The sequence below is a fragment of the Cervus canadensis genome, chromosome 30 (assembly GCF_019320065.1).
Source record: "Cervus canadensis isolate Bull #8, Minnesota chromosome 30, ASM1932006v1, whole genome shotgun sequence".
NCBI lineage: Eukaryota > Metazoa > Chordata > Mammalia > Artiodactyla > Cervidae > Cervus > Cervus canadensis.
In genome coordinates, this window is record NC_057415.1 from 18,340,918 (window position 1) to 18,479,606 (window position 138,689).

The 138,689-nt window shown below is 40.2% G+C and overlaps 1 protein-coding gene across 3 annotated transcripts; it reads left to right on the forward strand.

Annotated features, from left to right (window-relative positions):
- Positions 1-50,245: 50,245 nt before the first annotated feature.
- Positions 50,246-120,523, forward strand: PTPDC1 (protein tyrosine phosphatase domain containing 1). 3 transcript variants are annotated; one of them, XM_043453283.1, is made up of 10 exons: positions 50,246-50,610; positions 74,448-74,535; positions 104,136-104,307; positions 106,356-106,436; positions 106,666-106,784; positions 107,958-108,095; positions 109,802-111,057; positions 113,868-114,053; positions 116,189-116,299; positions 118,602-120,523. In XM_043453283.1, the coding sequence occupies exons 2-10, from the start codon at positions 74,454-74,456 to the stop codon at positions 118,716-118,718; spliced, it is 2,262 nt and encodes a 753-aa protein (XP_043309218.1). In that variant the 5' UTR covers positions 50,246-50,610; positions 74,448-74,453; the 3' UTR covers positions 118,719-120,523. The 3 variants fall into 3 exon arrangements, with proteins under 3 accessions (XP_043309218.1, XP_043309219.1, XP_043309220.1); XM_043453284.1 differs by lacking the exon at positions 74,448-74,535; XM_043453285.1 differs by lacking the exons at positions 50,246-50,610; positions 74,448-74,535 and adding an exon at positions 102,856-103,650.
- Positions 120,524-138,689: the final 18,166 nt, after the last annotated feature.

A 138,689-nucleotide genomic window follows, 5' to 3' on the forward strand; every position in this document is an offset into this window, starting at 1 on the left:
CAGCTAGCTGGGCATCCGAGGTGGCAAAGCTGAGTGAGGCCAAAGACTGAATTTGTGACCCAGCCAGGCGAGGCGGGTACATCTCCTCCAGAGTGTCTTCCAACAGATGGGAGGCCGGAACATATTGCCCCTTTCAAGAGGAAATTCACACCTGCACTGTCCTCCCTAACACAGAAATCCCTTCTCCTCTGCAGTATTGGGAGGGGAGGGGGCGGGGAGTAAAGAGGAAAGAGAAGCCACAATCACCTTGTTCCTTAGACACCAGGCCAGACCCAGTCTCTGGTTCCTGGGCTCCAGTCCAGTCCTTCTCCTGCTGGTCTGAGTGAGATAAAGGGTCTAGGAGCTTGGTGCCCAGTGCACATACACCTGTGCTTCCAGCACTCTTTTGTACACGCTCCTCAGTGCCAAGCATGGGCACAGAGGCCCTGCTTGCAAATGTCCAAATGCCGTGCAGGGCACACACAGAACCTGCGATGCAAGCTCATTCCCTGTTTCCCCAAATAAAAAAACAAGAAGGGATGAGCTAGATAAATACTTCTTTCTTACCAATTTTAACAGTCTAGATCAAGGGTTGAAAAACTTTCTGTAAAAGGCCAGATAAGTAAATATTTTAAGGTTTGTGGGCTGTATGGGTCTGGTGCAGCGCCTCCATTCTGCCTTTGAGCATGAATGCTGCCATAGGGAACATATAAAGGAGTGAATGTGGCTCTGTGCCAGTCTCACGCCTTATGCACATCAAAACTTGAATTTCATCTAATTTTCGTAAAATATTATGTCACAAATATTTGTCCTATCTCTATTTGTTTCAACTATTTAAAAATGTGAAAAACATTCTCAGTTCACAGGCCATGCAAAAACAGGCAATGGGCCACAGTTGCTAATTCCTAGTCTATGAGTCTAGATGCAAATTCTTCTGATTGCCCAAATATGTGCACCTCTGTATCTGAAGGGTTACCTTATTTAAAAAACATTTAAAATTTTTTTTCTGTGAAAGCACTCATTATTTTTGCAGTATTGTAGCCTTAGAAACACAAATCATTAAGTTCATTTCCTACTCCCATGTCTGAATTCTCAACAATTTAAAGTCTTCCTGATACTAATACACCCGGGCACTGGGTTGGATGCTTTTCAACCATCATCTCATTTAATCCCACAATAGTCTTTAGAGTAGGAATTATTCACCCTATCCAGCTTCTTGCATACTCCTTGTGACAGTACACTCACTCCCTTCAGTGGCAGCCCTAACGGACTCTAAAGGCTGATTCCTCTGGAGAACCCCAGCTGCTGAGAGCTCAGGGACCTGGCTGGCAGCCCTGGAAGGTCAAAGGCCAGCAAGGGTGTGAGTGCTCCCTCCAGGACCATCCTTTCCCATCTCCTCTCAATTCCAAGTAAATCCCCTCCAGCTGTTGAAACATGCATTGGACAGGGGGCCGCAGCCTTGACTTTCTGGGAGTTTCCCAAGCCCTGAGCTTTTGCAGGCCTTTGCAGCTGCCAAGTGACAAATCCTGCAAGGAATAGGCAAAAGGAAAGAATATGACAGAAGAAAAGCTATTATAAATGTGTTACTTGCTAAAAGTGTTTCCAGGAAATCTTGCACAAGCGGAGGCCTCACCCTCTTCTTCTGCATCTTCAATGGCTTTTGCGCCCTCTGCTGGTCAGATTGAATCCTAACCAGACTCACTCGGATCCATCTTTATTTTTCAAAAGGAAAAGCAACCCAGAACTTTATCTTCCTCTTGTGTACCAGTCGCTTGCTGGGTGCTGAGCAGGAGTGAGGAGATACCCTCAGGGAGTGCAGTTTATGGAGAGAGATGGACAAATGTGCTTACAAGTGACAACAAGGTGCGGGGGAGGGGGATGGCTTCCTAGAGCAGGTGACATGATCTAAACCCCTTGAGGGGTGCGGAGCTTCCAGACGCAGACGCAGTAAGCTCCTGCTTCTGGAGGTTGTTAGTGTTCCAATCGGTGGCTGGCAGCATGTGCAGGATGTTTTTAAATGTCTGGATACTTTAGTGCCAGCCACAACTGGCCTTCAGAAACGTAACAGCCCTCTGTGCTCCATGCTTGGGATGTCTCTGCATTCAGTCACGGGTTCCACTGTGTACTCCCCGACATGAAGTAGCCCTCAAAACCATCTGAAGAGCATGTCTTCTGTGGGGGCTTTGTCACCCTCCCCCTTACATTATCTCCTTTCATCTCACTCTGGGAAGAGGGCATTTTTACCCTTGATGTACAGGTAAGTCAGTAGAGGTAGCAGAGCAACTTCATTTGTCCAAGTGGTGAGCTGGTATTTGAACCAGCACTCTGTCCATAGCACTGCAGTGACCTCTTTGGTTGGGGAGGCGGGGGGGGGTCCTCCACTTTCTGACTTAACCTCTGTTTTCTCTCCAAGCCCTGATTTCTACTGAGGTTTATACCAGTAGCTCCATCTGCCAAAGGTCACTTCCAGGCAGGTGCCCACAGACATGCTGCACTCACTGGGCCGGAATCTGGACTCATCGTCTCTTGCCTCCCCCTAGGCTGCTGCTGCTGTTCCCCATGCAGGGGGGCATCCGCTGGAGTGGTCATCAGTGTACACACGCTTTACCACCCACCAGCCAGGAGGGCCTGCAAGGCAGGCCCCACTCTTACCAGAGCACTCACAGAAGGCAGGGCATCCCCATTCAGCCGGCAGGGTAGTCAGCGTACTGGGCTCCTTCCATGGTCCAACCCAGGCCGACCCCAGCTGTCTAGGAGGGCATATGGGTAGAGAGGACAGAAGGTAACCAAAGGTGGTGGCTTTGAGAAGGACAGGCTGCTTTGGGAACCTGAGGAGACAATAGAGAAGGCTGCGGAGGGGACGGCTGAGTAGGTATCTGGGTGTAGCAGGGCTGGAAAGCCCACCCACGTGCTGAGCTCCGAGCGGGCTTTTGAGCCTTTCTGTGATGTCTGGGAAGTCATTTTGAGGCTGAAGGGCTTGTTCCAGAAACAAGCTTGTTCCCAAATGGTTTTGCATTTGATGTTGCCCACAGCAGCTTGTCCTCAGTCAGGGAGTTAACAATTGTAGATGCTCCTAGTGCCCAAAGACAGCCTGGAGACCCTGAGGCGGGTCTGAGGACCTCTGCTGTGGCCCCACTTACAGGCTACATAACCACTAGGAGTGTCATCGACCAAGCTGGAAATGGCACCTCCTGGTTGTGCAACGCACAACCCCTGTCCCCCCCAGCTTTGTCCAGCAGTCCTGCCAATTATTTATTTCCTTCTGTTTTCATAGAACCGTATGGGGTTGAAGAGACTGTTGTTGTTAAATTTTATGGCATTATATATGCCCCTTTTCCAAATGATAAGCCACAATTTGAAATCACAAAGGAAAACATATCCTATCTTCATACTCATGTTAAAAATCTAGAAATTTAGAAATCTACTGCCTAGCCGTGTTATATTTCTGTTGCAGATTAGAGCAAACTTTCTCTTGAAGTTTTGAGTAAGGGACATAGGCAGACCAAATTCTAAGACTGCCCCTTGGTGTGTGTACACACCCTATGTAAGCCTTCCCCTTGAATGTGTGATAGACTGTCACTGCCCTGACTGTGTTACCTTATGTGGAAAAAGGGGCTTCCCTAGTGGCTCAGATGGTAAAGAATCTGCCTGCAATGCAGGAGACCTGGGTTGATCCCTGGGTTGGGAAAATCCCCTGGAGAAAGGAACGGCTACCCACTCCAGTATTCTCGCCTGGAGAATTCCCATAGACAGAGGAGCCTGGCAGGTTACAGTCCCTGGGTCATAAAGAGTTTGGCACAATTGAACAACTAATGCCATATGGCAAAAGGGATTTTGCTAATGTGATTAAGGTCCCTAACTGGTTGGTGTTGAAATGATCAAAAGGAAGATTATTCTGGACTTGACTTAAGTAGATGACCCCTTTTAGACCTCCCTGGGGTCTGAGCAGTTCTTCTACAGGCCTTGAAGTCAGCTGCCACATTGTGAGGGGGCACACAGGGGATGTGCGACCAGGGCCCCACAGTGGCCTCAAGGAACTAAGAGCAAGGGAATAGATTCTGCTCACAGCCTGAGTGAGAAGAGCTTCACAGTGGATCCACCCCCAGCTGGGCCTCCAGATGAGACCACATCCCTGATTGCTACTCTGTGAGGCCCCAGGCAGAAGACCCAGCTAAGCCCTGCCTGGAGTCCCGACCCACAGACACCCTGAGATAACATGTGTACATTGCATTATGCACTGCATTTGCAATAATTTGTTATTCAGGAATAGAAACCAGTTCAGTAAGTTACTTGTGCATGGGCCAATCCTGACTTCTGCCTTGAGAGGGACTATCATGTGCCCTTAGTCCCCACATGCATCCTGACTCCCAAGGAAGCCCCTCTGGCAGGCAGCTGGCCACAGTGTGGGCGGGATCTACACGGTGCTTCCTCACCTAGGGTGGAGAACAAGAGAAGTGATTCCGATCACCAGTGTCCTGGTATCCTGCAACCGCCCACTCACTATGATTAAGAATGAATCCAGGGAAGACTCCACCCAGAGAGGGAAAGCTGCTCTAAGCCTCTCTGAGGCTGCAGAGCTGGCCGGTGTTGCATGCAGACCCAGGGCAAACTAGGAGTGAGGTGGGGGAAGATGTGCGTCCAGTTCCTCTTTCTCTCTTTCTCTGGGCTCTGGGAGGTGGGATGCAGTAGCACCTGGAGTTTGACTCCATTCTCAGGCATTTGGCCTGGTGCAACCAGGGCCTGTCTGCTCAGTCCCCGCCTCCCTATTTGAAGTTTGTTCTGTGGCCATGTCACAGTCCCCCCGCCCCCCACCCAGCCCCACTCTCACAGCAAATGTATTGCCCACAGGCCGCCTCCACTCCCTCCTGGTGACAGACTTCAGTCACCAGGTCCTACCCTCTGCCTGCTGCACCTGGACTAGAGCTCCTGGTAGGAGCCAGTTGTGGCCACAAGACCGGACCTTTCTGCTGGCCGGGCCCTAGTCACTGTGGTTTTGATAGACTGCTGAATCCTGCTCCAGTTCTCTGTGTCCTCTTCTCACGCCCCCTCAGTTCAGGTCAGTTCAGTCGCTCAGTCGTGTCTGACTCTTTGCGACTGTATAAACCGCAGCACGCCAGGCCTCCCTGTGCATCACCAACTCCAGGAGTTCATCCAAACCCATGTCCGTTGAGTCGGTGATGCCATCCAACCATCTCATCCTCTGTCGTCCCCTTCTCCTCCTGCCCTCAATCTTTCCCAGCATCAGGGTCTTTTCAAATGAGTCAACTCTCCGCATCAGGTGGCCAAAGTATTGGAGTTTCAGCTTCATCAGTCCTTTCAATGAACACCCAGGACTGATCTCCTTTAGGATGGACTGGTTGGATCTCCTCACAGTCCAAGGAACTCTCAAGAGTCTTCTCCAACACCACAGTTCAAAAGCATCAATTCTTCAGTGCTCAGCTTTCTTTATAGTCCAACTCTCACATCCATACATGACCACTGGAAAAACCATAGCCTTGACTAGACAGACCTTTGTTGACAAATGTCTCTGCTTTTCAATATGCTGTCTAGGTTGGTCATAACTTTCCTTCCAAGGAGTAGCATCTTTTAATTTCATGACTGCAATTACCATCTGCAGTGATTTTGGAGCCCAGAAAAATAAAGTCAGCCACTGTTTCTACTGTTTCCCCTATATTTGCCATGAAGTGATAGGACCAGATGCCATGATCTTAGTTTTCTGAATGTTGTGCTTTAAGTCAGCTTTTTCCCTCTCCTCTTTCACTTTCATCAAAAGGCTCTTTAGTTCTTCTTCACTTTCTGCCATAAGGGTGGTGTCATCTGCATATCTGAGGTTATAGATATTTCTCCCAGCAATCTTGATTCCAGCTTATGCTTCCTCCAGCCCAGCATTTCTCATGATGTACTCTGCATATAAGTTAAATAAGCAAGGTGACAATATACAGCCTTGACGTACTCCTTTTCCTATTTGGAACCAGTCTGTTGTTCCATGTCCAGTTCTAACTGTTGCTTCCTGACTTGCATATAGGTTTCTCGGGAGGCAGGTCAGGTGGTCTGGTATTCCCATCTCTTTCAGAATTTTCCACAGTTCATTAAGTTAGAGGAAATCAGGGCTGTGAGAGAGTGGCAGAGCTGGCTAATTTCTAGCAGGGAACTTACACAGACTGTGTGCTGATTACACTGGATCACATACTGGGAAGGTTCCTCCCTTTCCAGTTATTCTTCATCGTCCTGATTTTGTTGAGTCCCACGTCTCACCTTGCTGCTGGTATGGGTGCAGTGTGCTCACAGACTGGCCACTCTTCCTTCAGCCGCCGAGTCCAGCCTCAGTTGTGCAGCACCGGGCAGGTAGCAGTGCTGGCCATGCAGGGACAGAGGGGTGTTGTAATTGGATTTATCGTTATAGTTAACTACTCCTGATTTTTCCTAAGTGATGCTGAGTGGTTGTTTTTGTTTTTAGGATCTGTGAAAGAAAGTGTCGCTTAGTCGTATCCAACTCTTTGCAACCCTATGAATCGTAGCCCACCAGGCTCCTCTGTCCATAGGATTTTCCAAGCAAGAATACTGGAGTAGCTTGCCATTTCCTACTCCAGGGGGTTTTCCCAACCCAGGGATCGAACGGGTGTCTCCTGCATTGCAGGCATATTTTTTACCATCTGAGCCACATCCAGGTAAATTTTAGATACATTGAGTTAGTTAGAGCAATGCCACTTAAAGGGGGAAAAAAATCAGATAAACAGTAGCACTGGTGATTCATGAGGAAATGACGTGATCATGGAGGTGGTGTGAGCAGGGCAGCATAGATTTGGATTCGGATTTCACTCAGTAACCTGGGGCACCAGCCTTCTTTGTGCTTAAATTTCTTTCACCAAGAAAGGACAATAACATTGTGAGGACCCACTATGTGCATATTCACAAAGCTCTCAACCGTGCAGCACCTGCTAGGTGAGTGTTTGTTAAATAGAACTGACAAATGGGGTTAAGGAAGCCTGCATAGTGAGTCCTTTTAGATGCTGCCAATGGCTATTCCTGTAGGGACTTTCTGACCCCAGGCTGAGAGGGGCTGCCCCTGCGCTGACACCTGTAGCCCCAGATTTTCTCTGCCACTTGCTTCTCTTGTCCCCTAGACAGGACCCTTATCAGTCCTGGCAGGAGGAAAGTGAAAAAAGTGAAAGTGAAGTCGCTCAGTCATGTCCGACTCTTTGCGACCCCATGGACTGTAGCCTACCAGGCTCCTCCGTCCATGGTATTTTCCAGGCAAGAATACTGGAGTGGGTTGCCATTTCCTTCTCCAGGGGATCTTCCCGACCCAGGGATCGAGGGTCTCCCGCGTTGTAGGCAGAAGTCAGGGCTCAACTCAACATCTGCATGGTGCCCCTATAGGCAACAAAGTGAACTGCAGCCAGATGGGCAGTGGCCACCTGGAGCCCCGAGGCTGGTGCTGGTCATGGTGGAGTGGGGTGGGGTGGGGGGATGTGCGGCTGGGCTGGGGAGAAGAGTGGGTGAGGCTGGGCTGGAGAGTGGTTGTTTTTGGAAGTTTACTGTGCTGGTGGCCAAGAGAGCCATCTCCAGGGCTTGGAGACAACAAGCCTAATCTGATTTCCAGGCCCTGCTGCCCTCCCAGCGAGGCCCTGGAGCTCCTGATGCCAGAACCCCCTTGAGTTAGGCAGAGGCTTTGTTCCAGTTAGACGTTCCAACAAAGCAGAGTCATGCTGGACTGTCCTTCCTAAGGCCTTTGTCATTGGGGTAGACCTCCAACATCTGGTAGGGTGGAAGAGTTGGGAGGGCCTCCAACCCCAAGGACTGCTCACCCCTATCCCAGTGTTCATTCCCCTCCTTAAAGGCCTTGCCCAGCCCCGGGTCTGTCTCAGGGAGTCTATTCACTCATCCCACCTGAGGAAGGATAAGGCGACAGGGCCAGAAGCTCTCCAGGCTGCTGCTCGCCGCCGGCCCGGCCACCCTGTTTCCTCTGGGGCCCCTTCAATCTCACAGGCCAGAATCCCTTATAAATGTTGTGCAGTTCAGTGAACTGTGCCCCGTGTCACCGGTGAGGAGGCTTGCATGCTAAGTTGTTTTAGTCATGTACCCCTCTTTGCAACCCCATGGACTGTAGCTCGCCAGGCTCCTCTGTCCATGGGATTCTCCAGGCAAGAATACTGGAGTGGGTTGCCATGCCCTCCTCCAGGGGATCTTCCTGATCCAGGGATCGAACCCACGTCTCTTATGTCTCCTTCATTGGCAGGCGTGTTCTTGACCACTAGCGCCACCTGGGAAGCCCAGTGAGAAGAAGGCTATGTCAATACATTGCGTCACCCCTGAGAGACTCAGTTTCCCATCATAAAATAAAAATCAGACCAACTTCCTTATCACAGGATTTCCCAGCACTTGGTCCATAGCAGGTACTTAACGAACAGACGCTCCCACTTGCTGCATGCAAAACTGAGGAGGGGAGGGGCTCACTCCAAGCCACACGGCTCGTGGCGGGATTGGAAGGACACATATGGTCACAACAGGCTGTAAAGAAAGCCTCCTCTCCTGGGAGGCTGGCGAGGCCAAGGTCTGTGTCCGCTCCTGCTGTGAGTCCATCACTCACTGGCCCACCGAGTGGCTCTGTGTGGGGACTGCTCGTGAGGAGCAGAGGGGAAGAGAGAATTCTGGAGAGTTTCAAATTGGTGATTAAGTGGTCCAGCTTGGAGGTGATGCTGGTCGCTTTCCTTGACAACCCGACCAGAGCTAGGACAATCCTGCCACACGCACAGCAGGGCTGGGACGAGCACTCCAGGCAGCCAAAGCTCAGAGCGGGGGTCCTGCCTCCAGGCTGCTCCCCTCGCTCTGTGGCATCCCCAGTCTGTCTCTCCCTTAGTGAGGTAGGGTCTCAGGGGTGAAAGAGATCTCCAAGCACCCTCCTGCCCAATACTGTGACAACCAATTCATGTGTGTCTTGACCAGTCATGTCTCCCTGACTGTTCTGGCTCCAGCCTTCACTAGTTTGGGAGACAAACATTGAAACCTGTCTGAGCTTTATCTTTCTCATCTCTCCATGGGGGACAGCAGCAATCCCATGTTCCGGGATTAGTGTGAGAGTGAAATGAGATAATACGTTCACGGTGCTTAGCAGAAGGCCAGGAACAGGGTAAGTGCTCACAAAATTGGAACAATAAGATACTTTTAAGTGCTCAGAAAATCCTTACCAGTGATTACCCTTTGAATGAGTATCTTCTACTATACACCTAAGCCCTTTGGCATAAGGCAGTGTTGTCCCCATCTTTCTGACCAGAAAACTGAGTCTAGAGGCATTACAGAAAATGCCCAAGGAAGCTAGTAAAAGCAGAGTCAAGTTTGAATCCTATGCTAGGAAGTCTACGGTTGCCCTATCCTGGGTGCAGGAAACTAGTGGCCAGGTGGTAGGGATGAAGCTCATATGTACCAATGCCCAGAATAAAGGGTGGATATTGAAGCACTGAGAGGAACAGTGCAGAGGTCACGATAGAAGATGCTGGCACTGCATGGGTGCATTTCAGGGCAGTCTTGGAGGCCTGCGTGCAAAGACGCAGCTGGGTGGTTCTAGATAAAGATGCTGGCATGCAATAGGAATTTGCCGTACGACTCAGGGAACTCAAACTGGGGCTCGATGACAACCTAGAAGGGTAGGATAGGGAGGGAGGTGGGGGGGATGTTCAAGTGGGAGGGGACATGGGTAAACCTATGACTAATTCCTGTTAATGTTTGGTAGAAACCAACGCAATACCATAAAGCAATTGTCCTTCAATTAAAAATAAGTAAATTTTAAAAAAGAAAAAAAAGAATTTCCCAGATTAATAAGGAATAAAATAAAAATAAACTTTAAATTCTTGAAAAAAAAAAAATGCTGGCATGGTGTTCTCCCATCCGCAACACTCCGGTCCACCTAGGCATCTTCTTGAAGAAGCTCAAGTCAGGGCCCAGAGCTGAGAGCAGGGACGGAAGCCCAGGCTGTGGGACTCCTGTTTTGCTTCCTGGAGTCCGTGCCTGTCAAGTGTTTTGCCAAGTGTCCCCCAGCCCCCAACTCCCTTGCACAGGTCCAGCCTTAGGTTTCAGAACTTGGTATGAAGCCAGGCACCTTCTCAGCATGGGTGAGGAGAGAGAAGATGCAGATAGCCCGACAGGACTGATGACTCAGGTGAGTCCTCCCTCCTTGCCTCCAGCCCCGGCTTTCTCTGCTGGGGACTTTGGACAGTTCCCCATCCCTGGGACAGTGAGGGTGAGTGGCTTCCCAGAAGGTGTGAGAGACCAGGGGTGGCCCCAGGAGAGCCAAGTTGGCATGTGGAAGTCCCGAGGAAAAGACGAGAGAGCTGTGGAAGGTGCTCCAGGGCTGCGCCCTCCTTCTAGAAGGCCTCTGAGGCGCCAGGTCCTTGCTGAGCGCAGGTGCGACCAACCTGCCTGCGTGCAGCCCGCGCGCCCTCTGCTGGCTTCTCCCGGAACAACAACTTAGCTCCCATCTGTCTCTTTCTCCCGCCTGCCCTTCTGGTGGCAGAAAACAGGTTTGTTTTTTCCCCCAAAGAAACAAGTGTTTGTTTATTTATGTATCATGTGTTTCTATTTTTTTTAAATCTCTGCCAAAGGTCTTTAAGGTCCTTGACAACAACATTCACCAACCCCACCTTCACCACAGTGGGGAGAACTTAATGTTTTCTAGGGAGAAGGGGATAAGTTCTGATATTTTAAAATAGTTAAAAGAGGATATTAGAACAAGGCCATCACTGCCTGCATGAGTTTCCTTTGGCTGTCATAAGAAAGCACCACAGGACGGCTGACTTAAAACAGCAGATATCTGTTTTTTGTGTGCTGGAGGTTGGAAGTCTGAAATCAAAATGTCGGCAGGGCCATACTTCCTCTGAAGGCTCCAGGGAGGATCCTTCCTCTTCTCTTTCAACTTCTTGTGGCTGCCGATGATCCCTGACTTCTGGCTGCATCTCTCCAGTCTCAGCCTCTGTAGTTGAATAGTCTTTTCTTCTGTTTGTCTGTGTCTCCATCTCCCTCCTGTCATTGGTTTAGGGTTACCTTCATTCATCATAACTGATTACATCTACAGAGACCCTGTTTCCAAATAAAGTGACATTCACAGGTCCTGGGAGTTAGGACTACAGCATTTCTCTTTGGGGAGCAGAGTTCACCCCACAACACTGCCCATGTGGCACCTTTGTTCAAATTACACAAAGACACCCCTTCCTGAAGGTAGGCATGGCTGCAGCAGTCAAGCACAGGCTGGGTTTGTGCCCCTCGCTTACCCTTGAGCTGGGTACCTGTGTGCAGAGAACAACCTGCACAACTGTAAGCAACAGCCCTATTCTGGAACCTTTCATGTAAACGCTAACATCCATCCCAAGTAAAAGGTCCAGACTGAAATCTCAACTTCAGCCTGGGTCAACGGTGCTACAAAACCCAAAGGAAGAACTTGAGTGGCTGCATCCCAAGGGTGGGGCAAAGCAGGGTCTGCAGCAGACAAGGCCGTAAGTGATACAGAGGGTTTAAGAGCATTAACAAAAGTATCTAAAAGTTGATCTCCTTTTTTTATCATCACCATGTATCCACTATTTTAAACAACGTCAATCATGAAACTCTCCTCCCTTACCCACATCTTATGCTGGTTTAAGTTCTAAACAACTGCTGCTGTTGTCATTGTTTTTATAATATATGGATGCTTTAGGCTAGCATACACTATTATTTACCTTTTCATGAAAACCGTGGTCTGCATGGAAGTTATTTAGATAACTGGAAGTTAAGCAATAGAGCCTGACATACATCTTGAGTTTGTGAGGTCTGGGGACCATTGGTGAGCCCCAGTAGGAAAACACACTCCTGAGACCAATGGTAAAGTCCATGTCCATCCTGAAGGCAGGGTGACTGCGAAGACAAAGACAGACCTCAGGCTCCAAATCTACTATTCTGCCAGAGCACTGGCGGTTTTATTTTTTACTGGTGTTTAAACCTTACGACAGGGACTTCCCTGGTGGATCAGTGGCTAAGACTCTGAGCTCCCAACGCAGCGGGTCTGGCTTTGATCCCTGGTCACGGAACTAGATCCCGCATACCATGGCTAAGAGTTTGCTTGCTGTGACTAAGACCTGGCCCAGCCTAATAAATGAATAAATAATAATAATAATTTTTTTAAAAACTTACAACAATGAAACAGAGAGCCAAGTGTAAAGTGTGACAATTCTGTATCCTGAATGGGGTGATGATTACTAGACAGGTGGTAAAATGACAAAGAACAATACACATGTACCAACATCAACTTCCTGCTTTTGATTTTGATTAACTATAGTTAGTTAACCTAAGGTGTCACTGGGGAGACCAAGGTGGAGGGTACATCAGACCATTCTGTATTACCTGTGCAACTTACTTTGAATCTAAAATATAGTTTAAAATAAAAAGTTAAAAAGGTTTTTTTTTAAAAAAAAAGATTTTTTTTTAATTTTAAAATTTTAAAATAATCTTTAAAAAAAAATATTATTCTAGCCGAGGGCAAGAATAATCTCAAAAGCCAAACGGAACAATGAAGTAGTGCAAAATGCAAAGTGTGATAGTTTTGTGAATGCAGATTTATTTTGCACATGAAATATTTAACTTAAATTTATTATTCTTTTAAAATTACATTATATATTTTTAATTTGTTATTAAACCATAGCAGATCAATGTTTTGGTTGAAAGTGCTCCCCTAAAATATGTTAGTGTAAAAGTTTTATCCATGTTAGTTTGTCTTCCTATTTTATACTGTAATAATTTTTTTTGGCCATTTGAATGCAGAGTTCCAAAGAATAGCAAGGAGAGATAAGAAAGCCTTCCTCAGTGATCAATGCAAAGAAATAGAGGAAAACAGTAGAATGGGAAAGACTAGAGATCTCTTCAAAAAAAATTAGAGATACCAAGGGAACATTTCATGCAAAGATGGGCTCAATAAAGGACAAAAATGGTATGGACCTAACAGAAGCAGAAGATATTAAGAAGAGGTGGCAAGAATACACAGAAGAACTGTACAAAAAAGATCTTCATGACCCAGATAATCACCATGGTGTGATCACTCACACTCAGCTAGAGCTGGACATCCTGGAGTGTGAAGTCAGGTGGGCCTTAGGAAGCATCACTACGAACAAAGCTAGTGGAGGAGATGGAATTCCTGTTGAGCTATTTCAAATCCTAAAAGATGACGCTGTGAAAGTGCTGCATTCAATATGTCAGCAAATTTGGAAAACTCAGCAATGACCACAGGACTAGAAAAGGTCAGTTTTCATTCCAATCCCAAAGAAAGGTAATGTCAAAGAATGCTCAAACTACCACACAATTGCACTCATCTCACACGCTAGTAAAGTAATGCTCAAAATTCTCCAAGACAGGCTTTAGCAATATGTGAACCCTGAACTTCCAGGTGTTCAAGTTGGATTTAGAAAAGGCAGAGGAACCAGAATTCAAATTGCCAACATCTGATGGATCATCGAAAAAGCAAGAGAATTCCAGAAAAACATCTATTTCTACTTTATTGACTATGCCAAAGCCTTTGACTGTGTGGATCACAATAAACTGTGGAAAATTCTGAAAGAGATGGGAATACCAGACCACCTGACCTGCCTCTTCAGAAACCTATATGCAGGTCAGGAAGCAACAGTTAGAACTGGACATAGAACAACAGACTGGTTCCAAATAGGAAAAGGAGTATATCAAGGCTGTATATTGTCACCCTGCTTATTTAACTTATATGCATAGTACATCATGAGAAATGCGGGGCTGGAGGAAGCACAAGCTGGAATCAAGATTGCCGGGAGAACTATCAATAACCTCAGATATTCAGATGACACCACCCTTATGGCAGAAAGTGAAGAGGAACCAAAAAGCCTCTTGATGAAAGTGAAAGAGGAGAGTGAAAAAGTTGGTTTAAAGCTCAACATTCAAAAAAAAAAAAAAAGCTCAACATTCAGAAAATTAAGATCATGGCATCCAGTTCCATCACTTCATGGCAAATAGATGGGGAAACAGTGGAAACAGTGGCTGACTTTATTTTTCTGGGCTCCAAAATCACTGCAGATGGTGATTGAAGCCATGAAAATAAAAGATGCTTGCTCCTTGGAAGGAAACTTATGACCAACCTAGACAGCATATTAAAAAGCAGAGACATTACTTTGCCAACAAAGGTCCGTTTAGTCAAGGCTGTGGTTTTTCCAGTGGTCATGTATGGATGTGAGAGTTGGATTATAAAGAAACCTGAGTGCCAAAGAATCGATGCTTTTGAACTGTGGTGTTGGAGAAGACTCTTGAGAGTTCCTTGGACTGCAAGGAGATTCAACCAGTCAATCCTAAAGGAGATCAGTCCTGGGTGTTCATTGGAAGGACTGATGTTGAAGCTGAAGCTCCATTACTTTGGCCACCTGACGTGGACAACTGGCTCATTTGAAAGAACCCTGATGCTGGGAAATATTGAGGGCAGGAGAAGAAGGGGACAACAGAGGATGAGATGGCTGGATGGCATCCCCGACTCAATGGACATGGGTTTGGGTGGACTCCGGGAGTTGGTGATGGACAGGGAGGCCTGGCGTGCTGCAGTTCATGGGGTCGCAAAGAGTCGGACACGACTGAGCAACTGAACTAAACTACTGAATTTTTTTTGGAATGAAGTTAAATTAAAAATTTGCTGAGGGACTTTCCTGGCAATCTAGTGGTTAAGAATCTGCCTGCCAATACAGGGGACATTGGTTCCATCCCTGGTTGGGGAATATCCTCAGAATTGCACAACTCAGGTATTATGGAAACCACCTCTGTGGGTAATTCTTGGTCACCTGGGACCACAAACATGTGGAGATCTGGGGAGAAGCTGTAGTAGGTCCAGAAACACCTCCTGGCCGGGGTCTTCCTGGGTCAGGCTGGTGAATGGGGTCCAAGGAACAGCCCTGGACCTAACTGGCTGGTGCCTGACATGTGGTGTTCCCGTCATGGCCCTCATATGTAAAGGGATCCGTGGACACCTGGCCCTATGCTGCTGTAAACAGCTGGTGCCTCATGCCTAGGCATGCCTGCATCCCTGCATCCTCACCACACACATCTCTTCTTTCAGCTGCCTTCTACACACCTTTAGGGCACTGGCCTCGCAGACATGACCCATTTCACATCTGGATCTCCATCTCCCTGTCTATGAGAGGAAGGATGGGTTGGATCGTTCTCAAGGCTCCTACCACTTCTGACGTCATCTTTGTCCTGGTTCTCTTTGTTTGGGATCTATTTCTTCACGTGTTTACTCAAGCCATGAGCCACTTACCCACAACAATCCTAGGGTTTTGACACAATTATCTCTCTTTATGGATGAGGGGACTGAGGTTCAGCAAGGGTGGTAACTTGCCTGGTTTACCCTATAATAAGTGGCAGGGCTGAAACTGGAATCTGAGCACACTCTCAAAGGCCTCCCATCACTAGGCCACTCGGCTGGAGGCAGGAGGGAGCCCCCTGGGCCAGCTGCCCATTGGTAAAAGTGAATGTCTGGTGTGGAGTGAATTACTGGAAGTGTTCAAGCAGAGGCAGGTTGATTGGTCAGGAAAGGTGTAGAAGAGGATTGGGTAAGACCTGCATGCTTCAGTGGCAGCATCATATTAATATAATGTTTCCACTTTTGAGAGGTGTCCCAAATAGTTTGTTCTTATTGATTTGTGAATAATTTTCATTTATATAAATTAAAAATGCATCTTTTTATATGAAAAAATGAAATTTCAAGGTTATACCTGTAGCAACACCATCCTCAATCTCTTGCCTTTTAATGTGCTTTCCCGAGCAGGAAGAGGAATGAGGGGAGTCACAGCCCTTGGGTCCACAGAGGAGCAGGTCCACCTTGAATCTTATCTGCGCCATGTACACAACAACCACTACTATGAGGTGCCTGCGGTATCCCTCCAGTCTAGAGATACCAGCGCTGATGATTCCACTCTGAACTTTTCAACAGCACCACAGCCTGGGCTGGCAATTTCCAGGAGCACCAGCCATGTGCCCAGTAAATTCTGAGCCCTGGAGAGTGCCCAGCAGAGGGTCCCTCAGTCTCTTTTGACTGGGATGTTTCATCATCCTGGCACTGATGTTCTCTGGCAAAGATCTTAATCCAGTCCACCACACCCTCCTTTCCTCAGTCCGTTCTCATATTTCTTGGCCAGTGTCTTTTCCCTCCTAGTTGTGATCCTACACCCCATGTTTTAGCTGTAGTTCTGAATATACATTCTATTTCTAGTAGCTACAATGTCACTATTTGCTTTGAAAAGTAAACCTCAATAGCTCTGTGGCTTTACCCACTTAGAATTTCTTTTTCATTCACATGTTTGTCTGATGTGGATGTTCCTGGTCTATGGATGCTGTTTCTTTCTCCATGCAATGACTTAGGGATCCAGGCTCCTTCCAGGGAACAAGTTATGGGTTAGTTGTGTTCCTTGTGATATTTGATTTTTCTGCCCAGCATTTAGCCCATGTTGACGAATGTTGCATATGCACTTGAACGCAATGTGTGTGTTCAGCCAACTGTTGTTGGCTGAGTGTCTGATAAATGTCAGTTAAGTCAAGCTAGTCTGTATCCTTACTGATTTTGGGTGTCAAGTTTTAAGAGACAAATGTTTAAATCTCCAACCATGCATAAGGATTTGTCTATTTCTCCTTTTTGCTCTATTGGTTTTGCTTCATGTATTTTGAAGTTCTGTTGTTAGAGGCACACTCTTAAAGATTAAGTCCTTTTGAAGAATCAACTCCCTTATCATTATGACTTGCTCTTCATTATCTGTGTCAATATTTCTTGTTCTGAAACATACTTTGTCTAATATCAATTTAGTCACACTAGATTTCATTTGGTTTGATAGAGTTTGCATTGTACACATTTTTCAATTTTTAAATATGCAGCCTGTAGGCATTTCAAAATTTGAGATATAATTGACATATTATATTAATTTCAGTATGCAGTATAATGATTTTATATTGGTATGTATTGTGAAATGATTACCACCAAAAGTCTAGTTTACATTCATCACCACACATACATATAAAAAGCTTTTTCCTGAGGGTTTTTAAGATCTACTCTCTTACAAAATTTCAAATGTATAATAGAGTATTAACTTTAGTCACCATTCTGTACACTACATCGCCAGGACTTATTTATTTTATAATGGAAGTTTGTACCATTTGAACACCATTGCCCATTTTTCCCACTCAGTACTCCCTACTTTTGGCAGCTGACAATCTGTTCTCTGTGTCTATGAGTTGGATTTTGTTTTTTGTTTTTTTAGATTCCACATATAAGTGAGATCCTAAAGTATTTGTTTCTCTTTTTGATGTCAAATGCAAAAAATCAATACCAAGACCAATATCAAGGAACACACTATCTGTTTTCTTCAAAGAGTTTTATAATCTCAGATCGTATATTCAAGCACTTAATCCACTGAGATAATTTTGTGCATAGTGTGAGATTTAGTGGTCCAGTTTCATCATTTTGCATGTGGTTGTACAGTCTTCCCAGCACCTTTGAAAAGACTGTCTTTTCCCCATAGTATATTCTTGGATCTTTTGTCATGAGTTGATTGACCATATTTATAGCATAAGTTGACTCCTGTAATCGCTATTCTATTCTGTGTATCTATGTGTGTTTTTATGCCAATACTATACTATTTTAATTACCGTAGCCTTGTAATTCAGTTTGAAATCAGGAAGCATTATGACATCAGCTTTATCTTCTTGGTCTTTTGTAGTTCCTTATAAATTTTAGGATTGATAGTTCTATTTCTCTGAAAAATACCATTGAAATTTTGTTAGGGATTGCATTGAATCTGTAGGTTACCTTGGGTAGCATGGCCATTTAAGAACTGTTAATTCTTTCAATCCTTGAGCACATCATATCTTTCCATTTATCTGTGTCTTCCTCAATTTTTTTCATTAATGCCTTTTGGGATTTAGTATACAGGTTTTTCACCTCTTTGGTTAAATTTATTCCTATATATTTTATTCTTTTTCATGCAAATTATAAATGGGTTTTTTCCCTTCATTTCTCTTTTTGTTAGTTCATTATTAGTATATAAAAAGCAACAGATTTCTGCAAGTTGTTTTTGTATCTTGCAGTCTTACTGCATTTATTAGTTCTAATCATTTTTGGGTGGAGTCTTTAAGGTTTACTGTATATGTTATTTGCAAATGGTGACAGTTTTATTTCTTCATTTCCAGTTAGATGTCTTCAATTTTCTGCCTAGTTGCTGTGGCTAGGAGCCTATCTATGTTTTTATATTTAAGTGAATTTCTTACATACAATGCATAAGTGAGTCTTGTTTTTATATCTATCTCTGCCTTTTGGCATGAGTGTTTAAACCATTCACATTTAATGTAATTATCCATATGGCTGCATTTACATCTACCATACTGATTTTTTTATTTGCTCTTTGTCGCTTTTTTGCTTCTTTCCATACCTTCATTTAGGATGAATACTTTTTTATGATTTCATTTTGTCTCCATAGTTTTGTTATTAGATGAATCACGTTTATTTATTGATTTACTCTAGGGTTTACACTGATCACAGTCTATATTCAAATAACAATATTTTCATATATAATATATAAACCTTACAATAGTAAACTTGTATTTCCTTACTCCCACCCAATATTCTGTGCTATTGTTATCAGATATTTTAATTCTACACATTATAAACTCCAAAATACATTGTCACTTTTTGCTTTAAACAGCACTCTTGTTAAAAAAACTTTTTAAATTGGAAAATGTGTTCGAAATTTATTCACATATTTGCCATTTTGGATAGTCTTCATTTCTCTTGTGGAGAAACAGTTTTGGCCTGGCATCTGTTTCTTTATTCTTGAAACAATTCCTTTAACATTTAGTAAAAATTGCTAACATTGTAGTGAAAATCTGCTAGCAATAAATTATCTCAGCTTTTGTTTCTTTTTTGCAAGATATTTTCACTGAGTATGGAATTCTGGGTTAACATTTTCTTTCAGTTCCTTTATGCTTCTTCTATTTGGAGTTTGTTAAGCTTCATGGATATTTGGGTTTCCTGTTTTTCTCAAATTTGGAAGTGTTCAAGTATCATTTCTCTAAATATTTTTCTTCCTTTTCTCTCCTTTAAGTACTCCAATTACAAATCTGTTAGACTACTCAGTATTGCAACACAACTGAGTAAAGTTCCGTACTTTTCGTTCAGTCTTGTTTTTCTCTATGTGCTTTATTTTGAATGGTTTCTATTGCTACAGCTACCAGTTCACTGATTTGTTCTTCTGCAGAATCTAGTTTGCTTTTAATTCCATCTAGTTTATTTTTCTTTTCAGTATCATATTTTTAATCTCTGTAACTTCCACCTGGATCTTTTTTTTCCGCTTCTAGTTTTACTGATATACATCACTATATACATTTAAGGTATGCAGAATAATGATTTGACTTACACACATCTTGAAATGTACTTGGGGCTGTTTTATATCTTTTATTTTTTCCTCATTATGTTCATATTTTTCTTTATTGCCTTGAACATAGTTATAAGATTTGTAGTTGTTTTACTGTCTTTATCTATTAACTCCATTATCTCTGTCATTTCTCAGTCTGTTTCTTTTTCTTTTTTTGAGTTTTATTTCTTATGGGAATATAATTGCTTTTTAGTGTTGTGTTAGTTTCTGCTGTACGGTGAAGTAAATCAGCGATATGCATACATATATCCCTTCCCTTTTGGCTCTTTCTTCCACCTCCCCCATCCCAACCATCTAGGTCATCACAGAACACCAAGCTGAGCTTCCTGTGCTTTATAGTGGGTTCCCACTAGCTATTTATTTTACACACGATAGTGTATCTATGTCAGTCTTAATCTCCCAATTTGTCCCACTCTCCCCTTTCCCTTGTCCACATGTCCATTCTCTATGGCTGCGTCTCTATTCTTGCCTTGGAGATAGGTTCATCTGTACCATTTTTCTACATCTTACATTTATTTGTTATGTGCAATATTTGTTCTTCTCTTTCTGACTTCATTCAGTCTGTATGACAGATTCTAGGTCCCTTTGTGTCTCTACAAATGACTCTATTTCACTCCTTTAGTGGCTGAGTAGTATTCCGCTGCATTTATGGACCACATCTTCTTTATCCATTCATCTGTCATTGGATACTTAGATGGTTTCCATTTCCTGGCTATTGCAAATAGTGCTGCAATGAACACTGGGGTACATGTGTCCTTTTGAATTATGGTTTTTTCAAGGTGTATGCCCACGAGTGGGATTGCTGGGTCATATGGTAGTTACATGTTTAGTTATTTAAGGAACTTCCATACTGCTTTCTATAGTGGCTGTATCAGTTCACATTCCCACCGACAGTGTCTTTATCATGTTGAGGTAGTTTACCTCTATGCCTACTTTCTGGATAGTTTCTATCATAAATGAGTGTTGAATTTTGTCAAAAGCTTTTTCTGCATCTATTGAGATGATCATATGGTTTTCATTCTTTAATTTGTTAATATGGTGCATCACATTGATTGATTTGCATATACTAAAGAATCCTTGCATTCCCATGATAAATCCCACTTGATCATGGTGTATGATCCTTTTAATGTGTTGTTGGATTCTGTTTGCTAGTATTTTGTTGAGGATTTTTGCCTCTGTATTCATCATGATACTGGTGTGTAATTTTCTTTTTTGTGTGATATATTTGTCTGGTTTTGGTATAAGGGTGATTATGGCCTCATAGAACAAATTTGGGAGTATTCCTCCTTCTTCCATTTTTGGAAAGAGTTTGAGAGGGAAAGGTGTTAGCTAAAGACCATATACAATAAACTCAGAGCAAACATCATTCTCAGTGGTGAAAAACTGAAAGCATTTCACCTAAGATCAGGAACAAGACTAGGATGTCCCCTCTGGCCACTTTTATTCAACATAGTTTTAGAAGTCCTAGCCACAGCAATCAGAGAAGAAAAATAAATAAAGGAATACAAGCTGGAAAAGAAGAAATAAAATTGTCACTGTTTGCAGATGACATGATACTATATATAGAAAATGCTAGAGATGCCACAAGAAAACTACTGTAGCTAATCAATGAATTCAGCAAAGTTGCAGAATACAAAATTAACACACAGAAATTTCTTGCATTCCTATACAGTAACAATGAAAGAGCAGAAAGAAAAATTACGGTAACAATTCCATTTACCATCACAACAAAAAGAATAAAATACTTAGGAATAAACTATCTAAGGAGCCAAAAAACCTTGTGCTCAGTCTGTTTCTGTTGAGTAATTTTTCTCCTGGCCATGGGTCATGTTTTCTTGCTTCTCTGCCTGCCTGGTAACTTATGTTTGAATATTCCATGTTGTGAATTTTACAGTGTTCTTTCATGCTGGATACTGTTTGTTGTTGTTGTTGTCTAGTTGCTAAGTCGTGTCTGACTCTTTGCCACCCCATGGACTGTAGCCTGCAAGGCTCCTCTGTCCATGATATTTCCCAGACAAGAATACTGGGGTGGGTTGCCATTTCCTTCTCCAGGGAATCTTCCTGACCCAGGGATTGGATCTGTGTTTCCTGCATTGGCAGGTGGATTCTTTGCCACTGTGCCATGTGGGAAGCCCTGCTGGATACCGTTACATTATCTTAAAGAGTGGTGTTCTGGTAGCAGTTACTTTCAGATCAATTTGATAATTTTGAGGTTTAATTTTAAAACTTATAGGGGTTTCAGAGTAGCTCTTATTCTGGGGAAAATTCAGCCTACTAGGCCTGGCCCTTGTGCATATGCTACTCAATCCCCCAGGCATTATTAGGAGGCCTGTGGGAACACAAACTATTCCCACCCTTACCTAAATACCAGGAATTGCTCTGTCAATTGCTTTGGGAGATCCCTTTCCTTGGTGCAAATATGTACAAGTACTCTAATAAAGCTTCAACAGTATCCTTCTGCAGATGTCTGGAACTCTATAATACAATCTTTTTCTAAATTCTGTCTGCAAATTTCTAACCTTTCGACTTTCCCAGAACCCAATATCTGTTTCTTGAACTCAGCAGTACTTCTGAATATTGTTGGGTTTTCGTGTCCTCTCTTGCATTGCTCTTTGGAAGTTGACTCCAGGCAGCAAGTTGGGACAATTATAGGGCTCATGTCTTTTGCTGCCTTTCAGTTTCTCAGTCCTATGCTACCTGATTTCCAATTTCTGAGAACTATTGTTTCAGATATTCTATCTAGTTTTCTAATTTTTATGGCCATAGGGCAATTCCCATAGCATTTAATCTTTCATGGACAGAAGTACAAGTCATCCATTGAGTTCTTAATTTCAGTTATCATAGTTTTCAATTCTAGAATTTCCATTTGATTTTTTAAATCATTTCCAGTTCTTTAAAAAAAAAAAACAAAAAAACAAAAAGCCTCTATATTCTCATTGGATGTATTGAAGACATGAAATATGAAACAATTATTTTAAAGTCCATGATTGATAATCCTAATATCTGGGACATCTGTGGGACTGTCTTCAGTCTTATTTTGCTTCTTTTAATTTTTCGTTAATTATTGTCCTTTTAAATGCCTGCTTATATTTGGTTGATTGCCAGTTATCTGTGGTTTAAAAATAATGGAGATAATTTGAGACTTTGGATTCCTTCTCATGCAGAGAGGATTTACTCTTACTTTGGCAGGTAGTTTGTAAGGGACAGGGTGTAAGCCTTCAGGGACCAAGCTGAGATTCTGGGTGCTAGATAGCCCCCCCCCCATTCTTGACCAACTTTGAATGACAGTTGTTGCTCCCCAGGCCCATGGAACCACCAACAGTCTCATTGAGTTTCTCAGCCTCTGCAGCAGCAGTATTTATTTCTGGCAAATATCTTGGGGAGAAAATGTGCCAGATGTTGGGTTCCCCTAACTGCACTTCATTTCTCTCTATGATGATGTCAAAAGATGTGACTTTGAATTTTGTCCACATTTTCTAGTTGTTCTTGGTTGTGAGGGTTAGTTTGAAACAAACTGGTTCACCATTACAGAAAATGAAACTCAGCATTGATTTCTTTTTAATAATATTTTTGAGGCTAAGAGGGCAGAAATTATGCCCAATGATGACATCTACTCAACTAAAATCTTCCTGGTGGTCAGAGCTAATTCTAATTCCCTGAACAGTGAGATCATAAAGATGATTCTACCCAAACAGCTAGGGTGGATAGCCCCCTTGATGAAGCCAGACAGTAGCATTCTTAGACTAAAGCATTTCAAGCAGAAGAGATTTACTACCATGACATGTGCAAGTAAGTTACTGAAAAAGGAAGTGTTCACCCATGGTACTATGGATGCTTGGGGGAAAAGTGCTTATAATATTAATATCCAGGAAAAATCATTATAATGGTAGTTTCTAGCATATCCTGTCTCCAGAAAATGAATTTTCTAAGGCTATATTATAAGTCTTTTCTGTCCATACCTGTCTATTAAACGCTAGACCTCTTTTCTCCATTGTCTCCAGTATCCTCTCCCTGGATGTCCAACAGCACCTCAGACTCAAGAGTCGAGGCTAACCTTCCTCTCTTCTCTGCCCCCCAAATCTTCGTTTTTCAGAGAAAAATTTCTGAGATGAAACTATTTTAATAGAGGCTGCATCTGGAGAGTTTAACTGTGGAACTGGAGAGAGATGAAAGGCAAGGACTTTAGCTTTTTGTCTTTTACTCCTTTATAACCTTGAAAAAAAATTACCTAGGAATATCATCCTTAAAATAAAAAGAACATGTTCTCTAGCATTCACTCTCATGGCCATTGAGGCAAGAACATTAGCATCCTTCCAGATGACTGTTCCCACCCCTCCCTGTCCACTTGACACCAGACCCTCTTTCCAACCCCACCATCACACGTGTGTGAAGAATGTAGCCACTGCCAGGGCCTTCCAGCCTTCCCATCCCACTCCAGTCTACTCCACTCTGATTTGAATTCTCTTTTTAATTGTCTCAAATGCATAGCCGAGCATTGGAGTAGCAATGACACCTCACTGAGGTGTCCAGAATGAAGTCCTAAGTCCTTGGCATGAAATAGAAACTCCTCGTGACCCAGTCTCAGCCAACCAGATAGACTTGATCCCAGGCCCTCACCTTCCAGATCTGCTCATTTCTCAACATCCCTGAACTTCTCATCCAGACCAGGCCCTGTGATGGTGCTCACCAATCAAGTTTTCACAAGCACTGATAACAGGGCTTGTGACAGTGCTCTGCATGGCCCACAATATTGTTACTTCTTTCCCTTTTCTCTTAATTCTCATATATGTATAACCCACGTGTAAGACCAACACCACTTGCCACCTCAGCGCTATTTATTACTATGGTATTATAAAAAATAACACAAGTTTGTGAATCTCATGTGCCTAGATTCAATACTGGAAGGTGACTTACTTTTCTCTGCCAAAAAGAGAATCTCATGGGGGTGCCTGGAGGATGAAAAGAGATGGGGGCATAAGGCCCCAAGCATAGTTCCTGACATAGCAATTCTACAACAGATACTTTAAGGAGGACCCTGGAGAACCCCTCCAGGGTCCCTGTTCTTACAATGCCCTCTTAAAGCAGTCCTTACTCAGCCTTCAGGCTTCTCGAGTGGCTTAAGGGTAAAGAATCCACCTGCCTATGCAGGAGATAAGGGTTCAATCCCTGGGTCATGAAGATCCCCTGGAGAAGGACATGGCAACCCACTCCAGTATTCTTGTCTGGAGAATTCCATGGAAAGAGGAGCCTAGCAGGCTACAGTCCACGGGGTCACAAAGGAGTTGGACATGATTTAGTGACTATAACACCAACTCAGCCTTCAGCAGTCAGCTACGGGCTGCCTGCTCTGTGGTCTGGCAGCACAACTGGGCAGCATTCTTCCAGTGCATGGTATGCAGAATAATTGCCTCCAAAGATACCCCTGTCCTAATCTCCAGAACCTGTGATTATGTTAGCTTACATGGCAAAAGAGGCTTTCCAGATATGGCGGAGTTGAGGCTCTTGAGGAAAAATTTTCCTGGATTATCCAAGTGGGCTCAGTGTAATTCCAAAGGTCCTTACAATACGGAGGCAAGAGAGTCAAAGAAGCAACGTGATGACAGAGGCAGAGATTGCAGTGATTCTTTCCTCTAGAAGCTGGAAAAGGCAAGGAAATAGATTTCCCCCAGAGTCCCCAGAATGGACCAGTCCTGCTGACCCCTTAATGTTGAGCCCTGAGAAATTGATTTCACACTTTTGAACTTCAGAGCTATAAGACAGTAAGTGTGAGTCATTTAAGTCACTGAAAAAAAGCAAAAGTGTTAGTCGCTCAGTCATGTCTGACTCTTGGTGACCCCATGGACTGTAGCCTCACAGTCTCCTCTGTCCATGGAATTCTCCAGGCAAGAATACTAGAGTGGGTAGCCATTCTCTTCTCCACAGGATCTTCCTGACCCAGGGATTGAGCCCACATCTGCAATGGCAGGCAGATTCTTCACTGCTGAGCTACCAGAGAAGTCCCATTAAGTCACTAAGTTTGTGTTATTCAGTTCAGTTCAGTTCAGTTCAGTCACTCAGTTGTGTCCGACTCTTTGCGACCCCATGAATCGCAGCATGCCAGGCCTCCCTGTCCATCACCAAAACCCGGAGTTTACTAAAACTCATGTCCATGGAGTCGGTGATGCCATCCAGTCATCTCATCCTCTGTCGTCCCCTTCTCCTCCTGCCCCCAATCCCTCCCAGCATCAGGGTCTTTTCCAATGAGTCAAGTCTTTGCATGAGGTGGCCAAAGTATTGGAGTTTCAGCTTCAACGTCATTATTAGGTTGGTGTAAACATAACTGTAGTTTCAGACTGTGAATTTTAAATCATTATAACTAGTCTCAAACACTCATTAAATAGGAGCCATTACAATCAACACATTTTTGCCAATGAAAAATAAGTTTGTTTATTTCTGCAGCATAAAAATCTGTGCTTCAGGATTCAATGAACTTTTGGAAAGCATTTTCTGCTTCCTGCTGGTTGTGGAAGCATTTTCCCTGCAAAAAGTTGTCAAGATGTTTGAAGAAGTGGTAGTCGGTTGGCAAGAGGTCAGGTGAATATGGCAAAAATGCATAGCTCAATTCACTCAACTTTTAAAGTGTTGGTTGTGCGATGTGTGGTTGAGCATGGTGGTGCAGAAGAATTGGGTCCCTTCAGTTGACCAATGCTGGCTGCAGGCATTGTAGTTTTCAGTGTGACTCATTGATTTGCTGAGCATACTTCTCAGATGTAATGGTTTCGCTGGGATTCAGAAAGCCTTAGTGGATCAGATGGGCAGCAGGCCACCAAACAGTGACCATGATCTTTTTTGGGTGCAAATTTGGCTTTGGGAAGTGCTTTGGAGCTTCTTTTTGGTCCAGTCATTGAGAGGGTCACCACCAGTTGTTGCATAAAGTGCACTTTTTGTTGTACATCACAATCCAATCGAGAAATGGTTCTTTGTTGTTGCAAAGAATAAGAGAAGTCACTTCAAAATGACAATGTTTTTGATTTTCAATCAGCTCATGAGGCACCCACTTACTGAGATGTTTCACCTTTCCAGTGTGCTTCAAATGGTTAACGTTAAGTTCTTTGGCAACTTTTTCATAAGAAGATCATCTTTGTTGGTCCTCTCAGTTTGTTGTTGTCAGCTTCCCATGACCGGCCACTGTGCTCCTCATCTTCAAGGCTCTTGTTTCCTTTGCAAAACTTCTTGAACTACCACTGCACTATACGTTCATTAGCAGTTCCTGGGCCAGATGCATTGTTGATGTTGTGTTATCTCCACTCCCTCACAATCCATTTTGAACTCGAATAAGAAAATCGCTCAAACTTGCTTTTTGTCTGACATCTTTTCCCTAATTTAAAATAAATACAAAATAAACAGCAAGCAATGTCATTAGCAAAAATACATAAAGCGAGAAATGGGCATTAAAAATGATGTATAACATAACCACATTTACTTAAGAATGCATTCTAATGTCAAATGGCAATGTTCAACAGTGCAAAGCCATAATTACTTTTGCACTAACCTATTAATTTTGTTACCAGCAACAGGAGACAGTACAGGGTAACAGCTAGAGCTGTACTGGGCACCACACCATCTTCCCAGTGGTTTGCTGAAGGGACAATGGCCCATTTTTCTTAGGTCATAGCTCCATATTTGATTTGTTTGAAAAGATCAATGCAAAGCCTGCTGAATTCAGTCAACAGCTGACATCTAAAGGGTCAAAATCTGTCCCATTCCACAGTTTCATGATGATTGTAATGATATCATTTTTACCTCAGAAATACCTTTGAAAGTTGCTTTCATACCTATGATTGATCATGACTCAGGCCTGGGACCTGAGACCCTTTGGTGCATGCTGCAATGCTTGCACCTGGACACACCTATCCTTGAGCTAGAAAATACAAAGAAATTACATGAGAGTAAAAATAATGGTGCATGTGCAGTTGGGGCAAATTCTGGACCAAAAGACACAAAAAGAGAAAAATCCCAACTGCCATTTCTGAAGAGCTGGGAGGAAAAACTGGGTGTTGGGAGCAAAACAGGGTGCTGGGCATGCCCCCAGCACTCAACACCACAAAAGGGTGGGTAAACAACCTAAGCCACCCCTCCTGCCTGACCCCTGGACATACCCTACCCTCACCCCATATAAGGAATGAGCTTGCCCACCCTGCCCTGCTCCTGCCCTGGGGAGCAAGTGAGAGAACCCATTTATTGTTTTTGCTCCCTCCTGTAGCTGGCACAGGAGCCCCAGTAAAGCCTTGCCTGAATTTCTTGCCACTTTTCTAAGAGGGCATAATTTCCTTGATGCTGAGTGAGAGGAGACTCTACTACAAGTTACCCCAGAGGGACTAGTGACTCTTCCTTGGGGTAGAGTATAGAGGGACATAGGGAGGTAGAGGCTGGGATTGGTCAGAGACGGGGAATAGTACGTGACTGCAGAGAAGTGAGTGACTCTGGAGAAGTAGAGATACTGTCAGGAGTTGGGGGAGACTGGCGATCCCCTCTGAGAGTTGGGAGATCATAGAAGGGGATCATATGAAACATCAGGAAAGCTTCTGGTTCCCCACGTTTTGGATTACAAGAGTTATATAGGGCAGGATTTTGGTAAAGAACCTTGAAAGCCTGAATATAGGAAACTTCAGTCCACTTTCCCATCCTGCAGCAATGAAGATCCAATTGCTGAATGGTATTACAATTTAGAGACCTTTTTTCAGGCTATTTTTCTCCATTTCCCAACTTATACAACTCAAGTTTTTCCTTTCTAAGCCCTTCTATTTAAAAACAAATTTCCAGTTCTTTTTTTAAAATTTATTTATTATTTTACTTCAGTTCTTAAAGATACACTTCAGAGGTGTTGCTTCTGGCTTGGAGAGGGTTCCTCCCATGTCAGGTAACTTGCAACTGAGAACAAGAAAGTTCTACAAATGGAATCTGGTATGCCAGAAACATTTACCATGAGGCTTTAACCTGAAGGGGTTCAGGGTGCCCCCCAAATTCCTTTCAAACCTGATGGGGTTTCAAACATCCTCTACTCTGCTATCAATTCCTGACCAGATGTCTCTGGTCTTCCTTGGTGCCTTGCCCAAGTTGTCCCCCAATATGGCCGGGGTGGGGGGGGACATTTGAATCATTGCAAACTGGTTGTCAGGATTTTCCCTTGGAGGGATCCATTGTCTACACAGCTTACATCCTACGATAAATCTTCCTACACTGGGGTGTATTGCTCGTGATTGACCATCTACAAAGTTTCTAGTTTGGGCTTCTGGGTAGTGGCCAGCCAGATAGGCTGTTCATAGCAATGCATAGGCCGTCAAAGCCTGGAGTGAAGAAGTCCAATAGATACAAAGAGGGACCCTTGGAGAAATTGAAGTTGGGTGTTATGAAAGATGGCACAGGGTTCAAGGCTGGAGGCTGGGAGACAAAGAAATTCTCATAGTAAATTTTGGGCATTGAGTAAAGTAAGAGACTAAATGGCAGAAGAACCCAAAATGCTTTGCCTTGTATGTCTGGCAGTGAAGACAGAATTGGGAATCGTCTGACAATTTTGTCTGACAGAGTTTGGCAGAACAGGGACACAGTTTAGGAATGATGTCCAAGAAATCCTCCCCTAAAAGGGCATGGAGATATAAAGTGAGAAAGATACCTTGTTGTGAAAGTAAAATGCAAAAGAAAAGTATAGTGGAGGGTCCCACATTGGACAGTGAGAGAGCGAGAGAAACCTCATGGGCTCCTTCACGATGGGAAATCACATTTTCACGAGGTTCCAAAGGACGGCGTCAGCTATCACTCAAGTGCTATTTGAATCTTTGTAACCTGGGGAGTACCCTTGCCACCCCCAACTTTGGGGGGAAGACTTAGCGCAGTGGGAGACCAGAGTTTATGCCCTGTGGGTATTGAAAAGAGAGCAAAGCAGAGAGCAAGAGAAAGAAGGGAAGAGCAACAGTCAGGGACCTCACGCTGCCCTTGGGCAAGGCCTGCAGTTTACCTTGAGTTCCTAGGTTTTGGCACCAAGTATGATCTTGGGGTTTCCCTGGTAGCTCAGACAGTAAAGAATTCACTTGCAGGGTGGGAGACCTGAGTTCGATCCCTGGGTTGGGAAGATTCCCTGGAGGAGAGCATGGCAACCCACTCCAGTATTCTCGCCTGGAGAATCCCCATGGACAGAAGAGCCTGGCGGGCTACAGTGCATGGGGTCACAAAGAGTCAGACATGTCTGACCAACAAAGCACAGCATGTGTGATCTTGGGTGGCCTCAGCTGTAACGGCTTGAAGCAGGGTTTCGGTTCCCCACCAGAGATTGAGGTTGGGCTGCAGTAGTGAGTGTGGAATCCTAACTCCTAGATGAGAGGCCAGTGACAAGGCTCTGGCCCTTCAGCTTTGCAGAAATGAATTCCCACAAAGACAGAAAATAGTGAAACAAGTAAAGGATTTATTAAGAGGAAAAGAGTACATGTGGATGATGCACAGGCAGGCTCAGAGAGAGCTGAACCCTTATGGTGGTTTAAATTACCTTTATGGGGCATTCCTTCTGGGTTTCCTTTGACGAATCATCTTACTTTGCCTGGTTCTGAGTCTGTATTTGGTATATCTCAGGATCATCCCATGAGTGCATGCACATCTCTTAGCAAAGATGGATTCTAGCAAAGAGGACTATGGGTATGTTGACATCACCTGCTACAGGGTGGTGCCTGCTCACTTTTTGACCTTCGAGGAGCTGTATAGTCAGGAAGGTCTCCTTGCGTTCAAGAATGAGAAATACATAGTCCCTTATTTTCTATTCTGAGCAGGGCTCGGCCTCTCCTACCTTCATCTTAGAGTGCAAATTTTAGCTGCTCAGCTGGGGGCCCATCTATTTCCTGCCTCAATATCACACTGCAGATGAGGAAACTGAGGCACAGAAAAGGGCCATGTGCTGTGTGGTGCTTAGTTGCTCAGTCGTGTCTGACTTTCTGTGACCCCCGTGGACTGCAGCACACCAGGCTTCCCTGTCCTTCACCATCTCCTGGAGCTTGTTCAAACTCATGTCCATTGATTCAGTGATGCCATCCAACCGTCTCGTCCTCTGTCGTCCCCTCCTCCTTCTGCCTTCAATCTTTCCCAGCATCAGGGTTTTTCGAATGAGTCGGGTTTTTGCAACAGGTGGACAAAGTATTGGAACTGCAGCTTCAGCATCAGTCCTTCCAAAGAATATTCAGGACTGATTTCCTTTAGGATTGACTAGTTTGATCTCCTCACTGTCCAACGGACTCTCAAGAGTCTTCTCCAACACCACAGTTCAAAAGCATCAATTCTTTGCACTCAGCCTTCTTTATGGTCCAACTTCACATCCGTACATGACTACTGGGAAAACTATAGCTTTGACTATACGGACCTTTGTCAGCAAAGTGATGCCTCTGCATTTTAATACATTGTCTAGCTTTGTCAAAGCTTTTCTTCCAAGGAGAAGTGTCTTTTAATTTCATGCTTGCAGTCACCACCTGCAGTGATTTTTGAGCCCAAGAAAATAAAGTCTGTCACTGTTTCCATTGTTTTCCCATTTATTTGCCATGAAGTGATGGGACCAGATGCCATGATCTTAGTTTTCTGAATGTTGAGTTTCAAGCCAGCTTTTTCACTTTCCTCTTTCACCTTCATCAAAAGGCTCTTTCATTCCTCTTTGTTTTCTACCATAAAGGTGGTGTCATCTGCATAGCTGAAGTTATTGATACAAAGAATTAAGAAGCTGGCAACTTGCAAATGCCAATCAGTACAGACAACAGAAGCCCCATACACCCGCACCCAGAGTCAGTTCTCTCTAGCCAAAAGAATTGGAAAAGGACAACCTAGCAAGACAGAAAACTTTTAGACCATAACTTTAAGACTTTAAAGAACCAAATAGAAATCTTAAAACTAGAAAACGCAAATTAAAAACTCTAATCAAATATCACAAAAAATACCGCAACTCTATTGCCATCTCCATCCCCAAGGAGTTACTGGGGAAACTAGATGCCCACCCTCACCCACCTGACTGTAACAAGACAGCCCCTCCCACTTACCAGCATGGTGTTAGAGAAGGCTGAATGAGGAGCTAGGGCCTTTATCCCTGTCTGATGGTTATGAATCCCTCCTCCACTATGTCAGTGGAGACTAAGTAGGGAATCTGAATTTCCACCCCAACTGGGCAGTACCAAGGTGGTATACCCCTTTTCTCACCAGTGCAGTGACAGAGGAGCCTGCTGAAACAAAGAATTTAAATATGGAACAGTCTCATAGCATAATAATTATGTCCAGAATATAATAGAAAATCATCAGATAAACCAAGAAGCAGGAAAATCTCAACTTGATTGAGAAAAGTCAGCAGAAGCCAATACCAATGGGACACAGGTTGGAATTACACAGCAAGGGTTTTAAAACACCCATAATGAAAATGCTTCAATGAGCAAATATGAGCATGTTTGAAACAAATGGGAAAAAAATAGACAGTCTCAGAAAAGAAATAGAAAATATAAAGAAAGTAAAATGAATATTTTAGAACTAAAAAATACAAATGAAAAACTCAATGAATGGGTACAATGGAAAATAGAGAGGAAAGTACAGAGTGAAGAATCAATAAAGTTTAAGGTAGAATGATAGAAATTATTCAACTGAACAAGAGAAAGAAAACAGATTTTCTAAAAGTGAGCCCCCAATTCCTGTGGGTCAAGATTGTCCTGTAATACAAATCTCACATGTGTTATTGGAGCCTCAGAAGGAGAGGAGAAAGAAGGCGGGACTGAAAAGTTTTCAAAGAAATAATGGCTGAACATTTCCCAAACTTAGCAGATGACCTAAACCTACATATTCTAGAAGATGAACAAACTCCAAATAGTATAAACCCAATGAAATCCATGTAAAACAGCACAAAGTTCTGAAAATGAAAGACCAAGAAATTTTTTAATTTAAGACAAATTTTTAAGGTTTTTATTTTGTATTGTTAACGTTGATTAACAATGTTGTGATAGTTTCAGGTGGACAGCAAAGGGACTCAGCCATGCATCTACATGTATACTTTCTCCCTCAGACTCCCCTCCCATCCAGGGTGCCAGATAACATTGAGCAGAGCTCCATGTGCTATACAGGAGGTCCTTGTTGGCTATCCATGTTAAATATAGCAGTGTGTGCAAATCCATCCCAAACTCCCTAACTATCCCTTCCCCCCATTCTTCCCCCAGCAACCATAGGTTCTTTCTCAAAGACTGTGAGTCTCTTTCTATTTTGTAAGTAAGTTCATTTGTATCATTTCTTTTTAGATTCCACATATAAGGGATGTCATACAATATTTCTCCTTCTCTATTTGACTTACTTAACTCAGTATGACAATCTCTAGGTTTATCCCTGTTACTGCAAAGGGCATTGTTTCATTCTTTTAAATGACTAAGTAATATTCCATTGTATATGTGTACCACATCATCTTTATCCATTCCTCTGTTGATGGACATTTAGGTTGCTTCCATGTCCTTGCTATTGTAAACAGGGCTGCAATGAACATTGGGGTGCATGTATGCTTTTGGATCATGTTTTTCTCTGGATATATGCCCAGGAGTGGGATTATAGGGTCATATGGTAGCTCTATTTTTAGTTTCTTAAGAAACTTCCATACTGTTCTCTATAGTGGCTGTGCCAATTTACATTCTCACCAACAGTGTAGGAGGGTTCCCCTCTCCCCACACTCTCGCCAGCACTTATTGTTCGTGGATTTTTTGATGATAGCCATTGTGGCTGTAGTTTTGATTTGCATTTCTCTAATAATTAGTGATGTTAAACACATTTTAATGTGCCTCTTGGACACTGTATGTCTTCTTAGGAGAAATGTCTATTTAGGTCTTCTGCTCATTTGTTGATTGGATTTTTTTTTTTATGCTGTTAAGCAACATGAGCTGTTTGTAAATTCTGAAGACTAATCCCTTGTTCGTCACATCATTTGCAAATATCTTCTTCCAATTTATGGGTTGTCTTATCACTTCATTTATTGTTTCCTTCGCTGTGCAAGTTTTTGAATTTAAGTAAGTCCCATGTGTTTGTTTTTTATTTTATTTTCATTATTCTAGGAGATGGATTGAAATGGTAGAGAGTGTTCTGCCTATGTTTTCTTCTAGGTGTTTTAAAACATCTGGTCTCATATTTAGGAAGGACCAAGAAATGACATTTTACCTATGGAGAAAGCCATTCAAATGCTCATATTTCTCATTAGAAATCATCAAGCCAGAATTAAGTGGCACAGCATACTTCAAATACAGAAAGAAAAGAATTATGAATGCAGAATTCTATATCCAGTGAAAATATCCCTCAGGAATAAGGGGAAAATCAAAACACGCCTAGAGGAAGAAAAACTAAAATTTGTCATCAGCAGACATGGCAGCCAGTCCCATCACTTCATGGCGGATAGATGGGGAAACAGTGGAAATAGTGGCTGACTTTATTTTTCTGGGCTCCAAAATCACTGCAGATGGTGATTGCAGCCATGAAATTAAAACACGTTTACTCCTTGGAAGGAAAGTTATGACCAACCTAGACAGCACATTAAAAAGCAGAGACATTACTTTGCCGACAAAGGTTCATCTAGTCAAGGCTATGGTTTTTCCAGTGGTCATGTATGGATGTGAGAGTTGGACTATAAAGAAAGCTGAGCGCCGAAGAATTGATGCTTTTGGGCTGTGGTGTTGGAGAAGACTCTTGAGAGTCCTTTGGACTGCAAGGAGATCCAACCAGCCCATCCTAAAGGACTCAGTCCTGGGTGTTCATTGGAAGGACTGATGCTGAAGCTGAAACTCCAATACTTTGGCCACCTGATACGAAGAGCTGACTTATTGGAAAAGACCCTGATGCTGGGAAAGACTGAGGGCAGGAGAAGGGGACGACAGAGGTTGAGATGGTTGGATGGCATCATCAACTCGATGGGCTTGGGTTTGGGTGGACTCCGGGAGTTGGTGATGGACAGGGAGGCATGGAGTGCTGCGGTTCATGGGTTAGCAAACAGTCGGACACGACTGAGCGACTGAACTGAACTTAACTGAGACATACCGCAAAAGATGTTTTTGAGACCAAAATGATAAAAAGAAGGAATTCTGAAATGTCAGTGTGGAAGGCAGAAAAACAGTAGGAGTAAAAGTGTGAATAAACCCAGTAGACTTTTCTTCTCTTCTTGAATACTCTAAATCACATTGACAGGGTTGGGGGTGGGTGGCAAGCAAGAAGGAAGATTTCTCTCATGGCCCTCGCTTTCTTGATGACAGTCTGTCACAGTTTGGATGGCACACCCTCTGCTTTCTTCTCTGATTTTACTCCACAGGGTACAGGAGAAAGAGCCCTGCACTATATGACCTGGTTATAGTCCCAGGTCTGTCACTGACTAGCTGTGAACAAGTCAACTCTCTGAGCCTTGTCTACAAAATGGGTATAAATCTACTTTATCTAGTTTTTGAAAAGAATTAAATAGTTTTGTATTTAAAAGTACTTTGTAAACTGAAATGTACTGCATTAATACATTCCTTTTCAGAGCATAGGCCCCTAACTTGGTCTAGGGTGTAGAGAGAAGAAATAATAACTGAGCTGAAGCATGAAGGAGGAGAAAAGAAGAGGGGTGATAGGACAAGAGAGGAGCATGAATAAGGAAAAGGAAGGCTAGACAGATCTGGGAAAAAACCACTCATAGTCTGCACAGTCAGATTAAAGAATTGAGGGAAATGGGTGGAGGAGACATGATGTTAACAGTCCAGGCAGGCAAGGTCATAAAGCACTTTGCACATCACCCTACGGAGTGTGGACTTTTAAAGATGTGGTAAATGAGGTGTTTAAAGAGGGAGTGGAATGATCAGATTTGTGGTGTGGAAGGCATACCTGGGAGGGCAGTATAGAAGGAGGCATAGAAGCAGTCAGACTAGCCTGAGAGATCACTCAGGAAGCAGGAGCAGTAACCCAGGACAGGAATGTCAAGAACCCAAGTTAGGGCAGCCATTCCACAGGTGGAGAAGAGCAGAGTAATCCAAGAAGTTCTGAGGAGGTGGGGTCCATAGGACAGAACACCAGTGAGCAGGGAGGTAAAGGGGATGGAGGATGACTCCTAGTTTCTGATTTGAACCGACAGATCAAAAGAGGTTCCTTCACTCAGTTAGAAGCAGAAGCACTTTGAGGGAAAGAGAGGATCCAGTTTTAGAATGTTGAGTTAGAGACACCTGTGGGACAAGCAAGTAAAAGGGTCTAATAAACTGTTGGAACATAGGAGGGAGATGCGGGATGTATGTAAACAGAAGACACTCTTAGAGTGTTATTGGGATCACAGTCTCATAGCTTGTATGTGGATGTACTATATCCAGAGGCTTCTAAACTCTCCACCTTCATTCCTCAGAATTTGTTAAAAAGAAAATCAAACAGGGAGCCCCTTTAAAAACACACATCTTAAAGGCTCTTTACATAGATTAAATCTTTATCGTGTATGGTTAAGCTTGGAAACGCTCAGATTCATAATGGTCTTTTCTAAGAATACTGCTGCCTGGGTTCTTTTCCAGGATGGAAGAACTTCTGTAGCATGTGTAGTGTTTCAGTCAAGAATTTCCATCCACATTCAACCTACATCTCTTTTGTCTGGTTAAGCCCATTGCTTTCGGTTCTTATTCTCACTGGAAATAATTTCTTACTGTGAGCTTACACAGTAAGCTTTATAACTTTATAACTTTAAACCTGTGATTGAACTATTCCAGACATATGAATGAACATTTTTAAATGCATTTATCAAGATGTTTCCAAATCTCAACTACAATTAACATTCTACATTAATTTCCCATGCCCCTCCTCCCCCTTGCTCACTCCTTGTCTGCCATAATGGACTTGTTTGCATTTCTGGAAGGCCCACGGCCTTATTTTTACTAACTGCTTCTTTATAGTGACTGGAAGTAAATTGACATGCAATTTAACATCAAGAGCAGAAATAGATCACTTCCTTTCTCTTGTGTCATAGTTTATTCATCTGTAAAACAAGAAGGTTGAATTTGATTGAAATTAGAGGACAAGAATGGAACCCCTAGATTCCCAGGGGGCTCTCAGTGATGTAAGCAAGAATAAATAAGCTAATAAAATGGAACTTTTGCCCACAAAAAGGCTACAGAAGGAATAAACATTTACTTGTACTTAGGTTTATGTTTCCTTGAAGTTGCATAATGAAGTAGGTATTCCCATTTTCAAATGAAGAACTAGCACACAGAGAGGAAGATAACTTTCCTAAGGCAGAATTGGCATTTTACAAAACTAAATAAAACAAAAAATCAGGTTTCTTTGCTTTTAAATGGAATTATATCAACTTAATAACTTAGCCAGGATTATCCAGTTAACTGGAGAAGGAAATGGCAACCCACTCCGGTATTCCCAGTGCTGGAAATCCTATGGACAGAAGAGCCTGGCAGACTCCTGGCATTCCATGGGGTGGCAAAGAGTTGGACACGACTCAGTGACCAAACAACAGCCAGTTACAGAGGGAAAAAGGAAAAAGAAGTGGATTTTTGTTTTATAGATACCATTCAAAACATGACTCATAGGGAGAGGCATATAATTATTTGTATCCTTCTCAATAAGGTTAGAAATCTATGGAAATGGAATAGTTGTTTTCTAAAGCAAGGACCTTCGCTCTCAAAAAAATCCTAGGATTCCAAGAAAACCTGTTGATTCACAGTATGTGCATTGATAACTAGCTGCCACAAGGTGGCACAATTCTCAGTAAATGCAATGAGGTTGAGTGCATGCGTGCCAAGTCGCTTCAGTATTGTCCAGCTCTGCGAACTCATGGACTGTATGGCCTATCAGGCTCCTCTGTCCATGGCATTCTCTGGGCAAGAATAGTGTAGTGGGTTGCCTTTTCCTACTCCAGCAATGAGGTTGGTCTAAGTCTAAAATCTCAAATTTGCCTTCTCCACCCAGAGCATCCTTTCTCTTTTAGAAATTCAGTCTGATTTTTCTATGTAATAAGGGCAAGCTTACATGAATATGGTTATTCCTTTAATCTGGAATCCCTCACACCATCTCTTATCTCCCTCCTCTCACTAACTCACATTCATCTTTAGCTTACACCTGAAATATCATTTCCTTAGAGACTCTCATCTCCCTGAACAAGATTAGTTTCCTGAGACCATGCTCCTGGCGCATCTTTGCCCTTGGTCATACTTTACACTCTTGAAATTTCTAACTTCTGGGTTTGAAGCTTCATATAAGGACAAACAACCACACTGATCTCATTTGCAGCTCAAATATAGAGGTCAGCCCTGTGTATGAGTCATAGTAGGCATTCAATAATTAGCATTACTCAATGAATAAAGTAATGGTAGACTAAACATTAGAGAAATAGATAACCTCTAAGATTTCTTCCTCCAGATCTCAGGGGAAACATTTTATCCCACCAAAAAGAAACAAAAGATTGATCAAGCTTCCATCATTTCTGATCTTTAACTCCATATAGTGGTGGAAGACGATTAGCAACGCTTAGGAACTACTTTACATATCCTTAGTTAATGTCACACTATTATCCATAATTGTGTAATTTAACTATCCACTTCTGAAGCTGTCATCTAGAGTAGTAATAAATGAGTCTCCTGTGACTGAGAACAACAACTTGGATCTAGTGTGGAGAGGGGATTTCTTCCAAGCTTGCCTCTGGCAGCTGAACAACTTTCCCCCAGGAACAGGATCTGAAATATGATATTTTCCAAGAGAAATGTGCTCTAACCAATTGGCTCTGTGCTTTGAGGCTGCTCTCGTTGGTGTGTGCAAAAGGCCTAAAAACTGTCCATTGGGGAGATTTTTATATGATCTTTGCTCCTTTTTTTTTTTTTTTGCATGCTAATAAAACTTAAATTTAATTTAATTCAACAGTGAACATTTGCTGTGTGCAAGAAACTGTGCTGAGTCCTATAGAGATGTGAAAAGCAAGACTCCTGTCCTCAAAAAGTTTACAGTCCAGTATTTCTTGCTGCTGTTGTTCATTTGCTAAGGCATGCCTGACTCTTTGTGACCACATGAACTGCATCACTTCAGGCTTCCCTGTCCTTCACTATTTCCCAGGGTTTGCTCAAACTGACGTCCATTGAGTTGGTGATGCTATCTAACCATCTCACCCTTTGCCGTTCCCTTCTTCTTCTGCCTTCAATCTTACCTAGCATCAGGGTCTTTTCCAATGAGTCAGTTCTTCGCATCAGGTGGCCAAAGTGTTAGATTTCCAGCATTTCTTATTTCAGCAGAATTAGTCATAGCTTACATTAAGTTCATATTTTGGACAAATGATTCCTACTCTTTAGGAGAGCCTAATGGAATCTTGAATTGGGTAACAGAAAGGGGTGATGCTGAGGTCATTGGAAAGGATAGATTCAATATGTGCATATTAATTTGATTATTCTAACTACAGAAAGTGTGTGTGTGCTAAGTTGCTTCAGTCATGTCTGATTCTATGCAACCCTGTGAACTGCAGCCCACCAGGCTCCTCTGTCCATGGGATTTTCCAGGCGAGAATACTGAAGTGGGTTGCCGTGCCCTCTTCCACGGGACCTTCCCAACCCAGGGATCAAACCCACGTCTTTTACATCTACCTGCATTAAGTGGGTTATTTAACACTAGCACCACCTGAAAAGCCCAACTACAGAAAGTAAAGCACAACAAAACTATCCTTCTGAGGGTATATGCATGAAATTGAAGTTAGCAATTATGTGGAGTTAATATTAGAGAGGTGATAACAGACTCAAATATTAGCACAAAGGTACCCTAATCTCCCTCCAGCATGTTCACTCCAAGGCTCCAGCAATAATCAAATAACAGTTCCCACTGACTGAATACCCACCTGGGCTTTAGGATCAGCAGCTATTACCCACATCTTCGCATGTGCTGTTGCTTCTGTTTGTGCCGCTCCAATCTAGTGTGGCTGGGAAACCCCTTCCCTTCAAAACCCAATCCGAGCTCACAGATGCCTCTGACAAAGCCTCTCTTCCTCCTCTGGAGCTTCTGATCACTTTGTTGTCTCGGCTTATTTATGTGGACACCATCCTCTCACACTGCCAGGCTGGAGCTGCGCCTCATTCCTACCGCACCTCCAACCCTGTAGCTTGGGTTCTTCAAGATGCTAGAGGGTGTCCTTCCTTCTGTATGCTCCCTAAAGTCTGCCACAGTGGAGAGGAGTCCCTGGGGAGTCAGAAAGTCTCTTCTCCCTATATGTCCACAGCTGTAGCCCTAAAATTACTTTTAGGGCTTTTCATGGGATTACTTTTCATGGGAAACTGTCCTAGAAAATCCCAAGAGGGCAACAGATGACTAGAAACATCATTAGATTGATTACTATTCTCAATTCACATGTTTTCTCAAGATTAAAGTGCTTTCATATGTACTATTTTCTTTCCATCTTTATAAAAACACAGTTTTAAGAATCTTAGAATCATCTGAGCTGGAAGTACCTTAAAGAACATACCAATTCTCTTTCAAACGAAAATGAAGATGAGAAAATTTTAAAAACTTACTCTGAGTCCTAAGATTTAGCAAGAAAATAAGCTGCAAAACAAATTACCACAAATTTAATGGCTTAAGACAACACCCATTTATTAACTCACAGTTCTATGGGTCAGAGGCCCTGCCTGGCTCAGCATGACTGGCTCCTTGCTCAGGGTCTCATGAAGCTGTAATTAAGGCATCAGTGGGCTGAGTTCCCACTTGGAGGCTCTAGGAAAGAACCTACTCCCAAGTTCATCCTTACTGGCAGGACTCAGCTGCAGGATTGAAGGCCCAGTTTCCTTGTTGGCCATTGACTCTCAAATCCTTTCTACCTGGCCCCTCCATCATCAAGCCAACAACAGGGCATTAAATCCTTCTAATACTTCCAATCTCTGATTTGTGCCATGGCTACCAGCTACAGAAAATCCTCTTTTTTCAAAGGTCCCATGTGATTAGGTTAGGCCCACCAGGATCCTCTCTTTTTCTTATCATCAACTGTGCCAGATAACATAACCTAATCACAGCAGGAAAACCCATCAGATTCAGTCCCAAGGATGATTCAGGATGTGTATGTGGAAGGTAGGCAGGAACTCTTGGAAAACATGTTAGAATCCTGCCTACACACAGGGAATGGAAATCAGAGACATGGTTTTGATACCAGCTTCACTACTCACCATCTCTGTGGTCGGACATATCATTACATTTGATTGAGCTCGTTTCTTCATTGTAGACTGAAATTAATAAATACCCCTGTTAGTGAGAAAATGGATATGAGAATGGCTTTAGGGTATAAGGCATAACCTGGCAAGGTCTAGCTCAAGTTAATATGTACAAGTCTGTGGCATCACTAGACTCAAAATTGCTAAAAGTTAGAGGAAAGTTTGTCTCTTCAGACCTGCCAAAAACAGGGGCTTCCTCCTCTGCAGTGTCAGCCCTGCCGTCATAATGACATGGAAGTCGAGGGCACCAAGAAAAGGAGAGGAGCTACAGGATTTCAAAAAGCAGTTTCTTCCCGCCCAGGACTAAACTGTATTTGGATGTATCTGGACTGCTCTAGCCCTTGGCTAAAGCTGGGATTTCTTCAAGTGACAAAACAGTCCCAGACCCCCAAGCTGACATGTTCATCTGATAAAGTTGGGGCCTAACTCAGAAGGGGAAGGCACAGCAGAGATAACTGGGCACATGTTTCACCAAGGAAGAAAGCTCGTCCATCCCTCCCCACTCTCCAATGTTCCTTAGTGCAAAAATTGTGACTTATGTTAACATCTAGTCATAGCTCTCTTCATTTAGGACACCACCAAAGGGGCAAGGTTCTAAAGGTACAAGTAAGCCAGCACACGCATCTATAGGAGGCTGATTTTCTCTTCCTTCAGTGTAGCTTACTTTCTGAGAAAGGAGCACGTAAATCTGGATGTAAATTGCTTAAGAATGATGGCTTACATGTACTAACCATGTTTGCCTCTTCAGCAGAAGAAACCATTATGTGATGGTCTCCCTCAACCCTTTTTTGCTAAATACATAGAATAGAGCAGAGTCTGGCATAAAACAGATATTTCAAAAAGCATTTGCCAAATGAACAAATTTATAATGAAAGTAATCATAATAAAACAGTGAGCTGGACCCATATTTCCTATTTCCCACCCACCACTCTTTCTAGTAAACCGTTTCCCACTATATTGGGCTAGTGGCTGCCTTTTGAACAGATTTAGTAAGCAGGTGTTAAAGCTCAGGCTAAACTTGAATGTGTCAGCTCCTATATCCACTAGAAATTCCAACCAGTCTGTCAAGTTAAATGTCTCTATAAATAGTCATGCAGCTGAGGAAGTGAACAGCACGTTGACCATCTGTTGTCTTTCTTCCCTGGGAGTTGAAGGAATTTGAAAGGTTAATGAGCTCTCTCTGGCTCCTGTGATCTTGCATAATCTTTGGATGTGGGTCTTGTCCATTTTGGAAGATAAACACCCAGGAAATACCTCGGGAGTGCACATGCGTATACAATGATTAGAGGTGTCTCTCCTTAGTGATCTGTGAAGTTTTTAGAGGCTCTAAAGGAATACTGGGAAACTACTTGGGCTTTGTAGTCAGCTCAATGTTTTAAATCTTGATTCCTCCACGTAGTCGGATAACTTTGGTTCCTCTCTGATCTTCTGTTTCTTCACATGCAAAATTGGAACAATAATATTAATAATATTTATATCATGGGGTTATTATGAAGGTTAAATGAACTAAGTATACAAAGCACTTAGTATAGAAATAGGCTCTTCATAAATTGGCTGTATGATTGTTTGTATGTAAATAAATTTCCTCTTGAATACCTGTGCATTTATTTCTTCAAACCATGCATACATTTATTCCATAAACATTCACTAAGTGCTTAATAATATTCCAGTCCCTGTGCTAAATGACAGATGTTGAGTTAAGTGAGAGGATGGCTCAGGCGAAAGGGAGAGGAAATTAACACTGAGAACCCACACTGAGCCAGACTCTGTGCTGAGTGTTGGGAATCGCAGGCGAACAAGTCACAGAATTTGAATCTCATATCTGCTTTTGCTTCTTCATTTCACACATTAGTTGATTTAAGAGACATCAAAGCTCAACAAGCCACTTTGGTGTTCCTGTCACCAAAATTTCTTTTTGACTCAGTCTTCTTTGCATTCCACTGGGGCAGGAGAGCATACCCAAGAGACTTGCTTTACACTCCAGCCAAGCCTGAGCTCAGTCTTGGCCTCCCACTGCTCCCCAACTATCTTTGATTTCCCACTTGTAGTGAAGAATAACTCCACTTTCTCAACAGAAGCTTTAGTGCCCTGGGCCTCAGTGTGATTGCTTTTGAAAGTAATTGTGTTTTGGCAAGAACATCCTGCTCTCTTAATTAAGGGCTTCTGTGGTTTGGTCCTTGTCCTAGATCCTTTTAATTTATTCCCTGTTGTCAATTTCATCACTAAGTATGTCCTCTTATATAATGTTATTATAGCACAAGTGACATAGTTCCATAAAATTTCAGGAAAAGTGGATTTTACTGGAAATAAACGTACTCAGAGAACCGCATTATGAAGAAACATTCCACAGTGCTGACTCGTTCTCTATTTCCCACAAATCCACAGCAACAAGTGACTCATTTTAAAACTAGCTCTAGAGTTGCCCATCTAAAATAACTCAAGTAAAACACACACACACACACACACTTGTCATGTTTGTCACAATTAATCAATCTTACAACACAATTCCAGAACAATGAAAAGTTAAATAACATATAAAACTATAAGAATTTTAGAACCACAAATGTGGGGAAATTTTTATACTTCTCAAGTGGGAAAGGTATTACTAAGCATTGCGTCAAAGGCAGAAAGCATTAAGAAAACAACTAATAGAATTGATTTCTGAAAAAATTTTAAAACTTTTACAAGACCAAGAATTCTGCCAAATTCTGCCAAATATTAAAAAACATAAATTAGGGAAAATATTTGCAATCCATAAAGAGCAGTTAACATATAGTTTTTCACAGTTGCATGATAGGCAAAAGTCATGAGAAGACAATTCACAAAACAAATGTCCAGTGAACATATAAACATGTTTGACTTTACCAATAAAGCGATACAGATTAAAGCTATGAAACATAGTTTTTCACCATTAGAATGGTAAAGCTTAAATTTATGGATAAGGCAAGTACGTGCATGAACCAGCACTCATACATTCTTACGGATGGGATTAATTTTCTGGATGGCTATTTTGTAATATGCAAATTGTTTTTAAAAGCATATACCATTCTACTCAGCAATTTCATTTTTAGGCATTATCCTAAGGAAATAACTGGAGAAGTCACAAAAATGTATTGTAGCACTGTTTATAATAAAGAAGAATTTGAAACAACCTTCTATCTACAGAGGGTAGTTAAATTATATGACACTTGTTCAGTGGAATATTATGCTACTGTTATGGGCTTCCCAGGTGGCTCAGTGGTAAAGACTCTGCCTGCCATGCAGGAGACCTGGGTTTAATCCCTGGGTTGGGAAGATACCCTGGAGAAGGGCATGGCAACCCATTCCAGTTCCACGAGTTTCATGAACAGAGAAGCCCGATGGGCTTCAGTCCATGGGGTCACAATTCTCACTCCCTTACCGGCTTCAAAGAAGCTGCCAGGTTGTAAGAGGGTCGATGGAGAGAACCAAGAAGCTGAGAGCAGCCCACTGCTGACAGTCAGCAAAAAAAGTGGAACCACAGTCTAGAGCTGTAGGGAGATAAATCTTGCCAATAACAGCTTGGAAGCAGATATTTCCATGGTCAAACCTCTGATGGGACTGCTGTCCTGGCCAACAGCTGATTGCAGCCTGGCAACAAAAACTGTGAGATAATAAATAAGTGTTGTTTTAACTCACTAAGTTTGTGGTAATTTGTCATTCAAAGCTGTCTATGTTATGTTAGGTAAAAAATAAGTTATGAAATAGTATGTCGTATGATCTTATTTGAATTAAGCTTATGTTTGAATAAATTTGTACAAAAATGTCTTGGACAGTATAAGCCACTTTTATATATTTTAAATTTATGTATTTTTATATATAAAATTTATATATTTTAAACATAGTCCTCATACTGTTCTACTTTCTTGCAAATTATTTTTTCAATGAATACTTTTTTATAATTAAAGATAGATATATTCTCATTTTCAAAAATAATATATTCAAAACCTTGGGAGGAGAGTTTATCATTTTTGTGTCATAATGACGCAACATTTGGGGGGGAACTTTGGAACACATTGAAATTTCACTGATTTAAAGATAATGTAACATATTTCTGTTCATTAAGGTAATCTGTGAATATGATTAAACATGAATGCCCATCTTTTATTAATACTAAGGATAAAATGAAAAAATGCAATCAGAGCTTTTGCATTGCTAAAAACAGCTCACATTAAATTGAGACAATTACGTTATGGCTTATTTCAAACACAATTGCAAATAATTGTCAGTTCAGTTCAGTCCCTCAGTCATGTCCAACTCTTTGTGACCCCATGGACGGCAGCACACCAGGCCTTCCTGTCCATCACCAATTCCCGGAGTTCATCCAAACCCATGTCCATTGAGTCGGTGATGCCATCCAACCATCTCATCCTCTGTCATCCCCGTCTCCTCCTGCCCTCAGTCTTTCCCAGCATCAGGGTCTTTTCAGATGAGTCAGCTCTTCGCATCAGGTGGCCAAAGTTTTGGAGTTTCAGCTTCAGCATCAGTCCTTCCAATGAACACCCAGGACTGAGTTCCTTTAGGATGGACTGGTTGGATCTCCTTGCAGTCCAAGGGACTCTCAACATTCTTCCCCAACACCACAGTTCAAACGCATCAACTCTTTGGTGCTCAGCTTTCTTTATAGTCCAACTCTCACATCCATACATGACCACTGGGAAAACCATAGCCTTGACTAGGCAGACCTTTACTGACAAAGTATTGTCTCTGCTTTTTAATATGCTGTCTAGGTTAGTCATAACTTTCCTTCCAAGGAGTAAGCGTCTTTTTATTTCATGGCTGCAGTCACCATCTGCAGTGATTTTGGAGCCCAGAAAAATAAAGTCAGCCACTGTTTCCACTGTTTCCCGTCTATTTGCCATGAAGGGATGGGACCGGATGCCATGATCTTAGTATTCTGAGTGTTGAGCTTTAAGTCAACTTTTTCACTCTCCTCTTTCACTTTCATCAAGAGGCTCTTTAGTTCTTCTTCACTTCCTGCCATAAGGGTGGTGTCATCTGCATATCTGAGGTTATTGATATTTCTCCTGGCAATCTTGATTCCAGCTTATGCTTCCTCCAGCCCAGCATTTCTCATGATGTACTCTGCATATAAGTTAAATAAGCACAGTGACAATATACAGCCTTGACGTACTCCTTTTCCTATTTGGAACCAGTCTGTTGTTTCATGTCCAGTTCTAACTGTTGCTTCCTGACCTGCATACAGGTTTCTCAAGAGGCAGGTCAGATGGTCTGGTATTTCCATCTCTTTCAGAATTTTCCAGTTTATTGTGATCCACACAGTTAAAGGCTTTGGCATAGTCAATAAAGCAGAAATAGATGTTTTTCTGGAACTCTCTTGCTTTTTCGATGATCCATTGGATGTTGGCAATTTGATCTCTGGTTCCTCTGCCTTTTCTAAATCCAGCTTGAACATCTGGAAGTTCACGGTTCACGTATTGTTGAAGCCTGGCTTGAAGAATTTTGAGCATTACTTTACTAGTTTGTGAGATGAGTGCAATTGTGCGGTAGTTAGCATTCTTTGGCATTGCCTTCCTTTGGGATTGGAAAGAAAACTGAACTTTTCCAGTCCTGTGGCCACTGCTGAGTTTTCCAAATGTGCTGGCATATTGAGTGCAGCACTTTCACAGCGTCATCTTTTAGGATTTGAAATAGCTCAACTGGAATTCCATCAGCTCCACTAGCTTTGTTCGTGGTGATGCTTCCTAAGGCCCTCTTGACTTCACATTCCAGGATGTCTGGCTCTAGGTGAATGATCACACCATCATGATTATCTGTGTCACAGAAATCTTTTTTGTACAGTTATGTGTATTCTTGCCACCTCTTCTTAATATCTTCTGCTTCTGTCCCTATCATTTCTGTGCTTTATTGTGCCCATTTTTGCATGAAATGTTACCTTGGTATCTCTAGTTTTCTTGAAGAGATCTCTAGTCTTTCCCATTCTACTCTTTTCCTCTATTACTTTGCATTGATCGCTGAGGAAGTCTTTCTTATCTCTCCTTGCTATTCTTTAGAACTCTGCATTCAAATGGGTATATCTTTCCTTTTCTTCTTTACTTTTGGCTTCCCTTCTTTTCACAGCTGTTTGTAAGGCCACCTCAGACAGCCATTTTGCTTTTTTGCATTTCTTTTTCTTGGGCCCCCCAAAAATAAAGTCAGCCACTGTTTACCCATCTATATGCCATTAAGGGATTGGACCGGATGCCATGATCTTAGTTTTCTGAATATTGAGCTTTAAGCCAGCTTTTTCAGTCTCCTCTTTCACTTTCATCAAGAGGCTCTTTAGCTCTTCTTCACTTTCTGCCATAGGGTGGTATCATCTGCATATCTGAGGTTACTGATATTTCTCCCTGCAACTGCAATCTTGATCCAGCTTATGCTTCATAAGGAAACAAAATTACAACTTGAAAAACTGATAAGCCAGAACATTCATTCAACTCAATAATGGAATATTTGAGATAAATTAACAGGGCAAGTCTTCAATAAGTGTAACAACTTACCATTCAAGAATGACTGTCCACTTATCTCCCTTAACAGTAGATAGATTCAGAGCAGTGGCTAAGGTGTATTACTGAGAATATCATAATTGGAGATGGTGCCTGGAATAAACTGTTTTCATATTAACTAAAAAATGATTGCTACATAGTACAGGTTTTCTGTAAGAGGGAGATTAAATACAATTTAATTTTTGGCTAGAAAGTACAATCACAATAGCTATAGAGTACATCTTTTCAGCAGCTAAAATACAGTATTTATAGCTAGTTGTGAGATGTGACAATGAAGTAACTAAACTCTAGGTTATTGGGTTTGCTAAGGAAAATATTGTCAGCTGTGAGTATCATTCAATCTTGGAATCTTTTCATGGATCCAAGAGCCTCACCAGCTCTATAGTGCAGATGTTTAAACACTTGATTCCCTATCCTGCATCTTTTCCTCTCATCTGATTGGTTTTGCTTGTGTCAAGTGCCCATCCATTGGCTGGGGAAGCAGAAGATGTCTAAATTAAGAATGCCACCAAGAAAACTGCCCACAAGTTAAAGTAACTCCATCCACCCCCACCCGCTGCCCAAAGCAAGGAGACAACGGATGCTACCGGCCATAGCAATCAAACTCCTTAGCGTGAATATGTGACCCACGTACTTGCCTATCCCCTCTCTCTTCATACCCAGTAGTCAATATGCCTCACCCTCTTTGCCATCTATATACTTTTGTACTACCATTCCTTACACGTAGCTGGTGGTCTCCAGTTCAATTTTCAAGACCCCATTAGTCATCAGCTCTTTTAAAAAAATATTATTTAGAGCCATCAGTTCTTTAGAAATTCTTCTGTGACAACTCCCTCCCCTCCCTTCCAGGTTGGATGCCTTCTCACCTGTTCCATACCACCCATAGTATCATGATGTGTTCAAATTGTCTGTACTCTTGTCTTTCTCCCCCTTGACTGTGGACTCCCTAAAGGCAGGGATTATCTGACGAACACTTATGCTTAATGGAGCAGCATGTATTCAATAAGCATTAAAGTTTATTGAATACGTCTCATTACTTACTAATAAACTCTAATATGGGCACTCTTCTCCCCTGGACAGTATCGGGAAGTACCAAGTTCAACTTTTTCAGTTCTCTTTTAGCTTCGACTGTTTATCAAAAGCAATTGTTTTTACATTACAATATTGGTGTTGTGACATAACTATAGTTTTACACTGGTATATTACCCGAGGCCTGCTTCCTGCGCTTATAGAGGAGTGGCCTTATTCTCATTGTTTTTGATTCTAATCAGCTTTAGACAGAGTAGAATGGTCCTTCTTAGTACACAAAATTATATTCCTTAGGCCCATATGCTTGTAAAATACTGTGTAGCAGCTCAGTAGTATATCTGGATCATTTGGTATATCTATGGTTTGTCACTATTATCTTTCAGTGTTCATGTGCATGAGACGGCTAATAATGCCCGCCCACCTTGCAGGATTGTTGAGCATTTAAGAGGAAAATACATGTAAAGCATTTAGCACAGGGTCAGCCACAGAGTTTATATTTGCCTAGTAAGTTGTTCAGCACACCCAGGGCAAGGAATTATTTCTACTGAGTTGTGTGGTACAGGACCACTTGGAAGTGTTTATAAAAAGAGGTTGTAGTTGTTCATCCAAAGGCATTCTTCCTTCCTTTTTTGGAAGAGAATTTTATTGAGGGCAGAAATATGCTTAGAGTACCAGGCAAGGCCATGTCACTAAGTTCAAATCTGTAAGATGTAGATAGTAGTTGTCGGGTGGGGCTTCTGGCAAGATCCTTTCTAAAAGAGATTTTTAAGAAATCTGACAAATACTCAAGTCTGAACACTAGTTTCTTAGTCAAGTAAAATTGGTGTTTCATTTTGCAAAACAGTGACTAGTTAAGCTCACAACTCAAACTTCATTTGATTAGAACAAATGGCAATGCCATATCATATCATTCAACCTAATAGTCCAAATGCCTTTCCAGACAATCATCATAGAATTTTAAAGATACATATATCTCAAGGGTCAACTTTTGATAGAGTTAATAATTGTTACTGTGAAATTGGCTTTTTTTCTTTTTCTGCAAAGAGTAGTGGTGAAGAATACAATGACTACTGCTGCTGCTGCTAAGTCGCTTCAGTCGTGTCCGACTCTGTGCGACCCCATAGACGGCAGCCCACCAGGCTCCCCCGTCCCTGGGATTCTCCAGGCAGGAACACTGGAGTGGGTTGCCATGTCCTTCTCCGATGCATCAAAGTGAAGAGTGAAAGTGAAGTCGCCCAGTCGTGTCCGACTCTCAGCGACCCCATGGACTGCAGCCTACCAGGCTCCTCCATCCATGGGATTTTCCAGGCAAGAGTGCTGGAGTGGGTTGCCAGTACTGGATTGGTGCATTGCTTTCTCCGACAATGACTACTAGTTCAAACTAAACTAAACTAAGGTGATGTCAGAAGCTACAACAACTATTTTGGCCCAAACTTGGGGATAGAAGCCAAGAGTAAGGATAGAGTGGAGTTTGCATTCCTGGGGTACCAACCTAACACCTTCTGAGAGAGGGGGGAAAGCCTAAGGGCTTAGGATGTTGAAAGTTAGGCATGCAGGCGAACCCATCCGTCCATCTGTTAAAGGAGCTAGTGTGAGGCTGACTGCGGGGCCTTGATCTAATCCCAGTATTCCCGTCTTTAGGAACATGTGAGACTAGCTGGAGGCTAGGTAGCCAGTAAGACTGGGGCTGGACTAGGATGACAACAGAGGAAGAAAAGGTGGAAAACAGGCTCTCGGTCCAGGGCTGAGAGGCTGGCCAAACCCCATACTGTGTCAGCCCTCGTCCCAAGTACTCCTTTCCCTTTTTTCTCCTACTGGTGTAGTCCGGGGAGAGCAGCGGGAGTCAAAATTGGACTTCGGCTACCTGCAGTCCCACAGAACTGACCCCGAATCCACCCAACAGCGTCAGCTGAGCAGTTGGTGCCCCACCGCGCCCTCAGCCCGCCGCCCACTTTGAAAGCTCCGAGAGCCGCCAGCCGCGTCACGGGCCGTCTCAAGCTGCCATTGGCCAGCGCGCGTCACGTGCAGCAGCGCGCGTCGGCGATTGGTGCAGTGCGAGGCCGCGGGGACACTCCGGGGACCGCAGAAGGAGCGTTGCCTCAGCCCCTAGTGCCCGGCGGCGGTGAATGGACCGCTAGGCGGGCGGCCTGGTCAGGCAGGCAGGACTGTGAGGGGCGGTAGTGTTGCCTGCCCTGCTGGGCGGCGGCGGGGCCTCTGGGACACGTCGGCGAAGCACGGCCTGTGGGGTTCAGTTGGGGTTGGGGTGGAGGTCAGCCGGCGGACTGGGGGCAAGTGGGGCGGGGAAGGCAGTAAAGCCTACCCGCCCGCCGCTACGAGGACTATGGATGAGAAGCCGGGGGAGAGGCGCGCGATCTGCTGCTAACTTAGCTGCGCCGGCGATTCCAGCTGCGTGTTAAACGTTTGAATCCTCACGTGGTGAGTGCTGGCGGGCACCTCAGTGAGGGGGACTGGCCTGGGTTTCGGGGCTGCAGGGCCCTGTTGCTAGGGGCCTCTCTCAGCCCCGCCCAGGACCCGACATCCTTCTGTCGGAGCTCCTGATTTTTAAATGTCAGTAACTAATTAAAAGTAAATGAGTAAACGGAGGGGGAGGGCGGATGGGCCGGTTCCAGACCATCGGTTTTTGGCCAATGTAGACCAGATCCTGCTTCTAATTTGTGGTGTGACCTTGACCAAGTCACCTCTCGAGGATGGACATTCTCAACGTAGATGATAGTGCTCATATATTTTTGAGGGGGAAAAGATCTCAGACAATACAATGGCTTGTGGCTTTCCAAAGGGCCTCAGAACTTAAGTACTGCCTGTCTCGGACTGGAGGATTAGAAGGGAAAATGCTTAGAAAGGCTCCTGGGAGGAGAGGGGGTAAATGAGAAAAAGGTGAGAAACCCTTCTTTAAGGGGAGAGATAAAGAGACGTTCTTGTGATAGTTTTGTACATTAGAGGATTAAAACAAACGAATTGGAAGAACTTGAAAGGTCGTCTATTAGAATAGTTTTGTGACACCGCACACGTACACACACATAATTTTACTTGGTCTCCAAAAACAGACTGTCATTCCACCTTCTATGATGAGAAAATTGAGGATCCAAGGGTTTGGGTGACATGCTGCAGTCAGAGCTATTAAATGAAGAACTGGAATTTAAACCCAAGCCTCTGTGGCTCCAAACCCATTCATCATGTTGCCTCTCAGCCTCTGTTCCAGTTTTGTCCCAACCAAGAATTCTAGTTTGTGACTTAAAATATGAACATTCCCAGCCCCCCACACCCAAAAATGTGAATTCAATATCTGGGACCTCGCCTGGTAATCTGCATTTTAACTGTTACTAGGTGATTCCATTTTGGTGATCCAGGGACCATTTGGAGAACAATTACCTATAAATTTCCCATCCAGCCCCCTCCTCCTGATGGGGTGTACCCTCCCGATTCAAAGAGCAGAGATTACATCTTCTCTTCCAAAGAGGTGGCCAACCAAGCTTTGGGAGAAGCCAAGGTTTATGAGCTAGCACCTTGCACGGTTCTCAGTTTGAGAAAGTGCTGGCAATTTTGGTTTTCTTTCTTCCTCCCTCCCTCTTCCTTCCTTCCTTTCTTTCTCCTCCCCGCTTTCTCTCCCCTCTTTTTTTGTACAGCTTCCTTTGTTGCTACTCTGATACTCCTGAGAAAATGGCTCAAGGCATTTATTTTAAAGTCCATATTAAAATTTAAAACACCATGAAAAAAGTTTTAAAACCACAATTCATTCATAATGCTTCCAATCTGTAAGTTTTCATGTTCTGCTATTAATTAATAATCTCCATCTTGTTAATCATATAGATTGTTCAAGTTCACACAATTTAGAAAATTCTTCTAGGAGATGAGCTTGAACCTCACAATTCCAATTGGAAATCAGATAATTATGCTGAAGATAAACCTTAAATCACAGTTCTCTTAAGAGCATATCTCATTCTTCTTCCGAATGCCTCAAAATCTGAAGATTTTTCTTTAGTTCCAAAAATAAATGGTATCGTTGGTATGAATATGTTTGCACTGAAATGTTTCTTTTCCAGTGACTTTATCTGTTCTTTCCCATGTCACTTCATTCTCACCAAAAGATATATTTATATATATATATAATTTGCTTATATATTTCATGTTCTAAAAAATGTAAGTTGAATAATCAAAACATTTCTTTGCAGTTATTAATGTGTCATTTAAGTGTCATTTAATGCACTTTGCTGCTAAAAAGGCTTTATTTTTCTAGTTCTTATGGAGGCAATATGGGATTGAGGAAATAAAGTGAGTTTTGGTTTAAGGAAGACCTGGTGCTCCAACCCCAATTCCAACACTTTCAAACAGTGATCAATCTGGTCACAGTAAATTGAGCAAATTGGATTTTTAAAGAAGCTGTGAATTTTGCATTGTAACTAGTTAGAGTGATGAAAATTTGAAACTCTCTATCTACTTACACTTGCATGAAAAAAATAACTTTATTAATAGGGATTCTGCTTTAACATCTTCTCAGTTTGTTAATGATCATGTTTTATTCTTTTTTTTTTTTTTGTCTTGTTTAGAACCTAACATTTGTTCTCTTGGGTAGTAAACCTTTATGATTTTAATCCATAACTTTTTGAGTGGCAGATTCTACTGCAAAACCATTACCTAGCCTTATTCTAGCTTATGAAAGAATACTTCCTTTCTTTGTTCTTTCTCTTGGATGTGAATAGGTATTAGTCTTTGGCTCATACTTTCCTGTCTGGTTGCTCCTGTGTTTATAGTGCAAGGAGTTGGCCATTGCAGGTGGAGAATGGTTTAGAGAAGGCCTACAAATAGTACTTGAGGGAAACAAAGGCATGTCTTTTTTGATCTTGGAGTCGTTTTTATTCACTACAGTTCAAGCAGCACCGTTTCTTCTGCACACTTGATCTAATAATTTGTGGCACTCTTCCCTTCAAAAGGAAGGTTGTCTGGCCCCATAAATGAACTCAGGATTTTATTTCCTAAAAAATGTTTGAATACTTGTGCTAGGCATTATAATAGTTTAAATGGATCAATTATTATAGATTCATAGATTCCTGTATGTTTAAGAATGGCCATATGATCTTAGCTATTCATGGAAACATTTTCTCATTTTGAATCATACTGTTTTCAAAGTCAATCCTAACGTTATTTTTATAGCTTTATAAAGACTAATTTAATTTAGCTCTAGGTGGAAAATGTTCTAGAGGATTTATATTTTCTCCATTTAAAAAAATCTTCTGATTTAGGCTTTAAATTGCCCAGTAGTTTAATTAGTGTTGTTTCTATGTTTTTATTTTATTCTAGACACAATACTGTTTCCCAGGAAGTTTGCATATAATATGTATTGACTTTTAAAAATAATGTTTTCTAAAAATAAATAAAGGTAGGTAATATATATAGTCAATATCAAATTTAGAAAATACTGATAATCAGAAAATAAAATATACTGTTAATATTTTGACATATGTTCTTCTGGTCTTTGTTTATGTACCTGTTTTATTTATGTATTTCTTAATAAAAATGAGATCATACTCTACATTCTATTTTATACCTTATATTTTTTAATCTAGTATCATATGACAAATATGCTTTTTACACACATGATTTCAGTTCTTTGTGAACAGATGTTTTGTTGCTAAAGTAGGGCCCACAAGAATCTATGTATTAAATCAGTCTACAGAAACCCAGTCTACCAACCCAGGAACAGAGTTATTTCTCTGCTTCTTTTTTACCTTAATTCTGTACCTCTTACTCCCCACTGCCCATTTCCCCACTGCCAGGAGGGTTCTTTTGGGGGAGTCTCTGAAGGAAGTTTTATCTGGTCAGTTATACATTGTTAACACTTAAGTTCTCTTCTTTTCCAGTCTTTTTCAGTAAATCCTTCAGAAATTTTATATTTTATTTTATTTGCTGGAAATAAACATCATGAGTGGAGTTGGGAGGATTTGGAGTAATACAGGAAAATAAGATCATATGGTGGAATTCTTTCTCAGACTTATAGGGAAAGGAAAGATAACTGAATAAAAATACTTCCTGGGTATATGTTTTCATTCTTTCTCCCAGACAATGATGTTTTTAAAGGTCAGGGACTATCTACCCTTATATTCCTCATGCCTCTCGTAGTTCTTGGCACCTAGTAGCAACTCAGGTATTTATTATATTGACTCATGAGTCCCTAACTATCCTGGCTTCTTCCTCCCTTAACATATACTAGTTTATCTGTCTCTTTTCAGTATGTTCCTGTATACTCTGTCTTCATACTTTGAAAAAAATATATATTTGCACAAAGACACAACTTTATATGATTGAAAACTGGAAAAATATCAAAGATCTAATTTTATTATTATTGATGATGTCAAAGTTTTCCATCATCATACAGTTATAACTAAAAACTGCATTATTTATTTTGTTGTTCAGATTGTTCCAGTGTTTGCCATTGTGAGCTGTTTTAGTTGGCTTCTGAATCGCTTTGACGTAGCCCTAGCAGTTTGTGTTTTGAGCACTTTTCTACTTTCTGGGCCAGGATCATCTTGTATATTCTCTACTCTGCTTCTAAAATCAGCCGTTTCTCTTTTTGTTTATCTTTGTTGTTTTTTACTTTTTTATTTTCCATATGGCTTTTTACAAGATATTGAATATAATTCCCTGTGCTATACAGTATGACCTTGATGTTTATCCATTCTATTAATATATATAATAGTTTGCATCTGTTAGTCCCAAACTCCCAATCCATTCCTCCCCCATCCCACTTCCCCTTGGCAACCACAAGTCTATTCTCTATGTCTGTGACTGTTTTATAAATAAGTTCATTTGTGTCATATTTTAGATTCCACGTATATCATATGGTATCTGTCATTTTCTTTCTGACTTCACTTATGACAATCTCTAGGTTCATCTGTGCTGCTGCAAATGACATTATTTCATTCTTTTTTATGTAAAATCACCCATTTCCCTGGATCCTTTCACTGGAAAATGGTATTAGAAACCAGGGCTTGCTCTAATCTGCTCATCATTGAAGCACACTTATTCACCCAGGCCAGGGAGGGGTACCACAGCTGGACTGTGCTCAAGGAGACTGACAGGCAGTTATACTGGGGCAGAATCACTCTGGTGGGAGTCCCTCCCAGTGCCTGCAGAGGCTGAAGCAGATGGTTGAGGAAGGGGGTTGCAGTGGTGGCCCTGCCCCTTCTGTGCCACTCAACAATGATGCCTTGCTTCTGTGATGTCCCAGGTTTTTTGTGTAAACTTTCCTGGTTGTGGGACCCTTAGTCCTGTTACTTCAGGCTGTCTTTTCACAGCCAATCCTCCCTGAGTCCACTCTCTGAACCCCACTTTCCAGCACCCAGTGCCCTCTACACCAGGAGACACACAACTCATACTGGAGTGCACAGGGCTGAGGCACAGACCATGCATGTGTTTCTTACTTTGTTCTGCCTTCCACAGAAAGCGCCATCTCCTTTGATCCCCCAAAGTTCCCTTTCTGCTCCAGCTGATCTCCCCACATTTTCTGAATGTGGGAACCTGTCCTCACCTTCAGCCTCCCGCCAGGATTGCTGGCCCCTTTTTTGATTCCTTTCCTTTTTTTCTTTCTTTCGTCCTACCCGGTTGTTAGGGGATTTTTCTTATCCTTTTAGGAGTCCAGAGTCTTCCACTAATGTTCAGAAGGTGCTCCGTGAGAATTGTTTCATTTGTAGATGTATTCTTGATTTAATTGTGAGGAGAGACAAGTTCTGGGTCCTCCTATTCTGCCATCTTGACTTCTCCCTTAAAATTTTTTTCTTTAATGAATTTTGCTTTTAGTATTGTACTTAAAAACTCATTACCAAACTCAAAGTCATGCTGATTTTTCCCTAAGTTTTCTTACAGAAATTTTTTAGGTTCTACATTTTACATTTAGGTCTATGATCCACTTCAAGTTAATTTTTGTGTAAGATGTGAAGTTCAGTTTGTTGTATATGGACTTCCAATGTGTAGTGTGATTTATTGAAAAGACTCTTCTTTCTCCATTGAATTGCCTTTGCACCTTTGTCAAAAATTGACAGTATTTGTGTAGGTCTGTTTCCATACTCATATTCTGTTTCATTGACTGATGTGTCTATTCTTCCTCCTCCACCCCATGTTCAATATCGTAACGGTAAGTCTTGAAATTGAATAATATAAATGCTTAAGCTTTTGCTCTTCTTTCCCAGAATTGAATTGGTTATTCTAGTACCTCTACCTTTCCACAAATTTTTGAAATAAGTTTATATATTTCTATTAAAAAAAAAAAGAAAACCTGGCTAGAATTTCAATAGGGATTGCATTCAGTTCAGTTCAGTTCAGTCGCTCAGTTGTGTCCGACTCTTTGCGACCCCATGAATCGCAGCACGCCAGGCCTACCTGTCCATCACAAACTCCCAGAGTTTACTCATACTCATGCTCATCGAGTCGGTGATGCCATCCAGCCATCTCATCCTCTGTCGTCCCCTTCTCCTCCTGCCCCCAATCCCTACATTAGGTCACAGAAAATCGACATCTTTACTGACTAGTTGACTTTTATGTGGTGGCTGTGTGCCTTTTGACTTTGCTAAACTCATTATGAATAAGAGTTATTTGGTAGATTCTTTGGGGTTTTCTGCCTACAGTATGTTGTCTGTGGTTAAAGCAGTTTTACATATTTCTTCCTTTCTAGCCTGAATACCCTTCATTTCTTTTTTTTATTTAAATGCACTAGCTAGGACTTTCAGTGTGAGGTTGAATTAGAAGTGATGAGAGAGGACATCCTTGCCCTGTTACTGATCTTAGGGGAAATACTTAACATCTTATGCTCAAAATTATTCAAGCTAGGCTTCAGTAGTATGTGAACCAAGAACTTCCAGATGTACAAGCTGGGTTTCAAAGAAGTAGAGGAACCAGAGATCAAATTGCCGACATTCATTGGATCATGGAAAAAGCGAGAGAATTCCAGAAAAACATCCACTTATGCTTCGTTGATTATGCTAAAGCCTTTGTGGACCACAACAAATTGGAAAATTCTTAAGAGATGGGAATACCACACCACCTTACCTGTCTCCTGAGAAACTTGTATGCAGGTAAAGAAGCAAGTAAGAACCGAACGTGAAACTACTGACTGGTTCAAAACTGGCAAAGGAGTATGACAAGGCTGTTATTGTCACTCTGCCTATTTAATTTACATGCACAGTACATCATACAAAATGCGGGCTGGCTGAATCACAAGCTGGAATCAAGATTACTGAGAGAAATATCAACATCCTCAGATATGCAGATAATACCAGTCTAATGGCAGAAAATGAAGAGGAACTAAAGAGCTGCTTGATGAGGGTGAAAGAGGAGAGTGAAAAAACTGGCTTAAAACTGAATATTCAAAAAACTAAGATCCAGTCCCATCACTTCATGGCAAATAGAAGGGAAAAAAGTGGAAACATTGACAGATTTTATTTTCTTGGGCTCCAAAATCATTGCGGACAGTGACTGCAGCCACAAAATTAAAGCTTGCTCCTTGGAAGAAAAGCTCTGACAAACCCAGACACCATATTCCAAAGCAGAGGAATACTTTGCTGACACTTGTCTGTGTAAGTCAAAGCTATGGCTTTTCCAGTGCTCACGTACAGTTGTGAAAGCTGGACCATGAAAAATGCTGAGTGCTGAAGAATTGATGCTTTTGAACTGTGGTGTTGGAGAAGACTCTTGAGAGTCCCTTGGACTGCAAGGAAATCCAGCCAGTCCAACCTAAAGGAGATCAGTCCTGGGTGTTCATTGGAAGGACTGATGCCGAAGCTGAAACTCCAGTACTTTGGCCACCTGATTCGAAGAGCGGACTCATTGGAAAAGAGCCCGAGGCTGGGAATGATTGAAGGCAAAAGGGGAAGGGAGCGGCAGAGGATGAGATGATTATAAAGCTTCGCTGACTCAGTAGACATGAATTTGAACAAACTGCAGGAGATAAGTGGAGGACAGTGGAGCCTGGTGTGCTGAAGTCCTGGCATGCTAAAGTCACAAAGAGTGGGACACAACTTAGAGACTGAACAACAACAACAAAGAGAGGATATCCTTGCCTTGTTCCTGATCTTAGGGGGAAGGCTTAGCATCTTGCTGTTGAGAATGATGTTAGCTGTGATTTTTTAAAAAATAATCTGTATTAGGTTATTGAAGTTCTTTTCTAATTTTTGAGCATTTTTATCATGAATTGATGTTGAACTGTTTCTGCTCATGTATTATATGATCACATGATTTTTCTTGTTCTGTGTGTTAATATGATGTCCCATGGACAGAGGAGGGCTACAGTCCTTGGAGTCACAAAAGTGTCGGAGATGACTTAGCAACTAAACAACAACAACAAGCGTTTTAAGTGTACAGTTCACTAAGTATATTCATGTTGTGTAAATGAAGTTGTACTTTTCGTCTTTATTTAGTTCAAAACATTTTCAAATTTATCTTGAGACTTCTTAACTCATGTATAATTTAAAGTACATTGTTTAATTTCGAAATTGAATTGTCTAGCTATCATCTATTATTGATTTCTAGTTTTATTTTGGTATGCTCTGAGAACATATATTATAAGGTTTGTATTCTTTTATATTTATTAAATTGTGCTTTATGTACCAGAATGTTGGTGAATGTTCCGTGTGTGCTTCTGTTGTTGGATGAAATCTTCTATAAATATCGGTTGGATCAAGTTGATTGATGGTACTGTTCAGGTCATGTATAGTGTTACTGATTTTCTGCCTACCTGATCTATCAGGTCCTTGAAAACAGGTGCTGAAACTTCCAACTGTAAATACAGTCATCCTGCTTATTCACAGTGAATTGGTTCCAGGGTCCCCCACCCCACCTTGGATTCCAAATTCCATGGATGCTCAAATCCCTTATATCAATTGATGTAATGTCTGCATATAACCTATGCATATCCTCCCATATACTTTAAAGCATCTCTGGATTACTTATAAACCCTATAAAATTACTTATAGATACGATGTAAATGCTATGTGCCTGCACGCGTGCGTGCTGAGTTACTTCAGTCATTTCTGACTTTGTGCGACCCAGTGGACTGCAGCTTGCCAGACTCCTCTGTCCATGGGATTCTCCAGGCAAGAATACTGGAGTGGGTTGCCTCCAGAGAATCTTCTCAACCCGGGGATTGAACTTGTGTCTCTCAATGTCTACATGCATTGGCAGGTGGGTTCTTTACCACTAGTGCCACCTGGGAAGCCCAAATGCTATGTAAATGGTTGTAAATACAAGCTAAAGATTATGTAAATAGTTGCAGGTATGTAGCAAATTCTTAAGTTCTGCTTTTTGGTTCTGTTCCCAAATATTTTCCATCCGTGGTTGGTTGAATCCACGAATAGGATTAAGCTTCGTGTGTGTGGGTGTGTGCATGCACACGCGCGTGCACGTGCATACTTAATCATGTCTCTTCAGATTTTCTGTTTTTTTAATTACCTTTTTGTTGAGGTAACATTGGCTACAACATTATATAAACTTCATGTGTACAATAATGTATTTTTTCTATGTACCTTACAGCTCACCACCAAATTTCCATCTGTTACCATTTAGTTGATTCCCTTTACCTATTTCACTCTCCCCCTGATCACCCCTTCCTCTCTGGTGACCACTATGTTCTCTATATCTATCTGTTTGATTTCGTTTATTCAAGTTTTTTATTTTTTATATTTCACATGAGTGAAATCACATGGTATTTATCTTTCTTCATCTGACTTACTTCATTTAGTATAATACTCTTAAGGTACATCCATGTTGAAAGATGATACTGAGCAGTATTCTATCATTTTTGTGATTGAGTAGTTTGTATTCCTGTATATACATATCTATCTATCTATGTGATGTATCACAGTGATGGGTTTGAGGATGTTGAATCAACTTGCTTTGATAGATTATGGTTTGGTTTGAGAATGTTGAACCATCCTTGCTTCTGTAGATCATGGTTGTGTGATCTTTGAATGTATTGTATTCAGCTTGCTAATATTTTGTTGAGAATTTTTGCATCTTTGCTTAGAGATATTGGCTATAATTTTCTTTGTGTTGTCTTCATTTGGTTTTGGTATCGGAGTGATGTTGGCTTTATGAAATTACTTAGCATTCCCTATTTTTCAGTTTTTTTGAAGAGTTTGATAAGGATAGATATTAAATCATCTTTGAATGTTAGAATTTACATGTGAAGCCTCTGGTCCTGGGCTTTTGTTTTGGGGGAGGTTTTTATGTTTCCATTTCACTGTCTGTCTTCATAATTCAGTTTTGGGTGGTTAATGATTCTAAAAATTTGTCTATTTCTATGTTTCCAATTAGTTGTTACATAGCTGTTCATGATATTCTTCTATAATTTTTTGCATTTTTGTGGTATCTGGTCTGCTCTATTTCCAGTGCTTTCGAATACATTCTTTATGTCGTATATTGAGTTCTTCAGCTCCAGAATTTGTTTGGTTCTTTTTTAGGGTTTCAACCTCTGTGGTAAACTATTGTTTTGGTTCATTGATTTTATCAAGCTAATTGAACTTGAGCCTTTCTGAGTTTTCTTGTAGCTTGTTGAGTTTCTTCATGACAGCTCTTTTGAATTCTCTGTTAGATCATAATACTCCATAGTTTTAATTTTGTTTTGGATGAAATTGTCATTTTCTTTTTGTGATAGTGTTACTGTGGTTCTTCATGATGCTTCATGAGTTGTTCCTCTGGTGTATTTGAAATAGAGAATACTTTTCAACTGATTCTGATAACTCAAAAGTAATTAAGAGGATTTTATTTTCTCTTCCAATAGGTGGCGCTATAGCACACATTTTTCTCTTATCTGCGCTGCCTCTGGTTATATTTAGGAAGTAGCACTTTCCACCCTCCACCTGATGGGCAGAAAGCAAAGATGAACCAAAGAAGAGCCTCTTGATGAAGGTGAAAGAGGAGAGTGAAAAAGCTGTCTTAAAACTCAACATTCAAAAAACTAAGGTTATGGCATCCGGTCCCATCACTTCATGGCAAACAGATGGGGAAAAAATGGAAATAGTGGAAGATTTTATTTTGCTGGGCTCCAAAATCACTGCAGATGGTGGGGCTTAATTGCTCTGTGACATGTGGGATCTTCCCAGACCAGGGATTGAACCCGTGTCACCTGTCCTAGCAGGTAGATTCTTTACCACTTGAGCCATCAGGGAAGCCCTGTCCTTTACTTTTCAACCTGTTTGTGTCATTGAATCTAACATGTCTTTTGTAGATTGTATATATTAGTAGTTTAGTTTTTTAGGGGGAGAATGAAATCTAATTTATGCTTTTATATTTTATGGTTTTGGGTCCATATTTTTAAGACTAGTTTTTTAAGATCAGTTTTAAGTTCACAACAAAATTGAGAGGAAGTTACAGGGATTTCCCAAATATCCCCTGCTCCAACAGATACGTCACCCGTTACCAACATTGCTTACCAGAATAATACATTTGTTATAATCTATGAACCTATATAAATATATTATAGTCAACCAAAGTATCATTTATCTTAGTGTTCATTCTTGTTTTTAAATTTATTTATTTTTTAATTGAAGGATAATTGCTTTACTGAATTGTGTTGGTTTCTGCCAAACATCAACATGAATTGGCCGTAGATATATATCTGTCCCCTCCCTCTTAAACCTCCCTCCATCTCTCTCCCCATCCCACCTTTCTTGGTTTTTACAGAGCCCCAGTTTGAGTTCCTTGAACCATACAGGAAATACCCATTGGCTATCTATTTTACATATGGTAATGTAAGTTTCCATGTTACTGTCTGTTGACATGATGTTGGCGATTTTATCTCTGATTCCTCTGCCTTTTCTAAATCTAGCTTGTACATCTGGAAGTTCTTGATTCACATACTGTTGAAGTGTAGCTTGAAATATCTTGAGCATTACTTTGCTAACATGTGAAATGAGTGCAGTTGTGTGCTAGTTTGAACATTCTTTGGCATTGCCCTTCTTTGGGACTGGAATGAAAACTGACCTTTTCCAGTCCTGTGTCCGCTGCTGAGAGTTCCAAATTTGCTGGCATATTGAGTGCAGCACTTTAACAGCATCGTCATTTAGGATTTGAAATCTTTATAGATGCTCTATGATGTCAGTCATTTCAGCCTGAAGGATTCCTTTAGTATTTCGCATAGGGCAGATTTGCTAGCAACAGATTCTCTCATATCTGTTTTTTTGGTCTTTGTTTTTAAATCTGGAGATGCCTTAATTTTGCTTTTATTTTTAAAGGAGAATTTAGCTGGATATATAATTCTTGGTTGACCATGTATTTCTTTTAGCACTTTGAAGATGATCATCTGACTGTCTTTCATCTTTTCTGATAAGACATAACTATCTGTTAACTCTCTTCATGGTCATATTTTAGGCTACAACTTCCTCCACTCAGTTTTAGTTGCCTCTACTTCTGTCTGCTTTCTTTCTTCGCAAATCCATTAAAACCTCCTGCTTCTCGCTCCGTGAGATTATTCTTTTTAAATTTCTTCTCACCAGGATCTTAGGAGGAAGGGGAAGCTAGTGTGTGAATTCAATCCACTACCTAAACCAGATGTTCTCTGTATCTTGCTATAGAAGTTCTGATCTAAGCCTGTGATTTCCCAGGAGCTACACACCTGCCCTTGTTTTAAGTTATCCAAGCTTGTCACTCAAGTGTTTCAAATATGTTTCACAGAATAGTATTTTCTTTGAGAAGTAGTTCAGGAATGTAAAAGATGTAAAATCTTGTTATCCTTCCCAGTCTGTAAATAAATGGGGATTGTAAGGTGAACAGTAAGCTCTGCTTCACCTTCCCAGTCTGTAAGTAAATGGGGATTGTAAGGTGAACAGTGAGCTCTGCTTCACCTTCCCAGTCTGTAAGTAAATGGGGACTGTAAGGTGAACAGTGAGCTCTGCTTCACCTTCCCAGTCTGTAAGTAAATGGGGACTGTAAGGTGAACAGTGAGCTCTGCTTCACCTTCCCAGTCTGTAAATAAATGGGGACTGTAAGGTGAACAGTGAGCTCTGCTTCACCTTCCCAGTCTGTAAATAAATGGGGACTGTAAGGTGAACAGTGAGCTCTGCTTCACCTTCCCAGTCTGTAAATAAATGGGGACTGTAAGGTGAACAGTGAGCTTCACCTTCCCAGTCTGTAAATAAATGGGGACTGTAAGGTGAACAGTGAGCTCTGCTTCACCTTCCAGTCTGTAAATAAATGGGGACTGTAAGGTGAACAGTGAGCTCTGCTTCACCTTCCCAGTCTGTAATAAATGGGGACTGTAGGTGAACAGTGAGCTCTGCTTCACCTACTGTGTTAAGTTGTTCATGCTGAACTAGCTGCAATTTATTTTAAAAATTCTAAACAGAGCCCCTTATACAGAGTGAAGTAAGCCAGAAAGATAAAGAACATTACAGCATACCAACACATATATATGGAATTTAGAAAGATGGTAACGATAACCCTATATGCAAAACAGAAAAAGAGACACAGAAATACAGAACAGACTTTTGAACTCTGTGGGAAAATGTGAGGGTGGGATATTTCAAAAGAACAGCATGTATATTATCTATGGTGAAACAGATCACCAGCCCAGGTGGGATGCATGAGACAAGTGCTCGGGCCTGGTGCACTGGGAAGACCCAGAGGAATCGGGTGGAGAGGGAGGTGGGAGGGGGGATCGGGATGGGGAATACGTGTAAATGTATGGCTGATTCATATCAATGTATGACAAAACCCACTGAAATGTTGTGAAGTAATTAGCCTCCAACTAATAAAAAATAAATAAATAAATTAAAAAAAAATTCTAAACAGTGTCACAATATGTGTATTTAAAGGTGGATGTAATTATATGACCACAGTGTTTATATACTTACTAAAAAGAATATTCAGATAATAAAACATCTTTTGGTTAGGAATCCAAATTATGGTCTGCAAAATGATGTGGTATGCTGTTTTTTACTAAAAATGACTGATGAGGAGAATCTTTCTTGTGGATACCACCTGCATAGCAATGCCCTGATTCCAGGTAATGTGTTTGGTTTAAAATAGAATTTTGATAGGAACATTAATGCCCAGGTCTCACCCAGGAACATGAGTCTTTTTCTAGATCTGGTTGATGATGTAGAACTTCTTAACATGTTTCAGGAGGTTGTGAAGATTGGGTCGGAAAAAAAGAAAGTTTTATTTTTCTGGCAGCTAAATAGAACCCAGGAGACACACTTTCACAATAATCTATAGAATAGGTGCTGCTAGGTAAATGCAAATTGCCTATCTAATGCATTGATTCTCAAAGCATCAAGGTCATTGAAAACTAGTTAACAAGGTAGATTCTCAGCCCCATCCAGACCTACTGAGTGGAAATTCTTGAGGTGGGGCTGACCAGTCTGGATTTTAGGAAAGCTCTCCAATTGATTCTGATGAGTGTTGAATTAGGATTTGTTGACTTTTTTTTTTTTTTTTAATGAATTTAGAAGTATCTGTGGTAGTGGCACTCATGTGAAGATGGTTGAAACCTGTAGGAATAACCAGTCAGATTTGGTGGTTTGTGGGAAAAGAGTATGGAAACCTTGCTTATGAAAACCAGTTTCACCTATTGTTAACATCTTACCTGTTTTATCATAATATGTTTTGTGAACAATCTGAACCAAACAGCATATTTCTTCAAATGATGAAATACTGAGAATGATACTGTAGTGTTGTTTTTCTCTGATCTGTGATTAGTCTCCTGAGAGCTGGGGACCTTCCCTAAGGTGTATTTAAGGTGTGAGATCACAGAAACCAGTGTAGTTCATAGCAAACTGCCAGACATAACGTATATTCAAAGCAGTCGTAAGTTATTTCCCTGAGGACTTACCTAGTTAGAAAGGCTGGAGGGATTTGAAAAAAAGAAAAGGTGTGTTTTAAATGTTGCCAGCCTGTTCTCCAGAGGTGATTTGAGGAGAAAGAGGATTTTATATAGTTCTAGGGTTTTTTGTTGTAGTTTTGTTGAGGATGCAGACTCAGAGGTGGGATTCACAGTTTTATTTTGTTTGACTACATAAGGAGTCATAAGGAGTGCATTAATTCTATTAAGGACAAAATACTACATACTGTGGTATTAAGAATCTATTTTTTATAGCATCTGAGCCACTAGATAAATCTTGTCAGCCCTTCATGATAAGGGGATGTGAATAGAATGTGTAATTAGCATTAGGGAAAGCATCCTAAAGGAGAGAAAATTTGAGCTGAGGGTTGAATTTATTGTCATCGTGCATATTTGGCTAAAAAAAAAAAAACTAGCTACACTCCTTAGGGAATTAAGAGAAACACAAATTTTTCAGGCTGAAAATTGAAAAGATGTTGGAGATGTCACTGTGATCAGGGAAATTAAGATAGAGAGAATGCCATTTCTTGCATTTGTGTAGTGGTGCTGTTGTTTGATAGGCTCTTAGCAACAATCTTGAGATAAGTAAAGCATGATTACTCTTCCTCCTTTACAGATGAAAAAGCTGAGGTTCAGAGAGATTAAATGATGGTGGTGTGGTATATATTGGGTTGACCATAAACTTCATTTGGGCTTTTCTGTAAGATATTGTGAACAATATAGTTAAATATATATAGAGAATGATACAGAAGGTCCATATAATCAAAGCTATGGTTTTTCTAGTAGTCATGTACAGATGTGAGAGTTGGACCATAAAGAAGACTGAGTGTCAAAGAATTGATGTTTTTGAACTGTGGTGTTGGAGAAGACTCTTGAGAGTCTGTTGGACTGCAAGGAGACCAAACCAGTCAATCCTAAAGGAAATCAGTCCTGAATATTCATTGGAAGGATTGATGTTGAAGCTGAAGCTCCAATACTTTGACCACCTGCTGCAAAGAGCCGACTCATTGAAAAAGACCCTGATGGAGAGAGTGAAGGCAAGAGGAGAGGGCAGTGGCAGAGAATGAGATGGTTAGATAGTATCACCGACTCAGTGAACATGAATTTGAGCAAGCTGTGGGAGATAGTGAAGGACAGGGGTGCTACATTCCATGGGGTCTCAAAAAGTCAGACATGACTTAACAACTGAATAGCAAGCAACACTGCAAATGATTGAACTCTTTGGCCAATCCAATATTTATTCAACAAATTTTTGAGCATCTACTACATAACAGGCCCTTTTCTGGGCTTTTAAGACACAGTAGTTGACAAAGCACACAAAAATCTATGACTTCATTGGGTAGAGAAAGGCAGATGGTAAATGGGATAAATAAGTAAATTATGTAATGTGCTTAGATATATTTTCTTTACAAGTCCTGAGGAGAAAAATGGAACAGGGAAAGAGGGCTGGTTTAAAATGTGAATAGGGTGACTAGAAGGGTTTTGAAGAGAACGGTGACATGATCCACCTGAAGTTAACAACATCATTCTGGCTTCTGTGTTGAAAACAGACTGTATTATCAATCAGGTATGGAATTAGATCTCTGTACTGGCTCTCAGGTAATCTTTATAACTTCTACAGAGTAGATAGTCTCAGAGCTGTTAGTGTGCTTAAGATCACAAAGCCAGTAAGTGCCAACAACTCTATTGAAAATTTGTTTAGATTTTGTAACATTATGTTAGACTAGCTGCATTTCTGTTTCTGTTGGGAGGGAGGAACGTAAAGTATGTAAAAGGGCTGTGTTGTTGGTACTTGACTTTGGTATAGCAGTGAATGAAAATTTGGAAGGAAGAATTGACAGATTGTCTGCACAGAGCAAGACAAATTTGAAAATACTACTGTGGAAAGGAGCTCTGAAGAGTTTCTTGAAAGGGAAGCAGTTATAAATGGTGCAGAATCCAGTGTAGCTAAGTTCCAATGCATAGTGTAGCAGACTAAGGTCTGTCTTTATTGTTGAAAATCTGTATGTATAGTGGTTAAGAGCACAAACTCTGGAGCTGAACTGTGTAAATTCAAATCCCAGCTCAAATCCAAGTTCAGATAATAGCTATGACTTCAGACAAATTGTTTGACTTCTCTTTGCCTTAGTTTCCTAATCTGTAAAATCTGTAAAAATAATGCACAGACTAAACATGTTCTTGCCATATAATCCAGCAGTTATGCTCCTTGATGTTTACCCAAAGGAGCTGAAAAACCTTTGTCCACACAAAAAAGCTGTACACAAATGTTTATAGCCACTATATTCATAAATGCCAAAACTTGTAAACAGCCAAGTTGTTCTCCAGTAGGTGAGTGAATAAACTGGTACCTTTAGAGAATGGAATATTATTCAGCACTAAAAAGAAATGCACTTTCAAGCCCTGAAGACATGGAAGATGTTAACTGCATATTAGTAAGTGAAAGCCAATCTGAAAAGGCTACATAATGTATGATTTCAACTCTATTGCATTCCGGAAAAGCCAAAGTCTGGAGACAGTGAACAGATTAATTATTACTGGGATGGGGTATAGAGTGTAACTAAGTGGAGCACTGAGGATGTTTAGGGCAGACACAGTACTGTGTATGATACTATAATGGTGGATACATACCATGATTCTTTGTGACCCCATAGACTGTAGCCCACCAGGCTCCTCTGTCTGTGGAATTCTCCAGGCAAGAATACTGGAATGGGTTGCCATTTCCTACTCCAGGGGCTCTTCCCAACCTAGGGATTGAACCCAGGTTCCTGGTGTCTCCTGCTTTGGCAGGGGGTTCTTTACCACCAGCACCACCTGGGAAACCTATGCATGTCATACATTTGTCTAGTTTCATAGAGTGTCCAATGCCAAGAGTGAATCCTAAGGTAAACTATTGACTCTGGGTGATTATGACGTATCAGTGTAGGTTCTTCTGTTATAACAAATGTACCGCTTTGGTTGGGGGGTGTTGATAATGAGAGAGGCTGGGCATGTGGGAAATAGGCCGGTGGTTTAGGGGAAAATCTCTGTACCTTCTACTCAGTTTTGCTATGGATCTAAAACTTCTCTAAAATTAAACTAAGTATTAAAATGGAAATAATGGTGATACTCATCTAATAATATTGTCATGGATATTATGAGTTGAGATATATAAAGCATTTGGAACAGGGCTTGGCGTTAAGTAAGCATATGTGTTATTATGTTATTCATGAGCATAAAAATATATAGGTTGCATAGGTTCACTCATAGCCTTAGGCTTGCATCTGTTTTTCCCCATACAAACTTAAAATTTTCAGCCACAGAAGCTTTTATCATGATTGCTGTGTAGAATCTAATCATTTCAATTGTATTTCTTTAAGTGTGACAGAAAGCCTCTTACCAGAATGAGCTGGAGAGTAAGTTGATGATAGAAATTGTTAGACCAAATTTAACAAATCCTTTTGAGGATGGGCCAAAGAATCTGCATTTTCCACAAGCGCTCAAGGTGATTCTGATGCACATTGGAGTGCTAGTGCTTTGAGAGTCTAGGAAGAATATACCATACTTCTGATATCTCAGGCACTTATTAATACAATCCCTGTAAATTCTCTCCCCAAAATACATGTATAAATTTTGGCAGATCACTATGTATCTGGAAGATGGAAGAGAAAGTAGTGACCTAAGAACTATTTAGTTCACTTCAGAACCTGGTCTCTTGTGTGAAATGACTTTTTTATGTAGTAGAACATTTTTTGTATCAAAAATCATCTTACTTTATGATGATGATTCTTAACAATATGAGTCACAGTCCATTGGTGTTCTGACTTTCAAGTATTAGGTACTAATTAATGAACATGTGATTAGCCCTAAGCAGTTAAGTCATTTTGAGGGACATTTTGGGATAAAAGCAAACTGTATGATAGAGTAAGCAAAATATCTGTCATAAGAAACAAGAAATGAAATTCAGGTATGATTTGCAGTGAAATGATAGGATTACTATTTATCCCCCTTTTATACTGAATCTACAACCAAGCATATAAAATAAATTCATTTGTGAATTGAGATAATGTTTTTATAAATCTTGAGAAACTCAACCATTACTAACTGTTGGTAGGACTGTTTTACAGATAATGAAGGGAATACAAATTCTAATAATAGCAAAAAAATGAAGTGAATACAGACTTAGACAGTAAAGAAAAAGATTACAGGTACTGGCTTGTAAATGAAAATAAACAAGTGTTTATCGAATACCTATATACCAGACATTGTGCTGGTAATACACCCACACACACAAACATACAACCTCTCTTCATCTTCACAACATCTTAAGACAATAGGTATAATAACCCTCATTTTACAGAAGATAAAATTGTAGCTCAAAATGGTTCATATGGCAGACAGTACAGAGTTAGGATATAAACACACAGAACATTGGATTGTACCATGTCGTTTAACTAACTTAGTTAAGCTGTGTATAATTGGACTGTAAATTAATGGTTTTATGGAGAGTCAGTGCACAAATGAGCACTTTTGCAGAGTTCTCCTAGATTTGAGTTATTTGAAGAGGGCCAAGGGGGTTTCTGCTTCCAAACAAGATGAAATAACAGAGACCAGAATTACCCTCCTGCCTGAAATAACTATAAAACCAGACAAAATATGTAAAAATGGTTTTGGACTTTGAAAAGCAGGCAGCTTGGAATCATGATCTTTGAGAGAGGACAAGCAAACGTGGTGAGCTTCAGGTTGCACCAGCTGCCTCCCTGGAAGCAGTTTGCATGCTGCAGTGTGGGGAGTACCTAAACGAAGCCTTCTTGGAGACGTGTAGAGAGCCAGGATGGCTAGAATTTGCAGTGTAGTATGGAGAGAAGGGATAGCGTGAAGAGAGGCTATAGAAACATGTGGAGGACCCTCAAGTTTTTGCTGGCCTAGAGTATTTGGCTGATCTGCACAGACTACCCAAGACTAGGGAAAGATACAGGAAGAAGTAGACAGAACAGTTCCAGGGCACTCAGGGGGCTGGAAATAGTTCATGTTCCCACCAGTCAGAGAAGAAAAGCCTCATGTATGATACCCAGAGCAGCAGGTGGAAGCCTTACAAAGTTGTGGCCTTAAGCAATGGGCTAAATTAGCCTAAACTGAGGGCAGCTGTGGAGCTGCCATACTAATTTAAGATAACTAGTCTAATGAGGCAGGAAAAAAGTCAGTAATTGAGACCTATTGAATAAATAATGAGGATTTCCTTGAGGAGAAAGAAGGATTAAGTAAAACAGGATAAAAGTATGACTGGTTGTTCAGGCAAACAGGAAAGCTGTTTAATTTGTAAACCAGTGGAACTGAGGCTACTAGAGTTTAGATGAAGGCATGTGATAAACAACTACAAGAAGAATGAAAGGGAATTTGCACTGAATACTTTTGATAGTGCTACAGATACAGATAGAGCTTCCTAGGTGGCGCTAGTGGTAAAGAACCCGCCTGCCCATACAGGAGACACGAGATGTAGGTTCAGTCCCTGGTTGGGATCAAGCCCCTGGAGAATGAAATGGCAAGCCATTCCAGTATTCTTGCCTGGAGATAAGGGTTGCAAAGACTTGCAACTAAAGTGACTTACCATGCATGCATGCATGCATACACAATACATGTATATAATATCTAACACAAAATAATTATTTTGTATTTTCCCTTGCATATTAGAATAAGCGTAAAGACAAGGCATGGAAAACTTGATTACAGGTATTTTTTGTTGTTTAGTTGCTAAATCATATCTGACTCTTTTGCAATCCCATGGACTATAGCCCTCCAGGCTCCTCTGACCATGGAGTTTTCCATGCAAGAATACTGGAATGAGTTGCCATTTCCTTCTCCAGGGGTTCTTCCTCACTCAAGAATCAAAGATGTATCTCCTGCATTGGCAGGTGAATTCTTTACTGCTGAGCCTCCAGGAATGCCCAGTTGCAGATATAGCTAAAGTGTAAAAATTAAAAATCATTCAAAAAATAATATAGGTCCCCTCTACTTCCAAGTTCTTCTACCTATATCATTTTTGCAGTTACTTTTAATTTTTAAGCTTTAGCTAGATCTTAATTAGCTAAAGCTTAAAATTAAAAATTGTTTTAAAAAAAAGGAAATGAAATAGGTGGCAGAACTTGGAAGTTGAGGGGAAAGGTGAAATGGAATAGTACAGATAAAACTACTTTTCTTATTTTGCAAGGTAAGGAATCGAGATACTGTGTAAAGTTGATAGAATAAAATATGATTAAAGGATGTTACTTAAAATTACAAAGATAATCAGAAGAATTAAAAATATTTTGGTGTGTTTAATGGAGAAAGATTTGGCATGGTGGGAGGTAAGTAGAGTAAATGAGCCAGTTTCCTCATTTTTTATACCAGGAATTCAATAATATGGTGAATCATTTTAAAGATGATAATAACCAGAAGTGTACATGTAGTCATTTCCCCTGGAAGAATTAAACCCAGTGTTTACATTTTTTACCTCTGGGGAGTAAAAGTTGGGCTGGAAAATAGGAATGGAGACTTTTCATTCTGTACCATTTATTTCATTATAAACTTTTATATATGCTTAATTATCTGTGTTTGAATGTCCATTTTTTAACCTCAAAATGTATTGCCAATCATCTTTAGCCTTTTTTTTTTAAAAAAAAACTATTGTATCTTGATGTGTCTTGGGACTTCTGAAAACACTAATGTGATGGTAAACCACATACACTGTGCAGGCAGGGGAGCTGATTGTTTTTGTTTTAAGTTTTGATGATCACAGCCCATCTGAGGATTAGATCTCAGCTCTGGGTACTAGGATATGAATAACTATAGAATTTAAATAGAAAGGGCATCCATGTCTATGAGGTCTAGAACTGCTGATGGATAGTCTGGGAAGATGTAATGCGAGAGTACATGATCGCCAGCCAGCTTTAGATATGTGGAACAAAGGGTTTATTATTCTGTGTGGTCTCAGAGCAGATATTTACAGAGTAGCCACATAAAAAGAGTTTTTTACTAGAATCATGTGATGATGTCACTGTTACTTTTCAAAGACATTGTGGAAAGAATGCTCCTGTGGGTTAGGATTCTAATAGAGGACTTGTGAGGTTCCTCACAAATTTGAATTTCTGAGGGCTGAGTTGAGAAGAAAGTTTTAATACAGTAGTCCACAATCTTATTTGTACTTTTTACTACCCAAAGGGTAAGATTAATTCAACACTATTTAAAGCCATTTTGGAGGTTGTTTCTTTGGCCACTCGGTGCAGCATATGGGATCTTAATTCCCAGATCAGGGATCAAACCTCTTCCCCTACATTGAAAGTATGTAGTCTTAACCACGGGACCACCAGGGAAGTTCCTAAAGCCGTGTTTTCAATGGGGTTTAGGTGTTAGATCCATGAAATTCAGTCTAATATGCCATTTCACCTCAAGAGATATGAATGCAGTGAATGTGTCCCTTATTCCCCTTTTCAAGAGACAGAGCAAGTCATGGCTTCTCCTCTTGAGACCCTATGGTGTGTAGGGAAGCCAGTCCAGTAGTCGCATTTTACTGCATCACAACTGAAGAGCTTAGGGTGGCTTCAGGAAAGACTTAACAGAAAAAGTGACAGCTAGGTCTGTCTTGTCACCACATGCTGGATCACCTGGGACATGCTTCATAACTCCTCATCTACCGAACAATTCTGACTGCTCTAAAAATCCCATGGTTCTAAAATGGTGGTAATTGTTTTTTTGGGGTCAAAATATGTTTTAAAGGTCCAGAATTTTGAAAAGTAATATAAAAATATTTAATGTAAATCTGATCTTAGTGGGTATTCTTTTAAATTAAATTTTTGCTAATGAGTGTCCTGGAACAACTTGTTCCATTAGTCCATTGACTTCTTGTCTTTATGTAATATTTGTTTGAAATATTATGTACATTATAAAGTTTTATATTAATTAGTATGATACCAGATTTGTGATATGAATATTACAGGAATTTCTTTTATCTTTCATGGTAGAATACATTTATGATTTTAATTTCTGTATTTCTTTTGAAGGGAGACAGTTTCATCAAGTAGGACTTGAAAATTTTATACCTATTGAGCATATAAAACTTGATTTTAGAAATAAAATTTTAGTGAATTTGAAATTCTCAGCGGGTCACTGAAATTTGTGAAGTGATTTTTTTTTTCCACAAAAATCAATGCTCCAAGGAAAATATTATTTAATTACCACTTAGTTTATTGGTGCCAAAATTTTCAACAAATTTTAAAAGTATTTTTAAAAAATTAATAATCACATAAAAATTAGTCTTTGACCCCCTAGTCATTGATGCTCAAACAATAAACATGCCTTTTCAAAGAAAAATATTAAGATCATTATTCAGGAAAAAACTTTAATACTGTATGTGACTTTCTGTTGTATCGCAGTTAACTCTCCCCTTCTAGAAAATTCCAAGCTTCCAATCATGGCTTTCTGATTACTGGGGGCTTTCTGACCAGCCCCATCCAGGAGCCATCAGTAGCCCACCTAGAGTTAAGAGTTACCCCATTAGAACTAAAACAAAGAGTCTCCTAGGTTCCTTATCATTTAGGAATTTACAGAAGTCTAGTCGCTCTGTGTCAGGAACCAGGGAGCAGAAATCAATATGTGTTTTGTTTATTTCACAATCTGACACATAACAGGGGCTTCAAAAAAGTGATGATTTTTGCTTTTTGACACATTAAATGATTTACCAACTTTCCTCAGTTGAAACCATAGCAACACAGTGGTTAGCCATATAATTTACCATGAGATAGATGAAGACTGTTAACTGTAAAGTCATAAATTAGTAACCCTCACTGAACTGAATTAGTAAAGAAGGAGGGATTCTGTTTAATTCCCTAGTGTACCATTGTGTCCACAATAAATGTTACCCCTTGAGCCTAGTTCAAGTACAAATTCCTTTTTTAAGCATTGCACCTGCCCTCAAATTGGGCAGCCCTCTTGCTTGTCCCAGACTGCCTTGTGATACTTAGCACATGTTAGCATTATTTGTGTCTACATCTTATCTTCCCAACAATCTATAAATGTACAGGAAGAGTAGGTCTTATTTTTTTCTATCATTTCCTTATAGTCTAGCACAGCACTGTCCACTAGAATATTATATTCAAATTTGGATTCTCCAGTAACAACAAAAAGAATCAGAAAAATAATTTTAATAATTTATTTAACCTAATATATTTTAAAATATTTAAATGTTAAATCCGTGTAAAAAAATAAATATTTTACATTCTTTTTTTGTGCCGTTCTCCAAAATCTTGTAGTTTATATCTATAGCATATCTCAGATCTATACTAGCCACATTTTAAATGCTCAGTAACCACTTAGTTAATGATTGCTGTATTAGATAGTAGAAGACTAGCACATTGTAAGTGATTAGCAAATAAATATTCCATAGGCAAAACTTCAAAAAGTAATCTTTTCCCCCCAACAGACTACCATGGCTGCAGGAGCCTTGCCTCAAAATGAACAACCATATTCTACATTGGTGAATAACAGTGGATATGCTGCAAACATGAAAGGTAATAGTTCTTTTTTTATTATTTTGTACTTTGTTTTATTTTACTTTATTTTTTCTTAAATTTATTTTTTAATTGGAGGAAAATTGCTTTATAATCTTATGTTGGTTTCTGCCATACAACAACTTGAATAAGCCATAATTATACATATACTGCCTCCCTCTTGAGCCTCCCTCCCTTCCCCCTTTCCACCCTACCAGGTCATCACAGAGCACCAGGCTGGGCTCTTATAGCCACTTCCACCAGCTATCTGTTTTACCCATGATAGTGTATATATGTCAATGCTACTGTCTCCATTCGTCCCACCCTCTTCTCCACTGTCTCCACAAGTCCATTCTGTACATCTGTGTCTCCATTACTCACATGCAGATAGGTTCATCAGTATCATTTTTCTAAATTTTGTATATATACATTTGATATATGATATGTATTAACTTACTTCACTATGTATAACAAGCTCTAAGTTCATCGACCTCACTACCACTAACTCAAATTTGTGACCCCATGGACTATATTGTCCATGGAATTCTCCAGGCCAGAATACTGGAGTGGGTAGCTGTTCCCACCTCCAAGGGATCTTCCCAACCCAGGGATTGAACCCAGGTCTCATGCCTTGCAGGCGGATTCTTTACCAGCTGAGCCACCAAGGAAGCCCTTTTATTTTTATGGCTTAATAATCCATTGTATACATGTACATCTTCTTTATCCATTCATCTGTTGATGGACATCTAGGTTCCTTCTGTGTCCTGGCTATTATAAGTAGTGTTGCAATGAACACTAGGGTACGTGTGTCTTTTTGAATTGTGGTTTTATCAGGGTATATCCCCAGTAGTGGGAGTGCTGGATCATATGGTAGATTTATTCCTAGCTTCTTAAGAAATCTCCATAATGGCTGTATCAGTTTACTTTTCCACCAGCTGTGCAGGAGGGTTCCCTTTTCTGCATATCCTCTGTAACATTTGTTGTTTGTAGACTTTTGATCATGACCATTCTGATTGGTTTTTGCCAAGAGAATGCACTGGTCATAGTAAACACCCTCTTCCAACAACACAAGAGAAGACTACAGATGGACATCACCAGGTGGACAATACTGAAATCAGATTGATTATATTATTTGCAGCCAAAGATGGAGAAGCTGTATACAGTCAGCAAAAACAAGACCCGGAGCTGACTGTGGCTCAGATCACGAGCTCCTTATTGCCAGATTCAGACCTAAATTGAAGAAAGTAGGGAAAACCACTAGACCATTCACGTATGACCTAAATCAAATTCCTTACGATTATACAGTGGAGGTGATAAATAGATTCAAGGCATTAGATCTGTTAGACAGAGTGCCTGAAGAACTAGATGGAGGTTCGTGACCCTGAACAGGAGGCAGTGATCAAGACCATCCCCAAGAAAAAAAATGCACAATGGTTGTCTGAGGAGGCATTATAAATAGCTGAGAAAAGAAGAGAAGCAAAAGGCAAAGGAGAAAAGGAAAGATATACCCATTTGCATTACTTTGTCAACAAAGGTCTGTCTAGTCAAGGCTTTGGTTTTTCCAGTGATCATGTATGGATGTGAGAGTTGGACTATAAAGAAAGCTGAGTGCTGAAGAATTGATGCTTTTGAGCTGTGGTGTTGGAGAAGACTCTTGAGAGTCTTGGACTGAAAGGAGATCCAACCAGTCCATCCTAAAGGAGATCAGTCCTGGGTGTCCATTGGAAGGACTCATGTTAAAGCTGAAATTCTAATACTTTGGCTACCTGATACAAAGAGCTGACTCATCTGAAAAGACCCTGATGCTGGGAAAGACTGAGGGCAGGAGGAGACGGGGACGACAGAGGATGAGATGGTTGGATGGCATCACCGACTCAATGGACATGGGTTTGGGTGGCCTCTGGGAGTTGGTGATGGACAGGGAGGCCTGGCGTGCTGCGGTTCATGGGGTTGCAAAGAGTTGGACATGACTGAGCAACTGAACTGAACTGAACTGAATGCAGAGTTCCAAAGAATAGCAAGGAAAGATAAGAAAGCCTTCTTCAGTGATCAATGCAAAGAAACTGAGGAAAGCAATAGAATGGGAAAGACTAGATATCTCTTCAAGAAATTAGAGATACCAAGGGAACATTTCATGCAAAGATGGCACAATAAAGGACAGAAATGGTATGGACCTAACAGAAGCAGAAGATATTAAGAAGAGGTGGTAAGAATACACAGAAGAACTGTACAAAAAAGATCTTCATGACCCAGATAATCACCATGGTGTGATCACTCACCTAGAGCCAGACATGCTGGAATGCAAAGTCAAGTGGGCCTTAGGAAGCATCACAATGAACAAAGGTAGGGGAAGTGATGGAATTCCAGTTGAACTATTTCAAATCCTGAAAGATGATGCTGTGAAAGTGCTGCATGCAATATGCCATCAAATTTGGAAAACTCAGCAGTGGCCACAGGACTGGAAAAGGTCAGTTTTCATTCCAATCCTTAAGAAAGGCAATGCCAAAGAATGCTCAAACAACCACACAATTGCACTCATCTCACACGCTAGCAAAGTAATGTTCAAAGTTCTCCAAACCAGGCTTCAACAATGCGTGAACCATGAACTTTCAGATGTTCAAACTGGATTTAGAAAAGGCAGAGGAACCAGAGATCAAATCGCCAGCATCCTTTGGAACATTGAAAAAGCAAGAGAGTTCCAGAAAAACATGTGCTTCTGCTTTATTAACTATGCCAAAGCCTTTGACTGTGTGGATCACAACAAACTCTGGAAAATTCTGAAAGAGATGTGAATACCAGACCCCCTGACCTGCCTCCTGAGAAATCTGTATGCTGGTCAAGAAGCAACAGTTAGAACTGGACATGGAACAACAGCCTAGTTCCAAATAGGGAAAGGAGTACGTCAAGGCTGTATATTGTCACCCTGCTCATTTGAATTATAAGCAAAGTACATCATGAGAAATGCTGGGCTGGATGAAGCACAAGCTGGAATCAAGATTGCTGGGAGAAATATCAATAATCTCAGATATGCAGATAATACCACCCTTATGGCAGAGAGCGAAGAAGAACTAAAGAGCCTGTTGATGAAAGTGAAAGAGGAGAGTGAAAAAGTTGGCTTAAAACTCAACATTCAGAAAACTAAGATCATGGCATCCAGCCCCATCAGTTCATGGCAAATAGATGGGGAAACAATGGAAACAGTGAGAGACTTTGTTTTTGGAGGCTCCAAAATCACTGCAGATGGTGATTGCAGCTGTGAAATTAAAAGATGTTTGCTCCTTGGAAGAAAAGTTATGAGCAACCTAGACAGCATATTAAAAAGCAGAGACATTACTTTGCCAACAAAGTTCTGTCTAGTCAAGGCTATGGTGTTTCCAGTAAGTCATGTGTGGATGTGAGAGTTGGCTATAAGGAAAGCTGAGCATCGAAGAATTGATGCTTTTGAACTGTGGTGCTGGAGAAGACTCTTGAGAGTCCCTTGGACTGCAAGGAGATCCAACCAGTCCATCCTAAAGGAGATCAGTCCTGAATATTGATTGGAAGGACTGTTGCTGAAGCTGAAACTCCAATACTTTGGCCACGTGATGTGAAGAATTAACTCATTTGAAAAGACCCTGATGCTGGGAAAGACTGAATGCAGGAGAAGGGGATGACAGAGGATGAGATGGTTGGATGGCATCACCAACTCAATGGACATGAGTATAGGTAAGCTCCGGGAGTTCGTGATGGACAGGGAGGCCTTGTGTGCAGCAGTCTGTGGGGTCGCAAAGAGTTGGACATGACTGAGCAACTGAACTGAACTGATTCTGACTGGTGTTAGATGATACCTCATTATAGTTTTGCTTTACATTTCTCTAATAATAAGCCATTTTGAGCATCTTTCATGTGTTTATTGGCCATCTGTATGCCTTCTTTGGAGAAATACCTGTTTAGGTCTTCTGCCCATTTTTTGTTTGGATTGTTTATTTTTCTGGTATTGAACTGTCATAAGCTGCTTATATATTTTTAGAAATTAATCCTTTTTCAGTTGCTTCATTTGCAGTTATCTCTCCCATTCTACATGTTGTCTTTTCATCATTTAGTTTCACTTGCTGAGTGAGTGCTTGATTATTTAGAAGTGTTTTGTTTAGCCTCCATTTGTGTTTTTCTTGTAATTGATATCTAATCTTATAGCCTTATGTAAGTGTTGTTACCATTGATGTGTGGTTTTAAAGTCCCTTAGTATTTCTGTGATACTGTAAATTTCTTCCTTTATGTATATTCATATTTGCTTTATGTATTTAGGTGCTCCTATGTTGAGTACATATATTTACAACTTATAAATCTTCTTGGTTTGTTCCCTGGATATTGTGTTCTTTGTCTGTTGTAACAGTATAAGTGTTGCTACTCCAACTTTCTTTTGATTTCCATTTTCCTGAAATAACTTTTCCTGTCCCCTTTCAGTCTGTATCTGTCTCTAGATCTCACGTGGGTCTCTTGTAGGCATCATATTTATGGAACTTGTTTTTGTTAGCTATTAGCTTTTGCTTGTCTGTAAAGCTCTTCATTTCTCCATCAAATCTGACCAAGAGCCTTGCTGAGCATTCTTGGTTGTAGGTTTTTGCCTTTCATCACATTAAGTATTTCCTGCCACTCCCTTTTGGCCTGCAGAATTTCAGCTAAAAAATCAGCTGATAAACTTATGAGAGTTCTTTTGTATATAACTTGTTGCTTTTTCCTTGCTACTTTTAATATTCTCTCTTTAACTTTTGTCATTTTAATTGCAGTATGTCTTGCTTGGTGTTTTCCTCTGGAATAATCCTAGTGGGACGCTGCACTTCCTAGACTTGAGTGAGTGATTTCCTTTCCCGGGTTAGGAAAGTTTTCAGCTATTATATCTTCAGGTATCGTCTCAGGCCTTTTCTCTCTCTGTCTTCTTCTGGGACCTCTATAATGCAAATATTATTGCACTTGATGTTGTCCCAGAGATCTCTTTAACTGCCCTCTTTTCTTTTTATTCTTTTTTCTATTCAGAGTCAGTGATTTCCACCATTTGTCTTCTAGATCCATTCCTCTTATCATTTAGTCTGCTATTAAGTTCTTTTAGTATACATTTCAACTGCTACATTCTTTAACTGTGTTTAGTCACTCTTTATATTTTTTAAGACTTTGTTTAAAAACTTCTGACTTCTCACTCTGTGCATACATTCTTCTCCCAAGTTCTTCCATCATCTTCAGGATTGTTCCTCTGAACTATTTCTTGAGTAGATTGACTGTTTCCACTTTACTTTGTTTTTCTTCTGGAGTTTTATCTTGTTCCTACATCTGGAACATTTTCCTTTGCCATTTCACTTTGTGTAAGTTATTTGTATTTTCAGGTATGTGATAGGTTAGTTATGTTTCTTGACCTGTGAGAAGTGGCCTGTGGGAGACATCCTATCTCAGCAGTGCATTTGTCTCTTGTCTAAGCTAGATGCTCTAGGGTTTCTCCCTGAGATGGGTGTGTGGGTTCTTCTGTTATGGGGGCTATATGTACAGTCTTGTAGGCTTGATTGGCCCCTAGCCCATTTGGCTTTCAGACCCTGCATTGTGCAAATCCTGCTGGTTGCTGTTCAGCGAGACAGCACAAGGTCTGGTCACAAGGCAGCTGGCTGCAGAACCCTAGTGAGCCTCAAGGCTAGTGCTGGCTCACTGGTGGGCAGAAACCAGGTCCCGAAGACTCCAGGGCTGTTGCTTGGCCACTGGTTGTTAAAGCCAGATCCTGGGGTTAGTGCTGGTCTACTGGTAGGCAGAGCCAGTTCCTGGAGTCCAATTATAGGACCAGGGATCCCAGAACTCATTTCAGGTAGTTGGTGGTAGGGGTGGGCAGGTTGCTTCCTAGACTTGATTATGGAGTGTGAGATGTCCTGAAGCTTGTGTTGGCCTGGTAGTGGACACAGCCAGAGCCCAGCTGCTCTCAAGGTACAGTCTGGCTTTCTGTGGATGTCCTGGATCTGCAAGCTGCAGGATTGTTGTTTCCTTTGATCTGCTGTCTGCTCCTTGTGGTAAGTGAAGCTGTTCTAGAGACTAGTGCAGGCTTCCTGGGGGGAAGGCCTGGTGCCTGCCTACTGGTGGGTGAAGCTGGGTCCTGGCCCTATGGTGGGTAGGGCCATGTCAGGGGCATATCTTAGAGGTGGCTGTGGGCTCAGGAAGTCTTTGGAAAGCCTGTCTGCTTATGAGTGTGCTGTGTCCCTCCACAGTTAGTTGTTTGGCCTGAGTTAGCCCAGCTCTAGTCCCTACAGGCTGTTGGATGAAGCCCATCTTACCAGTAGTCAGCCAGCATGGCAGCTACCAACAGCAGTATCACCTGGCAGAATGTTGCCAAGTATGACTGCCAAAGTGTTTATATCCCCAGGGTGAACCACAGCTGCCCTGACCTCTGCAGGAGATTCACCATGACCAGCAGGTGGATCTGGCTCAGGCTCTTGTCAAATGACTGGTTTTGCCCTGGATCTTGGTGTGTGTGATTTTATGTGTTTCCTTTAAGAGTAAAGTCTCTTTTCCCACAGTTCTTTGGGGCTCCTGAAATACCCCACTGGTGTTCAAAACCAAATGCTCTGGAGGCTTATCTTCCAGGGCTGGGGAGCCCCATGTAGGATTTAGAACACTTACTCACTGTGCAGTATCGTTACTCTCCAGTTGGTGGGTCATCCACCTGCACTCAGTTGGCTTCCATCGTGTCCAAGTCTTTGCAACCCCATGGACCATAGCCTTCCAGGCTCCTCTGTCCACAGGCTTTCTCCTGCAAGAATGCTGGAGTGGTTGCCATGCCCTCCTCCAGGATCATCCACCTGTGGATATGCAATATGATTATATTTTGAGTCTGCCCATCCTACCCATCTCTTGGTTCCGTCTCTGTCTTTAGTTGTAGGAGATCATTTCTGGTAGGTTCCAGTCTTTTTCATCCATGTTTTTTCTGCATATAGTTATGATTTTGGTGTGTTCATGAGAGGAGGTGGGCTCAGGGTCCTTCTACTCTGCCATCTTGGCCACTCTCTCCTTAGTCTTTTAAGAAACAATGTTGAAAACAATGTTTATCTCCTTCATTTTCCTCTTAAATTATCTGGCTGTTCCTCTCATCAAGCACCTGCTTGCAATTCAATCTTTCATTTCATTCTTCTGTTACTTGCCAGTGTCACTTATAAAGCCCATTCAGAAGCATGCTAGCCCTTCTTCTCAGTCTTTTTCTCTCTGTCATGGCCTTACAGTTCTGATTCTTACAAAGTTTCCCAGGAAAGGAAGGGTGCTGTTACTCAGACTCTTACTGCCACACTCACCCTCTCTCTTTCCTACTGGTGAAAGCTCTGAGCTGAAAGTACAACCCGATTTCCTGCCACTTTGGCATCACTGGTCTTGCTGCTACCAGTAGCAGTTAGCAAGAAACATGTTGAATAATTTTTCTTGGCAGTACCTCTTGCATGATTTTCTTACTGCCTACTTTGGATTTTGCTCAAGTTCATTTTAGTGCTCCTCTGTAGGGAACTTGGGAGGGTTGTCCCCCTCTGAGTACGGATTTGATAGTATAAGGAGAGGTTAAGAAATAAAGGTCTAGAGGTATTGGAGTTAAATGCTTGCTAGGAATAATTGGTTCGTGAAGTTGGTTATGCTTCTTGTTAGAATCTATCCACTCTGCCAGAGAGAGCTCTCTTTCATCAAGAAAACCAATGTTTTGCACTTCTGACCTTGTCTACCTGAAACTGTCACAACATTGTTAATTGACTATACTGCAATATAAAATAAAAAGCTTTAAAAGTAAATTCCAGATCTTTATAGATCATCTGTCTGTGCTGTGTCTGACTCTAAAGGGACTAATACTTCTGCTAACTACCATCTGTGGACAACTTCTATGTGCCAGGCTTACTACATATTCATGTCCCTGATTTTAGAAAGAAGAGGTACCTAAAACAAGTGCTTTCGTAATGGTGTCAGTTTGTTGCTTCTCTGGTAGAGGGGTTTTCCCCTGTGTACTTTCCAGTTAATGAATGTAAGAATTTGCTTAGCCTTTTCCCCTTTACTTTCTTCAGTTGGAATGTTACCTCTTAGTTGGTGTTTCTCACCCAGGATTCTCTTGACTTTTGAAGCGAAGCGGCTCTCGATTGTACAGGAGAGCCCTTAGCATTGAGAACATTTAGTATCTTTGCCCTCCTCATCTAGTAATGTCCCTAGGTCACAGTGACTATCAAAAAATCATGTACATTTCCAAATGTCCCCAGGAAGCTTGTAACCCCTGTTGTCATCCACTCAGTAAGCTGATTTTTACCTTCCCAAAAGCATCTTTTTTAAATAAAATTTTCCTTATTGTGTAAGTGTAGCTAATTTTTAATTAGGAAAAATTAGAAAAAAATTTAAAAACTTTATATCTAACTTTCTTAAAGTGCATCTCATTTATGAAGACAGTCAGTTATATGTTGTTAAGTTAACATTGGGATAAGGCTAGTATATTTTTTAAATGTTGACTAATAGGTGATGAGAAATTCTAACTAAGGGGTATATAAATAAAATACTTAAATGATTTTTAAAGGAAAATTGGAGTTTCATTCAGTATTGAATTAGCTTTGGAATTAAACAGACCTCAATTTAAATCTTGGTTCTACTACTTTTGGAGGGGAAAACTTATTTTGAGGAAATTTCAAATATTCCCAGAAGTATACAGAATACAATAAAGATTTCCAGGTGGGTACCACCCACCTGCCATGGAGGTACCATCCCCTGAGTAGGTACCATCACCCAACTTTAACAATATCAGATCACTAGCTTCCTCTACTCATTTCCCCTACCTCCATATTACTTCATTTGATTCATTAACCGTATATAATCATTGCAATAACTAAAAAAGTTAACAGTAGTTTCTTAGATATCTAAACATTGCGAAGATTTCTACTTGTCTCATAGATGTATCTTTAAATTGAGATCCAGCAGTATATATGATTTCATACATCACACATGATTGAGATGTATCTTACATCTCTTTTAAATTTGGGTTTCCCACAATCTCTTTTTCCTTACACTTTATTTGTTGAGTAAATCAGATTTTTTTTACTCTGTAGATTTTGCCATAATCTATATTTTGCTGATTATATCCTAATACTATTTACTATAAATTGAATTGATAGAAGGATGTAGAGTCTATAGTCAGGTTTTTTTTTATTGGCATGATATTTCATAGAAAGTGCTATATTCTTCCATCAGGATTCTCATGTAATCAGATTGTCCCTCTTCTTATAATGTTATTTCTTTTATTTTGAAATAATTTCCAACATACAGAAAGGCGCAAAAAATTTTTTGTCTATTTTTCAACCATAGACCCTCATTCAAATTTTATCAACTGTCTCTGTAATATCTTTTAGTACCGAAACTTTACTTGTCATGTTTTTTCAACTTCTTTTAATGACCATAATTTGTCCTTTCTTGACCTTTATGAAGATTACAGGCTACTTATTTTGCAGTGTTTCTCAGTTTGAGTTTGTCTACTGTTTCATCATAAGATTGAAATTTTTGACAGAAATATCACAGAAGTGATTCTGTGCTTTTTGTATTCTCCATCCTGTCAAGCAATTCAAGATACCATTTTGCAAAAAAAAAAAAACAAAACTGGAAATGTTAAGTTTGATCACATCAGTAAAGGTATATCTGCCAAAGATTTACCTATTATACATTATTCTTTTTCCCTTTATAATTAACATTTTATGGAGAGATCCACTGAGACCTTGTATATATCCTGGTCCTCATCCAGCTTTTACTCAGTAGTTTCAACTTTTAATTACTACTATGACAGATAACTGAATGGAGGTTTTCTAATTCCTTCTTTCCTTTGGCATTTCTTAGTTAGCATTCTGCTGTGAGGAAGAACTTTATTTTAGCTTTTATTTGTTCAGTTATTTCAGTGTAGGTTACTACTTTGTTCAGTGGAATATCATCCTTTACTATCATTTGTTTGGTGCTCAAACATGATACTATAATCTTTGGCAATTTATATTAGTGTATGTATATATGTATGTATGTGTATACACCTTAGTTATTTTTGTTTTTGTCTATGCATATTGAAAACCATGAATTAGTATTGGTACTTCATATTCTAATCCAACACTATATTATCATTCTAGCTTTGCCTGTTTTTATGTTTACAGTTCCCTTCTCCAAGAGTGAGAAACCTGGCTCTTATCCCCAATATGTCTGCTTATTTATTCAGCCCTCGTTTTCAAAACTAGTCTCTCAGCCCTGCTCAGCCATCATCTAGCTTAGCTCTTTTTTTTTCACATGGGGCCTACATTCTGCCAGATCATGTATCATATGCTATTAGATATCTTCCTGTGTTAGCTCTGACCTGTGCTAAATCACCCTCACTTAGCCTGCCTTGTGACTTTTTTCTTTGATTGTATATACATTTTTAATTAAAATATTGAGATAATTAAGTACTAACATGCAGTTGTAAGAAATAGTACAAAAATATCTCATTTACCCTTTACTCAGTTTCCACTAACAGTAACGATCTTACAAAATGTAGTACTATTTCGCAGCCAGTATACTGACATTGTTATAGTCAAGATACAGGACAGTTCCATCAAAACAAGGATTCCTTCTGTTGCCCATTTATAGCCAAACCCACTTCCACCCATAACTTTTGGCATAGGTTTCTTTGGGTGTGTCCTCTTTAAGCTTCATTTGACCAAGGCCAATCTTTGAGGTTTGTTCTTATCCCTTTTTGAGGGCTTACCTTTCTCAGCATGGAACCTCTGGGACAAAGGAGATGGGCTTAGGGCAGTCAGGGCTCCAGTACTTTCAGTGTGCCTTGTTGAAAACTATAGAATATTGCTGAAAAAAAATTAAAGATTTAAATAAATGAAAAGACATCCTGTGTTCATGATTTGGAAGAATTGCTAAGATGTCAGTACAACCCAACAGAATCTATAGATTCAATGCAATCACTATCATAAATCCCAATGATTTCTTTGCAGAAATAGAAAAATTCACCCCAAAATTTGCAGGGACTATTGAAAGACCCCCCAAATTGCCAAAATAATCTTGAAAAACAAGAACAAAGTTTAAGGACTTGCATCTTGATTTCAAAACTTTCTACAAAGATACAGTAGTTAAAGCGATGTGGTATTGGCATACACAAAGACATACAAACAAATGGAATGGAAAAGAGATCCCAGGAGCAAAAAACCTTGCAAATGTGGTCAGTGATTTTTGACAAGGGTGCCAAGGCTATTCAGTGGGAAAAAAATAATCTTTTTATCAGTTAGTAGTGAGAAAACTGTGTACACATGCAAAAAAAATGGTGTTGGACTCTTACCTTCTGCTATATATGAAAATTAACTCAAAAAACCTGAGAGAAAACAAGATGGCAGAGTAGAAGGACATGGAGCATACCTCTTCCCTCAAATACATCAAAAATTCATCTACATTTGGAGTAATTCTCACTGAATACCTACTGAATGCAGGTAGAAGATCTCCTACAACCCCAACTGCAAGAAAGATCAACATATAAAATGAGAGAAAAAAATGGTAATTGAGATGAGACCTGTGCCCCTTGGAGGGAACTGGGAAAAAGGAACGGTTCCTTCATCCTGGGAGCCTCCTTCATCATCTGGAAAGTCAGCTGGGACAGAGGCTCAGAGGAGAGTGCACCAGCAGGCTTGAGGTAGACAGTGCAGAGAAAGACCAGCCCAGATAGTCCTTGCCAACTTATGACACTTTCGAGCCCAAGTCATGCCCCTGCTGATGTGCTCAGTGGTGAGTGCTGCAACTTGAGCTTCAGCAGACAGACCCAGGGACAGGACTTGGTTTGGCTATGTGGAGACAGCCCAAAAGGCCTGAAATATGATCTGGGGATGTGTGTTCAAGATGGAACCCACGTCTGCCATAGGAGCACCATTGTCAGTGAGCTTGCAAGGGAGAGGCATGGCCCTCCAATAGTAGCTTTGTTCTCAGTGTGCTAAAAGCAGGAGTGATTTTGCTGCTACAAGATTTAGGAGCATGCAGGTGCTATCAGGTTGCCCACATGTGGAAGCGGCTGAGATCTGAGCCAGTTACCAGCACTCTCAAAGTGGATTCAAGGCATAGCTTTTGGCGGGTTTTCAAGCCTGCAACTTTGTGGGGGCAATGACTGAGGGACATCCACGCTGACTACTGGCAGTCCCACTGCTGAGGTGTGTCAAATATGAGCAGCAGCAGACTTTGTGGCTGCACACACGTGGAAGTGGCACCGAAATCTGAGCCAATTACCAGCTTTCCCACCGTGAAAGTGGGGCCAAAGACAGTGCCTCCAATAGTGTACTTTGTGGGTGCACACACTGGGTGGCAGTTGACATCACTGAGCACAGTGGACAAGTCCTGGAGAGGAATATGCAGCAGCTTCTTTCCCACAAGGGGTAGTCCAAGCCCGAGTACCTCATACTGCAGCCTAGGACTAGAGCTGGGGGCTTCTAGTCCTACAGCTGAGGAGCAAATCCTGCCCCCAGCAGGGCTGCGACTATCAAAGAACAAGGAGAAGGCTCTACCCAACATTGACTGCACGCTCTGGTCACCATAATACCAAACACACACACCCTTCTCTCCCAAATACCAAACACACATACACACACCCTTCTCTCCCAAATACCAAACACACACACACACACACACACACACACACACACACGCACCCTTCTCTCCCAAATACCAAACACACACACAAACATACACACACACACACACACCCTTCTCTCCCAAGAGGATAATGGCCAGGACACCCTGAGGAAAGACATGGCAGGCATCCATACCAAATACAGCCCATGCACCAAAATTACTGAACACATGCATGCTGAACAAGAACACTCCCAAATAAAAACAGATAAAGGCCCAATATCACTGATGAACATAGATGCAAAAATCCTTGACAAAATTTTAGCAAACAGAATGCAACAGCATATTAAAAAGATCATACATCATGACGAAGTGGGCTTTATTCCAAGGATGCAAGGATTCTTCAGTATTTGCAAATTAGTCAATGTGATACACCATATTAACAAAATAAAAACTAATGATTATCTCAATAGATGCAGAGAAAGCCTTTGACAAAGTTCAACACATATTTATGATAAAAACTTCCCAGAAAGCAGGCGTAGAAGGAACATGCCTCAACAGAATAAAAGCCATAAACAACAAATCTACAGCAAACATTATCCTCGATGGTGAAAAATTGAAAGAAGTTCTCCTAAAATCGGGAACAAGACTAGGATGCTCACTCTCACCGCTACAATTCAACATAGTTTTGGAAGTCCTAGCTACAGCAATCAGAGAAGAAAAGGAAATAAAAGGAAGTAAAGATTGGAAAAGAAGTAAAACTCTCACTGTTTGCAGATGACATGATCCTCTACTTAGAAAACCCTAAAGACACCACCAGAAAATTACTAGAGCTAATCAATGAATATAGTAAAGTTGCAGGATATAAAATTAATACACAGAAATCTCTTGCATTCTTATACACTAACAATAAGAAAATAGAGAAATTAAGGAAACAATCCCCTTCTATAAAAGAAATAAAAAATGATACAAATAAATGGAGAAATATACCATGCTTATAAATTGGAAGAATCAATATAGTGAAAATGAGTATACTACCCAAAGCCATCTATAGATTCAGTGCAATCTGTATCAAGCTACCAACAGTATTTGTCCCAAAACTAGGACAAATAATTTCACAATTCGTATGGAAACACAAAAAACCTTGAACAGCCAGAGCAATCTTGAGAAAGAAGAATAGAACTGGAGGAATCAACCTGCCTGACTTCAGACTATACTACAAAGCTACAGTCATCAAGACAGTATAGTACTGGCACAAAGACAAATATAGATCAGTGGAACAAAATAGAAAGCCCAGAGATAAATCCACACACTTATGGACACCTTAGGTGCTGGAGCAGCGAGCAGCAACTGAGTGGTACTGGAGCAGCTGAGGGGAGAAGGAGATACCCCACTTCCAAGATCTGGAGCAGCGGCTGTGAGGAGATACCCCACGTCCAAGTCAGAGAAACCCCAGTAAGACGGTAGGCGCTGGAGCAGCTGTGAGGAGATACCCCATGTCCAAGGGCAAAGGAGAAGCCCCAGCAAGATGGTAGAAGGGGCAAATTCGTGTTTAGAATCAAACGCCATTCCCGCCAGAGACGCTAAAAGGGCTCAAATAAACCTTGTGTGCACCAGGACCCATGGACCCCACAGAGACTGAGAGAGAACTGTGTTTGAGCATCTCCTGTGGAGGTAAGGGTCAGCAGTGGACTGCCACAAGGACAGGGGCTCTGGGTGCAGCAGACTTGGGTATGGAATAAACCCTCTTGGAGGAGGTTGCCATTAACCCCACCATAGAGCTGCCAGAACTTAAAGAGGACTGGGAACTAGATACTTGGAGGGCACAAACAGAACATTGTGCACCAGGACCCAGGAGAAAGGAGCAGTGATCCCACAAGAGTCTGACCCAGACTTGCCTGTGAGTTTCCAGGAGTCTCCAGCGGAGGTGTGGGTTGGTGGTGGCCTGCTGCAGGGTTGGGGGCACTGAGTTTAGCAGTACCTGCATGGGATCTTTTGAAGGAAGTTACCATTATCTTCATTACCTCCACCATAGTTTGGCCCCAGATAAATAGCAGGGAGGCAACACAGCTCCACTCATCAACAGAAAGTTGAATTAACAATTTACTGAGCATGGCCCTGCCCATCAGAACAAGACCCAGTTTCCCCCTCAGTCAGTCTCTCCCATCTGGAAGCTTCCATAAGCCTCTTATTCTTCTCCATCAGAGGGCAGACAGACTGAAAACCACAATCACAGAAAACTAACCAATCTAATCACATGGACCACAGCCTCACCTAACTCATTGAAATTATGAGCCAAGCCGTGTAGGGCCACCCAAAATGGATAGGTCATGGTGGAGAGTTCTGACAAAATGTGGTCCACTGGAGAAGGGAATGACAAACCACTTCAGTATTCTTGCCTTGAGAACCCCATGAACAGTATGAAAAGGCAAAAAGATAGGACACTGAAAGATGAACTCCCCAGGTGGGTAGGTGCCCAATATGCTACTGGAGATCAGTGAAGAAATAATTCCAGAAAGAATGAAGAGATAGAACCAAAGCAAAAACAACACCCAGTTGTGGGATGTGACTAGTGATAGAAGCAAGGTCCAATGCTGTAAAGAGCAATATTGCATAGGAACCTGGAATGTTAGGTCCATGAATCAAGGCAAATTGGAAGTGGTCAGACAGGAGATGGCAAGAGTGAACATCAACATTTTAGGAATCACTGAACTGAAATGGACTGGAATGGGTGAATTTAACTCAGATGACCATTATATCTACTACTGTGGGCAAGAATCCCTTAGAAGAAATGGAGTAGCCTTCATAGTCAACAAAAGATTCTGATATGCAGTACTTGGATGCAATCTCAAAAACAATAGAATGATCTCTGTTCGTTTCTAATACAACCCATTCAATATCACGGTAATCCAAGTCTATGCCCTGACCAGTAATGCTGAAGAAGCTGAAGTTGAACCGTTCTGTGAAGACCTAAAAGACCTTATAGAACTAACAGCTGAAAAATATTTCCTTTTCATTATAAGGGACTGGAATGCAAAAGTAGGAAGTCAAGAAACACCTGGCATAGAGCTGCTGGTAGTAGTCTCTTATGATCCTTTGTATTTCAGTGTTGTCTGTTGTGATCTCTCCATTTTCATTTCTAATTTTGTTAATTTGGTTCTTCTCTCTTTGTTTCTTAATGAGTCTTGCTAACGGTTTGTCAATTTTGTTTATCTTATAAAAAAACCAGCTTTTAGCTTTGTTGATTTTTGTTATGGTCTCTTTTGTTTCTTTTGCATTTATTTATGCCCTAATTTTTAAGATTTCTTTCCTTCTACTAACCCTGGGTTTCTTCATTTCTTCCTTCTCTAGTTGCTTTAGGTGTAGAGTTAGGTTATTTATTTGACTTTTTTCTTGTTTCTTGAGGTAAGCCTGTAATGCTATGAACCTTCCCCTTAGCACTGCTTTTACAGTGTCCCATAGGTTTTGGGTTGTTGTGTTTTCATTTTCATTCATTTCTATGCATATTTTGATTTCTTTTTTGATTTCTTCTATGATTTGTTGGTTATTCAGAAGCGTGTTATTTAGCCTCCATATGTTTGAATTTGTAATAGTTTTTTTCCTGTAATTGAAATCTAATCTTACTGCATTGTGGTCAGAAAAGATGACTGGAATGATTTCAATTTTTTTAATTTACCAAGGCTAGATTTATGGCCCAGGATGTGATCTATTCTGGAGAAGGTTCTGTGTGCACTTGAGAAAAAGGTGAAATTGATTGTTTTGGGGTGAAATGTCCTGTAGATATCAATTAGGTCTAGCTGGTCCATTGTGTCATTTAAAGTTTGTGTTTCCTTGTTAATTTTCTGTTTAGTTCATCTATCCATAGGTGTGAGTGGGGTATTAAAGTCTCCCACTATTATTGTGTTATTGTTAATTTCCCCTTTCATACCCGTTAGCATTTGCCTTACATTTTGCGGTGTTCCTATGTTGGATGCATATATATTTATAATTGTTATGTCTTCTTCTTGGATTGATCCTTTGATCATTATGTAGTGTCCTTCTTTGTCTCTTTTTACAGCCTTTATTTTAAAGTCTATTTTATCTGATATGAGTATTGCAACTCCTGCTTTCTTTTGGTCTCTGTTTGCGTGAAATATTTTTTTCCAGCCCTTGACTTTCAGTCTATATGAAACAAATGGGACTTAATCACACTTAAAAGCTTTTGTACAACAAAGGAAACTATAAGCAAGGTGAAAAGACAGCCTTCAGAATGGGAGAAAATAATAGCAAATGAAGAAACAGACAAAGGATTAACCTCAAAAATATACAAGCAACTCCTGCAGCTCAATTCCAGAAAAATAAATGACCCAATCGAAAAATGGGCCAAAGAACTAAACAGACATTTCTCCAAAGAAGACATACAGATGGCTAACAAATACATGAAAAGATGCTCAACATCATTCATTATCAGAGAAATGCAAATCAAAACCACAGTGAGGTACCATTACACGCCAGTCAGAATGGCTGCTATCCAAAAATCTACAAGCAATAAATGCTGAAGAGGGTGTGGAGAAAAGGGAACCCTCTTACACTGTTGGTGGGAATGCAAACTAGTACAGCCGCTATGGAGAACAGTGTGGAGATTCCTTAAAAAACTGGAAATAGAACTGCCATATGACCCAGCAATCTCACTCCTGGGCATACAAACCGAGGAAACCAGATCTGAAAGAGACACGTGTACCCCACTGTTCATCGCGGCACTGTTTATAATAGCCAGGACATGGAAGCAACCTAGATGCCCATCATCAGACGAATGGATAAGAAAGCTGTGGTACATATACATAATGGAATATTACTCAGCCATTAAAAAGAATACATTTGAATCAGTTCTAATGTGGTGGATGAAACTGGAGCCCCTTATACAGAGTGAAGTAAGCCAGAAAGATAAACACCAATACAGTATACTAACACATATATATGGAATTTAGAAAGATGGTGATGATAACCCTATATGCAAAACAGAAAAAGAGACACAGATGTATAGAACAGACTTTTGGACTCTATGGGAGAAGGCGAGGGTGGGATGATCTGAGAGAACAGCATCGAAACATGTATATTATCAAGTGTGAAACAGATCGGCAGTCCAGGTTGGATGCATGAGACAAGTGCTCGGGGCTGGTGCACTGGGATGACCCAGAGGGATGGGATGCAGAGGGAGGTGGGAGGGGGGTTCAGGATAGGGAACACATGTAAATCCATGGCTGATTCATGTCAGTGTATGGCAAAAACCACTACAATATTGTAAAGCAATTAGCCTCCAACTAATAAAAATAATTGGGAAAAAAAAAAAAAACACCTGGAGTAACAGGCAAATTTGGCCTTGGAGTACAGAATGAAGCAGGACAAAGGTTAATAGAGTTTTGCCAAGAGAACAGGCTGGTCATAGCAAACACCCTCTTCCACAACACAAGAGAAGACTCTACACATGGACATCACCAAATGGTCAACACTGAAATCAGATTGATTATATTCTTTGCATTCAAAGATGGAAGCTCTATACAGTCAGCAAAAACAAGACCCAGAGCTGACTGTGGCTCAGATCATGAACTCCTTATTGCCAAATTCAGACTTCAATTGAAGAAAGTAGGAAAAACCACTAGACCTTTCAGGAATGACCTAAATCAAATCCCTTACGATTATATAGTGAAAGTGAGAAATAGATTTAAGGGACTAGATCTGATAGAATACCTGATGAACTGTGGACAGAGGTTCATGACATTGTACAGGAGACAGGGATCAAGACCATCCCCAAGAAAAAGAAATGCAAAAAAGTGAAATGGCTGTCTGAGGAGACCTTACAAATAGCTGTGAAAAGAAGAGAAGCGAAAAGCAGAGGAGAAAAGGAAAGATAAACCCATTTGAATGCAGAGTTCCAAAGAATAGCAAGGAGAGATAAGAAAGCCTTCTTCAGTGATCAGTGCAAAGAAATAGAGGAAAAGAGTAGAATGTGAAAGACTAGAGATCTCTTCAGAAAATTAGAGATACCAAGGGAACATTTCACGCAAAGATGGGCTCAATAAAGGACAGAAATGGTTTGGACCTAACAGAAGCAGAAGATATTAAGAGGTGGCAAGAATACACAGAAGAACTGTACAAAAAAAGATCTTCACGACCCAGATAATCACAATGGTGTGATCACTCACCTAGAGCCAGATATCCTGGAATGTGAAGTCAAATGGGCCTTAGGAAGCATCACTATGAACAAAGCTAGTAGAGGTGATGGAATTCCAGTTGAACTATTTCAAATCCTAAAAGGTGATGCTGTGAAAGTGCTGCACTCAATATGCCAAATTTGGAAAACTCAGTAGTGGCCACAGGACTGGAAAAGGTCAGTATTCATTCCAGCCCCTAAGAAGGACAATACCAAAGAATGCTCAAACTACCACACAATTGCACTCATCTCACATGCTAGCAAAGTAATGCTCAAAATTCTCCAAGCCAGGCTTCAACAATACGTGAACTGTGAACTTCCAGATGTTCAAGCTGGATTTAGAAAAGGCAGAGGAACCAGAGATCAATTTGCCAATATTCGCTGGATCCTCACAAAAGCAAGAGAGTTCCAGAAGAACATCTATTTCTGCTTTATTGACTATGCCAAAGCCTTTGACGGTGTGGATCACAACAAACTCTGGAAAATTCTAAAAGAGATGCGAATACCAGACCACCTGATCTGCTTCCTGAGAAATCTGTATGCAGGTCAAAAAGCAACAGTTAGAACTGGACATGGAACAACAGACTGGTTCCAAATCAGGAAAAGCGTATGTCAAGGCTGTATATTGTCACCCTGCTTATTTAACTTATATGCAGAGTACATCATGTGAAACGCTGGGCTGGATGAAGCACACACTGCAATCAAGATTGCTGGGAGAAATATCAATAATCTCAAATATGCAGATGACACCCCCCTTGTGGCAGAAAGTGAAGAGGAACTAAAGAGCCTGTTGATGAAAGTGAAAGAGGAAAGTGAAAAAGTTGGCTTAACTCAACATTCAGAAAATGAAGATCATGGCAACCAGTCCCATCACTTTATGGCAAATAGATAGGGAAACAGTGGCAGACTTTATTTTTTGAGGGGCTCCAATATCGCTGCAGATGGTGACTGCAGTCATGAAATTAAAAGGCACTTAATCCTTGGCAGGAAAGTAATGACCAACCTAGACAGCATATTAAAAAGCAGAGACGTTCCTTTGCCACAAAGATCCATCTACTCAGGGCTGTGGTTTTTCCAGTAGTCATGTATGGATGTGAGAGTTGGACTATAAAGAAAGCTGGGCACCAAAGAATTGATGCTTTTGAGCTATGGTGTTGGAGAATACTCTTGAGAGTCCCTTGGACTGCAAGGAGATCCAGCCAGTCCATCCTAAAGGAGACCAGTCCTGAATGTTCATTGGAAGGACTGATGCTGAAGCTGAAACTCCAGTATTTTGCCCACCTGATGTGAAGAGTTGTCTCATTTGAAAAGACCCTGATGCTGGGAAAGATTGAAAGCAGGAGAAGAAGGGGACAACAGAGGATGAGGTGGTTGGATGGCATCACCAACTCAGTGTACATGAGTTTGAGGAAACACTGGGAGTTGATGATGGACAGGGAGGCCAGGTGTGCTGCAGTCCATGGGGTCGCAAAGAGTCAGACATGACTGAGCGATTAAACAGAAATGATGGACATCTTATCTTTGACAAAGAAGGCAAAAATATACAATGGAGAAAAGAAAACCTCTTTAACAAGTGCTGGCAAAACTAGTCCGCCACCTGTAAAAGAAAGAAGTTAGAACACTTTCTAACACCATACCCAAAAATAAACTCAAAATGGATTAAAGATCTACATGTAAGACCAGAAACTATAAAACTCTTAGAGGGAAACATGCAGAACACTCTGACATAAATCACAGCAAGATCCTCTATGACCCACCTCCCAGAGTAATGGAAATAAAAACAAAAATAAATAAATGGGACCTAATTAAAAGCTTTTGCACAACGAAGGAAACTATAAGCAAGGTGAAAAGGCAGCCTTCAGAATGGGAGAAATGCATGAAATACCTTTTTCCAAAAACAGCTGACAAAGAATTAATCTCCAAAGTATACAAGCAGTTCATGCAGCTCAATGCAACCCAACCAAAAAATGGGCCAAAGAACTAAACAGACATTTCTCTAAAGAAGACATACAAATGGCTAACAAACACATCACTCATTATCAGAGAAATGCAAATCAGCACCACAATGAGGTACCATCTCACGCCGAACAGAATGGCAGCCATCAAAAAGTCTACAAAAGTGCTGGATAGGGTGTGGAGAAAAGGGAACCCTCTTATACTGTTGGTGAGAATACAAACTAGTACAGCCACCATGGAGAACAGTGTGGAGATTTCTTAAAAAACTAGAAATAGAACTGCCATGTGACCCAGCAATCCCACTGCTGAGCATACACACCAAGGAAACAAGAATTGAAAGAGACACATGTACCTCAGTGTTCACTGCAGCACTGTTTACAATAGCTGGGACATGGAAGCAACCTAGATGTACATCGGCAGACGAATGGATAAGGATATGTGGTACATATACACAATGAAATATTACTCAACTATAAAAAGGAACACATTTGAGTCAGTTCTAATGAAGTGGATGAAACTAGAGCCTATTATACAAAGTGAAGTAAGAAGGAGAAACAGGAAGGGAAACACCAACACAGTATATTAACACATATATATGGAGACAGCAAAAGAGACAGATGTAAGGAACAGACTTTTGGACATGTGGGAGAAGGCAAGGGTGAGGCAATTTGAGACAATATGTATATTGAAACATGTATGTTACCATATGTAAAACAGGTGACCAGTGCAAGTTCAATGCTTGAAGCAGGGCACTCAAAGCTGGTGCTTTGGGACAACCCAGAGGGATGGGGTGGGGAGGGACGTGGGTAGGGGGTTCAGGATGTGGAGACAGCCTAGTTCTATTGACACCTGTGGCTGATTCATGTTGATGTATGGCAAAACCCACCACACCACAATATTGTAAAGTAATTAGCCTCCAATGAAAATAAATAAAAATTTTTTAAAACAGCAAATTAATTCTGAAGAATGAATTAATGAGCTGGAAGATAGAATAATGGAAATCACGCAATCACAATTAACAGACAAAAGGACAAATGAAAAAAAATGAAAGCAACATATTTGACCTATGGGATGCCAATTTACACATAATAGAGATTCCTGAGGGAGGAGAAAGAGATAAGGGGATTGAAAATTCATTTGAAAAAATTATTGCTGAGAACTTGTTAAATTGAAAGGGGGAAAATATCTAGGTACAGGAAGTACAGAGTGTCCCAAACAAGATGAACCCAAATAGACCTATATCAAGACACATCATAATTAAAATGATGAAAGTTAAAGAAAGGATTCTAAAGACAGTAAGAGAAAAACAGTCAGTTATGAGGGAAATCCCAGTAAGGCTATTAGCTGATTTCTCTACAGAAGCGTTGCACAAAAAAAAAAAAAAAAAGAAGCTTTGCACGTCAGAAGGAAGTAGCACAATACATTCAGTCCTGAAAATAAAAAGCCTGCAACCTGGGATACTCAACCCAGCAAGATTATCATTTAGAAGGAGAGATAAAAAATTTCTCAGATAAGCAAAAAACTAGAAGAATTAAGCAATTAAGCAATACTAAACCTATTCTAAAGGAAATACTGGAAGGTCTTCTCTGAAGAGAAAAAAGCAAGTATCTATAGGGAAGGAAAAAAAATCACAGTAGGAAAGGCAAATATATAAAAGGATTGAAGATCACTTAAGCTAGTACATATGTTTTGAAAAGCAATAAAATTTTTTGTGAAAATGATTATAATAAATAGCAAAAGGATAAACAGAAAGTATAAACATAGGATATAAAAATCATAAAATGGAGAGGAGTAAGAAAATGTAGATCTTTTAGAATGTGTTTGAGCCAATATGACTACCAGTGTAAAACAAGTAGATACAGTAATGAGTTAACATACTTGAAAACTGGGGTAACCACAGGTCAAAAGCATAGATTCACAAAAACGAAAAAGAAAACTCAACACTAATATAGTACGGAACCACAAAAGAAAAAACAAGGAATTCCCTGGCATTCCAGTGGTTAGGACTCTGTTCTTTCACTGCCAGGGCTCGAGTTCATTCCTTGGTCAGGGGACTAAGATCCCACAAGCCATGCAGTGTGGCCCCCCCTGCCCCAAATTGCTTTCAATGTTAGTGGACTAAATGCCCCAATCAAATGACACATAGTGGCAGACTAGATAATAAAACAAGATGCTGCCTACAGGAGACCAACTTTAGGGTGAAAGACATACATAGATTGAAAGTGAGGGAATGGAAAAAGGTATTTCATGCAAATAGAAATGACAAGAAAGCAGGGGTGACAATACTTATATCAAGCAAAATAGACTTTAAAACAAGACCCATAAAGAAAGATAAAGAAGGACACTGTATATTGATAAAAGGGTCAATACAAGAAGATTCTACGCTCACTAACATATATGCACCCAATATAGGAGTACCTAAAACAAATGCTAGCAAGAAAAAAGAAAAATTGATGGGAATATATTAATAGTAAGAGACTTTAACATCCCACTGACAGCAATGGACAGATCTTCCAGACAGAAAAATCAATAAGGTAACAGAGATCCTAAATGACACAATACAACGGTTATACTTAACTGATGTACTCAGGACATTACATTCCACCCCCCCCCCCAAAAAAGAACAAAACTGAAAATACATTCTTTTCAGGAGCACATGGAACATTCTTTAGGACACAAAACAAGCCCTAACAAATTTTAAAGAGCGTAAATAATTTCAAGTATCTTTTCTGACCACAGGAGCATGAAACTAGAAATTAACCTCAGAAAGAGAAGTGAAAACAAGGTTTCATGGAAACTAAACAACATGCTACTAAAAAACCGGTGGGTTCATGATGAAATGAAGAGATTTTTAAAAAAATTTCCTCAAAATAAATGGCAATGTAAACACAACTATACAGAAGATGTGGTACATGTGTACAAATGGAATATTACTCGGCTATAAAAAAGAATGAAATAATGCTGTTTGCAGCAATATGGAGGGACTTAGAGATTGCCATACTGAATGAAATAAGTCAGATAAAGAAAGACAGGTATTACATGAAGTCAGATAGAAAAAGACAGATATCATTGCTTATACGTGGACTCTTTTTAAATGGTACAAATGAACTTATTTACAGAACAGGGGATCTTCCTGGCTCAGAGATCGAACCCACGTCTCTTACATCTCCCGCATTGGCAGGCAGGTTCTACACCACTAGCGCCACCTGGGAAGCCCCTGTGTATTTATGGAAAGCGGCTGTTAGGAGGAGCCCTGTGTTGTTGGATTAGAATTGCTAACATCAGCATGAACTCTCAGTTTTCAACATAAATGCATGCATATATAAATATGGATGTAAATGTGTGGTGTGTGTGTATGTATGCATGTATGTATTGTATGCATTCTTTAGTTCTATCCACTGAGAATGCCTGCAGGCAACAACTCTTTAACAGTAGTGACCACACCTAGCATCTGGACTTGGTTTCTAAATATCATTTTTCACCATAAACACCAGAACTTATTAGATCTAATTATGAGGAAGCACACACACCCAAATTGAGGAAATGTTCTACAAAATAGCTGGTCTATACTCTTCAAAAGCCAAAGGCATTGATATCAAGGACTGAGGAACTTGTTCTAAAGTGAAATAAATGAGAAGACAACTAAAACTAAGTGTGTGATTCTGAACGTTGTGTAGTATGATTTTACCGTAAGGAACATTGAGATAATCAGTGGAACTTGTGTGAGGTCTGAGGAATAGTGGGCAACTAATAATATATCAATTATAATTTTCTAATTTGGGGGAATTTTGGAGAATTTTTTATGGGAAATATACACTAACTTAGAGTAATGGAGCAGCATATCTGCAGCTTATTCTCAAATGGTTCAAGGAAAAAAATTCTTTGTATTATACTTAAAACTTTTCTATAAGTTTGAGATTGCATCAAAAAATAAAATCCTCTCCAAATATTTTTAAAATTAAAACTAAATTGTTCAATTCTGTTGAATGTGTGCTAAGCAGTAAAAATAAGACAAAAACTATAAAAAGGACCATCAGAGACCTTAGTGAGAATGAAACAGGTCACAAATGAAAATATCAAATGGAGTCAAATTTTCTTTTTTAGAATTTTATCTGTAAAGGGGAGGCAGGGGATAGAGGGGCTCTCTGAAGAAAGGGAATTATAATGAAGGATCTGGAAACAATAACTATTAATGTTGGTAAAAATTAAGATTTGACCGCAATTGGGGGAGTCTTGGAGGAGTTCTGTCTTCAGATATTTGAAAACCTTGCAAGTCATAGAGATGCTGTATTTTTCATTTTTAAAGGGAGGGGCCAGGACCAGTGTTTACAGAGAAATGGATTTTGACTCCACAGTAGGAAACATCCTGAGCTGTCAAACAGTTGAATAGTTAATTGCCTTGTGAGAAGTGAGCCTCCTGTCATAAAAAGTGGGAAAAAAGAAGCTGAAAAGTCAGTGTTCTAGTCTAGTTCCTGGAAATGACTCGTTTATTGACTAGGACTGAGACTACATAGACATGTGACTAAATGGACATGAGACTCTATGGACATGTGTTTGAGCAAGCTCCAGGAGATGGTGAAGGACAGGGAAGCTTGGCGTGCTGCAGTCTGTGGGGTCGCAGAGAGTCGGACAGGACTGAGCAGCTGAAGGAGAACAACAGCCTTTCTCTGTGGCTGTCAGAAAAAAGTTTCTTCAGCTTTTAGGTGTCTATTGAAAATATGGCCCTTCATAAAATTACTCTTGCTTAAAACACTTCCATTTTATATAAAACATGAAATAGAAATTAAGTAGTCTTGTTTCTCCTTTTATTTAAAGAGAAGACTTCATTTTTTCCTATTGGTAATTTAAATAAATATTAAAATGTTAGTCTGAACAATTTATCATTAGCAATCTATATGATTCATCCCAATTTAAAAATTTTAATTGATTTTTAAGATGTAATACAAAGTCTTACAGAGGTGTGAAACAAAAAGTGTGAGTATTAGTAACTAAATTGATCCACAAAATGAATAACTATTTTTAAAAATAATACAGAAAAGAGAGACCAATTTGTACTAATTTGGTACAAGTTCTAACATCTTTTATTCCATGAATTAGAAGATAATCCCTTTAAAGTCATGGCATGATTTTTTTTGGCAACATTCTGTGAATGAAAACATGGTCATGTGGAGATATGGATTTCTGAGGTCACAGAGGTTGGCAAAATAGCTTACCAGAGACAGCATCTCTTGATCTTTATTTTAATGCTGTGTTCCTCTCTGACCTCAGGAAAAACCTGTGATTTGCTAAAAATATTACTCCTTTCCACTTCTATAAAGTTAGTTGTTCAAACATGTAAAGACTCAAGTAAATAAAAATAGGAGCTTTGCACACCAGTCCTATCATCTCTAGTTTAATGAAGGAAAAAATAGAAATAAAAAATTTTAATCCTGAAAATATATAATACCTTATTTTTAAACAATGTAATTGATAATAGCCTAAATATTCAACAGCTCAAGAATGACTAGGTAAATTATAATGCATCAAATTCTTGTGCATCCACTAAATGAAAACGAGAAGACTAAAGCAAAATGGGAAGGTGTTGGCTATGCTGCTTAGAAAAAGCAGGGGAAATTATTTGCAATTATGACTACAAATATGTAGAAAATCCACATGTCTGTGGACAAATACCAAAAGGAAGATGAGTTTAGGGGTGGAATGAAAGGTACTCTTCCCTATTGTAACGTCATTTGGCATAAATAAAAACTGATTTTTAAAGGTGAATTTGGCTATGAATTGGGCATTTTTTCAAGGAATAGTTTGGAGCTTGCAACAATGAGGTTGACAATTCTGACATGTCTTGGGGAAGTGGAGGCCTCTGCCCTGTCTGTGGTGCCCACAGGTGGGCAGCACTCCAGTTCAGCACCAGACAGTGCCAGTGTGTCCCGGCACCCCTGGGTGCCCCAGGTGAGTGAGCAAGGCAAGAATATGCTGAGAGGGAGGACTGCAGTCACCTTTTGGATTCCTGTTTGCCTTCAGCTCCACTTTTCTGAAAGCCCAAACTCAGTGTCCCTGTCTGGTAACCAAGGCCACCAAGTGGTTGCATGTTTATTTGAGGCCAGCCCAGTCCTTAAGATTTCACAGCAGAAATTATTCCTGAGATGATACAAAAATCTTCCCTTCCTTAGCTTGGTCCAGACAAGTCCTGTCCTCATCAATTTCATTCTCATTTTCAGAACTGTTGAGAGCAGAGTCACTTGGACGCTCATGTCCTTAGAGCTGCACAGATCAGGCATTTCCTGCTCACTGGCTGAGGCCTCCTAATTGCTGCCTCACGTGCATTTTCATCTCATATGGAGATTGCCTGCTGGGTTTTCTCTGGCACCTTCTCCTTACGGACTCCATATTTACTGACTTAAGGGTCTTGTTGCTGCTTGCTTAGACTTGAAGTCCTGGCATGCAGTGCAGTGTCCGCCCCTGTACTATCTTGCTCCCACACTTACTGTCACTGTCCCAGCAGGCCCTCAGTCCTTGACTCCAATCCCTGTCTTTGCAGGGAGTGTTAACCGTGAGAAACTTGAGTCAGACTTCTGTTCCCCAACAGCAGACTCAGACTTTTTATTTTGAGCATTTAGGGCTTCTTGACATCAGGTTCCAACTTGCCTTCCGCACCACATCTTCTCTACTTTCCTTTCCTTTAAAACTGTGTGGAAGCTGTGCCTTCTGAATAGACTACATTAAAAGAAATTCTTTTTCATTGCTGTTTACAAAATGACAGGGGCAGGGTGCTACACTCAAATTTAGACACCAAATTGAGCTGCTGTATCTTATTTGACAAAACATACCCATTTGAAGAAATGGGGGTGTGTTTTAAAAGGAGCAAGTTTTAAAGCATTACTAATTATTAAAATAGAACAGAACAAAGCAAAGAGCCCTATCTGTGACAATAGGTTGTTTCCATCTACGCATGGCCAGAATACCATTTGGAGAAACAGAAAGAGAAAAAGGCACCGCGTGGGGTGAGGTTGTTGCAGTTTGACATTAACAAGAGAGGAGGCGGACAATTGGTGGTTGTTAGAGTTTCTGTGTTCTTTATATCCTTTATCCTCAAGTTGCAATCTCCCCCTCATCCAGTTCCTTTAAAAAATGTGATACTTAGTGGATTTTCTTCCTATGTCTCTGCCAAGACGTTATTGAAGCTTCTCTTTTCCCCTTAGTCAACAAGAAAAGACACAGAAGCATGTCTTTTGAGTTTTTGAGGGCTGTAGTTATGACTGCTGTAACTATCCAATAACCAAGAATTGGATTTTCACATTCTGAAAATAGAAATATGAAAATAAATGTCTTTTGGTTAGTATACCAGCCCTAAAGATGTCTTTATTTCTTCTATCCAAGCATTTCTTAAATTGTTCTATAAAATAATATAGGGTTTGGGGCTTCCTAAGTGGCCCACTGATAAAGAGTCTACCTTCAGTGCAGGAGATGCAAGTTCAGTCCCTGGGTCAGGAAGATCCCCTGGAGAAGGAAATGGCAGTGCACTCCAGTATTCTTGCCTGGGAAATCCCATGGACAGAGGAGCCTGGCAGGCTATAGCCCATGAGACTGAGAAAGAGTCAGATATGACTTAGCAACTAAACAAAAAATAGAGGGATTTTTGGTTTTGAAAAGTGATGTTTTAATAATGTTATAGGTATCTCGTATGTCCCATTTTATTACAATTAACTTTTTATTTGCCCTGTTTCAGAGAGGAGTAGAAAGAGAGTATTTTTCAAAATGTTCAGAGAATAGATATGAAAGGAAGAACAAAATTTAGGTATTTTAATAATGTGTGTGTTTGCATCATAAAGACATTTTTCTAAATTCATTACAATATTTTAGATATAATTCTCTGAGCAGTCAGATCTTTTTGAAGGTATTTGAGAAACAGTAGAAAAGTCACATTTAAGGTATAATCTATTTAAAATACATGTTATTCTTCCCAATATTCGAACAATCTGTTCTAAATACAATCCATTCATAAGGGATTTTGCTTGTACAGATCTGAGTGGGAATCAGTACTTTCTTTGTTTGTCACTATGGAAACAAGTCAGCCTATCCTGAACGGCTGTTAGATCACGCAGAGTGATGCTCACGTTCTCAGTGTAACTTCATCATGGAGCAGGCTGGCGCTGACATCTCGCCTCCAGCTCTTCCCTCCTGGAAGCCCAGTACCATGCAGGATCCACCCCGGAGGCTCTCCGCTGTGCCATTCCTCAGCTCCTTTTTCGAGGGCCGTCGCCACTCTGCCTCCGACCCTATCCTGCGGCTGCAGCAGGCGCGGCGCGGCTCTGCTGCCAAGGTGCTCTCCTCGTCTTCTCTCCAGGTGATGGTGGCCATGTCCTCTGTCAGCTGTGCTGAGAGAAACCCAACTTGCCCCGAGAGAAAAAGTAAAGTTCCTTTTCTTCTTAAAGATTGACACACCTTTGAGTTTAAATATAATGATTGTAAAGAAGCTATGCTGTGTTTATACCTTTTAAAATTTTGAGAATTCTGCATTATACTTTTTATTGTCTGTTATGCTATGAGATTCAGTAGACATGTAATAGGAGATGAAAATGCTTGAATATTTTATGTTTTTTTCATTAAAAATGTAGTTCTTGTGTAAAACTCATTTCTTTGTAAAAGATCTGTAACAGTTTCTTCCTTTTCATTACCAGTAGCCCATATGGAGATTCTTGTGTGCAAAGGCCTTTTCTGAAGTGAAGGCTAGTGCACTTATATGAAAGGGAAACAGTTTTATTCCTGACAAAATGAAGGGGATTTAGCACCAGCTTGTCATATACAATCCTGAGAGAAATTGGAAGCTCTTTCCCTTTTTACTGTTCCATTTGGAGAGTAGGATTTTAAATCTTCCCTTCTTCGTATGTTCTAGGAAATTCAGGACGTCCTACGCCAAAATATACAAAAGTTGGAGAGCGTTTGCGGCATGTCATTCCTGGACACGTGGCCTGTTCTATGGCATGTGGTGGCAAAGCTTGCAAGTATGAAAATGCAGCCCGCTGGGGTGAACAGGAACAAGCTATTAAAGGTGTCTACTCATCCTGGTAAGTGATTCTGTCAGTCTTTGATAGCTCCCACCTACTGCTAAGTAGGAAAAGGAAATGGAGGTATAGGTGATGGCCACAGGCAGTAGCCTGTAGAAGAAGGAATGTGGGGTTTTGAAGTCAGAGGACCTCATCTTCCATCCCTGGCTTCCCCTCTTGACAATCTGGCCTACTCACAGGCACTCTGAACCACAGTTTCCTTATCTGTAAGATGGAAATAATAAAACCATCCCTATAGGATTATTTTTTTTAATAAAATAGAATGTTGTAGGTAAAGTATCTTAAAGAATTGGTAACTAGATAGATTTTAAATTTCAGAGAGTGCTAGAAACAATTAAAATATTCAGCTACAAATTTGAGAAATTTTGAGGTAATTAGGTAGTTTTTCACTTTCATGCAGGTGAACTTTAGCCTTATTTTTATTTTGTTCCTGTATTCTGTATAAAAGGATGCATTTTCATACAAATACGTACACTTCCAGTCTGCCTCAGTAGAGGGTGATATAAGTTGTCGGTTCAGTAGATGATGTAAAATGCTTTCATTGTTTATGGTATGTAAGTATAATTCATTCATTATTGAATCATGCTATTTTTATTATTATTAGCAAATTGTCAAGTATACCCTTTTTTGATATAGTGATATCTCTGAAAAATTCTGATATTTAAAACCATATTTGGAATGCACTCAGAGGAATTCACTATTTAAAGAACTCTGCTGGTGAATCATTTTATAGAGTAAGATTCCATTTACAAATTTGATATTTGTCAGCCAGTTCACTAGCCTCCAACCCTGTACTTTTTCATATTGGATATGTTGGGTACAGGTATAGTGTTATAGTCTGGGATCCACTGTCACTACCTTCATCACTACCTTTCTTAAAGAGTGTCATGAAAAAGCAAACACTACTCCTGAGATGTCGTCAGATACATAAATTTATAATAATGCAGCTTAAGGTCACATTAATATTTCTGGTTTATTGTTGACTAAACTATCTTGTTTTCACCTCTGCTGCTTTCACATTACATCTCTCCTAATCTTACACTAAGTGCTGTTAAATTTGCAAGATCCCAAACCTTCGTGGTTCCCTGTTTTTAGATATTGCCCCAGGCACGAGAGATGGTATCTTTCTGAATCCTGACCTGCTCACATGATGTCTCTGTTACTCCTCTCAGGATCTTGTAACCCACAGCTTGTGACAGTCTATCTTAGGTATCTTTCACCAGACCACTGGTGAGAAATCTGATCAGAACAGAGGGAAGTTAGAGCCCTAGTGAGAGTGACAGCCATTTACTGGGCCTCTATCCATTTGTACACTCAGTAAACATCCATTTGGTTACAGGCCAGTCACAGTGATAGACATTTTGAAATTATTATGGTCATAAAACCCTTTTAAGTAGGCATTGTTAGTGTCATGTTATTGATAAGGAATTGAAGTCCAGAGAGACTAAGTAATTTGCTGCACAGCTGGAAAATAGAAAAGCCAGCATTTGAAACCAGGCCTGACTGACTCCAAAGTGATATTTTTTCCTAAATTACAATAACTCAGCATTTATGCATAACCACATGCCAGGATTTATGCTAAAAGACTTTACAGTCACATCATATTGAATTCTTACACCAACCCTATGAGGCAGGCACTATTACCCTCACTCAACACATTAGATGACTGAGGTACAGATAAATAAGTAACTAAAAATGCCTCCCAGCTGGCCCTCCTCATTTAGTCAGTAACCTCTGGATAACTAATCCAGGATGTTACTTTTGCTGCCAGTCGAGGTTTCTCCATCATTCTGTCATGTCCGCTAGAATCTCATGAAAGTCCTTGAGGATACTTTGCTGGAGTCCATAAATACGTTATGTTCTGGAATTGTTTCCAGGATTTAAGAAGTGAGGGTTTCTTAGAGCCATAATCATAATACAGAATTGAAGCCAGATTTGTATAAGGAGATTCTTACCTTACAGTATTATTGAAATCATAGAAAAAGTAAGGGCTTGAAATCTTGCTTTCTCAGTTCTGTGCATTTCATCAGTCCCTCCTCCCACTGTAGGGTCACTGATAATATCCTGGCCATGGCACGCCCATCCACTGAGGTCCTGGAGAAGTTCTGTATCATTGAGCAGTTCCGAAGGTAAATGTTGCATGTTTATCCACTGTAATAAGCCAGCTTATGTCTTCTTTTCCACTGCTTTTGACTTCAAATAGAAAAGTGCTTTCATTTTACCAACAGAAATGTGAAGAACTTATTTCAAGTAAGATAAAGTTTTAAGAGTAGTTAATGTTTATTAATACCAAAAATGGTTATTTTTTTGTTAACACTACCTCCCCAATATGACTAATTTTTTTCTTTTTCCTTTAAGCCATGGCATAAAAAGTATCATTAACCTTCAGCGTCCTGGTGAGCATGCCAGCTGTGGGAACCCTCTGGAACAAGAAAGTGGCTTCACATACCTTCCTGAAGCTTTCATGGAGGCTGGCAGTAAGTCCTTCCAACCTCTTCTCCATATGTTACCAAGGACAGAACTCAGAGACTTTTGTCTGCTCAGTTCTTAGATTAAAAAGGAGATGGAAACAAAGTTCATGCATAGTAGTAGGGCTTCTGAAAAGTGAAGATGAGATAACTTTGTCTTTAAATATCTTATTTAGTATTGATGTTGATAGTACAGAATTTCTTTTTTCCTGTGAGAGAGATCTTGAGAGAAGACCTTATAGAAATAATACCTGCATAATTAATATAAACAGTATGTCAGACCTGTCATCTCATTTAATCCTTAAAGCATTCATGTAATACGGTTGTTCTGAGACTTCCCTGATGGTCCAGTGGCTAAGACTGTGCTTCCAATGCAGGGGGCCCGGGTTCCATCCCTGGTCAAGGAAGTAGATCCCACATGCTGCAACCAAGACCCAGCACAGCCAAATAAATAAATGAACGTTTAACTCTGTGTGTGTGTGTGTGTGTGTGTGTAGTTGTTGTTCTGCTTCACATATGAGGTCACACAGACTGAGAAAGTTCTGACTTGCCCAGGATTATACAACTTAAACATAGCAACAGGATTAGAACCCACGACTTATTTGTGCTTTTACCTACCGCATAGCTCTACCCTGTGGGCAGGATGCGGGGATTCTTTCTGTGACGAGTCTAGAAGCTCTGTCACAGGAGCTGTAGCGTAGAATCCACTGAACATGTATCATTCACACCAAGCTGGAAAGGACCAGGCTCTGCCACTTCTACAACCTGAAGTTCATGTTCGCTTTTTTATCCCACTAGTTAGAAAAATCTGTATGTACCACCCCATGTCATTTATCAGTCAGTTAGACATGTTTTAATGCTTAAACAAAGTTGCATGCTTTCCCTCCATGGTAGAGTAATTTTGGCATAGGTCATCAACTTTAATGTATAATCCTGCTTTTCATTAATTATTTCTGAGTTTCAGCAGGAAATGTGTTAAATAATACAGAATATGCTTTTTAAGAAATGCTAACAGTAGCTTTACTGGAAATGGGAAAAGCCTGTTATTTTAGGTCTACACATCTAGTGAGATCTGCGTGTTTTACAGCTGTATACTGTCATGGCTTCACTCAGTTTTTTCAAATGTATTTGCAAGTATTTCTCCTATATGTTGATTTCTTCTTGTTCTTTCTCATTGTCCAGTTTATTTCTACAACTTTGGATGGAAGGATTATGGTGTAGCATCCCTTACCACCATCTTAGATATGGTGAAGGTGATGACATTTGCCTTACAAGAAGGAAAAGTAGCTATCCATTGTCATGCAGGGCTTGGTCGAACAGGTAAATTCTAGGGGGTGGTTTTATTGCCTTTCTGTGTATTTAAACATATAAGGAAAAATATTTCCTAGTTCTTAAGGATAGTTTTCAAATTCCTATCAAAGGTTTGGAGTCAAATGGAAAGTCAATAAAAGATACTTGAAATATCTTAAATAGATAGTTTCAGTGACCATATATCCATGAGAGTATTTTTTGAATAGTTTAGAGTTAAAACTGCATCATATTGAGAAATAGGTAGGTTTCCATAGCTAGCTGAATGACCTTTCTGATTTTCTTCTTTAAAGGAAAAAAGTCAATACTTTTGTTTTTAATACATGTCTCTTTAAAATTTTATCTTCCTTAACCAAAATAATAATGGAAATAGCAAGCATTGTTTCATCCAATAATCTTTTTAAGTTGTTAGCAACACTAGGTTTTGAAGGAGGTTAATTTGCTGTATCTAGTAAGTGGCAGGACCATGATTTAAAGCCATGGCTATAAGGATTTTGTTTGTAGAGTCTTAACTGTGCCTGCAATTCTGTGTAAAAATCAATGATTTTACTTTAAAATGCAGCAGAATATCAGTGCAATGCTGATACTAGGGCACAAAAAGGATGGACTCTTCATTGGTCATCTAATCCAGCCAGACACCAGAGTTTTACTCTGTTTACAGTGTACCCATGTATTTACCACTGGCCTTCCCACTTACTGGGGTGCATCTTCAGATGGGGACATAGTTCTGCTCCAGATTGTCAGCTCTCATGGTTGAGCCGAGATCTCACTGTTCTAGGGATTCCATGTGATAGTTCTGCAGATATATCATACTTATCCTAAAGAACTGCCTTATCCTAGTGAAAAAGATACGTTGGACCTTACCTCATACTAGGAAAACAGGCATTTTTCAGAGGTTCTGATTTTCACATGTAATGAGATTCAGAACCTTCGTGAATCACACAGATGTCTTTTGATTTGCCTTTTACTTGATGTTAATTATTTTATTTAAATTAATTTATCACATTTTTATTATTCATTTCAGTTTAGTATTAATGATAGTACATAATTTTTACACTATTAATGTGGTCTTCCTTAATATTAAGTACTTATAGAAAAGTATCTATGATCTAGAGGAAAATATATATTAGTTTAGGCATTAGTTTAGTCTTAAAGAAGAAACTTCAAGAGAGAAAATAGATTGTGAGAATGAATAGTTGCCAAAGATAAAAATACCCAAGTGGGAAAAATGCAGGTCTGGAATGTGCCACCAACTGATGTCAAAGATGAAAGGGGTGGGAAGTTTCAAGCAGAATGTATGGAGTGATTGAATAGAAATTTTTAAGAACTGTTCAAAGTGGAAAGCAGTATTGTCTTTCTTCCATGTTGGAGTTGGGCATAATGAGGGTAAATGAACCAGGTCATCAGTTCATTCAGTCATTGCCCTCCACACTCAGCCATCCTCCCTTACTCCACACCTACTCAGGTTCACTGTGACAGTGCTTGTGCTTGCCCTGGGCTACAGAGGTGACCAAGGGTTCTCAGTCAGGGGGAGGGTTACCATAGAGACAAGTAAATAGGTGAACCCCTGTACCAAAAGTTTAAAAGTTATCATTGTTCTTAAAATGTTCCTGTATTCATATGGTTTCCTAATACATATTCAAATTTTAAAATCATCAAAGAGAATAAATAAAAATGTAAAATTTTCTCATGCCAATCTTCATTTCTTCATTGTTTAGGTGTTTTAATAGCATGTTACTTAGTTTTTGCAACAAGAATGACTGCTGACCAAGCAATTATATTTGTTCGGGCAAAGCGACCTAATTCCATACAAACTCGAGGACAGCTACTCTGTGTAAGGGAATTTACTCAGTTTCTGACTCCTCTTCGCAATATATTCTCTTGCTGTGACCCCAAGGCACATGCTGTCACCTTAGCACAGTATCTCATTCGTCAGCGACATATGCTTCACGGATATGAGGCACGACTTCTGAAACACATACCAAAAATTATCCACCTCGTTTGCAAATTGCTGCTGGACTTAGCTGAGAACAGGCCAGTGGTGACAGATAAAGTGGCAGACATACCTGGCCTCTCAGCTGAAATTGAAAAGACTGTTTCTGAGATGATCACAAGGCAGCTGGATAAGGAGTTACTGAGACATGATAGTGATGCATCAGACTCTTTCACCCCCAGTGCAGTGGTGATGGATTTTGAGAATCAGGATGTGGTTCTTTCCAGTGAGCAAGAGTTGAACCCTCTTTGGAAGAGGCGGAATGTTGAGTGTCTTCAGCCCCTGGCTCATCTGAAAAGGCAGCTCAGCTACAGTGACTCAGATTTAAAAAGGGCGGAGTCACTTCTGGAGCAAGGGAGGACTCCATGGACAGTGCCTGCCCAGGCCTTGCTTTGCCATAATCCCAGGCAGCAGAAGCACATAAGCCACTGTTACTCCCCACAGTCTCCACAGCTAGATTTAAATAAGGAAACGCTGGTCCGCAATACATTTTCTTTCTGGAATCACACTAAATTTGGAATCCCAGAGGGACTCAAAGATGATGGATCATCAGTGTTCCATAGGACGAGCGTTCCAAAGGAGGTACAGCGAAGCAGAACCTTCTCTTCAGGAATTTCAGGTTCATACAACCCTGGGGAGCCAGTCGCACCAAACTTTGCAAATATTCCTAAGGAACCAAACTGTTCTCAACAGAAAGTGTACCACTGTGAGTGTGAAAGTCGTGGTGGTTGTGGCCCAAGCTCTGTTGCAGAGGATGGTGAGACTTGCCGCCGCCCTGTGGACTGTGGGTCCAGTCCCAAAGCACAGTTCTTGGGGAATGAAACTCAGAACAGCAAATACCTGTCTGAAGTTGCTGCACATGTGGCTTTACAGTCTGAGTTGAGTGTTGAAGCAAGGAGAATACTGGCAGCCAAAGCCCTGGCAAATTTAAATGATATTGCAGAAAAGGAGGAAGTGAAAAAGAAGGTAGAGATGTGGCAGGTATTTGTATTTCATTTAATTATTTATGAGTAGGAAATATTTTTGTCAGAGCAAAAGTAGTACATTTTCCCAAGTTCATTTGTTTTCAGGAATTTGAAGACATGTTGGTATAATACATAACTTTTGAACGTCAAGTTACTCAACTGTAATACCACATAGCTGTCATTGAAACAACAGACACAGGTCTCTTGTATAGGTTCATTTCAGTCTCTGTGAAAGAAAGCACTTAGTGCTTAGCACTCAGGGTGCTTGACTGAACATGGCAATGAAAGTGATTGATGGCAATAGTTTCCTTCTTCCTTGCTGGGCCTGTGGGACTGATGGCCAGATGGATAGAAAACTGTAGGAACTGACCTGAAGCATCTCTAACCTGAGCCCTAGCAGGGAACCACACTTTGAGAACCCCGAGCTGAGAGATAAAATGAAGTAGAGACAATTCTTTCCCAAAGCTCATTAACCCAAGTATCAAGGAAGGACAGAAGGATAGTGATGAATGCTGACTGCTCAGCAGTCCCTCCCCAGCCCACCCAAACAAGGCAGGTGTTGGATTCCAGAAAGCAAATGCGGGTGGCCACAGAGCCCCTTTGTCCACTAGTTTTATCTGAGATTGAGTCCCTGAGTTCTATTTCTTGGCTTTAAGCTAAATTAGAATGTGACATTTTAAACTTTAACATCGTTTTGTGTTGTACTTTCATGAGGGAGCCGTCTTAAATCATGCTCTCTGCCTAGAATGAGCAGCTGATTAGAGAGAAGACAGGCCTTATGAACCTAGTTATGGTAAACTGCCCAAATGTGGGGCTGACCTGGGGAGGCCTAGCTCAGTGATATTTTGGCGTGTTAGCCCATAATGTACCATGAATTATTTGTAACTGTTTTTCCGTCTCCTACCACTAATCAAGCAAGGTGTGCACACTTTCCAGGAGGTCAGGCCTTCCAGACGTAGAGGCAAGAAGAGGAGGCATGGAGCCTAACTGTATGACAGGAGGAGAGCACTTCCACGCATGATTTTTTCATCAGAATTGTGGTGTTTTGCTTAATCAATAGTTAAACGTATTGCTGTCTTCCGACATGAAATATTTTCTTTATTTCATACTCCAAGCTGAACAACATTCCACTCAGTGGACGGGTCTCTCCGCATAACTGAGCCACAGTAGCTAGCGGCAGGACCTCCGGTTTCAGGCTCTATAGCTCACCACCCCATCATGGGTCTGCCCAACATGACTGAACTGTTTGAACACATAATATATACAAAAGCATTTTCTAGATGTAGATACAACTCTATCCTTTGGATAGGTTTGCCTTTTTTCCTTTCTGGATTTTATTGTGGGTCTTTCAGTAATAAAGAAAATCAGTTGAATTCTGTGCACCCCTTAGGCCCTTTCACATTGTTTCATGTGATTTTCACAGTAATCCTGTGAGACAGATGATACTATTTACAAATTCTTTGTTAATCTTTCATTACTTACGAACTAAGTATCACAGGTGGGGAAACTCACAGAGGTCAAGTGATGTGCTTGAGGTCACGTGGTCTGAATGTAGCAGAGCTAGGATACAGTTCATGTGTTTAATACTTTCCATCATCCCTGATGTTTTTCCTAGCCCCATTGGAAATTTTCAGAAAACAGCAATGATGTAACGATCATTTTACTAAGGGGATCTTTGAGTCATGTCATTTCTGCATAACATAAAATTGAATAAAAGCTACTCTGCTATGTACATGATCTATGAGATATGATGGACTATCTCATAACTAAAAGTTTGGACTTATTTATGAGAAAATAAAGAGAAACCAGTGCTGGAGGACCCTGATAGCATGAGAAAAATATCACAGACTGGGGTAGAGCAGATCTGGGTTGGGAATGTGCTCTCTTAGTTTGGGCTCCGGCAAGTTACTTCTTCTTTCATGAACTTCCCAGTACATTCATCAGTAAAGGAGACCTCCATGCTGGGTTGCTATACGAAGCAGAGAAAAATCTTGTGTCATCATTCCTGTCATACTATAAGTATTCTATGAATATTAGGTGGGGTGAATGAATGAATGGTGGTAATTATTCTGCTTATTACTATTGCAAACATGTATTTTATTTATTAAAACATAAATCTGAACCCTCTCAGAATTAAAAATAGTTACCTTACTTTCCCCCTTACTCTCTGTGAGGTAAAGTTTTAAAATCTCCTTAAATTATCTCCAGGCATTTGGATTATTGGCAAAACTTCCTAGTTGTTTTACCTTATCAAATTCAGAATGCAGGACTTGGTAAATTTTACGTGGGATTCTAAAAAGGAATTTGAAAGAAATAGTTTATATATACCACATTTATTAACTTTTTGGCACTTTTATACTTTTTCATTTACCATTCAACTTCCTTGCAGTAAATATTTGTTTTGTTCTAAGGAGCCTGAAAAGACAGCTTCCTTCTTGAATTGTTTCTGTATTTTCTGAACGAAATGGAGAACTCAGGTTAACTAAGCCTTCTCAGTATCAGGAGCTTTAACAGCCCTCTCAGTTTAGTCATCCCACCAGTGGGGTGGGAATGAACTTCACAAAGGGAAACTGAGGCTTAGAGAAATTAAATGTCTTAGCCCAGGGTACTGAGTGAAAGGGGGACCACTGGGAGGGGTTCCAGTCCCCACCTCAGAGCCTGAGACTTTACTCTCCTGGAGAGCCTAAGGCTCATCCGATGTCAAACCATGCCTCCCTGCCCTCCTCTCTCCCTCACTTTGTCCCTCTCTCTCTCTGTTCCTTTCCCTCCTCTTCTGTCCCGTCCTCTCTCCTTTCTCTTTCTTTTTCTTTCTCCTTTCCTTTTTAGAAAGAACTAAATTCCCGAGACGGAGCTTGGGAAAGAATATGTGGCGAAAAGGATCCTTTCATCCTGTGCAGTTTGATGTGGTCTTGGGTGGAGCAGCTAAAGGAGCCTGTGATAACCAAAGAGGACATGGACATGTTGGTTAACAGATGTGCAGATGCCTCGGAAGCACTGTTCTTGTTAGAAAAGGTAAAATAGCTGTTGAACAGTTGATGAAGTTAACTGAGGCCCTCAGTACAAGTTTTACACACTAAAAATAACCATTTTTTAAAAAAGGAGGACTCACAGAATTCCATATTGAGGTCTAATTTAAAATTTTCCAAAGTAAGGGAAGAAATGCACCCCGAATATAAACATTCAGAAGATACAAAAATAAAACTGGAAAATACCCATAACCCCAGGTTCAGTTCAGTTCAGTTCAGTCTCTCAGTCATGTCTGACTCTTTGCGACCCATGAACTGCAACACGTCAGGCCTCCCTGTCCACCACCAACTCCCGGAGTTTACCCAAACTCATGTCCATTGAGTCGGTGATGCCATCTAACCATCTCATCCTCTGTTGTCCCCTTCTCCTCCTGACTTCAATCTTTCCCAACATCAAATGAGTCAGGAGAGCTACTTTAAACATTTTCATTGAAACATTTTCAAGTTTTTTCTTTCAGTCTTATCAATACTTATGTTAACTTGGTAAAAGTTATTTCACATAAAATGTTATACTTCATTTTTGCTCAGAATTATAACATAGATGTTTTTCCATGTGTTTTTCATAAATGTAAACTTAAATGGGTAGATAATGCTCTAACATGAGATATGTTACAACTAATCACTTTCTCATTTTCAGGTATTTGTTTCTACTTATTTACTGTGAGCATATAATGTGACTAACTGAAGTGGGTTGGAATATGCATTCATTTGTATTTCTTTAAAAAGGGTGTGTGTCACATATACATTTATGTGTGTAATTTGTGAATGTATACAATATAGAAGGAAAAATAAGGAACTGATCATGATGGTTGCCTTTAGAGAATAGTAATCGGAGACAGTGGATCTAGAAAGCAAGAGAGACTTTTCATTGTAGATTCTTTTATACAATTTAATATTTTTAACCATGTGGAGATATTAAATTTTCATCTGTAAATAGGATTTGTTTTGTTTTAGGAAACAGTGTTACCTCATAATCAGCCTTGCGTAATCTGCTATGCTGTGGTATAAACATTTCATTGCTTCCAAATCTTCTGCTACTAACTACTGCTTAATATAGACACACAGAGATACACACAGGCATTTGTGCACAGTTGTGTGATGCCCATGAGCATTTGAATGACAGAGATGAATCCAGAGCAGGGATAAGGAAGGCAGTTAACTTTGACGGATTGGGTGGCAGTGGGCCAGGCCCTTGCTAGGTCATAATTTCTGTTTTCACCTTTGTTCATCTCCCTTGCTCAGAGAGGTAGAGGCCCCATTTTCAGAAGAGGGAATGTGAAGCTGTCTGCCCACAGCATGTAGCATGTGTCAGAGCAGGATACAAACTCTGGCACTGAAGTCCTGTACTTTGCTGTCTCATTGTGCTATTTCCACATTATTCACTCCAGTCCTCACATTCAGGGTGTTTACATTATTTAGAGTTTTGATACAGATCACTGTAATGATAATTTGTGATTGCATGTTTTTGTGCATTTCAGATTATGTCCTTGGAGTAGATGTTCAGAAGTAAAATTAGTGACTCAGTGGACAGGGTGTGTTTGATGCAAATTGCTCCAGTAATGGGGTTTCTCCTTTGCTTCTCCAAAGGAAACAACTGTTAGGAGTTAAGCTGGGGACACATTCTTCAGGGACCTTTCCCCTTATGCTTTAGCATGTTCCTGGATGACTGTGGTGGTCTTTCTTCTTCTGTCCTTTCCCATTCAGTATTGTCTGCAACTGGTAGGACATGATGAAGGTACTGAGTGCTAAGTACTCAGCTGTCTGTACACATATTGTGTGAGGTGCCAGCGTCTACTAGGTGTACTGAAGTGACTGTGTCTAGAAACAGCAAGAATGAATCGTCTTCAGTACACTGCATGGAAGGTGTTTGATTAAAAGTTCCACTTATCTTCAGATTCAACTATATTTTGTGTAATAAATAACCAGCTTTGATATTATCTCCTGACAGCTGTTCAGATTAACATATAACAGTAAACATTGGTAGAGCCCTTGGTAGATAGTTTAGTATTTGAGGTAGTGAATACTTGATTGCAAACCAGTTCTTGGCTCAGCAGTTGTTTTGAGTTTATCTCTTGAGGCATTTTTCAGACAACTTGTTTGATTTTGATTTCTGCAAAACAGGGCCAGCAACAAACTATTCTTTGCGTGTTGCATTGCATAGTGAGCCTGCAGACGATTCCTGCAGACGTGGAGGAAGCTGTCCTTGCCCGCGCCATTAAAGCTTTCACTAAGGTGGGTTGCACTCCTCCTTTCCACTTCAGACCACAGTCAGCATAATCTTAGTAAATCAGAATCCAGAGGTCATCAGCCTTCTCTAAAATAAAACTTTTGGCCATGTTTCCCTTTAATGGAAATATGTTTGACATTTCATGAAAGTTACAGACTTTTGGCTAAAAAATACCAGTTTCCTAACAATGATATAAGAAAAGGCTGAACCGTGGGCTTTTTGAAGGAAAACTTTGAAACAAAGAACTTTTATGTAGAGAGAAACAATTGAGTGTTGAGGAAATATTTTTAAATCATGTGCCTAGTAGAATTCTAACCCTAGTAGAGAATCTTTTCTTCTTGAGCCAGTTCTACCTTGGGTCTGAACAAGAAACCACCTATTGAGAGTTTAACATCCAGCTTTGGCAGTTCAGTACCGTGTCTGGTTGGCAAATCCTAAGTAAAGTTTCCTTACCATGCACATCCTTTTGTCCTGCAGCAGTCTTTCCTGACTGAAGAAAGATGCCAGATTTCATGCCAAGAGAAAAGGTTCCCCTCAGCTAATTTGTTTTGTATCTCTTGTATGTGATACCAAAATATCATTAAACAAAGAACCCTGTTTTTTGATGACAGTGTCTTTGGCAAACATTTATATTAATAGCAATTGTTATTTGTACTCATTCACCAGTCTCTTTCCCCATCCAGTCTTCCCAAAGTGATGTCCTTCTTACAGATTTCTTTGTTCCTCATCAGGAGCTTTTTTCTTCATCTAGAGCTTTACAGCATTAACCACTTCGCATCCTCTCAGTCAGTCTCTTTGTGACTGTTTCTGAGTTAGCACATCAAAACCAAACTATGTGATCTTTTACAACTGTGTTTATGTTTTCATAGACCCAGAGATTACCTGCTCTGTGGAGAGGGCTGTGGTTTGGTGTGTAACAAAGTATGCAGTTCAGGCCTTACTAATATTATTAAGTTTTTCAGATAGGATAGACAAAACAAGATTAAGATAAAGTTAAATTTCTGAATTTAATTAAAAATAAGTCCTTAATACTGGTCTCCCTGAAAGCAGTAGGAATTCTTTACAATTTCTATTGACCTTTCACAGTGATACTAATAAAAAGTTAAATATACTGGTTGTTCCAAATCTGTCTATAAAAATGTTAGAAGACTGTTCTTAGGTCTCTCCCCTTGTGTACAGTCTTAGGAATAGAGGCCCTGATAGCTTTTATTCCAGACTAGCTCATCAAGGAAATCTGTGTAGCATCTGCTTCCAGTGTAATAGATAAGATTTTCTTCAGGCCACAGCTTAGCAGCCTTGGCACAGCTCCCTCATCAGACACTGGGGAGTTCCTCAGCGGGGAGGCAGACTCCTTGCTTGTGTGGCCTCCACTTGTGCCGCTCTGCATCACCCCCAGGGGGCTTGGAAGGCAAGGGAACCCATGTGATTATGGAGCGTGTGCTGCCTTCAGTCATAAAGTTGTTTGACCCAACACTGTCATGTCTTCTGCCAATGTCCTCAAGTTGTGTGAGACCCTTCCAGCCCCCCTGGAAGGCACGGCCTTCCTGTCTCCCTCCCGAAGGGAAGGGATCACTGGTCAAGGAGTCCTGATCTTTTCCTAAGGAGTTGCACATTTGGCAGTGGGAGTAGGGTGGAGGTGTGGTGATTGCTCTGGTTCTCTGTCCTGTCTTTGCAACCCTGCAAAACAGTGAACTTGGATAAAAAATCCAAATATGTGTACATGGTGCCTTCCCACCAGTGGGAAAGGAAATAAACTTTTACAGAGAGGTTTTTACATGTGTCATGTCCGTGTTAGATCTTCATATTTTGTACTCACAGAAATCCTAAGGAGATGGATGTTGTGATCTCCATTTTACAGAAAGGTTAGATATGACACGAGGCTACAATTGCTTACAGAGAACTAGGCTTCCTATTCAGGTCACCTCGGTGCAACACTTAAGCTGGTGTGCACTATTTTAATAAGGAGACTTTTCCCTTAGGCCAGCCATGATTAGTCTCTGGATTCAAAACCCCCATCACACTCACTGTTGGCTTGCCTCATGAGTACAGTACCTATCCAGGCACTAGATTTAATTGTTTTAGTTTTCATTCGTAAGTGCAGTATTGACATAACTGGCAGTTCTAATGTAGTACTTTAATTTAAACTAATATGTGAACTGTATTGTGTGTCCTTCTTAATTATATGTAATTTTGTTTGTAAGTCTTTGATTTTCTCCATCCCCTTTCTTTCCTTCCAGAATAAAGACTGGTTATAGTATCCTGAATTCCTGTTATAGTATACTGAATATAAATTTTCTTTATCACTAGGTTAATTTTGATTCTGAAAATGGACCAATAGTCTACAACACCCTGAAGAAAATATTTAAGCACACACTGGAAGAAAAAAGAAAAGTGACAAAAGATAGCCCTGAGCCTGGCATTTAGTGACGCTGACTTTCCCTTCATGACTATTTCAGACTTGAAGATCTGGGTGGCATTTCTGCTCATAGCTGAACAAATTGAAGTGTGGAACTGCCTCATTTCATAGCACTTTATTTCAGATGCTCTCGGTTTGTGCTCAGAAATGCTTGTTCCTGTTTGGAGCAATTATTTATTTTAAAATATCCTTCAGTTACATTTTTATGTTAAAAAATTGCCATAAAGTTGGTGCCACTTCTTTTATTTATGTATTTATTTAACTGAATTAATATTGTTGTATTAATATTTTAAGAATGTGGTGTTTACATCCTTGTTCTTTTTTGACATTTTGGAAAAAGTTATAACTCTTCTTTCCGAAACAATTATTTTATTGATGGAGCTCTTCTCTTTATTGATGGAATTATCTGTTTACGAAATAGATAATTTTAATAGTAAAACTTTATTGTGTATGCCCTGATACATGACCTTAAGGAAGTCACCAAGTGTCTTAAACTGTATGATATTTGTTATAAGAAGGCTATTGTTACAGCATTTTAAAGGATTTTTTTTACATTTGTTTGAATTTTTGTTTTTTCTTTTTATAAATGTGGCAAAGAGTCTCAAATGTATTATTTTTGTGAGTGTTTTAGTTTTATGTTAAAGGATTGACAGTACAGTGTTTGGGACTTTTTATTGTAGGAAATAGGCTTCCTCTTTGTCAGGCTTCCTGACAGCCTCACTGACTTCTGCTGTCACAGGCAGAAGGAACAATTCTTAATACATCAAGCCTTATTCCCACTCTCCTGGGCTGTTGCTGAGCTGAGCAGCATCTTTACAGAGAAAGTAGGATCGGTGACAAGCAGTGTAGGAAGCTGTAGGACTCCAGCAGAACTGTCTTACAGCGGCGGGCGCCATAGCCACAGCCACTCCCCAGAGGCAGTTCTGTTCATGCTGATGTGATAGCATGAGCACCAGCCCACACATCCTAAATCTGCTGTTGCATAGACCCAGTTGCCTCAGGGCTTTATCTTTGGTTGCTTTTCTGTGAGAATTTAGATCTTTAAATTGAATTTGACTCATTGTAGGTTGCATTCACCCTACTGGTTTTAGATAAGAGGAAGTAATTGCCTAAATTATTTAGTTCCTTATAGACCAAACTATCAGTAATCAAAGCCATTAAATACTATTTAAGTGAATATATGGGGCACAAGAGGCCAAGCCTCTCTTTTTTTCCCAATAAAAATGATATTAAACCAGTTTCAAGCTAAAGCTACTACTTAATCTTAAAGACAGAATTTCAGAGAGAGTAACTGATTTACAAGAAATGAAATTTCTCCAACTTGTACATTTCTGAATCAACTCTAGCACATCAAAAATGTCTGTCATTATTGGTCTTACTAACTAGTGGCAAATGCCATACTGTTTGAATTTTTAGGAAATCAAATCCAGTGAATTTTAGTGAACTGGTTTGCCCATTCCTGACGTTTCTTCTTTTCAAGTGCCTGATCTGGGAAAGACAGGGAGAAAACAATTACATTTATCCAAAGGTACATTATAAAGATATGTATTTTATACCTAAAAAGACATTTATCCTCATCTTTGTCAGTCTAAATGGACAGGTGCCACCATGGCTCATCTGACAAGTGGCTCTTGGCCTGTGCATCTGAAGTCATCGTTTCGGATTAGAGGGTAGATCCTGCACGGCCATGCTGTGACCACAGCAGTGCGTGTCTAAAATCTAAGTGCACCAGTCTGAGAAAGAGAGACGGTGTGATTAATCAAGCTGTATACAGGTTTTGTATTTATTTGAATAAAAGTGGGGGAAAAAAGCACATGATCTTTGTCTTGTACTTCTTTAGCTTAGTGCTCTTGAGATCCTGATAATAAAGATTTGGCTTTGTGATTAGGATTTCCTAATGAGCAGTCTGAGTTGCAGGCTGAGTAGTCAGCTGGCCAGGCTCTAGTCAGCCCCGACACTGTTGGTTCAGAATGACCAAGGGATGGAGGCAGGCAGATAGAAGGATTCTAAGAGGAATATGGGAGGAAAATCTCAAGGTCAGCAGGATTCCTGCCTTCCAGTATTTGAACTGGTGAAGAGTTCTCTGTAGCCCAGAGGATAGAAGTCTACCTACTAGAAGAAGTTACAGGCCTGCAAAAATTCAGCTCAGCAGGATGGAAAGGGCCAAAACTGCCATTCAGAACTTAACAACCATGGCTGAGCACATGCATTGTCTTGATTACTTCTCTTACCAGACCAGGAGTGAAGTACTTTTCATACTTAGCTGATGAAGGAATTCCCCTCTGACTGACTTTGAGGTATGTTCTCCCTCTTGAGGCCCTTTCAGCACTAGACTCCATGATGGCATAACAGAGCACTGCATTATCCATAACTTCAGTGGAAATATCCTGCAATTTTTGTCCTCTGAAAAAGACTGAGCTCACTCTATTGCTATTATATATATGTGTGTGATACACACAAACGTATATATATATATATATATATATATAGAAAGTGCATGATTTCTTGCCACTTCTGTTTTTTTCCTGTTTCAGAGAACTTGCTGATGCTCTTTGAGATGAAGTGCTGCTATTTTAAAGTTGCTTCATCTGTTTGCATAACTCAGAAACACTATACTGATCTACTTTCTCATAGCTTCAACAAACTTCCCAGTTCTATCTGAGAAAGAGTATGTGCTTTCATCACTCTGGATTCCATGAAAATAAACATATATCATACTTCAATAGAGAGGAAGTTTGTATATTTTTCTCTTAAATGGAGGACACTTGCTTATATGCTTGGGTGCTATTTCTGGCTGTTCTCTAGAGGTCTGAAAAAGTTTCCAGAGATAGTATGTTGTAGACAGAGTGTGTGCCCCAAGTTCTTGATATCTGAAGGCCCCCAATAATTTGAAGATAATTTGAGGAATTGTTTAAAAGTGACAGCTTACTCATAGGATCTTTGTTGTTCAAAATTATTAAACATTGATACATTTTCAGTAAATTAAGAACTACATTTCCTTTGGTGCTTGAATGTGACCCAAGAGTAACACCTTACCCAAGGAGCTCTTTCCAGTGTTGAAGTGAAAGTTGCTCAGTTGTGTCCGACTCTTTGTGACCCCATGAACTATACAGTCCATGGAATTCTCCAGGCCAGAATACTGGAGGGGGTAGACTATCCGTTCTCCAGCAGATCTTCCCGACCCAGGAATTGAACCAGGGTCTTCTGCATTGCAGGTGAATTCTTTACCATCTGAGCTATCAGGAAAGCCCTAATATCTGGGCTTACTTGGGGATCAGCTGGTAAAGAATCCGCCTGCAATGTAGGAGACCTGGGTCGATCCCTGGATCGGAAAGATCCCCTGGAGAAGGGAAAGGCTACCCACTCCAGTATTCTGGCCTAGAGAATTCCATGGACTGTGTAGTCCATGGGGTCACAAAGTTAGACACGACTGAGTGAATTTCACTTTTCAGTGTTAGGTGGTTGAAAATTATTTACATATAAAATGGCAGGAAAAAGATTCAACAAATCCTGTTACACATCAGTGGATTATTTTTTAGTTATGCTTTTAAGCATGAGCTGATCTCTGATTAGCCCAACACTGGCTGACAATAAAACTGATTTACAAGTAATCACAATGGAGCCATTCAACAGTAGAGCTGTATTGAACCTTCATTCTAAATAGTCGATTAAAATAGCTAGTCACTAAAAATAATGTCCCAACTAGATTTTAATATCATAAAATCTTTTGCCCTGAAAAATAAAAGTTTTATACATCCACTGCAATTTACATCACAATAGAAGGCTATTATGCCCTTGCCTCCTGGCTTTCTTGATTAAAATTAAATAATGTTTTACTCTTCAGAATGCCTCTTTGGGAGAAAAGTTATATTTTTAGAATACATTCCTACTTACCTAACCATTTGATTACAGTCTGCAAATACTAATTGGTTTTGATTTAGTGAATTGCCTTTTCATTTCTTTCTCCTCTTAAAAATAAAACAGACTACTCAGACATTGAATTATGTTGAACCATATTGAATGGCCATTTCTGCAGGTCAAAATTATCAAATGTGGGCCATTTTATACAGTTCAACCAAATACTAAATTTAATTTTCCTGGGGCCAGTAGGTGACATTTTCTAAATTATTTTAGCAAAGTTTAGATGATCAATTACTTTCTAAGAATATCCTTTATGCTCAGAGTTCCAAAACAAATGAAAGCGATTAATATAGAACTATTCTTTCAGCAACTGATTTGTGCTCCTCTGAGCTTCCACTCTGCTGATGCTGGGGACACCCAGGAATCATTGTCATTCATCCCTCCATCAGGAGCCAAATCTAGTGCATGTCTGTATGTCACTTGTTCATGCCATCTCATGCCATCAGCACCCAGAATGAGTTCTACATTGTCTGCCACTTAGCTACCCACTTCAGTCCACACCTTCATTCTTTCTATACAATGGTGCAAGAATAATTCTCGATACTTTATTATTGTTAATTCTGAATGTCCTTCAAAACTCAGCTCTGATCCCTTCAAACTATGTATTAATTAACACTTTGTTAAATGTAATTAAATTCAACTACCCGATGACCACAGAGGTAGGGCGGTGTCGTGAGCTGAATTAAGTCCTAAAATTCATATGTTGAAATCCTAACCCCTAGTACCTCAGAATGTGACTGTGTTTGGAGACAGGCCTTTTAAGAGGTGATAAAGTTTAAAAACAAAGTCCATATATGTGTCTCATGTGACTTAAACGTAAGATGCTGGATTTGTTGGTATTTTCATCCATGAAAACTGCTACTCGTGGTGTAACACTGGTGCATAGAGAGGACTCAACAAATGTAACGTGGGTAAAAGGGAGGAGGGTGGAGGAAACGAAGGTAGAGCCCTGGTATCAGTGTATACCTAGGTCAGTTACATTTAAAAATTGGGTTATTTGTAAAGCAGAGATAGAGACACAGATGCAGAGAACAAATGTTTGGACACTAAGGGGAAGGTGGGATGAATTGGGAGATTGGAATTAACGTATAGTACACTATTGATACTATGTATGAAATAGATAGCTAATGAAAACCCACTGTATAGCTCAGGAAACTAGTGCTCTGTGGTGACCTAAAAGGAAGGAAAACCCAAAAAAGAGGGGATATATGTATATGTATAGCTTTGCTTTGCTATACAATAGAAACTTAACATTGTAAGGCAACTATACACCAGTAAATATTAATTTAAATAAATAAAAACAAGGAAGTAGAGTGTACAGGGCCATAATGGAAGTAATGGTTCTCCACTTCATTCAACGGGCTTCCCTGATAGCTCAGTTGGTAAAGAATCCACCTGCAATGCAGGAGACCCCAGTTTAATCCCTGGGTCGGGAAGATCCACTGGAGAAGGGATAGGCTACACACTCCAGTATTTGGGTTTCCCTTGTGGCTCAGCTGGTAAAGAATCCGCCTGCATTGCAGGAGACCTGGGTTTGATCCCTGGGTTGGGAAGATCCCCTGGAGAAGGGACAGGCTACCCACTCCAGTATTCTGGCCTGGAGAATAAAACATCCCATGCCAGTAGACTACCAAGTTACATATATCTAGAGTAAGCACTAGGAAAACTCTAGTGATATACTCACTATAATCAAGATGGGATTTTTTTTTTTATGTTTAAATAACTATAACAGGAAAGAGAAGAAGAATGAGGAATATAGAAAACAAACAAACACAAATAATCAAATGGCTGACAAATTAACAATTACCTAAATTCAGATGGTCTAAATGCACCAAAGACAGATTGGCTTAGTAGATAAAAATGATTAATAAATCCTGCCTTCGAGAACGATTAAAATACAATGTTATAGATAGGTTGTATCATATGTTATTTTTTAAAAGCAGAATGGTTTATTAGATGAAGTAGACTTTAGAGCAAAGAAAATTACAGAAACATTTGTTTCTGTTGTTTAGTCACTAAATTGTGTCTGACTCTTTTGCAACCCCATGGGCTGCCAGGCTCCTCCGTCCATGGGGTTTTCCAAGCAAGAATACTGAAGTGGGTTGCTATTTCCTTCCCCACAGAAACATTAAACAGTGATGAAAGGATCAGCCCACCAGGGATACATAATTCTGAGTAAGTCCACACCAACCATCAGAGCTTCCAAACACATGAAGCAAAACCTGGTAGAGCTGAAAGGAGAAATAGACAAAGCTACAGTTAGGCTTATAACTTCACCATCCCACTCTCAGCAACTGAGATTCTGTGCAACAGAAAGCAAGGCTGTAGAGTCACTGAAGCCTGCACACGCATACAACAGTGGTTTCCACACACAGAGAAGCATACGACAAACACTGGCTCCTATGCAGCAGTTCAGGCCGGCTTGTCTCAGGGCCACTCTGCTTGCCTAAGAATCAGTCAGTTCCTCAAAGAGCTCTTGCTTATTTCTATTATATATTTATTGATTTAAATATATGTGTGTGTTATATATATAAATAATATATATTATATAATTATATGTAATTATATAATCATATAGTATATAATTATATATTATAATTATATAATTTATAATATATAATTATGTAATACTTATATAATATGTATAATTATAATATATAGTATAATAGATACAATATATAATTATACATATAATAATTATAACAAATTATTATATATAGCTACATATTATATATAATTATATATTATATATATATTTATAGTTATATTTTTTAATATATATATATATTGGGCTTCTCTAGTGGTGCTAGTGGTAAAGAACATGCCTGCCAATGCAGGAGACAATAAGGGTTTGATCCGTGGGTCGGGAATATCCCCTGGAGAGGGGCATAGCAACCCACTCTAGTATTCTTGCCTGGAGAACCTCATAGACAGAAGAGCCTGGTGGCCTATAGTCCATAGGATCACAAAGGGTCGGACACAACTGAAGTGATTTAACATGCCCAGACACACACACATACACACACACACACACACACACACACACACACATATATATATTAGTAATTGACACCTTTCTAAAATAATTCACTTAAAGAACATAAACCCATTCAGTACTTCTTAATATAAATCTTTGTGAAAAATAGCTATATTTTTTTTAAGTTAGTGGCATTGTTTTTAATTTTTGCAAATCTCTTTAAGTTCTGATAAGAGAAAACAACTGGATTCTCATATCTGCCTTGCATTCATTTTGTTATACTATCACACATCTTGTAACCACTGGAAAACTCTACTGTACATTCATGAGTGTGAGAAATGCACATAACATCTTAATACTCTAATGAAAAAGTACAGGTTGCAGACACCTTAGTCTCAGGTCCCCTACAGGTATCCCTGACAGCGTGTGGCCTTTCTCAAGTCAAAACTAACAGCCCAAAGCTCCTTTCCAAAAAGCCTCCCACAAAGGTGATGCTGCTGGAAGTGGATTCAATTTGACAAGGAGAGAGAAACTGAGTGCAAAGGAAGAGGGAAAGGAAAGTTGGGAGAGGAACGGAAAGTATGAGGTTTTTTGTTTGTGCTATTTTTTTCATCACTTTTCAAAAACCACACAGAAAGACATCCTGAAACTATGAAGCTAGGGAAGCAGTTCTGCCCCATCTCATATAACATGAACAACAATCCCATGTAAAATTATTAAAAGAAAAAAAATTAATGGGTTAAATTTGGAATAACATCCCTATAAATAATGAAAGAATGCAGAGATATATGCTTGTAAAATAAAGCCATGTCTAATATTTAAATGAGCTTTAAAAATTAAGATTATAGAAGCTATGATAGAATAGCAAAAAAGTAGAATATGAAAAATTCAGAAATGAGATGATTGGTTAAAAACAAGGTCTGGAAAAAAATGCAGATGAACTCAAGTAAGAATTAGAAATAAAGAGGAAAATTCTGAGAAACTGAGTATTAAACTAGATGGATGTGCTATGTCCTATGTTGCTTCTGTTGTATACAAATCTTTGTGACCCTCTGCACTTTAGCCCACTAGACTTCTCTCCATGGGATTCTCCTGGAATGGGTTGCCATGCCCTCCTCCAGCAGATCTTCCTGACCCAGGGATTGAACCTGTGTCTCTTATGTCTCCTACGTTGGCAGGTGGGTTCTTTACCGCTAGTGCCACCTGGGAAGCAAAAAAGCAAATAAGTCCAAGAGAAACAAAGGAGGGAAGGAGGAAATAAATGTACAAAGTAAAGGTTAAGAAGATTTGAGAAAAGTGATAGCTACAGAGGACAAAGAAGATTTAACATAGGTATAACAGGTATATCCAAAAAAGAAAGCTGAAATAATAGGAAAAAAATAATAATTTAAAAAGCTACACTATCAAAAAAATTGCTCAGTGAAAAAGCAATGTACTTACAAGTATATACTAAAAATTTAACTCCATTTACATGGGAAAATCAACCCAGACTGGTCAACAGTGACACATACTCTAGTAAAATTATTGGTTTTTAAAGGAAGAAGAAAAGCCTCATTGGACAATCAGACAAAAGACCAAGTTATTTAAGCTTCCAGTTCAAGATGGCAGAGTAGGACATGCACTCATCTCCTTCTGCAAGAGCACCAAAATCGCACCTAGCTGTTGAACAACCATTGACAGGAGGATGCTGGAACCCACCACAAAAATATACTCCATGTCCAGAGACAAAGAAGACACAGTGAAACAGTAGGAGGAGCACAACCACAATAAAATCAAATCCTATACCTGCCGGGTTGGTGACCCACAAACTGGAGAACAATAATACAAAAGGAGTTTTCCCACTGTTGTGAAGGTTCTGAACCCCATGTCAAGCTTCCCAGCCTGGGGATCCAACAAAGAGACTGGGAATTCCCAGGGAATCTGACCTTGAAGGCCAGCGGGATTTGATTATAGGACTTCCACAGGACTGAGGGAAACAGAGTCTCCAGTCTTGGAGAGTACAAACAAAATCTTATGTGCACCAAGACCATGAGAAAAGGAGAAGTGACCTCACAGGAGACTCAACCAAAACCACCTGCTAGTGTTGGAGGGTCTCCTGTGGAGGCGTGGATCAACAGGGGCTTACCACAGGGAAGGGGCCACTGGCAGCAGCAGTCCTGGAAGGCCCCCTTTGGCATACACCCTCTGGGAGGTCACCATTAACCCTACCATAGAGCCCTAGACCCCAGGGATGGGTTGCCTCAGGCCAAACAACTAACAGTGAGGGTACAACCCCACCCATCAGCAGATAATTGGATTAAAGTTTTACTGAGCAAGGCCCTGCCCACCAAAGCAAGACCCAGTTTTTCCCACTGCCAGGCCCTCCCATCAAAAAGCTTACACAAGCCCCTTAGCCTCCTCCATCAGAGGGCAAATAGAAGAAGCAAGCAGAACCACAATCCCACAGCTAGAATCAAAACTACATTTAGTCAGTCAGTCAGTTCAGTCACTCAGTCATGTCTGACTCTTTGTGACCCCATGGACTGCAGCATGCCAGGCCTCCCTGTCCATCACCAGCTCCCGGAGTTTACTCAAACTCATGTCCATCAAGTCAGTGATGCCATCCAACCATCTTATTCTCTGTTGTCCTCTTCTCCTCTAGCCTTCAATCTTTCCCAGCATCAGGATCTTTTCAAATGAGTCAGCTCTTCGCATCAGGTGGCCAAAGTACTGGAATTTCAGCTTCAACATCAGTCCTACCAATGAACACTCAGGACTGATCTCCTTTAGGATGGACTGGTTGGATCTCCTTGCAGTCCAAGGGACTCTCAAGAGTCTTCTCCAACACCACAGTTCAAAAACATCAATTCCTCGCCACTCAGCTTTCTTTATAGTCCAACTCTCACATCCATACATGACCACTGGAAAAATCATAGCCTTGACTAGACGACCCTTTGTTGGCAAAGTAATGTCTCTGCTTTTTAATATGCTGTCTAGATTGGTCATAAGTTTCCTTCCAAGGAGCAAGCGTCTTTTAATTTCATGGCTGCAGTCACCATCTGCAGTGACTTGGGAGCCCAAGAGAAAATAAAGTCTGTCACTGTTTCCACTGTTTCTCCATCTATTTGCCATGAAGTGATTGGACTGGATGCCATGATCTTTGTTTTCTGAATGTTGAGCTTTAAGCCAACTTTTACTCTCCTCTTTCACTTTCATCAAGAGGCTCTTTAGTTCTTCTTCACTTTCTGCCATAAGGGTGGTGTCATCTGCATATCTGAAGTTATTGATATTTCTCCCTGCAATCTTGATTCCAGCTTGTGCTTCATCCAGCCTAGCATTTCTCATGATGTACTCTGCATATAAGTTAAATAAGCACAGTGACAATATATAGCCTTGACATACTCTTTTTCCTATTTGGAACCAGTCTGTTGTTCCATGTCCAGTTCTAACTGTTGCTTCTTGACCTGCATACAGATTTCTCAAGAGGCAGGTCAAGTGGTCTGGTATTCCCATCTCTTTCAGAATTTTCCAGAGTTTGTTGTGATCCACACAGTCAAGGCTTTGGCATAGTCAATAAAGCAGAAATATGTTTTTCTGGAACTCTCTTGCTTTTGTGAGGATCCAGTGGATGTTGGCAGTTTGATCTCTGATTTCTCTGCCTTTTCTAAAACCAGCTTGAACATCTGGAAGTTCACAGTTCACATACTGTTGAAGCCTGGCTTGAAGAATTTTGAGCATTACTTTGCTAGCGTGTGAGATGAGTACAATTGTGCGATAGTTTGAGCATTCTTTGGCATTGTGTTTCTTTGGAACTGGAATGAAAACTACTTTTCCAGTCCTGTGGCCACTGCTGAGTTTTCCAAATTTGCTGACATTTTGAGTGCAGCACTTTCACAGCATCAGCTTTTAGGATGTGAAATAGCTCAACTGGAATTTCATCACCTTTACTAGCTTTGTTCGTAGTGATGTTTCCTAAGTACCACTTACCTTCACATTCCAGGATGTCTGGTTCTAGGTGAGTGATCACACCATCGTGATTATCTGGGTAACGAAGATCTTTTTTGTACAGTTCTTCTGTGTATTCTTGCCACCTCTTCTTATTATCTTCTGCTTCTGTTAGGCCCATACCATTTCTGTGCTTTATTATGCCCATCTTTGCATGAAATGTTCCCTTGGTATCTCTAATTTTCTTGAAGAAATCTCTAGTCTTTCCCATTCTATTGTTTTCCTCTATTTATTTGCATTGATCGCTAAAGAAGGCTTTCTTATCTCTCCTTGCTATTCTTTGGAACTCTGCATTCAAATGGGTATATCTTTCCTTTTCTCCTTTGCTTTTCGCTTCTCATCTTTTCACAGCTATTTGTAAGGCCTCCTCAGGCAGCCATTTTGCTTTTTTGCATTTCTTTTTCTTGGGGATGGTCTTGCTCCCTGTTCCCTGTAGAATGTCACGAACCTCCGTCCATAGTTCATCAGGCACTCTGTCTATCAGATCTAGTCCCTTAAATCTATTTCTCACTTCCACTATATAATCATTAGGGATGTGATTTAGGTCATACCTGAATGGTCTAGCAGTTTTCCCTACTTTCTTCAACTTAAGTCTGAATTTGGTAATAATGAGCTCATGATCTGAGCCACAGTCCGCCCCTGGTCTTGTTTTTGCTGACTGTATAGAGCTTCTCCATCTATGACTGCAAAGAATATAATCAGTCTGATTTTGGTGTTGACCATCTGGTGATGTCCATGTGTAGAGTCTTCTCTTGTATTGAAAACTACATTACAAAAGGTTAATCAGGATGAAAAAGCATAAAGTTATGTCCCAGTTGAAGGGACAAGACAAAACCCCAGAAAAGCAACTGAATGAGGTGGAGACAGGCAACATTCCAGAAAAAGAATTCAGAATAATGATAGTGAAGATGATCCAAGATCTTGTGAAAATGATGGAGAAAATACAAAAACTGTTTACAAAGATCTACAAGAACTAAAGAACAAACAGATGAAAAACACATTATAAGAAATCAGTAGCAGAATAACTGAGACAGAAAAACAGATAAATTATATGGAGGACAGAATGGTGGAAATCACTGCCACAGAAAAAATAATATAGAGAAAAGAATGAAAAGAAGACAGCCTAAGTGACCCCTGGGACAACAATAAATGCACCAGCATTTGCATTATAGGAGTCCCAGAAGGAGAAGAGAGAGAGAAATGACCTGCCTGAGAAAATATTTGAAGAGATAATGCTGAAAACTTCCATAACATGGGAAAGGAAACAGTCAATCAAATTAGTAAGCACAGAGAGTCCCAGGAAGGATAAACTCAGGAAGGAACACACCGAGACCCATAGTAATCAAACTCACAAAAATTAAAGACAAAGATAAAATATTAAAAGCAACAAGGAAGAAACAACAAATAACATACAAGGGAACTCCCATCAGGTTATCAGCTGATTTCTCAACAAAAACTCTATAAGCCAGAAGGGAATGGCATGATAATATATTTAAAGTGATGAAAAGGAAGAACCAAAAATACTCTACCCAGCCAGACTCTCCTTCAGATTTGATGGAGAAATCAAAATCTTTCCAGACAAGCAAAAGTTAAGAGAGTTCAATACCACCAAGCCAGCTTTACAACAACTGCTAAGGAACTTCTCTAGACAAGAAACAAGGCAAGGAAAAGACCTACAGAAATTAAACTCAAAACAATTAAGAAAATGGTATTAGGATCATATGTATCAATAACTACCTTAAATATAAATGGATTAAATGCACCAAGCAAAAGACATAGACTGGCTTGGCAGATGAAAACATGTGCATGTAAGTACTTACACTTACCACATCACTCTGCTTGACCTCCCAAACTGTATGTAATTATTTTATATTGTTAGGTTAATCATGTTTACATTATAGTTTTCAACTGTAATTGTCTTTTATTTTTTTGTCTGGCTGTTGATTGCAAACTTAAGGAGCCTCTTGATGAAAGTGAAAGAGAAGAGTGAAAAACTTGGCTTAAGACTCAACATTCATTTTTTTTTTTAATAACCATCACATTTTAATAACCATCACATCACCGGCAAACAGAAGCCAAATAAACAAAGGGAACCGCTTCAGAAGGGACTGGTGCAACAGATTAAAATCCCTCTAGAAAACACCGACTACACCAGAAGGGGCCTGTAGATATCGAGAAGTGTAAGCTGGAATGAGGAGCTATCTGAAACTGAGCTGAACCCACACTGACCGCAACAGCTCCTAGAAACTCCTAGATATAATTTTACTTTTTTCTCTTTTTTTTTTTCTCTTTTTATTTTTTCTCTTTTATTTTCCTTTAAAATCCCCTATTACTCCCCCATTACTCCTTAACTTTCATTTCCATAGATTTTTATGATTTTTTTTAATTAGGGGAAAAAAAAGAATTTTTTTTTCTTTCTTTCTTTTTTTTTTCTCTTTTTCTTTTTTTTTTCTTTTTTCTTCTTTTTTTTTCTTTTTCTTTCCTTTTTCTCTTCTATTTTCTATTTTTCTTTTCCTCTTATTTCTTTTAAAGTCCTCTAGTACTCCTCTACTACTCCTTAATTTTCATTTTCAACACACTATAACCTTACAAAAAAAAAAAGAAGAGAAGCCCTATTTTTAAACCGAAGATTATTCTCTCCCAATCTTGACTCTCTGTTTTCTACCCCAGAACACCTCTATTTCCTCCCTTCCCCTTCCCTTGCCAATCCAATTCTGTGAATCTTTGTAGGTGACTGGGCTACGGAGAACACTCTGGGAACAGACAGCTGCGTAGATCTGTCTCTCTCCTCTTGAGTCCCCCTTTTTCTCCTCCTGCTCATCTCTATCTCCCTCCTCCCTCTCCTCTTCTTCATGTAACTCTGTGAACCTCTCTGGGTATGCCTAACAGGGGAGAATCTTTTCGCCATTAACCTAGAAGTTTTCTTATCAGTGCTGTATAGTTGGAGAAGTCCTGAGACTACAGGAAGAATAAAACTGAAATCCAGAGGCAGGAGACTTAAGCCCCAAACCTGAGAACACCAGAAAACTCCTGACTACATGGAACTTTAAGTAATAAGTGACTGTCCAAAAGCCTCCATACCTACACTGAAACCAACCACCACCCAAGAGCCAATAAGTTTTAGAGCAAGACATACCACGCAAATTCTCCAGCAACACAGGAACATAGCCCCGCACATCAACATACAGGCTGCCCAAGGTGACACCTAACACATAGACCCATCTCAAAACTCATTACTGGGCACTCCATTGCTCTCCAAAGAGAAGAAATCAAGTTCCACGCACCAGAACACTGACGCAAGCTTCCCTAACCAGGAAACCTTGACAAGCCAATCGTCTAACCCCACCCACTGGGTAAATCCTCCACAATAAAAAGGAACCACAGACCTCCAGAATACAGAAAGCCCACTCCAGACACAGCAATCTAAACAAGATGAAAAGGCAAAGAAATACCCAACAGGTAAAGGAACATGAAAAATGCCCACCAAGTCAAACAAAAGAGGAGGAGATAGGGAATCTACCTGAAAAAGAATTTAGAATAATGATAATAAAAATGATCCAAAATCTTGAAAACAAAATGGAGTAACAGATAAATAGCCTGGAAACAAAAATTGAAAAGATACAAGAAATGTTTAATAAAGACCTAGAAGAAATAAAAAATAATCAATTAAAAATGAACAATGCAATGAATGAGATCAAAAACACTTTGGAGGGAACCAAGAGTAGAATAACGGAGGCAGAAGATAGGATAAGTGAGGTAGAAGATAAAATGGTGGAAATAAATGAAGCAGAGAGGAAAAAAGAAAAAAGGATCAAAAGAAATGAGGACAACCTCAGGGACCTCTGGGACAATGTGAGAAGCCCCCAACATTTCGAATCATAGGATGTTCCAGAAGAAGAAAGACAAAAAAGAAAGGCCTATGAGAAAATACTCGAGATAGGATAATAGCTAAAACTTCCTAAAATGGGGAAGGAAATAGCCACCCAAGTCCAAGAAACCCAGAGAGCTCCCAAAACAGGATAAACCAAGGGAAACACCCCATTTAATCAAAATTAACAAAGATCAAACACAAAGAACAAATAATAAAAGCAGCAAGGGAGAAACAACAAATAACACACAAAGGGATCCCCATAAGGATAACAGCTGATCTATCAATAGAAACCCTCCAGGCCAGAAGGGAATGGCAGGACATACTGAAAGTAATGAAAGAGAATAACCTACAACCTAGATTACTGTACCCAGCAAGGATCTCATTCAGATATGAAGGAGAATTCAAAAGCTTTACAGACAAGCAAAAGCTGAGAGAATTCAGCACCACCAAACCAGCTCTTCAACAAATGCTAAAGGATCTTCTCTAGACAGGAAATGCAGAAAGGTTGTATAAACGTGAACCCAAACAACAAAGTAAATGGCAACGGGACCACGCATACCGCTATAATAATTACCCTAAATGTAAATGGGTTGAAATGCCCCCAACCAAAAGACAAAGATTGGCTGAATGGATACAAAAACAAGACCCCTATTATGCTGTCCTACAAGAGACCCACCTCAAAACAAGAGACACATACAGACTAAAAGTGAAGGGCTGGAAAAAAATGTTTCACACAAACGGAGACCAAAAGAAAGCAGGAGTCGCAATACTCATATCAGATAAAATAGACTTTCAAATAAAGGATGTGAAAAGAGACAAAGAAGGACACTACATAATGATCAAAGGATCAATCCAAGATGAAGATATAACAATTATAAATATATATGCACCCAACATAGGAGCACTGCAATATGTACGGCAAACACTAATGAGTATGAAAGAGGAAATTAATAGTAACACAATAATAGTGGGAGACTTTAATACCCCACTCACAACTATGGATAGATCAACTAAACAGAAAATTAACAAGGAAACACAAACCTTAAATGACACAATGGACCAACTAGACCTAATTGATATCTATAGGACATTTCACCCCAAAACAATCAACTTCACCTTTTTCTCAAGTGCACACGGAACCTTCTCCAGAATAGATCACATCCTGGGCCATAAATCTGGTCTTGGAAAATTCAAAAAAATTGAAATCATTCCAGTCATCTTTTCTGACCACAGTGCAGTAAGATTAGATCTCAATTACAGGAAAAAAAATTGTTAAAAATTCAAACATATGGAGGCTAAATAACACGCTTCTGAATAACCAACAAATCATAGAAGAAATCAAAAAAGAAATCAAAATATGTATAGAAATGAATGAAAATGAAAACACAACAACCCAAAACCTATGGGACACTGTAAAAGCAGTGCTAAGGGGAAGGTTCATAGCATTACAGGCTTACATCAAGAAACAAGAAAAAAACCAAATAAATAACCTAACTCTACACCTAAAGCAATTAGAGAAGGAAGAAATGAAGAACCCCAGAGTTAGCAGAAGGAAAGAAATCTTAAAAATCAGGGCAGAAATAAATGCAATAGAAACTAAAGAGACCATAGCAAAAATCAACAAAGCTAAAAGCTGTTTTTTTGAAAAAATAAACAAAATTGACAAACCATTAGCAAGACTCATTAAGAAACAAAGAGAGAAGAACCAAATTAACAAAATTAGAAATGAAAATGGAGAGATCACAACAGACAACACTGAAATACAAAGGATCATAAGAGACTACTACCAGCAGCTCTATGCCAATAAAATGGACAACTTGGATGAAATGGACAAATTCTTAGAAAAGTATAACTTTCCAAAACTGAACCAGGAAGGAATAGAAGATCTTAACAGAGCCATCACAAGCAAGGAAATCAAAACTGTAATAAAAAATCTTCCAGCAAACAAAAAGCACAGGAACAGAATGGCTTCACAGCTGAATTCTACCAAAAATTTAGAGAAGAGCTTAACACCTCATCTTACTCAAACTCTTCCAGAAAATTGCAGATGAAGGTAGCCTTCCAACTCAATTCTATGAGGCCCACCATCACCCTAATTCCAAAACCAGACAAAGATGCCACAAAAAAAGAAAACTACAGGCCAATATCACTGATGAACATAGATTGCAAAATCCTTAACAAATTCTAAAGCAACAGAATCCAACAACATTTAAAAAAAATCAATACACCAACGACCAAGTGGGGCTTTATCCAAGGAATGCAAGGATTCTTTAATATCCGCAAATCAATCAATGTAATACACCACATTAACAAAAAAAAAAAAAAAAACCATATGATTATCTCAATAGATGCAGAGAAAGCCTTTGACAAAATTCAACACTCATTTATGATTAAAACTCTCCAAAAAGCAGGAATAGAAGGAACATACCTCAACATGATAAAAGCTATATATGACAAACCCACAGCAAGCATCACCCTCAATGGTGAAAAATTGAAAGCATTTCCCCTGAAATCAGGAACAAGACAAGGGTGCCCACTCTCACCACTACTATTCAACATAGTGTTGGAAGTTTTGGCCACAGCAATCAGAGCAGAAAAAGAAGTAAAAGGAATCCAGATAGGAAAAGAAGAAGTGAAACTCTCACTGTTTGCAGATGACATGATCCTCTACATAGAAAACCCTAAAGACTCTTCCAGAAAATTACTAGAGCTAATCAATGAATATAGTAAAGTTGCAGATTAACACACAGAAATCCCTTGCATTCCTATATACTAACAATGAAAAAACAGAAAGAGAAATTAAGGAAACAATACCATTCACCATTGCAACAAAAAGAATAAAATACTTAGGAGTATATCTACCTAAAGAAACAAAAGACCTATACATAAAAAACTATAAAACACTGATGAAAGAAATCAAAGAGGACACAAACAGATGGAGAAACATACCGTGTTCATGGATTGGAAGAAATCAATATTGTCAAAATGGCTGTTCTACCCAAAGCAATCTATAGATTCAATGCAATCCCTATCAAGCTACCAACGGTATTTTTCACAGAACTAGAACAAAGAATTTCACAATTTGTATGGAAATACAAAAAACCTCGAATAGCCAAAGTAATCTTGAGAAAGAAGAATGGAACTGGAGGAATCAACCTGCCTGACTTCAGGCTCTACTACAAAGCCACAGTCTTCAAGGGACAGGGTGGTACTGGCACAAAGACAAGAAATATGGACCAATGAACAGAATAGAACAAGCCAAGAGATAAATCCACGAAACCTATGGACACCTTATCTTTGACAAAGGAGGCAAGGATATACAATTGGAAAAGACCAACCTCTTTAACAAGTGGTGCTGGGAAAAACTGGTCAACCACTTGTAAAAGAATGAAACTAGAACACTTTCTAACACCATACACAAAAATAAACTCAAAATGGATTAAAGATCTAAATGTAAGACCAGAAACTATAAAACTCCTAGAGGAGAACATAGGCAAAACACTCTCCCACATAAATCACAGCAAGATCCTCTATGACCCACCTCCCAGAATATTGGAAATAAAAGCAAAAACTAAACAAATGGTACCTAATGAAACTTAAAAGCTTTTGCACTACAAAGGAAACTATAAGTAAGGTGAAAAGACAGCCCTCAGATTGGGAGAAAATAATAGCAAATGAAGAAACAGACAAGGATTAATCTCAAAAATATACAAGCAACTCCTGCAGCTCAATTCCAGAAAAATAAATGACCCAATCAAAAAATGGGCCAAAGAACTAAACAGACATTTCTCCAAAGAGGACATACAGATGGCTAACAAACACATGAAAAGGTGCTCAACATCACTCGTTATTAGAGAAATGCAAATAAAAACCACAATGAGGTACCATTACACACCAGTCAGGATGCTGCAACTATCCAAAAGTTCTTACAAGCAATTAAATGCTGGACGAGGGAATGTGGAGAAAGGGAACCTCTTACCATGTTGGTGGGAATTGCAACTAGCAGCCACTATGAAAAACAGTTGTGGAGATTCCTTAAAAACTGGGGAACTAGAACTGCCCATATGACCAGCATTACCCACTTTCTGGGCATACACACTGAGGAAACCAGATCTGAAAGAGACACCATAGAACCCCATGTTCATCGAGCACTTTTATAATACCGGACATGGGAAGCAACCTAGATGACCCATCAGCAGACTCGATTATGGATAAGGGAAGCTGTGTACATATAACACCATGGGGAATTTTACTCAGCCGTCAAATAAGAATTTGAACCAGTCCTAATGAGAATGAGATTGAAACTGGAGCCCCTCTATACAGAGGTGAAGTAAAGGCCGAAAGATAAAGACGATTACATTCTATACTAACACATATATATTGGAATTTTAGAAACATGGTAACGATAACCCTATATGCAAAACAGAAAAAGAGACACAGAAATACAGAACAGACTTTTGAACTCTGTGGGAGAAGGTGAGGGTGGGATGTTTCAAAAGAACAGCATGTATACTATCTATGGTGAAACAGATCACCAGCCCAGGTGGGATGCATGAGACAAGTGCTCGGGCCTGGTACACTGGGCAGACCCAGAGGAATCGAGTGGAGAGGGAGGTGGGAGGGGGATCGGGATGGGGAATAAGTGTAAATCTATGGCTGATTCATATCAATGTATGACAAAACCCACTGAAATGTTGTGAAGTAATTAGCCTCCAACTAATAAAAAAATTAAAAAAAAAAACTACATTAAAAATAACTTCTTCCCATCAGAAAAGCATATAAATAACACGAAAAGATAAGCCACAACCTAGGAGAAGATAATTTCAATCCTATGTAACTGACAATGGCTTAATGTAGAAGTAGACTTTTGGAGGGCACAACAGAACCTTTTGCACCAGGACACAGGAGAAAGGAGCAGTGACCCCACAGGAGACTTGACTGTGTCCAGGAGTCTCCAGTGAAGGCGTGGGTGGGTGGTGGCCTGCTGCAGCGTTGGGGGCACGGACTGTAGCAGTACATGCCTGGGATCTTTTGAGGGAGGCCACCACTATCTTCATCACCTCCACCATAGTTTGGCCCCAGGTAAATAGCAGGGAGGGAACACAGCTCCACCCATCAACAGAAAATTGGATTAAAGATTTACTGAGCGTGGCCCCGCCCATCAGAACAAGACCCAGTATCCCCATCAGTCAGTCTATCCCATCAGGAAGCTTTCATAAGCCTCTT

Excerpts from the sequence above, each read along its gene's own strand:
- PTPDC1 (XM_043453285.1), top strand. The coding sequence starts at position 103,377 with ATGGAGCAGGCTGGCGCTGACATCTCGCCTCCAGCTCTTCCCTCCTGG. Across the intron at positions 104,308-106,355 it reads AAAGGTGTCTACTCATCCTG|GGTCACTGATAATATCCTGG; the intron begins GTAAGTGATTCT and ends CTCCCACTGTAG. Across the intron at positions 106,785-107,957 it reads AGCTTTCATGGAGGCTGGCA|TTTATTTCTACAACTTTGGA; the intron begins GTAAGTCCTTCC and ends CTCATTGTCCAG.